General features: G+C 37.2%; 2 protein-coding genes, 1 non-coding gene and 1 pseudogene across 4 annotated transcripts; all 4 read right to left on the bottom strand.

The window, feature by feature from the left end:
- Positions 1-2,120: 2,120 nt before the first annotated feature.
- LOC121040137 (transmembrane protease serine 11B-like) lies at positions 2,121-29,065 on the bottom strand. The gene is given in 13 exon segments (XM_040490541.1): positions 2,121-2,282; positions 2,927-3,069; positions 3,439-3,551; positions 4,018-4,161; positions 12,315-12,489; positions 13,300-13,338; positions 14,735-14,915; positions 16,255-16,326; positions 16,412-16,527; positions 20,934-20,963; positions 20,966-21,051; positions 24,621-24,682; positions 28,961-29,065. Coding segments are annotated over 13 exon segments (1,428 nt in total).
- Positions 29,066-51,954: 22,889 nt separating this feature from the next.
- Positions 51,955-94,291, bottom strand: TMPRSS11E (transmembrane serine protease 11E). 2 transcript variants are annotated; one of them, XM_040482015.1, is made up of 11 exons: positions 94,171-94,291; positions 78,904-79,028; positions 74,510-74,631; positions 72,100-72,167; positions 69,027-69,190; positions 67,159-67,203; positions 65,570-65,608; positions 63,300-63,477; positions 61,667-61,926; positions 60,935-61,077; positions 51,955-55,569 (listed from the first exon to the last, which is right to left on the bottom strand). In XM_040482015.1, exons 1-11 carry the CDS (start codon positions 94,233-94,235, stop codon positions 55,408-55,410), a joined length of 1,371 nt encoding a protein of 456 aa, XP_040337949.1. In that variant the 5' UTR covers positions 94,236-94,291; the 3' UTR covers positions 51,955-55,407. The 2 variants fall into 2 exon arrangements, with proteins under 2 accessions (XP_040337949.1, XP_040337958.1); XM_040482024.1 differs by lacking the exon at positions 67,159-67,203.
- A 30,434-nt stretch (positions 94,292-124,725) lies between these two features.
- Positions 124,726-124,826, bottom strand: LOC121040398 (uncharacterized; annotated as a pseudogene).
- A 12,544-nt stretch (positions 124,827-137,370) lies between these two features.
- Positions 137,371-137,477, bottom strand: LOC121040091 (U6 spliceosomal RNA). The gene has a single exon (XR_005795112.1). It is a non-coding gene; the product is annotated as a U6 spliceosomal RNA (small nuclear RNA).
- Between the last annotated feature and the right edge of the window lie 371 nt (positions 137,478-137,848).

The following is a 137,848-nucleotide window of genomic DNA, read 5'->3' as shown; positions in this document are numbered from 1 at the left end:
GCGGGGCTCGAACTCACGGACCGCGAGATCGTGACCTGGCTGAAGTCGGACGCCTAACCCACTGCGCCACCCAGGCGCCCCGACAGTTTCTGATTTTAAACCTCATGTTAATCTCACACAAATCCTTTGGCCTTATTTTAGCCAAGAGTCAAAACCACATATCCAGGCATTTCCAAAGATAAGGATAGACCTTTCCTAATCCAATTGTAAGTTCTACATGAAACCCAATAAGGAAAATTACAAAGGATAGCATTTCAAATATATTCCTACCCAGGATGACTCCAGGACCTTTTCCCTTTTTTAGATGTAGAAGACTCAGGAAATATGAAGAATTCTGTTTTGAAATGCTAATATAAGTTGTCTATTAGACCTTCAAGTAGAAATTTTAGGCATGCAACTGAAGATCCAAGGGGAAGTCAGAACTAAAGTTAATACATTTAGAAATTGTCAGCAAGCAGTTAGTATTGAAAATACTGGACTGGATATGATGATGTAGGGTATGAGTGTAAGTGGAGAAGAGGAGAGATCTGAGGATTGAGTCCTGGGGCACACCAATGTTCAGAGCTGGGGAAAAGCTAGTAGAAGTTCTGGCAGTACAAACTGAGAAAGAATAGCTGATGACATAGAAAGATTGCAAAAAAGTACTCTTTTTTTTTTTTCCCCTGGAATCCAAGTAAAGAGATATTTCATAAATCAGACAGAGAAGGACAAGTACCATATGATTTCACTTATATGTGGAACCTAAAAACAAACAAACCTAAAAAACAAAAACAAACCTAAAAAACAGACTCACAAATACAGAGAACAAACTGGTGGTTGCCAGAGGGGAGGGGCGAAGCAGGGAAGGGGTAGAGTTAATATGTGTCACCTGCCTGAGAAGAGAGTGGGGAGAGAAAAACACCAGCTTGTCACACCTGGCTATGGTTTGGTTTGACATCATGTCATTTGAGTCCTACTTTATAATAAAGAAAGAATGAGAGAGTAACATCACAAACAATTGAAGGAAGGAGTATTTTTTTCTAGACTGTTTTGGCTGCTTTTGAAAACTTTAGCTGCTTTTACCTATTTTAGGAAATTACAAAAAGTAAATTATTTGCAGAGACTACAAAATCAGCCCCCATACATTTATTTGCACATACACTATAAAGAGACTTATTATAATAAATGCCACACAGTCACTTGCCCTTGAGGACCTCACATTATTTTTGCCCCAAGTGAAGACAAACACATGACAAAAAGAGGACATGAGGAGAATGTTATATAAGTAATTGCAACCTAAAAATCATTTAAAACTTCCAACTAATTTTGCATCTAAATTCTACCACATGAGGGTCACAACTTATAGGAGAGGCTGAAGAGTGACTTTAAGCAAGCAAACTTTCCTCTCTAGTCTTCAGTTTTCTTATCTATAAATTGAGAAACGTTTTCTAGCTCACACATCCCTTCTCCACTCCAAGATCATATGATTATGCAAGGTACGCAAACGATTTCATACATAAATAAGAAATGAATGTGTTATTTATCTGACATATTCCAGTTTAACATATTCCATAATTTACAGAATTAAAAACAATTTATTTGGTAGATCCATCATATATAACAAAATATGTATTTTTCAAAATTCTGATAAATAGGTGTGCCTGGGTGGCTCAGTAGGTTAAATGGCTGACTTCAGCTCAGGACATGATCTCATGGTTCATGAGTTGAAGCCCCATATTGGACTCTGCTGTCAGCACAAAACCCTCTTCAGATCATCTGTCACCCTCTCTCTCTGCCCCTCTCCCGCTCATGCATGGGCGCTCTCTCTCAAAAATAAATAAACATTTAAAAAAATTCTGAAAAATTAAGGCAAATTCTAAATATAATGGTAAGATAAATCTGAACTAGGCTATTAATAAAATATTTTGGCCCTCATTTCTTTTTTTCCCCTATATTCATTAAATACATAAATATATGAATGGATAGCATTTTAGATATTATAAAATATTAAAGAACTTTAGGTATTTGAATGTAAGAAAGTGATTTATATCAACAATCAAAAGTGAAAAAGATTTGAAGCAACGGATAAGAATACCCTGCGGCTAGCTGTCTTTATGGTCCGTTCCAAAGTTACTTTTCTTTCAGAGCCCAGTCTTGGATGTAATCCAATCATGATAAGCAGTGACTGGAGTATAAACACCTGGCTTATTCTTTTTAGCGCATCCATCACCCCAGCTTACTATTCCAACAAGGTGCCAGACTTTTCTAGAGTCAGGGTAAGCTAGCAGTCCACCAGAATCATTCTAGAAGAAGATAGGAAGACATGTTTCTTGTCCTGTCAAAGAATTTCCTTTTACTGCTTCTCTGGACTTATCAGAAGTCCCTGGGTACTGAAAACAGTCCACTTTCTTTTGAGCTTAGAACTGTGGAACTTAGGTTTATTCAAAACCAAGGGTAACTACAAATCACAATATACTGCCTACAGCTGCCATATGTTGGATTGACCAGAATTGAACTTTATAATGAGTTCAGCCTTGACTGTGAAGACAAAGTGACTTGGCTGCTTCATCATGAATGAAGCCTGAGAAATGGGTGACGTGTATACATGCTAAACCTCCGGCCACATTTCTGGATAAGGAAGAGATAGCAGCGCATTGTGCAGATGGCCCAGAAAATAGGGCCAAATTTATTTTATCACCGTGTAAGTATTATCCTTTGTATGGATTCCTAGACTGCCATGAAGGCAGAGATTTTGTTCAGCAATACATCCCCAGCATGTAGGCTGGTGTCTGATATATAAGTGGGATTAATAAATATCTGTTATGTGGATCAAAATAAGCTAATCTATGGAAATCATTAATACACACAAAAGAAATTTGTACTGATAAACACTTCAATTCAATTAGTACTTTGGGACAAAATGATTTGATAATATGTCTAGACATACCTGACAGGCATCAGCTTTTCCTGACTTAAACACAGCACATAGCATTTTGTTGGTAACCAGACCAGATAATGAATGTGGATGATTGCAAACTTTGTTGTCGATAACCTTCCCAAAGGCTTCTTGAAGTATCGCTGGAAGAGGACCTAAAGGCAACAAATTCTGTGTATCATGGGGATCTTAACCTTGGTTGTAGAGACAAAGAATATCTATAGAATATTCTTTTTTTTTTTTTTGGTCAGCAAGAACCAGGCCAATCCGAGGGTAGATTTCTCCCTTTCTGGTGTTTATTGTAACTGGCTACCTCACACATAATTCCAATTTTTCCACTTCTTATTCCCAGAGGCATTTTAGGAATTGAAGACAATGCCAAGTTTTTGGTCCCAACACTTGTTTGTTTGTTTGATATATTTAGTGACTGATTAATTGCATGAGAGAGTGGTTGATTGGCTAACTGATTGACTGCTTAAATAATTATTCCCATGAAGCTATTACCCTTTTACAGAAAAACTTACCATTCATAAAGTGTTCCCGTCCGGTAACTACAACACTGGCATTTTCCGGAAGCTTCATTTTGGCTTCAGGAAGACAAATCCTGTGAACCTACTTTGTAAAAGAGACTTCTTCAAGGGCTCCTGGGTGGCTCAGTTGGTTGAGCAGCCAACTTTGGCCCAGGTCACAATCTCACGGTTTGTGAGTTCAATCCCCACGTCGGGCTCCATGCTGACAGCTCTGAACCTGGAGCCTGATTCGGATTCTGTGTCTCCCTCTTTCTCTACCCCTCCCCCACTCATGCTCTGTCTCTCTCTGTCTCAGAAATAAATGAGCATTAAAAAAAAATTTAAAGGGGCTCGTGGGTGGCGCAGTCGGTTAAGCGTCCGACTTCAGCCAGGTCACGATCTCACGGTCCGGGAGTTCCAGCCCCGCGTCAGGCTCTGGACTGATGGCTTAGAGCCTGGAGCCTGTTTCCGATTCTGTGTCTCCCTCTCTCTCTGCCCCTCCCCCGTTCATGCTCTGTCTCTCTCTGTCCCAAAAAATAAATAAACGTTGAAAAAAAAATTTAAAAAAAAATTTAAAAAAAAGAGACTTCTTCAGCAAGCTGTACAAGGACAATATCATTAAAAACCACAGCTCTGCTGTAATTTTCATGAAAAATAATGTTTTGGACTTTTGGTGTCATATATGGTTTATTTACTATAGTTCCAAAGTTGACAGTCCAATCTCCTGAATTATTTTTCCTGGAAAACACAATTTAATTAAAATATATGTAGTTTTTGAGTGACAACAGTGTTCACTAGTGGTCATTATCTTATAAAGCGTTAGGCTCCCAACCAACACTAGAAAGCACCAAATTTTAATTTTTAAAGATGTCTTTGACATGGAGATGTTACAAATAAAATAGTTCAAAGGACAATTAGAGCTGTCAGCCTTATGCAAATACTCCTAAGTAGAGTCACCGATGTCTTCTGCTACTAAAGCCCCATCCAGTTCCTGAGTATTGGACTTAAGTGGGAGTCATAGAAGCAGCCTCAATGGATGGGGTCCAGAATCACGTAGTGCCAAACACCCAGATTCCATGAACCTACATCTTTGTCCATAAAAAATTGCCACTTGTTCTCACCCAATTACCCTATTATGTTTACCAAGTCAATGCATCTTGACTTCTAATTTAAATTTTCTGGTCATTTATCCAGTTCCCCACTGAAACTCTTTCTCAATTTAAGACATAACATACTATCTAACTATTCTCACTTTCCCTCAAAATGTCAGGTGCTGTTTTCTTTTTTAATTTTAATTTCTAAGAACTTCATATAATGGTGACATTGTTCAATCCTTCTCCCGTTCAATAACCTTCAGTGACTCCACACTCTCAATGTGTTTCTTAAACTCAACTCCCTTAGAATTAATTCAGGCTTCACCTCTTGATATTTATATTTAAAAGGTCTGGTGTGATGCTTAAAGATCTATACTTTTAACAAGTCCCCTGGGTAGTTCACGATCCATGGACTACTGTTTGAAAATTGCTTCAGAAACACAAATCCTGCAAACATGCTTTGTAAAAGAGATCTTCAGGAAGTAAGCATCTTGTCAATTAAAGACATGCCCAATCAATATAACAAATGTTCTGAATATATTTTCTAATAATGTTTTCTTTCTTTTGATTTAACTTTATTTTTTATTTTTTAAAATATACATCCAAATTAGTTAGGATATAGTGAAGCCATGACTTCAGTAGATTCCTTAATGCCCATTACCCACTTTGCCCATCCCCCCCCACAAACCCTCCAGCAACCCTCAGTTTGTTCTCCATATTTATGAGTCTCTTCTGTTTTGTCCCCCTCCCTGTTTTTATATTATTTTTGCTTCCCTTCCTTTATGTTCATCTGTTTGTCTCTTAAAGTCCTCATATGAGTGAAGTCATATGATTTGTGTCTTTCTCTGACTAATATCACTTAGCATAACACCCTCCAGTTCTATCCACGTAGTTGCAAATGGCAAGATTTCATTATTTTTGATTGCCGAGTAATACTCCATTGTATATATATACCACCTCTTCTTTATCCATTCATCCATAAGTGGACATTTCGGCTCTTTCCATACGTTGGCTATTGTTGATAGTGCTGCTATAAACATGGGGGGGCATGTGTCCCTTCGAAACAGCACACCTGTATCCCATGGATAAATGTCTAGTAGTGCAATTGCTGGGTGGTAGGGTAGGTCTCTTTTTAGGTTTTTGAGAAACCTCCATACTGTTTTCCAGAGTGGCTGCACAAGCTTGCATTCCCACCAACAATGCAAAAGAGATCCTCTTTCTCTGCATCCTCACCAACATCTGTTTTTGCCTGAGTTGTTAATGTTAGCCATTCTGACAGGTGTGAGGTGGTATCTCATTGTGGTTTTGATTTGTATTTCCCTGATGATGAGTGATGTTGAGCATGTTTTCAAGTGTCTGTTGGCCATCTGGATGTCTTCTTTGGAGAAGTGTCTATTCATGTGTTTTGCCCATTTCTTCACTGGATTATTTGTTTTTTGGGTGTTGAGTTTGATAAGTTCTTTGTAGATTTTGGATACTAACCCTTTATCTGATACGTCATTTGCAAATATCTTCTCCCATTCTGTCAGTTGCCTTTTAGTTTTGCTGATTGTTTCCTTCGCTGTGCAGAAGCTTTTTATTTTGATGAGGTCCCAGTAGTTCATTTTTGCTTTTGTTTCCCTTGCCTCCAGTGATGTGTTGAGTGAGAAATTGCTGTGGGCAAGATCAAAGAGGTTTTGCCTGCTTTCTCCTCGAGGATTTTGATTGCTTCCTGTCTTGCATTCAGGTCTTTCATCCACTTTGAGCTTATTTTTGTGTATTATGTAACAAAGTGGTCCAGGTTCATTCTTCTGCATGTCGCTGTCCAGTTTCCCAGCACCACTTGCTGAAGAGACTGTCTTTATTCCACTGGATATTCTTTCCTGCTTTGTCAAAGATTAGTTCCCCATACATTTGTGGGTCCATTTCTGGGTTCTCTATTCTGTTTCGTTGGTCTGAGTGCCTGTTTTTGTGCCAGTACCATACTCTCTTGATGATTACAGCTCTGTAGTATAGCTTGAAGTCTGGGATTGTGATGCCTCCTGCTTTGGTTTTCTTTTTCAAGATTGCTTGGGCTATTCGGGGTCTTTTCTGGTTCCATACAAATTTTAGGATTATTTGTTCTAGCTCTGTGAAGAATTCTGGTGTTACTTTCATAGGGATTGCGTTGAATATGTAGATTGCTTTGGGTAGTATCAACATTTTAACAATATTTGTTCTTCCTATCCAGGAGCATGGAATCTTTTTCCATTTCTTTGTGTCTTCTTCAATTTCTTTCATCAGCTTTCTATAGTTGTCAGTGTATAGATTTTTTACCTCTTTGTTTAGATTTATTCCTAGGTATTTTATGGGTTTTGGTGCAACTGTAAATAGGATCAATTCCTTGATTTCTCTTTCTGTTGCTTCATTGTTGGTGTATAGGAATGCAACCGATTTCTGTGCATTGATTTTATATCCTGTAACTTTTCTGAATTCATGAATAAGTTCTAGCAGTTTTTTGGTAGAATCTTTTGGGTTTTACATATAGAGTATCATGTCATCTGCAAAGAGTGAAAGGTTGACCTCCTCCTGGCCGATTTGGATGCCTTTTATTTCTTTGTATTGTCTGATTGCAGAGGCTAAGACTTCCAATACCATGTTGAATAACAGTGGCAAGAGTGGACATCCCTGTCTTGTTCCTGACCTTAGGGGAAAGCTCTCAGTTTTTCCCCATTGAGGATGATATTAGTGTTGGGTCGTTCATATATGGCTTTTATGATCTGGAGGTATGCTCCTTCTATCCCTACTTTCTTGAGGGTTTTTATCAAGAAAGGATGCTGTATTTTGTCAAATGCTTTCTCTGCAGCTATTGAGAGGATCATATGGTTCTTGTCCTTTCTTTTATTGATGTGATGAATCACATTGATTGTTTTGTGGATATTGAACCAGCCCTGCATCCCAGGTATAAATCCCACTTGGTCGTGGTGAATAATTTTTTAATGTATTTTTGGATCTGGTTGGCTAATATCTTGTTGAGGATTTTTGCATCCATGTTCATCAGGGAAATTGGTCTATAGTTCTCCTTTTTAGTGGGGTCTCCATCTGGTTTTGGAATCAAGGTAATGCTGGCCTTATAGCAAGAGTTTGGAATTTTTCCTTCCATTTCTATTTTTTGGAACAGTTTCAAGAGAATAGGTGTTAACTCTCCCTTAAATCTTTGGTAGAATTCCCCTGGAAAGCCATCTGGCCCTGGACTCTTGTTTTTGGCAGATTTTTGATTACTAATTCGATTTCCTTACTGATTATGGGTCTGCTCAAATTTTCTATTTCTTCCTGTTTCAGTTTTGGTAGTGTATCTGTTTCTAGGAATTTTTCCATTTCTTCCAGATTGCCCATTTTGTTGGCATATAATTGCTCATAATATTCTCTTATTATTGTTTGTATTTCTGCTGTGTTGGTTGTGATTTCTCCTCTTTCATTCTTGATTTTAATTATTTGGGTCCTTTCCTTTTTCTTTGATCTAACTGGCTAATTGTTTATCAATTTTGTTAATTCTTTCAAAGAACTAGCTTCTGGTTACATTGATCTGTTCTACTGGTTTTTTTTCTTTTTTTGGTTTCGATAGCATTAATTTCTGCTCTAATCTTTATTATATCCTGTCTTCTGCTGGTTTTGGCTTTTATTTGCTGTTCTTTTTCCAGCTCCTTAAGGCATAAGGTTAGGTTGTGTATCTGAGATCTTTCTTCCTTCTTTAGGAAGGCCTGGATTGGTATATACTTTCCTCTTATGACCACATTTGCTGCATCCCTGAGGATGTGGGTTGTGGTGCTATCATTTTCATTGGCTTCCATATACTTTTTAATTTCTTCTTTAACTGCTTGGTTAGCCCATTCATTCTTTAGTAGGATGTTCTTCAGTCTCCAAGTATTTGTTATCTTTCCAAATTTTTTCTTGTTGTTGATTTCAAATTTCAGGGCGTTGTGGTCAGAAAATATCATGGTATGATCTCGATCTTTTTGTACTTGCTGAGGGCTGATTTGTGTCCCAGTATATGGTCTATTCTGGAGAACGTTCTATGTGCACTGTAGAAGAATGTATATTATGCTGCTTTAGGATGAAATGTTCTGAATATATCTGTTAAGTCCATCTGGTCCAGTGTGTCATCCAAAGCCATTGTTTCCTTGTTGATTTTTTGATTAGATGATCTATCAATTGCTGTGAGTGGGGTGTTGAAGTCTCCTACTATTATGGTATTACTATTGATGAGTTTCTCTATGTTTGTGATTAATTGATTTATATATTTGGGTGCTCTCACATTTGGCACATAAATGTTTACAATTGTTAGGTCTTCTTGGTGGATAGACCCCTTGATTATGATATAATGCCCTTCTGCATCTCTTGATACCATCTTTATTTTAAAGTCTAGATTGTCTGATATAAGTATGGCTACTCTGGCTTTCTTTTGTTGATCATTAGCATGATAGATGGTTCTCCATGCCCTTATTTTCAATCTGTAGGTGTCTTTGGGTCTAAAGTGGGTCTGTTGTAAACAGCATATAGATGGGTCTTGTTTTCTTATCCATTGTGTTACCCTATGTCTTCTGATTGGAGCATTGAGTCCATCCATTAACGTCTAGAGTGAGTACTGAAAGATATGAATTTATTGCCATTATGATGCTTGTAGAGATAGAGTTTCTGGTCCCTTCTAATCTTTTGTTGCTTTTGGTTTATATATATATATATTTTTTTTTTTTCATCTTTTGTCCCCTCAGAGAGTCCTCCTTAATATTTCTTGCAGGGCTGGTTTAGTGGTCAGAAACTCCTTTAATTTTTGTTTGTCTGGGAAACTTTTTATCTCTCCTTCTATTTTGAATGGATAAAGAATTCTTGGCTGCATATTTTTCTGATTCAGCACACTGAATATATCCTGCCACTCCTTTCTGGCCTGCCAGTTTTCTATGGATAGGGCTGCTGCAAACCTGATCTGTCTTCCCTTGTAGGTTAGGGACTTTTTTCCCCTTGCTGCTTTCCTGATTTTTTCCTTGCCTGAGTATTTTGTGAATTTGACTATGATATGCCTTGTTGATGGTCAGTTTTATTTTAATCTAATGGGAGTTCTCTGTGCTTTCTGGATTTTTATGTCTGTGTTTTTCCCCAGGTTAGGAAAGTTTTCTGCTATGATTTGCTCACATAACCCTTCTACCCCTATTTCTCTCTCTTCCTCTTCTGGGACCCCTATGATTCTGATGTTGTTCCTTTTTAGTGAGTCACTGATTTCTCTAATTCTTAAATCGTGCTCTTTTGCCTTAATCTCCCTCTTTTTCTCTGCTTCATTATTCTCTATAAATTTGTCCTCTCTATCGCTGATTCTCTGTTCTGCCTTGTCCATCCTTGGTGCTGCTGCATCCGTCCATGATTGCAGCTCAATTATAGCATTTTTAATTTCATTCTGGCTATTTTTTACTTCTTTTATCTCTGCAGAAAGGGATTCTAATCTATTCTAATCTAATCTAGTCTATCAACCCCAGCTAGTAGTAGTATTATCACGATTCTAAGTTCTGGTTCAGACATCTTGCTTGTGTCTGTGTTGGTTAAGTCCAACACAGTGGATTGTTGCAGTGCTCGTGGGTGCGCATGTGCATGCGCATGCGCAGGAGGAGTGAAAAATGGTGCCACTCAGCCACATGGTCTGTTCTCCCGAATCAGCAGTTGTGCCCGATCCTCTGTCTTCAGCTCTTGTCCACTCCCTGCTTTTCCATGCTCCATGACCAGGCCCCAGGTAATACCTCTCTCCCAAGAGTTGTCTCAGATGCAGCTGTTTTCCCCAGCCCCTTACTTTCAAAGGACTGTGGCTTTGACTGGCTCTGCTCACCGAGCGATGGCTGAATGAGCAATGGCCGAATGTTGACTGCACCCAGGAATGCCTGCTGGATCCTGCTGTTTCCAGTGCCCTGAGACTGCAGCCAGGTGCCAGCCCGCCCCCCCAAAAAATCGCGAGACAGTGTAGCCTCAGATTTTCCGGGACCATGGAAAATCGCAACACACATCTGACACCAGGCTTCACCCTCAACAACCTTACCCTAGCACCAGCGAATGTGGCTGCCTTCTGGGGTCTGCTGGGACCAGATGACTTCAACAGTCTCTACCAAATGTCCTTCCAGCCATGGAACCGCTTTTCCCCGTGTGGCCCGAGAACCTCCCAGACCCCACTCTGTTCCTGGGGATTCAGCCTTCCCACCAGAGCACCACCAGGTATCAAGCTGCTGAGTTGCAGCCTTTGCACTCCCCTTGTTTACAGTCTTAGTGAAATTGAAACTCTCTCCTTTCTCCTTTCTCCTTTCTCCCTTCTTAGTTTAGTGCCTGCGACTGTTTCCAATTTTCCACTTTCTCTCCAGCTGCTTTTGGGGAGGGGTGCTTTTCCCGTATGCTCCCCCCCCCCAGTCTCCATCCTCTCTCCTACCACTAGAGGGGTTCCCTACCTTTTGGGGCTTCTTGCTCCCCAAGTTCAGCTCTTCGTGTCACGTACCTGCTGAATTCTGTGGTTCAGGTTGTGCAGATTGTTTTGTTAATCTTCCAATCGGTTTTCTAGGTGTGTAGAATGGTTTAGTGTTGGTCTGGCTGTATTTCATGGATGTGAGACACACAAACAGCTTCCATGCTGTTCTGCCATCTTGGCTCCTCCCTAATGTTTTCTGTTTTTTAACGTTTATTTATTTTTTTTTCAACGTTTATTTATTTTTGGGACAGAGAGAGACAGAGCATGAACGGGGGAGGGGCAGAGAGAGAGGGAGACACAGAATCGGAAACAGGCTCCAGGCTCCGAGCCATCAGCCCAGAGCCCGACGCGGGGCTCGAACTCACGGACCGCGAGATCGTGACCTGGCTGAAGTCGGATAACGTTTATTTATTTTTGAGAGAGAGAGAGAGTCAGTGGGGGAGGGGCAGAGAGCAAGGGAGACAGAATCCGAAGCAGGCTCCAAGCTCTGACCTGTCAGCACAGAGCCCAACACGGGGCTTGAACTCACAACTGTGAGATCATGACTTGAGCCAAAGTCAGACACTTAATGAGCCACCCAGGTAAACCTCTAATGTTTCTTTTAACAAAGTTTCTTTACTTCAAATTTGCTCTGTTTGCTGTCCACAGAATGCAAATTATGTTATTCTATCTCAACACATCTGAAAGAAAGTGGTTTCCCCAACCCAAAATACATATTATTCTTTCCCATCTACCCACTGTATCAATCATATCTTATATCTTTAGATTCCTGGTCAAATCTTACACTTTCATACCTCAGCTGGAATGCTCCTTTCTTCATCAAATTTTCATAGAACTTACTATCTTGTTGTATATGTGACATTTACTGCACGATACTGCCTACTACTTTTAACATATCACATTTAAATATTTTCAGTTAGGTAGTAAACCTCTGGAGGGCAAGAAAAATAAGCACATAATAACTGGAGTCAGACATAGCTGGGCTTACATTCAATTTCTGTTATTTAGGAGCTGTATGAACTTTGCCAAGTTACATCACCATTTCTGAACCCTACTTTCCTCATCGTTAGATAGGTTAAATTATAACTTCCATACAGAACTATTGTTACAATTGAATAAAATGATGTAAATAAAGCACTTAATGTCAGGCCAAAGTAGCTTTTTGGAAAATGTGAATTACTTCCTCTCACTCTTTCCTCTTTGACAAATTTAAATGCCTCTGCTGCTCTTTGGTTATTCAGGTTAATTATAAATTTCACTTGGCTTTGGTGAACATTCATGTATTTAGGTTAATCCCCACAGTTTACCCCAAATCCTACATTTAGTCAGATGTTCACACTTACTCAGCAAAGCAGTGAGCTGCAGATAATAGCCACCTGCTACTGATCAGAGATGCCCCACAGAAGTGCTGGCCTTTCCATTTCATGCTGGCTTGTCATGGCCATGCCCCCACCAGGGCATTCTTCCCATTCACAATTTGGTTGCCTGCCATGATACTGTTGGCTGGTCTTCCACAACCTGAAGAAAGGATGTATTTATATAAAAGCAGCCATCTTTGATTATGCTTTACAAGAAATACATCTTAAAACAATACTTGAAACCCTTCAGTGATTGTCCAGAGTCTCCTAAGCAATGCTACCTCTTTCCTGGAATGTACTGTGATCACGGTACCTGACTCTATCTTGGCTTGGGTGACTTTTACTTATCCTCTTTTTCACTCTCAATCATCTTCCAATGACTGTTATTTTATCTATTTGTTGTAAGTCTCATCTCTCCAAGTAGATTGCAAAATTCTTGAAGGTAAAGACTTTACTTCTGTATGCCTGCATCTTGCATAGCATATGCAGTGCTGTCTGTAAAGCCCCATGTGGATAATAGATACACCATAAATATCCATTAAGTAAAAGAATGCATGTATGCATCTTGTGGACAACATGATACTCTAAAGAGAATTTATTTAGAAGATACAAAACTATTTTTACTCTATAATAAATGTATTTGGGATAGCCTACTTTTATATTTTCTTATTATCCTTCGTTGTCCTTTTTCCCTTCAATCTTTTTTATTTTAACTTACTCAGATATGATATTCTTCATTAATGATTCCATTCTTTGGAAACTGCTCTTATTTCATCCTTTTGGACAACTCTTACAAAAGTTAAAATTCACAGGCCAGTGTTTTTCAAAAAGCAATTCCAGATATATATCTGATATAGCCAATAATTTTGAAAGACTACTATAGATTTCCATATTACATATTTCAAGATACTTTTTAGGAAAGTGATAGGGAAATATTTGTGAATAAGTTTGTCATAATTTCTTAACTTACAGTTGTTGGTAAGCATTTCAACATTAGCCTTGCTGATTTCTGAAATTAAAACAAAACATAAAATTAATAAAATATCACCAAGAAATTATCTTCAATCCAAGGACATACGTGCTAACTTTTCTAGCCCAATTACACCCAACATTTAACTATTCAGACTAATTCACATATTAGCTATCAGCCCCTCTACCTCCTACCTGTTATATTTTGACCATCTCTCCACATCTCTACTAGCTAGTAAAGGAAAGGGGAAAGGGAAATTAAAAAAAAAAAAGTTCTCAATTTTACGATAGTTGCAGTAAAATATTTAGTGAGATAACAAGCTGACGTTCTCACTAAAAAAGACACTGGGAATTAATTATCTTTGGATTTATTTCCTTATGATAATTCTCATATGAATTACTCCAAGTTATCTATAAAGAAAAATTTTCCAATTAAAATCATATTTCATCGGTCTTATCCTTTTCTTTAGAGTCATCTCATTACCATGACTGAATTATGAAATTTTGAGAATTTAACTTAAATTCAAGTATCTTTTCTATTGGGAAGAGACTTGAGAGACAGAGAAAAGGTGGGGAACTACAAGAGGACCCACTAGCAAGTGTTCACTTTAAATCCCTAGGACACAGAGAGGCAAACTTCTTTCCCAATAGCTACGCACAGAGGAATTGTATTGTTCTTTTGAGAAGCTCTGCCTCAAACTCTGTTCTCATAAGTGGTCCAGTGATAACAGGTATTCTGAGGTAAAGGAGCTGTAACTGGCAGTTGTCAGCCTTGATAGCCTTAAAGGACACTAGGATCACCTGTCGGTCTGGAAGAACCACAAAACTGGGTTCTGGAACCACACACTTATCACCTAACAGGCCTTTTAACAATCCAAATGAGAGTTTCAAGACCTTTTCAGGACCCTCAAGATATTTACAGACTTCATTTTCTGAACTGGGGCAAAATCCTATCATTTTCTTCCCTTGTTTTCTAGGAAATTATTCCAGACAATTGGTTTTTCTTTGATAGTATCATTCCCATTCTTCCACAAGAGCAGTGAAAACTCCCTATCCCCAACTTCCTTCTTATTCTAGCAGTCTCCACAATGAATGATCAACTAAGCCCCAAATCTGTTTCCTGTAATGAGATCCTGACAAGAGTAGAGGGAAGGGAGGAATAATGCTTTGCTTACAGTCCTTCATCCCATTTTTCAAACATAAACGTGAAACCTTGCAAGCTCACATGCATGCCCATACTTTAGTCCTCCTTTCTATCACTCTTCAAAGATTTTATGCCACTGTCATTTCCAACTCATTCATAGGATTGCCAAAATGTGAGAAGTATATTTTTCCCCAAAGCAAATTCCTGAAACTCCTTATTAATTTTTTCTAATATTTTTTTCAAACAGTCCAAAAACCTAAGTAATAGAAAATAATGGAAATAAGTGAAATACCTATGAGTCTAAAGGAAGTATGGACTGCATTCCAGGATGCCATGTTGTTTTTCAATATCTGATGTAAGATAGCTTCAATTTCAGTCTTCATGCTGTGCCTTTTTGCTGGAGGAAACTTGAATGTCAGTTGTAACTGTACCCTTGAACCATTGGGATCAGGACAAGAAACAACAGAAATGTTCTAGTGTGTTGTTTCTTGATATTTCAAGATGTCTTGTTAACACATTGAATTTCCCACATTTAATCATCGTATTTCCTTTACATATATATTAAAGAACAATACACAGATATTATCTCAGTATGTATAAAGTGCAAATGTCCCTAAAAATCTTCTAACTGGTTCAAAGGTATTATTCATGGAAGAAGATATGAACTACAAACTAGAAATCAGAATAATTCAAACACACATGAGAAACTGAGTACTGGCCAGCAAATGATTGGTGTAAGATTTTATTAAAACAGTAAAAACCATGTTCTTGTACAGATATTTTCTAATTACTTTAGATAAAGAGATAAATGGGAACAAAAATGCAGTACCAGGAAACATTCAAAAGATAACTCCTAGCATATATTCAGGAGTCAGTACTAAGCTTCTCCCTATAGTTTCTCATACATCTCTACCCCAACAGAACTGCACAATGAGAAAGCTCAGAAAGATAACTCTAAAACATAGAGAGAATCTCTATTATCTATATATTCATTACATCCTTTTTATTAATTATGAAAGGAGATTAATTCATTTTTGGAGACTTTCAAAACAAATCACATTTAAAAAAAAATATCCACAACTCTATTTTCAAATCATTATGATCAATAGAAGAGTCTTTGAAAGTTTTTGTTTGTCTATAGGTAAGTAGGTTAGTTGGTTGGTTTTTTGGCAAGCTGAATTTTTTATTTTGGTACTTCAGAATTCCCCCCGAATGGATATTGGCAATTACCAAAATACAAGTACTGTCCCTCTTTATCACTCACCCCCAGTGTTCCATGATACTTCCTCCTTGCATCCCTCCTGTCTACCCCCATACTCAAACCACTTCAAAGACATATTCAGACAAGTATTATCTTAAATTATTCACTTTGCTCCACAGTCATTATAGTGATAGTAATTATTAAAGAGACCAAAAGAAAGTTATTATAGTAAAGATATAGCCAGATGGGAATGGATGGGAGAAGAGGAGGCTAGTATATGAATACCAAAACAATAAGATTGGACTCTGTTTTCCACAGAGTTACAATGATCTTTCATCATAGTAGTCAGTTAGGACTGGCTGCTATCAACAACCTTATAATTCCCCTTCAAGTATGGAGGTTACAGATTTGTACACAACAGTTCTTACTCTGAACAGAAATTTGTTAACTGCAATTATATTTTAATTTATGGAGATTTCTTCCTTCCTTTCTTTCTCTTTCTTTCTTTCTTTCTTTCTTTCTTCTTTCCTTTTATTGTTGTTATTTAAAACCACAGTTGATGTGACATATCGTCTACCTCCCTTTCCATAAGATCCTGACTGAATTTGTACTTACAGAAGTTTGATGACCTGAGAGTTGATATATTCTTTATATATACTAGAATTTTTAAAAACATCAGACATCTGTCAAGAGAAAAAAACAAAATAGCCATCATGTCTGTTTCAATCAAATTTATTATGAAATTATTAAAAGGAATCTCTGATTTACCTTAGTCTCTATATTTTTGTTCAGATCTGTGCTGGCTTGTGAAGCTCCATTTTCACAACTATCATTGTGTGTAACTCCAGAAATATGAAAATCACCTTGGTAATAGAAAATATTTCCTGTGAAACAAAGAAATACTCAAAGAATTTAAAAATAACAGGTAGACTCAAATCCCTCCATACTTTTGTCTCAAAATTAACATTCGACCCAGATTTTTAAATTATCAGAGGGAGGGAGAATGGAAGAGGAGGGAAATGAAGAGGCGTGAATATCCACCCATTCTAGAAATAGCAACTACCCAGTATTCATGAAGTGGTCCCCCTCCTTTCTTCATATGATAATAGACACCACTGCCCTGCCAAGCCAGGTATACCCTCAGCATCCACAGCAGAACGGCAATCCAGGCAGCCACTAACAATCCACTTTAGTGTACACTAGAAATGAAACCTACTTTTTATGTGTAATCTAAATTCTTGATCTAGTGATTACCCAGTTAATCTTTCTAAACACTTCTGACACAGGAAACATTACAAACATTTCCCTTTTCTTTCTGGATGATCTATACCCTTTTATAACTTTTCTTCTGCCCCATTTCCTATCTGCCTGCTTTCCACTCTTTTAAGTCATTCCTTGAATTCCTGCTGCCATACTACTTCCCTCCAGCATATATGGTGGAGCATCACAAAGTCTCACATTCCCCATTCCTTCCTGTCCCCAAATGTAAAATGTCTCACCTAATATACTAGGGCCACTGTAATGTTAAAATAGGACAAGCCTAGAAGTAGTTCTTCTACATTATGCATGTACTTTTAAAAATAGAAATTCATATGAAATGGTACTCTGTTTTGGTTAAGCAATTATCCATTCATATATTTTGAGAGCAATTGTACTTTTGATTCACCTTAAAAAGTACTATAGAGTCTCTAAGGAGTGCTAATAATAATAATAGGCTTTGAAACATATATGATCTCTGAGATGAAATAATGCATTATCCCGGGAATCAGAAATATCATTTCAATCTAAAATAAAAATTAGTTTCCTATATTCCAATGGTTTCCTATATTTTTCCTTATAGCAACTGGTATATATGAAAAGCAAATGCTAGGTTCTAGCTAAGAAGTTAGCTAAGGTCATTCTGAAAAAAATAATGCATATGAAGTTAGAGAAACTAGTTTAAGCTCTGCCACCAATGGGCTGTGCTGTACTGGTATATCACTTCAGCTTTCTGGGATTTTTTTCACTAATCACAAAGACTAAATTGCAATAAATAAACTCCAAGATCCTCTTTCATACCACTTCATGATTTTAATCTATGAAGTCTTTCATCAAATAGAAGACTAACCAACTAGAATCTGCTAATTTTGTGTTATATCCAGTATGCTGAACTTGGGTATTTACAGGTAGTCAGATTAATTTGTCAAAAGTCACATATATCATGCCCATATTCAAAGAAACCATGATGTTTAGATACTTGAGTCTAGTTATATTACTGAAAATCAGAGTGATTTGAGGTGCAATTTAAAAAAAAAATTTTTAAGGTTTATTCATTTTTCAGAGGCAGAGACAGAGCATGAACGGGGAAGGGGCAGAGAGAGAGGGAGAAACAAAATCCAAAACAGGCTCCAGGCTCTGAGTTGTCAGCACAGAGCCCGATGGGGGGCCCTAACCCATGGACAGCAAGATCATGACCTGAGTCAGCTCAGGTCTGACGGACGCTTAACCGACTGAGCCACCCAGGTGCCCCATTGAGGTGTAATTTTTAAGTTTATTTTCCTTTGGTTTTTATTTTTATTTTTATTATTTTATTTTATTTTATTTTATTTTATTTTATTTTATTTTAGAAAGAAAGAGCGAGTAGAAGAGAAGGCGGGGTTGGTGGGGGGGAGAGACAAAGAGAGAGAGAATCTTAAGCAGGCTCTATGTGCAGCACAGAGGCCAATGTGACCCTGGGATCGTGACCTGAGCCAAAATCAAGTGTTTGACACTCAACCAACTGAGCCACACAGGCATCCCACCCTTGATTATCCTTATGAACTGAATTGTCCCCTTAAAATGTATATGTTGAAGCCCTAACCCCCAATGCGCCTATATTTAGAGATATGGCCTTTAACAAGGTTATTAAGGTTAAATCAGATCATGAATCAGGTCATAGGGTTAAGTCAAATTCTAGTAGCCTTATAAGAAGAGACACCAGAGACTCTTTCTTCTCTCTCTCTTTCTCCACAAACTACCCACCAACTCCATATGCCACAGAAAAAAAGGCATGTGAGGCAACATTGACCATGCTGGCACTCTGATCTTGGCCTCCAAACTGCAAGAAAATGAATATCTGTTGTTTAAGCCACTCAGTCTCTGGTATTCTGTTATGGCAGCCTGAGCTGAATAATACAATTATTTAGACAACTTGAATGGGAATCTACCCTGTACCTTACACTGTGGCCTATAAAATCATAGTCAGTGTTACAGGCATAGCAATAGTCAGTATTTACATTATAATCTGAGCCCATCCCAAAGTTTATAATAAAATCTTTTATTTTAAGATAGAAATAAATGTTATTACCTTTATAAAACATTGCCTTAGATGCATAGATTGCAACACTGTCTATCAGAATAACACTACCAGAATAAATACAGAGCTCCTAAAGGCACACATGGGCAGGTCCTGCCTCAGTTCCACTGAATCATAAAACATAAGGGAAGGGCCCAAGGAATGGATACTTCTTTAGAAGAGCTCTACACGTGATTCTGAGACAAAGCCAGGGCTTAGCACTGCTAGATAAACAATCTGAAGGACTTTTTAATTTGTAAATGTCTGTGTAAGCTTTTGGAAATAGTTTAAATAGTAGTTAAATAAAATAGTTAAGAAAGGGCTGAACCAGAGTCATTTCTAGAATAATGATCCTTGTGGAATATTAATTTCTGAGGTAACTCAAGAAGTAGAAACTCAAAATAACATCTTGAGAAACAATATATTCAACAGACAAGCGAATTTCATACCACTTGAATGAGAGATTAGGTCTCATCCAACTCAAGTTGTTCTTAGTATTAACAAAGACTGTATTGGTTCCTAAGCCAGAATCTGAGAGCAAACCCGCCTTTTAAGCTGACTCTAGGTGACCTTTACAACAGAGTTTGGGTACCCATTTTTACTTCACAAGGAGCCCAGTTCAATTAACTTCAGGTAATAAAAGTCCATCTAGCCTTATATTTGAAATATTAGGTGGTTCACCATACAGAGAAAGTCAAGGGCAAATTCTCATCCCACACATATCTTGCTTAAGCCAGGATGCCTACAGTTCTCCTTTTGTCTCCTGTTCATGAATGCATTGTTTCTCCAGAAGGGACTTATTAAAATGCAAATTATATTTTGGAAAGATAACTAATTAAGCTACTGGCCTTCTTCACTGGGCTTGATTTGGTAAACTCAGAGCACTTTCCTTAAGGAAATTATATAATGGATGTTATTCTTTAATGAGGAGAATCAAGCAGAGGGCAGAAGAATCCAGACTACAGAGAGTTCAAGGACAGAAATGGCACGCAAGAGACTGTAAGCATACATGACCCTTCTGAAGGACAAGTTTTGAAATTGGAGATCAAGATAGTTAGAGAAAACAAAGGAGAGGCCAGAATGAAGGAAAAACTAGAATTTTCACTGTATTAGGCAAAATGTATCCTACACTGGATACATATCCTACACTATACAGGGTAATGTATTTCAGAGGAATAAAAAAGAAAAACTTATGATAAAGTAAAATAATACACTTAAATATTAAGGTTTCGGTTTCTGCTCATCTATGACATTTAAAAGTCTATGATAACAAGTGTTTGACTTTTCTTAATCTTGGTTTTTTGCATGTGAAAAAAGAGATAATAAAACCTACCCTCCTTCACTCAAAGGATTAGTATGAGGATCAAGCAGAATAATGGATATCAAATTTATTTGAAAACATTAAATAGCTACACAGACTTAAGGGTTTATTTTTCTGAAAGGTAAAAATAAGTTGGAAAGCCAAACTTTCTGAGTGTAGTATTAATTTTTTTTAAATAAGATCAAATTTACATAAACATTCAGCCATTCAGCCCCTTCTACTATCTACTATTAGATGAGCCATTTGTGGATTATCCATTCTTATTTTGCAATTGTATCTTAACAACCAGAATTGAGCCAAGAAGAATAAGGATTTCCAAAATTTTAGGTATATTTACTAAAAGACATAACAGCTCAACTACTGACCTAATACATATGTTCCTTTATTGACAATGCATCTTGGCATCAAAATATTGAGCTTTTCAGTCTTGCCATACTCTCATAGTTGGTAATATGTCAGAGTGGCTCAATGAGGCATTTGATTCAAAAAAATTTTTAACTGGCATTAAATAATAGAGAATGATTATGTTGGAACATAGTTAATAGATGAGAAAACTTCCATTAAGAAATTTAATATTTATATTATTTCTTATCAATTTCTAAAAGTAAAAGGAGATTTAGCAGTAAGGGTGAAAATGGAAAATAGTCAATACTGACGCACTGCCAGAAAATGAACAAGGAAACCATAGTTACTCCCAAGACTGCTGTCACTCCAAGAAAGAAAAGGATCACCATCCATACTGGCCAAGATCTTCTCTGGGAGAATATTCTATGCCTATGAAAAGAAGAAAATAGCTCAAATCAGATGGGCTAGATAGTCTAAATTTGCCTGGCTCTCCTCACCTCATACAACACAATTTATAATTAGGCTCTTATGTTAGTATGAAACATAGAAACCTTAAACATCTCAGAGAAGATAGACTCTAATGTCCATTCCTTTAACAAATCATATTCGATTTGTTAGCTATGTTAGCTTCTAGGGATATAGCAGTGAGCAAGATACACATGGTTTTTGTCCTCAAAAAGAGAAATTAAATTGCTCTTTTTATTGATCTAAAGCAGTTTACAAAACATTAAGTGTGGTCTGATTGTATTTTTGTAAACTATAGTTACATCATGTACATTAATATATATAGACTTAAAAATAAATATATAATATAACCATTTATAAGTTTTAATTAAATGTGAAAGGAAAATCATGAGGCCAACTAGAGTTGTCCCATGTTATGAGATTATGGGTAGATTATTTTCTTTTTTTGTTTACTTTTTTCCTAACTATATTTTCTAATCTTTCCATAATAAACATGGATTCTTTGCATCATATAAATTAAGAAACAGGCAACTTTCATCACTAAAACCAATCAATTAGATGAAGAATAATCAGAAAATATGGTGACTTGGCATAACCCTAATAGAGTGATCAAGGTTACAATTAGGTCTTATGGCTACCCTTAGTCTAATCTATATAAAGTTTGACACTAGTTATTTTATATACTTTGAAAGACATGATGTCATGAAATTGCTGATTTGGAGGAAGTACTGTAACACATACACATAATAATCTGATTTCAAATTTCAAAATAGCCCCAGCTCTTTCCTCAATCTTTTGTGTTCATCATCCTAAACAAAACTTGCAAAACAGAGGAGTTTGTAATCAGGGGATATATGTGGCAGATTGGCAGATATTCCTTATGAGTATGAGAATCTTTCTGTTTTGATTCCTCTAAGACCAATTTATTTTTCGGTAGAGAAGTTCCTTAAAAAAAATTACCTTATGACACAACTATGCAACTCCACCCAGTCTTATTTCCTCTCTGCCCTGTTCTCTACTCTTAATCCTGCCTCTTCTTGATACCCCTTTGATGATTTGTTAATGAGTGCTTCCCAAAACTGGGATTATTTGTCAAAGCTCTGCAAAGGAACTCCCTATTTCAGATGCATTGCATGCATGCCTTCATTCTGGAATCCTGCTGCTTAATCTCATCCTCAGAGCAAAAAGGCTATTCAGGTATTATGTTTCTTACACTAGATAAATCACACCTTAAAAGGAGTATAATTAAGGTAATTGATAATAATATTTACAACCTTATGAATATCTGATAATATGTCTCTTTTAATAACCAGAAAAGTTTACCGTGATATTGAGGTCTCAAATTTGTTTTGGATTAGCCAGGTGGAGGTTAGTCTGGTAGCTTCGTCTTTCTGAGACATGCAAATTAGTTTGAGGGACTTAAACATTTATGTAGCCTGAGTGGTGACTCTAAAGTGGCTGAAATGGTTTCTATACAAAGAATCACTATGCTACAGCTTATAAAATATTTTTCTTTGAAAGCTTCTTTTAGAAGCTCTGGGAAGTGGTAGAGAATACATACTGTTGACTAGAGCACTGATGCTTTTCTCCCCCTCATTATGGATGTCTTCCTATCATAAACAATTAAGGAGATACTTTTATATTTAAAAGATCACAGTGGTGTATGATGTATTCAACCTTTCCTCCAGAAAATGTGATAGTTGGGCTCGAGGAATTGGTCATTATTTTTGAATAATAGCTGAAATTATTAAAATAAAGTTCTAAATATTTTAAAAGTTCCATTCATGAAACAACTTACTTTCTCATTTACCAAATTAATCTTGGCCATTTTTTAAAAAAAACTTTATTTATTTTTAGAGAGCGAGCAAGAGAGAGAGAGAAACAGGTGGGGGTGGTGGGGAGGAGCAGAGTGATAGGGAGAGAGAATCCCAAGCAGTTTCCACACTGTCAGCACAAAGCCCAAAGCAGGGCTGGAAATCACAAGCCTTGAGACCATGACCTGAGCCGAAATCAAGAGTTGGATTCTTAATCTCCTGAGCCACCTACATGCCCCTTGGCCATTTTTAAAGACAGAAACCTGCCTTCCAGGATGAACTCATTTAACAAAGAGAATCGGTTAAAAATTAATCTACAATGAATTTAACCAACTGTATGTACATAATTAAACTATAACTGCCTCATTTTAGTATTGAATCTAATTCAAGTTAGGGCTCATCATTATTCTGGTATAATCAACTGTTCACCTTAATCAGTTACAATAATAATGTCGATAAAAATAATGGTAACTACACGATTCATAATTTTAAAACATTAGTCTCACTATAATTTATCCCCACAGTCCATACCAGGAATCATTTCCTAGATTATATTCTAACTACATTCTGATATTGCATTAGCTGTTAAACCACAAAGCATAAATGTAACTATAGTTTTCATTTATTAGAACTTCATTTACAAACCATTTGAATTAGATGCACCTGAATTCTGTTATACAGTGAACAGCGTGTTAAAAAGCAAGATTCCAGTGAGAAATTCCCCAAATTTTATAAAGATAAACCTTCCCCCCCCCCCCAGAGGACTTTAAGTTGTTAGGGAAAGAGTTGTGAATAAGGAACAGGGAAATTAATGATCAAATGAGTTGAATGATCTCCACCTCTAACTTTCCCCTAAATTCTAGAAAAGCAGAGAGCCTACGGAAGGGAATTCATTTCAAAATCTATGAAGTTCTGAGCCCCTCTGCAGTCTGCCTGCTGCCAATTCAGGACCTAAGTTACAAAGTACATTATTCCAAAAATCCATGATGGAATTTATATTTTTAAATTATTTCCCAGGAAACATTTTCATATTAGAAGATACGATTTCAGTTACATTACTAAAGAACAAAAATGGTAGGGTTCTTATAAAAAAAAGTAAGCAAAATTTTGCTAAAACTGGATTCTTTTATTCCAACTTTGTAAAACTTTCCCAGAGACTTTGCAGAGCCTTTAAACCTCAAAAACAGTAGCATGTTTTTTAGCAGTGTCTAGAAATAAAAATCTAACTTATAGAAAGCAACCAGTTTTTAAAAAGCTAGAAGATACTCTAGCAACTTGCTAGGGTTTGTAACTTACCTCCCAGATAAAATCCCATTTACCTGTACATAATATTCTGATTGTTGTGGTGGTGTCAGGGACAATGGTGGTGGTGATGATGATGGTGACAACGATGATAGTGATAATTAAAATGACCTCTTAAGAGTAGCTTTTAAGGTGATCAATGTTTCACAGGCTTATGTGCTACATTCAGTGTTGATTGGTTTGTTTTTATGGGCTGTGTGAAATGTACAGAACAAGTATGATGAAACTTGTCTGACTAGTACTAATGACTACCATTTTTCTATGGTTTCAAGAGAGGAGTCATCCAGGGAATCACAAACTTCCTTGACTTGACTATTTAGAAAAAAATAACAGCCTAGTCTTAGATTGGTCACCTAGAAGGTACAGCCAAGAAACAGGTTTGTGGTAAAGAGGGATAATCCTAAATCTGTGTTTGACCGATCCATTATACTGGCTTCTTCTTCCACAGTTTGACATCGGCTATAACGAGGCAGAAGTTTCTGTCAAATGATTTTTCACAAGGTATCCATTTTAATATAACTAGTATTGCCATCATTCTGATGTAAATGAATTGTATTCATTATGGTTTACGTTTAAATTTCCCTAATTGCCAGTGAGAATGATTCTCATTCTCATTCTGGGCTTCCTCTTCTGAGAATTCTGTTCATATATCTAGCTTACTTTTTCTATTGGGTTATTTATCTTTTTTTTTTTTTTTTTATGGATATGTGTGAGTTCTCTCTGTATACCGGATATTGCAATTCTGCATGTAAGGAGCTTGGAGGTTGCCATTCCATCCTAATAATAAGTATAAAGCTTAACAGACTTTGAAATCAACAACTCATTTTGGATCCATAATATAGAGGAGGACACAGAGCAAACAACTGCCCCAAATATTGGAAAGATAGAGAATACAGTGAGTCTTGACTTAACGGAGTCAAGACTCAAGAGCAGAAAACATCATGGGAACCAGGGCTGGGATGGGAAAACCTGAACTGTAACTGACAGTTGGAGTTGTTGGAGATTTGGTATGGATAACTCTGAGAGTTAAAAACAACAGAGGGGTCCAGTTACAGAGGGACCCCCATAGTATTGTGAAATTTACTTGCAGAAATTCAAACAGATTCCCACAATATATATCAAAGAAAAAAATCCCTTTGGGTTTCTGGCAGGGAGAGGGAAAACAAATATTCTGGAGTACTCTATAGTTCTTAAAAGGCCTGACAGTGGGGACAACTAGTTAATCAAAACCTAACCTGTTGGGGTATTAGCAGAACCTAACTGACCTGGGAAAGGGAAATACCCAACCTCAGACCATTCTGCCTTCCTGGGAACACGGGGAAAAAAAAACTGAGAAAACACTTGTGAAGTTCATAGGGCAGAGGCATAGGCACACTAAAAGATTACACTTAATCTTCAGTCTATAGAACACTTTTCTTCTCCCTACACCTTACCACCACATCACTAAAGTTCTGTTTATAGCAGCTCATTTACCTGGTATATCATGTCCAGTTATCAGGGAAAATTTACAGGACATACCAAAAGGAAAAAACAAAACAAAACAAAACAGAAAAACCCTCAATTTGAAGACACAGAATAAGCATCAGAACCAGACACGGCAGGGATGTTGGAATTATTATACCAGGAATTTAAAACAACTATGATTAATAGCTATGGTTAAAGCTGATAGCTTTAATGGATAAAGTAGAGGGCATGCAAGAAAAGATGGGAAATGTAAGCAGAGATGGAAATACTACAAAAAAAAAAGAAATGTTAGAGATAAAACAAAACCAAACACTAAAATAGAAATACATAATTCCTTTGAAGGGACATAACAATCCTTAATGTGTATGCCTCACTATAGTGTCAAACTACTTGAGGCAAAAAGCAATAGAACTCCAAGGAGAAATAGATGAATCCATCACCATAGTCTGACACATATACAGAAACACACCTATATCAGAAATGGACAGATCCAGCAGCCAGAAAATCAGGAACAGCACAGTTGATCTTAACACCATCAATCAACTGGATATAATTGACACCTATAGACTACTTCATCCAACAATAGAATACATATTCTTCTCAAGAGCACATGGAATATTCATCAAGGGGGACCACATTCTGAATCACAAAACACACCCTGACAAATTCAAAAGAATAGAAATCATACAATGTCAACTCTTAGACCATAATGGAATTAAACTAGAAATAGCAATACTAGAAAGGTAACTGGGAATCCCATAATGTGGAGGTTAAATAACATACTTCTAAATAACATTTGTCAAAGAGAAATCTCAAAAGAAATTTTGAAATATTTTGGAACTAAATGAAAACAAAACCACAACATCTCAAAACTCATGTGAAGCAGTGCTTAGAAAAAAATGTATAGCATTAAACTCATATACAGTTGGCCCTTGAACAAAAAGGGGCTTAGGGATGCTGATCCCACACCACCCCATGCAGTCAAAAATCTGCATATAACTTGACTCCCCCAAAACTTAACTACTAATAGCCTACTGATGACTGGAAGCCTTACCAATAACATAAACAGTTAACACATATTTTGTATTTGTATTACATATCTTATTCTTACAATAAAGTAAGCTAGAGAAAAGAAAATATTATTTAGAAAATTTTAAATAAGAGAAAATACACTTACAGTACCGTAAAAAATCTGTAAGTGAACCTGTGCAGTTCTAACCTGTGTTGTTCAAGGATCAACTGTATTTGATTTACTTCGTCCTATTGTAAATGGTATTATTCTATTCGTAAATTTCGTGTTATACTTGTTGCTGGCATATAGAAATACAATTGATTTTTGTATATTGAACTTCTTTCCAGAAAACAGACATTTATTTTTTTCTAATTTGAACTTTCTTTTGAATATTTACCATACACCTATATCATCAAGTCATCTGCAAATAAGAATAGAATTACTACTTCTTTTTCATTGCTTATATTTTTTATTTTGTTTTGGTTCATTGGTTGACTCATTGTTTTATCCTTATGTCATAGAACTCTAGTACATTGTTGAAAAAAATGATAATAGCAGGCATCCTTCCTTTACTCTCAGCTTCAGGGAGAGGCTTTCAGTGTTTCTGCTGGAGACCAGCTCCAGCAACCAGGGGATCCCGAAGGAAGAACAGTGTCGGTGAAAATAAAACAAAACTAAAATAAAAAAAAAACTAAAAATAAAAAACTAAAATAAAAATGGACACAGACAACAGCAGTGTGTTGAACTGGCTGATTTATTGTAGCAAACGTGGCATTATATTTGCTAGTGATTTCCTTGTAGCATACATCATCTACGTTTTTCTAACATTACCTAATTTTAAAAACGTTCCTATGTGTAATCAACCTTTAAGAAATAACATGGCGATTTTCCCGTAATGTTCCCACACACCCTTTGATTATTGATTAATTTCTTACACTATCCCATTATGCATCTGCGTTTATCTATAATTACCTACAGTCTATGAAGCATTTGCTTTGCTGTTCGCATGAAACACCTCAAGTGGAACAGTTACAGGGACATGACCTCCCAACCACACGGGGCCAGAAGAACAATGTGTTTGCCTCGGTCCGAGGTGCCAGGAAGGGGCTGAAAAGGCCTTAGAAACCCATGCCTCATACATTCTCAGAGAGACAATGCACCTAGGAACCAATGAACCATTCTGTACCTTAACCGACTAGGTTCAGTCATCATCTGGAATGCCTCCGGAGGGCCAGGTGGGGCTATGGGTTGAAATCACCTGTGCCCAGAGATACACTCCTTAGTTGCCGGAGTGAGGCTTTCAAATCCTTATGTCTCTCCTTTACAGGCCCTCTTTGCTAGCAAATGCATGAGGCTATCCTTCCTGTAAGTAGAGGAGTCTCCATAGGGGATGGCAAGGGCTAAACGTAAGGCCCTTGCGGAACCTTATTTTCTTTCCTAATGGTTCTTTTCCCAGGGGGCCTGCCGAGGGCAATTCCCCAACAGACAATACCCCAGGTTGTTTTAAGGCCGAATTACCTAAAAGCAGGAGTGCAAGAAGCTTCACTGTCGGTGGGCCGCCTTGCAGTCACCAATCCGTCCACAGCCCAGGCTTTGCCACTTAGGCTGGGATAGCTCGGCTTCCAGAATCTCCCCCTTTTTATTTTTTAATTTAATGGCATGAAGTTCCATTGCCAGCCCCTGGATACCACCCCTCAACAGTCTGACGATGACTGGAAGCAGAAGAAGAATTATCAATCCTCCAATCAAAGCCACTTTAATCATAGTGGTAAAAAAGCTTTTATGAGAGACATAAGAGGATAAATTTTGAAAAAAATGTGTTTGATATTTGTCAGGCAGAAAACTCAGCCTCAGCTTGACTAATCTCACGAATATCTTTATGTAAAGAATTTAAATCAAAATTTAAATCTGAGTGATTCCAGATACCTAGGATATGATTTTTATTTTTTATTTTTTATTTATTTTTTTTCCAACGTTTATTTATTTTTGCGACAGAGAGAGACAGAGCATGAACGGGGGAGGGGCAGAGAGAGAGGGAGACACAGAATCGGAAACAGGCTCCAGGCTCCGAGCCATCCGCCCAGAGCCTGACGCGGGGCTCGAACTCCCGGACCGCGAGATCGTGACCTGGCTGAAGTCGGACGCTTAACCGACTGCGCCACCCAGGCGCCCCTAGGATATGATTTTTAACTCTCTCCCAAGAATACAAAGATTCGTTAACTTTTAGGGGCATTACACAAATCCAATGAAAATCAATATGACATCTCAAGGCAAGGCGAACCTTAAAAGAGGTCTGTTCCTGACCAATCATGGGAACAGCTTCTTCTAAAGCATTAACCTTAGAGGTTAGTTTTCTATCTATAATTTCTTGTGTAGGTAAAGCCATGGATACATTTTTTGGTAATTGATCAGTAAAAGTTGCTGTGTGAATTTCTTGAGATAAGGCTATAGCAGAAAGCGAAAGGGAAGTTGCTAAAGCTATAAATGCTGTAATTCCAAGAATAAGAGGAGCTACAAAGCGACAACCACAAACAAGAAGTGCATTTACATCCTGCAAAGCTTGCAAACCATAACTATCAAACCATGTAGTATTTAGAGTGACAGGAACCATTAAATATGGGGGTCGCTGAACAATCATCAGTGTTTTTACATTTGTTAAAGGGAAACACAATTTGTAAGATTACAGCGGATACAAGATACATGATATTTGTCAGCATACTCAGAGATATTTAAGGAATTATAATCTCTGGAAATTAAAGATGCATATGGAGACTGTAAGCAAGCCTGTACCTGATATCTGCTCTGATTTTCCGGTCTGCACAGTGTTAACCAGTTTTGTGGCAGCAATCACACGCCATATTTCAGATTGAAAATATCCTGCCTTTTTTTGTAGAAATAGTCAAGATGCTTGGTACCCATCCATTAATATGCCATCTATTAATTGGCATGTGGCGAGGGATATATTCATTTTTCCAAGAGTATCTAACATTAGTTGATTCCAAGAAAAACCTATAATCTACAGAAGAATCTGCACAACTTCTATCAATTACAGTTAAATATGTTCCAGGAATAACAATATGAATCTCCTTTTTATAAGCATAATATCTCCATTTTGGGAAGCCTATTTTAGGGTTAACAAAGGCCCATTCCTCATTAGTGTCTGGAGGAGATGCTGCACAAACAGGGAGGGCTTTCTGATAATCTTTAGGAGTAAACATTTTAGGAGAAGAGTCTCCAGGTAAAAGCAAAATTAGAGACCATAGGAATCTTTTGTCTGCAGCTACATAATTAGGAGAATCTGTCAACAACCCCTTATAAGATGTTGGAGCACAACCATTAATGGAGGGAGCCTCATCCTTTATAGTATTGGGGATAACAAAGCAGATAGGAACAGAACTTGAAACTCCATAAAAGGAGAAGTTTTTAGTATTAACAGCCTGTCCCAATTGAATAGGAGACTGAGTTCCTCCCATCAAAGAAGGAATGTTAGTATAAAGTGGAATAACCTCATTCTCCCAAGTTACCCGTTGAAAGGAAGGAGGGTTAGGTAAATAAGCCCAATAAGAAGTACCCGGTTTGCCACATTTTGCCTGACAAGCTAAAATGGCAAGTATAGCAACAAAAAGAGTAAAAGGAGAAGGTTGAAGTCCTTGGTTGAGAACCAGTCTCTCAGCTTCATTCGTCAGTTTCTTTATTTGGCCCCATGCTGGTGGACTGCTGTCTTAGTCGCTTGGGTCAGTCTGTGCCGTGGCATCGGGGTTGGTCTCAGCGGTTGCCAGTCGTCTTGAAGGTGAAGTTCTCTCATGCGATATGTCAGTGGTCCTCCTCGGCTCTCCTCCGATAGACGTCTCTTGTGTTGAGTCGATGTGTGGAAAGATGGAGGAGGTGGTGGCGGGTTGAACATGTCTAATGAGTCTGTCCGGAATCCACAAAGGAGAATCTGAATCCTGTGGGAAAACACAAGCATATCCTCTCCCACAAGTTAGTAAAACATCAGGCCCTTTCCATGTTCCTGTAAGAAGATCCTTCCATTTTGCCAATGGTTTAGGAGCATCAAGATCAGGGTTCCAGTGACACTGCGTGGCAGAAATGCCCGCAGTATCCACATTAAAATTATTAATAACAAACATGGCATGGCTCAAAATATGATGAGGGGAGCTATACTTAAGCTCTCCTTCTTGCAGTTTGGTAGTTTGATGTTTTAAAGTCTGATGGGCTCTTTCTACAATAGCTTGTCCCTGAGGATTATAAGGAATTCCTGTAGTATGTTTAATGTTGAAGGTGTTGGAGAATTGCTTAAAAGCTTTTGAAGTATAGGTAGGTGCATTATCAGTTTTTAAATGAAGTGGCATACCTAAATAAGAAAAACAATAGAACAGGTGCTGAATGACATCTTTGTGGGCTTCTCCAATTCTGGCTGAGGCTAGAGTTAATGGGAGTAAGTATCTGTAGTAACATGTACATAGGAAAGTTTCCCAAAGCTGGAAATGTGAGTTACATCCATCTGCCATGAATCATTAGGTCGTAGGCCTCAGGGATTAACTCCCACAGATTGTGCACTGACATGCATAGGACAAGTAGGACAATCTCTTACTATCTGTCTAGCAGCTTCTCTGGTAATCTGAAATTGATATCGTAAGGCAGCAGCATTTTGATGATGAATTTTATGAGCTCTCTGAGCATCCTCTATTGCTGTTCCCAGAACAAACTTTGTGTACTTATCAGCCAATACATTTCCCTCATGTAAGGGCCCTGTCAAATTACTGTGAGCCCTGATGTGACCTATGTAAAAAGGATCTCTTCTTTCATGAATCAAATTTTGTAATTCCAATAAGTATCTAGAAATAGTAGTTTTATTAATAGCTATTGTAGCAGTTTCTATATGGGGAAAGAGCTTAACCACATATTGAGAATCTGTATAAAGATTAAAACTTTGTTCAGTTAGTGTGGAAAAAACAAACAGGATTGCCATTATTTCTGCCTTTTGAGCTGAAGTTTCCTGAGTCTCTTGTATATGTGGGTGATAGTCAATAATAGCCATAGCTTTTCCATTGGATGAACCATCAGTAAATACCAGAGATGCATTAGGAATAGGAGATGATTTACATTTCTCTGGAAATATAACAGGATGTTCACAAAGGAATTGTAATATAGGATTTTTTGGCAAATGAAACAGTATTTCGCCTCTAAAATCACTCAGAGCTATTTGCCAATTTTCATTGGATTCTATTAAATCTTGTAATTGGTTTTTGTTATAAGGAATAATATTATGAACATCCCTACCAAAGATCTCCATGCTTCTTCTTCTGTCCTTAGTTATTAAGCTGGCAGTCAAATCAATGGATGCTGTTAATATTTTCTTTCCAGTAGCTGGCATATGTAACCATTCAAGTGACCACTCCTGCCATAGTCAGCCTGTTGGAGTATATATTGTGGCCAGAATTATTAGAGACCAAGGTAAATTATAGTTGATTCACCTTAAAATCTACTTATTGATGGCTTATTCTACCATATTCAAGGCTTCGGAGGCCTCAGGAGTTAAAGTTCTTTTAGATAAAGGATTAGAGTCTCCCTGTAATAAATCAAATAATGGTTTTAAATCGGCAGTGGGAATCTTAAAAAATGGCCTAATCCAATTAATATCTCCTAATTGTTTTTGGAAATCATTTAAAGTTTGTAAATTGTCCTTTCTAAGTTGCAAAGATTGAGGTGAAACTGTATGTGTGTTTAATATCCGTCCCAAGTATGTATGGATTTTTTCTGGTGCCACCTTTAACCCATGAGACGACAGGGTGGAGGTGGTTTTGATTAACACTTCTTGTAAAAGTGTGTGGTCCAGATGAGCGATTAATATGTCATCCATATAATGGACCAAATAAAGGTCAGGATAAAGGTCTCTTATTTCTGTTAAAGCTTGATCAATGTATTTTTGACATAAGGTAGGACTGTTTTTCATACCCTGTGGCAACACCCTCCATTGATATCTTTGATAAGGCTGCTTAAGATTATCTGATGGCAGACTGAAAGCAAAGTGCTTGCTTAAAGGAATGGTGGACTTAAAGGACTTAAGGACTTAAAGGAATGGTGAAGAAAACAATCCTGCAGATCAATAACAATTATGTTGTGAGTGGAGGGTACTGCCACAGGAGAAGGGTTGCCTAGTTGAAGAGAACCCATATCCTCCATAGTAGCATTTACTGCCCTTAAGTCTTGTAATAATCTCCATTTTCCTGATTTTTTTTTAATGACAAAAATAGGTGTGTTCCATGGACTATTGGAGGGTTCTATATGCCCTGCTTCTAACTGTTGCTGTATTAACTCTTTTGCTGCCTGTAACTTTTCTAAGGGTAGAGACCATTGTTCCACCCAAACTGGATTGTCATTTATCCAATTAATGGGATCAGCAGCTCTTTCAGCAATGGCCTCCATTAAAAATTTTGATATCCAAGTCCCTGTCTTTTAACATTAGATATTGTCTGTATAGGTTCTTTAATGTCCTGATTGTGTTTTCCCAGTCCTTTATCTGGATCAAAATGCATCTGTAGCATCTGTGCAGGCACCTTGTCATCTGGACTATATAGCAGCATCCCCATGTGGGATAATATGTCCTGTCCCCATAGCGTTATAGGGATAGTGGGAATTACATAAGGACAAAAAACTCCAGATTGACCCTCCTTGTTAGCCCATGGCAAAATTTGTGTGCTTTTAGCAATAGAAGGAGCTCTTCCTATACCTATAAGTCCTACAGGAGCAGCTTTAGTGGGCCACTCAGAAGGCTAATCATTTCCTGCAATACAAGACACATCTGCGCCTGTATCGAGCAAACCTGTAATTTTTTCCCCTTGAATTAATAATTCCTTAAGAGGTCGCAAAGCTGTGACCTCTTGGATCCAAAAAACCAAATCACTAGACCCAAATCACTTTGGACCTCTATCTTGTTGAGAGGCTACTTTTCCTGTCTCATGGTAAGGCAATAATAATGATTGTGCTATTCTTTGTCCTTTCTCTATTTGAGCAGTTCTTGTTGGAGGAGAAACGAGTACCTGGAGTTCTCCAGTGTAATCTGAATCAATCACTCCTGGAATAATTGACAGCCCTTGTAAGGCCATAGAGCTTTGACCCCAAATGATTCCCACTATGCCTTTGGGCAAAGGTCCTTTTACTCCGGTGAGTATAGGGGTAACAGCCACATCTGGTGTTAATATTGCTGAGGTGGAGGAACGTAGGTCCAATCCTGCGCTCCCTGGAGTGACTTTGAAAAGTTCTAAGACGGGACAAAAGGAATGAACGGGTTCAGGGAAGATGCCCCACTTATTGTCTGGGCCTGGGGCAGGCCCCTCTGCCCGTTTCCCGAATTCCCTTGATTAGAATCTAACTCTTTGTTAGGGTTCAGAGGAGTGCCATCCTTATGAAACATGGACCTACAATATTTGGCCCAGTGAAATCCCTTCTGGCAGCAAAGGCAAAGTGCCTGAGGAAGGCGAGTATTTGCATTTTGTCCGGACACTTGAGAAACAAATCTATTCTGGGGACATTGCCGACTAAAATGCCCTGGTTGCTTACATGTAAAGCAATTTACATTAAGACCCTTTAAAGGTTGCTTACCATTTTTATTAGACAATCCTTGCATGAATTGAGAATAAGTTTCTCCTTTCAGGGCTGAAGCAATAGCTACTCCCTGTATAAAAGCAGGACTGACATCTGCACATTGTTTGACATAATTGGTTAAAGAGCCAGTTTTTCGTATAGACCGCAGCAAAGACTGACAAGTAGTACTGGAATTTTCAGATGCAAGCTGCTTTACCAAAATGTTGGCTGCTTCCTCATCTGTTATAACTCTTTTTACTGCCACCATTAGGTGAGAGACAAAATCCTCAAACGGCTCCTCTGCCCTTTGTTTAACATTCCCTAATGCTGTTGCTTTTTCAGTGGTGACTGGCAAGGCCTTCCAAGCATTGACTGCATAGGAATTTACTTATGCAAGAACATCCTTGTCTAAATACATCTGACACCAGGCAGTATTATACTCTCCTCTTCCTAGCAACATGTCTAAAGTCATAGGGGCATCCTTGGACTTCCTTTTTATAGAAACCTGCCTCTTAGCCAATTCCTCATATTCTGCCCTCCCACAACAAGTAATTACCTCCAGACAAACAGGCCTTGGCCACTTGCACACAATCATAAGGTGCCATCCATCGGTTAGACAGTGTATCCAAAAGAGTTAATGTATAAGGAGCAAGAGGACCATAGTCCTGACATGCAGCCTTTAATTCCTTGAGTATTTTATATGGCAGAGGTTCCCAAGAGATCTCCTCATCAAATTCGCCTCCATACATGACAGGAAAACATTGAGCAAATTCAATGTCCCCTGCCTGTTCTGCCTGTCTTAGTGCAGCCAAAAAGCCTGAAGTTCTATGGACCTTCTGTCGTGCCAAGGTCATTGGAAGAGGGGGACGAGGTGGCAAACGTCTAAACAATTTATCACAATGTAAAGGACTAGGGGGAGCCCGAAAAGGTGTAGGAGGCTCTTTATTATTTAGTGGAGCTGCACAAACCCCTATAGGGCTTCCCTCATCATGATATTTGGCTGCAGCATCCTCCAAATCTTGTTCCTCCTCAGGTGTAAGCTTATCGTCATCAGGCAGGGCCGAAGCCAGCATTGCCTGAGACTTAGCAGGAGAAAGCAAAGGAGTACCTTCCCCTAAAGAAAAATTCTCCCATTGGGGGAGTTTTTCAACCTCTTGCCGAGGTTCTAAAACATCTTTAATTAAATTCCAAAGAGCAAAGGCATCTACAGTTACCTTTTCTGGTCCATGGAGAGTATAATACTCCCTAAGCTGATCTCCTACTCTATTCCATGTCTGTAAGTTTACTGTATCTTCTTCAGGAAACCATGGACAGCATTCCTGAATAAAATGTAAAAATTTAGCCAACTGGCTATTAGTAACTTTAATTTTTCTTTTTCCAAGCATATGCAGTAATACTTCAATAGTCTTCTTTCTTTAGACTTAATATGGCCCATAACTTCTCAAATTTTTGTTCTGACTATCCACCCTTCACTTACCTGTCTACGTCTGCAGGGGTCTGCAGCACCCCAGGTGGAGTCCTAGTCCTCCCGAGTGCTCCTATCTGATTACCTTTGGGTCCTGTTTGGGGGCCACTTGCTGGAGATGAGCTCCAGCAACCAGGGGTTCCCGAAGGAAGAACAGCGTCGGTGAAAATAAAACAAAACTAAAATTAAAAAAACTAAAAATAAAAAACTAAAATAAAAACCTAAAACTAAAATAAAAATGGACACAGACAACAGCAGTGTGTTGAACTGGCTGATTTATTGTAGCAAACGTGGCATTATATTTGCTAGTGATTTCTTTGTAGCATACGTCATCTACGTTTTTCTAACATTACCTAATTTTAAAAACGTTCCTATGTGTAATCAACCTTTAAGAAATAACATGGCGATTTTCCCGTAATGTTCCCACACACCCTTTGATTATTGATTAATTTCTTACACTATCCCATTATGCATCTGCGTTTATCTATAATTATCTATAGTTATGAAGCATTTGCTTTGCTGTTCGCATGAAACACCTCAAGTGGAACAGTTACAGGGACATGACCTCCCAACCACACGGGGCCAGAAGAACAATGTGTTTGCCTCGGTCCGAGGTGCCAGGAAGGGGCTGAAAAGGCCTTAGAAACCCATGCCTCATACATTCTCAGAGACACAATGCACCTAGGAACCAATGAACCATTCTGTACCTTAACCGACTAGGTTCAGTCATCATCTGGAATGCCTCCGGGGGGCCAGGTGGGGCTATGGGTTGAAGTCACCTGTGCCCAGAGATACACTCCTTAGTTGCCAGAGTGAGGCTTTCAAATCTTTATGTCTCTCCTTTACAGGCCCTCTTTGCTAGCAAATGCATGAGGCTATCCTTCCTGTAAGTAGAGGAGTCTCCATAGGGGATGGCAAGGGCTAAACATAAGGCTACACAATTTCTTGCGGAACCTTATTTTCTTTCCTAATGCTTCTTTTCCCAGGGGGCCTGCCGAGGGCCATTCCCCAACAGACAATACCCCAGGTAGTTTTTTTTTTTTTTTTTTTAATTTTTTTTTTTAAAGGTTTTTTTTTTTTTGGGAAAGAGGGAGACAGGGCATGAACGGGGGGGGGGCAGAGAGAGAGGGAGACACAGAATCGGAAACAGGCTCCAGGCTCTGAGCCATCAGCCCAGAGCCCGACGCGGGGCTCGAACTCACGGACCGTGAGATCATGACCTGGCTGAAGTCGGACGCTTAACCGACTGCGCCACCCAGGCGCCCCTACCCCAGGTAGTTTTAAGGCCAAATTACTAAAAGCAGGAGTGCAAGAAGCTTCACTGTCGGTGGGCCGCCTTGCAGTCACCAGTCTGTCCACAGCCCAGGCCCTGCCACTCAGGCTGGGATAGCTCAGCTTCCAGCATGTTTCACCATTCAGTAGGATGTTTGCTCTCACTATATCAGATTAAGGACGTTATCTTCTGTTTTTAGTTTGAGATGTTTTATATTAAATGAATTTCACATTTGATCAAATGTGGTTTTTTTGCATAATTGAGATAATGATACTTCTTTTCTACCTGTGTTTGATCAATGTTGTAAGTCACATTGACTGATATTTACATGTTAAACCGACTTCGTATTTCTGGAATAACTTCAACTTGATTGCAATTTATTATACATTTTAGGTATCACTGGGTTTCATACACTATTTTGTTCAGGATTTTTGCATTCATGCTTCTGAGAGAGAATGGCACAACTTTCCTATCTTTTAATGTCATTGTTAAGTTTGTAATCAAAGTTATGTTGGCCTTATAAAACAAGTTGGGAAATATCTATTTTATTGCAAATAAATTTAAAAATTTATATGAAGTAAACAAATTCCTACAAAAGAAACTTAGGGTGCCAAAACTGACATAATCACCACTCTAAGAATTGTTACCTGCCCTTTGAAGTATATCACATTTTGGACTTTGCATAATCTTGAAATAAACTTTCCGTTTTACCAACTCACTGAGATTCAGTAATTTATCTCTTGAAACAGCTAATAGAAATATCATCTATAACAAATATAAATGCTGTATAATATTTACTGTCAATTTATATTTTTAAAACAAAACTTAAACATTTGAAAGTATTTATATTAGATATAACTCTTTTCATATGCATCTCTTCTTGCTTTTGATTTGCTTCTAGTATTAGAAATAGAAACTGTGGTTCTCCACCACTGGACAGTGGTTGCTGCTGAAACAAGACAAATCTTTCTTCCATTTTGAACAAAGCCTAAACTTTCAGTACTCATGCCATTTTTCTCCTCTTAGCCCCATAATCACGGAAGTCCTGTCAGTTATAAAGAAAAAGTACATACGTTATAGTTATGGTCTTATTGAATAATCATTCTTTAAAGGGATGATTTACAGAGGCGCCTGGGTGGCTCAGTCGGTTAAGTGGCCGACTTCGGCTCAGGTCATGATCTCGCGGTCCGTGAGTTCGAGCCCCACGTTGGGCTCTGTGCTGATCGCTCAGAGCCTGGAGCCTGTTTCAGATTCTGTGTCTCCCTCTCTCTGACCCTCCCCCGTTCATGCTCTGTCTCTCTCTGTCTCAAAAAAAAAATAAACGTTAAAAAAAATTTTTTTTAAATGAGTGATTTACAGAATGTAACTTTGTTCCAAGGACACTCCCACAGACATCATGTTCTAGCTTCAATGCAGCCATGAAGTCTCAATGTCAACTTGGATAAGAATTATTCAAATGCTTTGCAGCCACTGGAATTATCCACCCCATGACAGCACTTCCTCTTCCTGGGTTTATATTTTCCCCCAAAGTTTTATCCTGGTATTTGCATCTATATCCATTTATTTTCAAAATCCTTCAAAACTATCTTAAAACTTATTACAAGACCTTCCAGAAAAACTCTGGCCCACATTAATTTCATTTTTTCTGATAAAATTTCATGTACTTCATAGCAACTAATTATTACTTACTATTCTATTTGTTCCATGTTTATTTCCCCAAGTAGATGACAAGATCCTGAAGTATAGGGTTTATGACTTATACTAATTTTCTATACATTCCAGATTCTTTTTTTTTTTATTTTTTTTAACATTTATTTATTTTTGAGACAGAGAGAGACAGAGCATGAACGGGGGAGGGGCAGAGAGAGAGGGAGACACAGAATCGGAAGCAGGCTCCAGGCTCTGAGCCATCAGCCCAGAGCCCAACGCGGGGCTCGAACTCACGGACCGTGAGATCGTGACCTTAGCTGAAGTTGGACGCTCAACCGACTGAGCCACCCAGGCACCCCCCATTCCAGATTCTTAATAAACACTTATGAGTTGTCTAATTCTTACAACGTGGAACAGGAAGCAAGCACCTCTTCTCTTTTCTTTCTATTGGTTGTTTCTTCCTACATAGTATTTGGTTCTTCTTACTACTATTTTCTTCTGTATTTGCAGTAATATTTTGGGTTAGCTTAGGTAGAGAACCAACAGAGACCTTTTTAATTACAGCTAAATTGGAGCTCAGTAAAGCCCCTATGACCCAGCTGTAGGAAATGGTTTATATTTATCAAACTCATAAGACATATTTATCTGACCAAGATGTCATTTAGTTAACTTAGAATGGGAGCTACCCTATTCCCTGTGTATAAAATCCATAACTAGGAAATTAGCTTCATATTCTGAAGGAAACTGTACAACCTAGCCAATAGGCCTGTTACTTAATAAGCAATGTATATGCATCAAAACCAAATATTCTGATGCTTGACTGCCTACTTCCTGTAAGTCCTCCAGAGTTAAACGTAATTTCCTGTGCATTGGTAATTTTAATTGCTAAAAATACAACTTGATTATATAATCTGTTCCTCCAGAGGAAAATTAAAGGGGGATCGACATGCCTTGCGAGCATGAAGTGAAGCCCAACATGAGTAAAAAGATTATGAGACCAAATTGCTGTTCAATGAGTTTCAGTCTTCTTGTAAGATGAATTACTAATAGTACTTACAAGAGAAACTGTGGCAGTTATAACTAGTGTCTGTGGAATTTTGATATATCATAAAATGAGAGACATACAAGAACAGAGATAATACAATTTATTTTTTACATGAGTAAAGTTGATATTTAAAATCATGAGTCTGACACCAATTTTAGGTCAAAAAAATTCAAAATAAATTATTAAAAGTATGGCTTGGGCAAATCTAAAAATTGGAAACAATTGTTACTTGAAGCCTGTGTGTTGTCAGATTCACTTTATATCCCCTTTAGAGTAGAAGATTAGGGCAGTGTGGCGATCAAGATGGACGAGTAGCATGGAAACCCTCAGCTTGCCTTGTGCCTGAAACGCAGCTAGATGAGCACCATTTTGCATACCTTGGAAACCATTTTGCACACCTTGGAAATTGATCCGAGGATTAACACAACAATCTGCATAACTTGAGCCACAGAACTCAGAAGATACATGGTGCAGAGAAGGGCCAACTAATGTAGAACAGAGTCATTACACCAAGCCCCACCCAACTGTGCCCTCCAAGCACATCCCCTAAAAGAACAGCACAAGTCCCTCCACCTGCTTAGTGTACAGACTATAGAGTGCTTCATAGTTTTAGTTCTAGGGGAAACTGGATGTAACTTCATTTGGGTTTCATTCTGTTTTCTGGTTCATTTCTAGTTTTTTTTGTTTTTTTTGCTTCCATTTTTGTTAAAATTGGTTTCTTTTTTTTTTCCTTTTTTTCTTGGATACAGAAAGAGAAAATTTTATTTTTCTTTTCTTTTTTTTAATTTTTAATTTTAAAATTTAAAAATTTTTTCACTTTTTAATTTTTTAATTTTTATTCTATTTCATTTTCTTTATTTCTTTATTTCATTTTATTCTATTTTATTATATAAAATCTTTCTTAATTTTTAATTCTTCTCCAAACATCATCTTCATGTTCTAACTTGAACCTGACAACTCCAGCATAAAGATTTCTTTGCCACCATTTCAGGTGGTGGCTATTCTTTCTCTCCTACCCCTTTTACCATTGTCCATATAGGTCGAAAGGATATTTCCTTGTTCCTCATTGCCAATTCCAAACAGTGTCCCTCCCTGCTCCCCAAAATCAAATTGTATGCTACAATTTGCATGGGATATATTTTGGATTCCTATGGAAGGTATAGTAGGCTGAATAGTGGCCACCAATAGATATCAGGTCCTAATCCATGGAACCTAGAAATGTTACCTTATCAAGAAAAAGTGTATTTGTAGATGTAAGTTAAGGACCCTGACATGGGGAGATCATCCTTGATAAGTTAAGGGGACTGTGAATCTAACTGCAGGTGTTCTTATAAGAGAGAGGCAGAGGGAAATTGGACACACAGAAGAGGAGAAAGGCATGTGAAGATGGAGACAGAGATGTGACCACAAACCAAGGTGTGTGGTAGCCACAAGAAACTAGAAAAAAAAGGGAGTGGATTCTGCCCTAGAGCCTCTGAAGGAAGGCTAGTGTGGCTTTTAGCATTAAGAGTGAGGGACAAAGGCCTGAAATAAAACTGAGATACAGTCAGGGACCAGATCCTGTTAGGCTTGATAGGCCATGTTAAGGATTTGTTCATTCTGAAACCAAGGTACTGTTATTGGCTATTTTAAAGTGGGGAATGATCCAATCAATTTTGTGTTTTAGAGAGATCACCTTGCCTAGAGAAGGGCTGTTGTGTGGAAGCCAGTAAGAGCGGATGTAGAGAACTGTGTTACAAAGTATTTATAGAAGTCCAGGTTGGTCACTTGGTCATGAGGGCACAGCCCTCATGAATGGTATTAATGCCTTTTTATAAAAGAGACACTGAAGACCTCCCTTGTCCCTTCTACCATGTGATGACATAATGAGAAGATCGCAGTCATTGAACCAGCAAGAAAGTTCCCACCAGGTACCAAATCTGCTGGCACCTTGATCTTGGGCTCCCTAGCCCCCAGAGCTGTGAGAAATAAATATCTATTGTTAAAGACTACCCAGTCTATGATATTTTGGTATAGCAGCCCAAAGGGTCTACAACAATTGGCCAATGAGTGAGGAGGAAGTTGTTTTAAAAGCCCTAGTATCTTTGCTTCAATCTAGGACATGTCAGAGAAGCCAGGATATGTCTAAGGGGATATGTCAGCTTCAGAACTCTGTGTGGCATTGATTGAAACCTTGTTGCAACTTCTCCCTCTTCCCAGTACTGTATCTCACTGTCTTAGAGACACTATTTCAGTGAGCAGTATCCAATAAACACATATACATAAATCTCTGTCAGAGAGTCTGTTTTCTGGGAACTTATGAGACAGAATCTCTAGCTTTTAAAAGAATTTAACTTATTTATATTTTTTACAATTACGTGTTTAAGGTTGTTTCTGCCAATTTTATGGTTTTGCTATGCTTAATTTGCTTTAATTATTTCTGCTTTATAATGGATTGAGCATATTTATCTTTTATCATTTCTTAGGTAGTTTAGAAATTACACCTTATTTCAGGGCACCTGAGTGGCTTAGTTCGTTAAGCATCTGACTTCAGGTTATGATCTCACCATTCATTAGTTTAAGCCCTTCGTCAGGCTCTGTGCTGACAGCTCAGAGCTTGGAGTCTGCTTCGGATTCTGTGTCTTCCTCTCTCTGCTCCTCCCCCACTCATGCTCACTCTCTCTGTCTCTCTCTCTCTCTCTCTCTCTCTCTCTCTCTCTTAAAAATAAATAAACATTAAACATTTTTTTTTCAATTACATCTTATTTCAATTTATGTAATGATAGCCTTCTAGGTTTCTAGCAAAAATTTAAACATATTTTTCTATCATTCTGTAGACTGAGTAGTATCTATCAGGGAAGAATTTTGGCACCCTTTGTCAACTAAAATAATATGAGATTTTAATTTCAGAATTGTTTTTTGTTTGCATGTTATACAAGAAAATTATTGCAAGTTAACCAAGTCTTCCTGGTACCTTTTAATAATCTCTCTTTCTTGATCCAAGGTAGTTTTTGTAGTGTTCATTAAAAACAACAAAAACCTATTATTTTTTTTTACCACTTGAATGCCAAATTTTGAGCTCTACTGACACCAAGGTAAATTTTACAAGCTAAATGTAAATAAAAATAAAATGATAAAAATAATAAAAAAAGAATGTAGAAAACTTTATACATTCTTCAATGTAAAAGACTTGCTAAGCAAAACACAAAGCCTAAAAATGATAAAGGAAGGGGTGCCTGGGTGGCTTCATTGGTTAAGCATCTAACTCTTGATTTTGGCTGAGGTCATCATCTCATGGTTCATAAGATAGAGCCCCAAGTTTGTGAGATCAAGACCCATGCTGTCAGTGTAGAACCTGCTTGGAATTCTCTCTCTCCTCCCTCTCTCTGCCCCTCCCCCCACTCACTCATGCTCTCTCTCACTCTCTCTCTCTCTCTCTCTCTCAAAATAAATAAATAAACATTTTAAAAAAGTGTCAAACTGAGTTTGGCAACCTAAAAAATGCAATATGGTAAATTTAAAAAGTTAAAAGAGAAGTGACAGACTGGGAAAAAAAGACTTACTGCATATGTAAAAGAAAAAGGATTACTTCTATAATATATAAAGAGACCCAGAACATCAATATGAAGCCAGGCAAATAACCCAGTAGAAAAAAACAAAAACAAACAGTAAGCACTATAAACAGACAATTCACAGAAGCACATTGAACAGTAAATCTTTGGAGAATTATTTTGCCTTAATTGAGTTGAAAAAGCTTAACAGTTAATGAAGTGCAAATTAGAACAATTAGGAGATTTTTTTTTATTTATCAGATGGGGTATTGAAAATGTCAGGTTGAAGAGGATGCAAGGAAAGTAGTATTATCATGCATTTTTAGGTTGTTAAAATCTATCTACAAGATTATTTTACAGTATATATCAAAACCCAGCAGTAACATTTCTAGGTATCAATCCTACATAAATATGTTCAAATATCCATAAAAAAATGTATTACAAGTATCGTGGCAGAGACTAATAGCTACCCAGGAAATTGGTTTTGTTTTTCTAGCTGCGTGCTTTCCAGCCACTGTTGTACTTAGGTATGAATGTGTGACCGATCCACTCTCCAGTGGTATGGGAGTGGAACTGTTGTGTACTCCACTTGTGTAGGGCTTTTAGGAAAAGCAAGTGTGCCTCCTCCATGATCACTTTCTTGCTCTGCAGACTAAATACAGAGAATGAAGTGTCCCTAATGGATGGTAGAGCTCCATGGTGGAAGCATCCTAGGTCCCTGAAACACTGGAGAAGACCAGTAGATTATCTGGACCACCTGCCTTGGATAATCATGTGAGCAAGAAATAAAATTCTATTATGCTTGAGCTATTATGCATTTTTGCTTGCATGTTATAACAGTTTTGTGTTACCTGACAAATACAAGTAAGTTCCCTGCAGTGTTCTCTTAATTAGAGGAAACGAGAAAGAGCTAAAGTGTCCATCAATATAGAAGTAGTTAAATAAATTATAGTTAATCTAAACTAATGTTTCAGCAGATAAAAGAATGAAATTGCTGAAAGCTGAAATTTCATGTTGGATATCTAACCTTATTGATCATTGATTAACAAATTATTTTTAAAGTGCCGTTTTTAATAAGAATGAAAAAAGAGATAAAGGAATTGTCAAGAAAATACATAATGAAACATTATTTTTAAGAGTTATTTTAATTCTTACTTACCACCATCTCTTGGCCATTACAAAGCAAACATCACACAGATAACCCATTGATCCTCACTGAAGATCCGTTGTACCTATTGTAAGCCAATCTTCTGCATTAGATCTTTAAAAAACTAGCCACACGGGGCACCTGGGTGGCTCCGGTGGTTAAGCATTTGACTTCAGCTCAGGTCATGATCTTGCAGTTCATGAATTGGAGCCCTGCACCTGGCTCTGCGCTGAGAGTGTGGAGCCTGCTTGGGATTCTCTCTCTCTCCCTCTCTCTCTTTGCCCCTCTCCCACTTGTGCTTTCTCTTTCTCAAAATAAATAAATAAACTTAAAATAATAATAATAAATAAAAATAAAAAACTGCACAATTTTCATCTACTCAAGAAAAACCATCCCTTCATTCGGGAAAGATGATAACAACAAAGGCCTAAAAGACACTGTGCCAATTATTTTATTTTTTTTTAATTATAGCAATTACTAGTCTATTTCTTAACCTAAGTTACATAAGAAAACTAGATAAGCCTTTTGCCAGCTTTATGATCCAGGAATGTCTTTCTCAAAGACCTGAGAAGCTTATCTTTGAGATGTAAATACCATAAGAGATGACACCCCCATCTGCCAGTTTCTCTGGGAAGGTAGGAGCCTAACTTCCGTGGTACCTCGCTCCTATTTGCAAAACAAGCTTCTGTCACAATGATATGCAAAGTTTCATTTTTCTCCGGATAAAGCCAATTAGCTAACACAGATGGTCACCCCAATTACAAGGTAAAGTTAGGATGAACCATGTTTGACAAACTGAATTCTAGAATCTGCTTCTTATTGTCAAGCCCTAGTATCCTTCTCTCCATTTTCTACCAGTGCTGTCTTCTCTGCCCAATTTTTAGGCAGCAGTTTTACCCTCCTCCATACTCCCTTCAGGTACGAGTTTCACAATACATTTTTATAGATAGATGCTGCTGGAAACACCACATCTCAGCAAATAATATATTTCCTATTTAAATTCTGGAAGTTTTGGGTACATTATTCCCATGTTTAGTATGGTTTAGAAACCTAAGAAATAGAAATTAAATCAGAAAGATAAGTAAATACCTAAAATACCAGGAGAAGAGGGAACTGCATTTATGGATGTTATGTGGTCTTTTAGCATCTACTATAAAATAGCTTCTGTGTTTCTTCTCAAATGGCTTCTTTTTGCAGGAAGAAACCTGAACATCAGTAATATCTATTCATTTACACTTCCAGAAGTGCTAGAACTAGCGAGAGAAATATTCCAGTGCTGATAAAGGCATCATTGCCGTGCTAGCTTTCTGCTACAAGTTGTTTCTTTGAAGATGTTGTGTGAATTTCTTGAATGTCACAAAATGTAATTATTAAAGTCTATATGCTTACATAAAAAGCTATTAATTACAATAATAGTTCTATTATTAATATAGTGCCTTATTGTATTAGGATATATGACTGGCCCTGCAAAGTTTCTAAGTGGCCGGTAGGTACACAGGAGGACAATGCAGCAGAGGCGGTGGTAAATGTAGAATTTGTGCACCAAAGGAGGTTAGATGTATGTTTGCATAGTAGATTATGTAAGATTGGGGAAAAAAATGAGAAGGTACAAACATTTTGGTGCTGTGCTAACTGGAGTCAATACAGTTTTTTGTGTGTGAGCTATTTGCTTCCCCACCTCTAGAGGCTGGGTTGCTGCAGGACTGATTTTACTGCCTTGAAGACCTTTTACAACGTTTGTGGCTATTGGGGTTCTACCCTGTATCTTGTTCCCATTCTCTCTTGCATGATGTAGCTACCAGATAGGATGACAATTTATATCAAGAAAAAAAAAAAGACAGGTAACCTATGTGTTCCTCCAGGTAATGCATGCATGTTTTAATAGTAAAATATAAGAACTGATATTAGTGAGTCATTCTTTAAAAAAAAATCAGTTTGAAAGACAATTGAGGAAAGATTTTTCAAAACCTCTTCAGTATACCACATTGATTTCTGCCAAATCTGCTTTTAATCCTATGTTCATCAAAGAGTGATCCATTAGCAAATGTTTGTTTAAAATACAGATTCTAGGCTCTCCCAACGCAACTGTATATGCATGTAGGGATGGAACCCAAGATAAACTGTTGACAAATATCCCTGGTAAGTTTATAGACACCAAAGTCTGAAAAACATTGCTCTAAGAATATTCATATGAGTTATAACAAAAAGAAACCCTAGGAGCTAAAGAAGTTACTGTATTTCCTTTAAAATTTTAACGAGTTTTAATACTGAAAGGATGAGACCAGTAGTTTTAGGCATGTACTGAAAGTATTAAAAGAAATTATTAGTATACCCTTCAGCACCCAACTGCCAGTTTTTTTAATAACTCAAATAGGACCTTAGGTTAACTAATAATACTGTAGTAATGTTAATTTCCTGTTCTTAATAATTGTACTATGGTTAATGTTTGCATGAGACATGGTGGGGCGAGTAATATAAGGGAACATTGTCTACTATTTTTGCAACTTTCTAGAAGTCAAAAATTAATTTGAAATAAAATGTTTTTTTAAGCCACTAAATTTTTTGAATAATCCTTAATAAATGTCACTGCAGAAATAATGAAATAAGCCCAGTATTTTGAACTACTATGGCTGTATTGTCAACCTTAAAAATAAAATGGCTGGTTATTTTACCAGCAAAATGAGTTCATTAGGAAATAGTAGAGGAACTACATTTGTGGACAAGCAAACTATGTTACACATTGGGCAAGTCTGAAGAGAAAAAGGGGAAGGCTTTGCTAGGTTCTACCATATCTAGTTCAGTGTGTAATTAACTATGATAATAGTTCTCTTCTAGAGCAAGTCCGCCTAAATTTTTAGGCAGTTGAGGGGGGAAGTAAAGAGCTCTTCCTGAATCTAATGGGTTTTAACTGCTTTTTAATTCAAAATAATCATCATGACAATGTGGCCCATCTTGTGGCCACCTGCCGCATGTTTCTTTTTACTTTTTTAAGTGTGTCCACTAGAAAATTAAAATACATGTGTAGCTTACATTATATTTCTGTTAGAAAGCACTGATCTAGAGATGACAATCACTTTTATTATTTTGCCTTATTTTTGGCTTATTTGATTTTTATCTTTTTAGATCCACGACTATGATATAAATTAATAGCCCAGACCTTAAGACCAATGCCTTTGTAACAAAACTATTATATTTATGTATGTGAATATTTACATACATAAATACATGGGAGCAGTGAGAGCAGCAAGTCAATGGTTACTCTGATCAACAGTAACTTTAGGGCACAGAATAGTTAGGCCTTACACAGGAGGACAGCCATAGTCTTGAGAACTAAAATGGGAGGGAAGGCATATGACAATTATGTAGGTGAACTATTTCTGACTTAGAAAAGGCAAATTCTTTTGTCATTGAATTTCCAATTTCTCCTAACCTCTCCCTTTTACCATAAATCTCTTGGGCACTCTTTATTTCTTCTTGGTTTCACCTCAATTCCAAATGCAAATATGGCAAATAGTTCCGCATAGACTTCAGACATCACTTCACCTCAAGCATCGTAGGACTTCTTTAGAAACTTCCTTAGAAACTTCAGCATGGGAACAATGGGAGTCAGATCAACCCTGACATTTGCACAACCTGGAAGCGCAAACAAGTAATTCACCATGGGGCAGCTCTCAATCAGTGAGGGGAAATGTTCCTTCTTTATTTTCTCAGATGGATAATTCTGAGAAGCATTCCATACAGCCCTTCAGAAATCCCTGTGGGATGGAGAACCATTCCCCCAGAGGTTCCAGCTCAATCACATAGCCAAGTCTTGGTTTTCCCCTTGCTATTTCCTCCCAACACCTCCGCCCCGCCGTTTGTAGGATCACTTCCAGGAGACTATCTGCAGGGAAGCCATTGTTTCAGCTTCTGCTTTCAGGAGAACTAAAGCTAAGATCATAGAGTCAATCACAGCAACAGGTTGGAGCCTTAACTTCAAAAGACCCCTTCCAAGTCCATGCTCATGGTAGGGAGCCTCTAAAATGGCCCCCCATAGTGTCAACCTCCTGGAATCACCCTTGTATGACACACAAGGGTCACAACCACCCTTGTGCAATCTCCTCCCCTGAGGATGGACTGGACTTACTGACTCACTTCTACCAAATTAAATGCTGCAGGATGTTGCTTCCAAGATTAGATTAGGTCACTTCCAAAGATACAAAAAGACTGTGGCTTCTGTCTTGGGCACTGTACTGTGTTGAGTATTGTCCCCCAACTGGAACTTCAGAATGTGACCTTATTTGGAAAAATAATCTTTGCAGATGTAATTAAAATGAGATTATACTGGATTATACTCAGTGTGTGTGTGTGCATGTGTGTGCATTTGTGTATGTGTGTGTGTGTGTGTGTGTGTGTGTGTGTAGTGTCAGGTAGAAATGATTGCTATAAAGACATGTAAAGTATGGTAAAAAGGATAATGAGAGACAGAAGCAATTATACAAGATACAATGGTCAAAGTAGGCTTCTCTGAGGATCAACATCTGAGCAGAGACTTGAATGAAAAGAGAACGGGGAAAATCACATGACTATTTAGGGAAATAGCTTCCCAGGTAGAAAAGCAGCAAAAATGAAAGTGTGGAGGCAGAAGAATTCATGAAATGCTTGAGAGAGTGTGCACAGTGGGGGAGAGTCAAAGAGAGAGGGAGACACAGGCCTTGGAATTTTGGAGATTCAAAGAATGGAAAAAGTAGCAAATGATATTCTTTTCAAAGGGGAACAGAAGATTAATTTACAAATAATTGACAAGTGAGCTTGAGTTTAGGCAAAATTCTAGAGAATATTATACTAGAAAATTCTAGATGTGGGATGTGAAAGAAAGAGAGAAGTCAAGAGTTTTAGGGCCTGAACAACTGGAAGAATGGCATTGACTGAGGTGGAGAAGACAGTGGGTACAACATGTTTGGAGACAAGACACATTGTGTTTGAAATGATTATTAGAGGGACACATGGGTGACTCAGTCAGTTAGGCACCCAACTTCAGCTCAGATCATGATCTCACAGCTCGTGAGTTTGAGCCCCACGTCAGGATCTGTGCTGACAGCTTGGAGCTGGAGTCTGCTTCAGAGTCTGTGTCTCCTCTCTCTCTGCCCCTTCCCTACTCATGCTCTGTCTCTCTCTCTGTCTCTCAAAAATAAATAAACATTAAAAAGAATTTTTTTAAAGAAATGGTTACTATACATCTTAATGGAGATACCAGTAATGGAGATACCAATAGACCATTGGACATAGGAGTTTGGATTTGAGAAGAGAGGTCTGAGCCAGAGATAAAAATCTGGAAATGTCATCATAAAGATGGTATTTAAAACCATGAGACTGAATGAGATCACCAAGGAAGAATAATAAGGTCTTAGCCCTGGTGTAAGCTAACATTAGGAGCGCAAGGACAAGGGTGGCAACCAGAAAATGAGACTACCTGTGAGTACAAAGTCTGAGAGTAGCAGGAAATCAGGAATATGTAGTGACCTGAAAGAAAAAGAAGAGGATCTAACAAGGAGGAGGCAGGGATTAACTGTGCCAAATGCGATTGATGAGACATGTAAGATGAGAACTCACCATTAGATTTAGCAACATGGAGACTATTTTTGCCCTTGTGAAGAGCAGTTTTAGAGAAATTACGAAGCCAAAGTTTGGTTGAAATGTGCTTAAGGAATAACAGAAGCAGAGGTTATAGGAGGTAGTAAACAGGTAGTAAATATAGAGTGATTTTTTCAAAAAGCTTTCCTGCAAAGTCTTGGAGCTGCAATAGGTAGAAAAAGTCAAGTCGAGATCATTTTGGTGTGTGTGTGTGTGTGTGTGTGTGTGTGTGTGTGTCTTTCTTGAGGTTGAGAAAATAACAAAAAGAAAATTTGAAGTAGGAGAGGGAGGGAGGAGTTGCTGGAGCGAATTACCTATGTAGGTGAGAGAAGATGGGATCTAGTGTATAGGTGGGGGGATTGGCTTTCAATCAGAGCACCTGGGGCAACAGGCAGGAAAGCCAAGTGTGCAGAAGCAGCCGCTGACACGCGAATAGAGGTGGTGGAGGGTTTCTTCAGAATGCTTCGATTTTCAGTGAAGGAGGTGAGAAGCAAGATCATCAGTGGAGAATGGGATGCAGAAGGAGGTGATAGGGGAGTTGAGGAGAGGAAGAGATGTGAAACAGAAATCTGGGAGAATGGGAAGGTGAACAGTGAAGTATCATATGATGTTGGGGAAGCACTGAGAGTGACTGGAGATTTGTGATCATGCATTTGAAGTCAGACCTGTCAGAGTGATTTTGAATTTTTCTCCAAACATGCTCAATGGCACACTATAGGAAAAGAGTAGGTGGAGATCTGGATTTTATCAGGGTTGTGGTAAAAAGCAAATGTCATAGGGTGGTGAAGCAAGAATGAAAAGCAGGAGTCAAAGGTATGTTCAGGGCAGTGATTATAGTGATTGACACTGTTATTTATTTAAACTGGCTACAGCTGTGCCAAAGAAGTATTGATTAATGGATCAGTGTCGACTAAGGCACATCTAATTACATGTCACAGGCCTCTCTGTCTTCCACCCCACCTTGACAGTTGTACAATAAAAACATTATTAGAACAAAAAACTCATAGAGTCAGGGTTATAAAAATGAATACCAACACAGATATAAGATATATCCTTGTACTTGAATCCACTCCACAAATACAGTGTAGAAATTGATACAGATTCATCAGAAAACCATCAAAGACATTATGTTTCAGGAAATAAACAGGCACAAGGATAAGATTATCACATAATCCATGTCTTTTAGTCTGTATTTGATTGTATACCATGTGGGAGAGTACAGAGAGCAAGATTCTATATCAAGCAATATGAGATACTTGGAGGTACTGTGGTAAAGTCCAGAATTATAAAAATTATGGCATAATGCATTCATGAAGGCAACACTGTTAATTTTTTTCTCCCCAAGGTAATTCCTTTTTTAAATTTTCTCGTGTATTCCTATTTGCTTTCTTTTATTACTGTCTTCAATCTTTATTTCATAAATCTTTATTGAGTATGTGCCATAAATATTATACTTTCCTATGAACTATAAAGGTTATAAAAATGAAACGGCCATGGTCCCCACCTGAGAGGGCTTATGGTCTAGTTGTTGTATCAGATCTATTCACACATCTCTAAAAAAACATGGGGAGGGGTGCCTGGATGGCTCAGTCATTTGAGCATCCAACTCTTGATTTCAGCTCAGGTCATGATCTCAGGGTCATGGGATCAAGCCCTGTGTCAGGCTCTGTGATGCCAGCACAGAGCCTGCTTGGGATTCTCTCTCTCTCTCTCTCTCTCTTTCTCTGCCCCTCCCCTGCTTATTCTCTCTCTCTGAAAATAAATAAACTTTAAAAACAGTTTTATAAAACATGGGGAGAGAGTGTAGGTACAGAGAGGTTTAAAAAAATGTAAGAAACCAGATGAAAAGAATATAACAGTTTCTTTAAAAACCAAGCATGTGCTTACCATATGACCATTAATGCCCTCTAGGGTATTAGTCCCATAAGAATGAATGTTCACACAAAACCTACACACCGACACACAAATCTTATAGTTGCTTTATTCATGATAGTCAAAAATTGTACACACTTCAAATGCCCTTCAGTGAGTGAATGGTTAAACAAATTGTGGTACATCCATACCATAGAATGCTACTCAGTAATAAAAGAATGAACTATTGACACACATAACTTGGATTGATGCCAATGGAAGTATGCTGAGTGAAAAAGCTAACCTCTAAAGGTTTCATAGAGTATGATTCCATTACCATTCTTGAATTGACAAAATCATAAACATATAGGAGAGATTAATGGTTACCAGGAGTTAAAGACTGAGGACAGGGACAGGAAGGAGCCAGGTGGCTATGGGTAGTTTGAGGGATCCTTGAGATCAAACTATGCTGTACCTCATCTGTTGTGGGGATTACATAAATCTACACATGATAAAATTACAGAATTAAACACATACATACCCACATAACTGCATGCTTTTAAAGCTGGTGAAATCTGAATAAGGTTGATGGATTGATGGAGTGTCTCAATGTTGACTTCTTGGCTGTGATATTATATTATAGCTAAGCAAGATGTTTACCATTGTGGGAAACTAGGTAAATGATACACATGATCTCTCTGTTTTATATTTTACAACTATATGTGAATCTATGATTATCTGGGAAAATCTTAAACTGTTTTTTTTAGATGGTAAGGAATTTCAGAAAAGAGGATGTTATATTCACTTGAGGGAGTCAAGAAAGACTTCCAGGAGGAGTCCTAACTAAACAAGAAATTGGCCTATTCTATTATTCTAATTATCTAATGATCAAGTACCAATTGTTTAAAACAAGATTGCCATTTAATTAAAGTAATAATTATAATAGCTACCATTTCTTGAGCACCCACTATGTGCCAAGAACTCTGCTAAGCACTTTCAAATGTTATCTCATTGTAGTCTCTACAATCGATCATTTGAAGTAATATTATTATCCCTGTCTTATAAGGCAGTATATTGAGGTTTAGAGTGTTTAATCACCTGGCTTAAATCACAGTTAATGTAAAATCTGGATTACTTCTTAAAGTCAATGTGTAAACAATAATAAAGCTATGTTTTCTGCATAATATAAAAATAAAGCAACACATTGAAAGACTATGACATACAAAGCACTTTACTAGGTACTCTAGGTACTGTGGGAAGAGAGATAAAAGATATAAAAGGAACTGCATACCGCTTATACAATTAATAAATGTTATTCCAGTCATGACTTAACTTTCTCCAATGACATAGTTAAAATAGACATGTTCAAAAATGCTGAAACCCTCCATATGTTATCTTTTTTTCAAAAGAAGTTATTTTAAAAATATGACCTGTCGTATTCTCTATTTCTCTGTGCACATAAAGTTTGAACTACTGCTCATATTTTCACTGTGACCCAACCTCTGTTTCTTAAATCTTTTGTAAAAGATAGTATCAAAAGTATTTCTCTGAGGACTATGATGCCATTGTGAAATTAAACTCCTAAAATTTCTCCTTAATTTAAATCTCTTCAAGTTGGCTTGCAGAAGAAATTCCTCACATCACATGTTATAAATTTTTAGTTTGGAAACTCGCCTCCAGAAATCTGGAAAATATTGACCATGATGTCAATTTATGTGTACTTATTTTTAAATGCCTTCAAAGAGAGGAATTGTATTCTTTTGCTTTTATAAAAAAATCCCTAACAGAATTTCTACTATGGTTTTTAGCACTTGAAGATCCAGACATCTTTTTCTATCTTCCCACAGCTTACAGGTGCCATCTAGAGGCCCAACTACAGAAGATACTGAAACAGGGGGTCAATTTGGAATAGAACACTGAGAGTAATTTAGTTTGAAATGTACTTAAATCTTTGTTTAAAATTCATCACTTGCCTCAATTTTATTTTTTTCAGAATATTAAATGAAACAAAAATATTTTGTGTAAAATATCAAACACGTCCATTCATGTCAGTTTTCATCTTATTTTAGCCAAGTGCCTAAATTTTATCAGTTCATATGCCAATATTATTCAGGTCAATAAAAGTCAAATTTTTCCTACTGATTGTGGTTTTCAAAGTGGTTATGGCCCAATACAGAATTTGGTGAATAGCTATATATGAGCAGGTAAGGGTAATGAAAACTTTAGTGAAATCTCACCATTAACATGGCATGAGTTCTAACTTCATGATGGCCTAGATCACTTGCGTGTTATGTCTCTCACAGCTTAGTAAATTACCAAAAATAAAATTATGAAAATGGCTGATATTTGGCTTTCCGTCTTCAGTTTTGTATGTAAGCAGTTAGCAATTCTGTGCCATACTAGACACAGCAGGGAGGATGTCTTCTGATCCAAGCCCAGGGAAGTGCTCAGGCCACGGGCTGGTAAAGCAGGTAGCAGGCAAAGATGTGTAATCATCTCCAAATGGAGGTCTCATTTCCATTTGCATGACTACAACTATACATTAACACCTGGACCTTATTCCCTTCCAGGCTTTGTAGCTGGAAAAGCTTTAATCACAAGCACACAAGCCCTTGGTGATAGTTCCTTTTCGTTAAATACTAATTCTCTCTTCATTCTCGTCTAGTCAACCACAAAAAAAATCTTAATACGTAAGGTATACTGGTCGTTCTTAAATGAATTTTCATAACCTCAGATTTTTAAAGCATTTGCAATACATTGTAGTGATATTTTCCCATCTTCCCCTTCTTCATGGACTATCATAATATCAAGTAAATGGATGATGTTTTCATTATAATATATTGATACTTTCAGTAGTGCAAGACTAAATAAATATTATTTGCTTTAACTTAGAACAAGTACATTATATAGAATCTGTATAATTATTGTAGGTCACAGGAAAACAGAATTGTCCCCACACTTATCACTGTAGATGTTAGCTAGAAATGAAAATAAAACTATATCTTGGTTTCTCTGTACTTCCTTAATTCCCATTCTTTCTCCATCATTAAGTGTTTTGTATTCTGCTTTCTGTTTGCTTGACCTGTCATAATGAATATTATCATTTTCCTCATTCCTTTAAGGAAAAAGAAATTCCTAATACTTTTTTGTGCATAAAAATATAGTTCTTTCCTTTTTACATTTCCTTTGACCTTTTGTTCTGCACCTTGAAAGCAGAGATCTGAGATGAGAGAAGTTGGAAAAATGAAAGAAGGAATTGCTTCAATTTATATATATATATATATATATATATATATATGCATAATATGCATAAGAAATTTACGTCAACAAGCCAAAATTTTGATGAAAAAGCTTCTAGAAAACAAATGAACGCAAATTGGGACAGAATCTATCTGACAGAAGCAGGACGTTCAGTGTGGAGCAGAGGTAGGAAGGAAATATGTGCATCAAGCAAACAGGTTAGTTAGATGGGTCATATCCAAGTGACCTGCAAGACTTCTGCAATTCTGTATCTTTGAGAATGGCCTATACACAAAAATGTGTTCCATTCTACTAGATTTTTCTCTCTTAGATTCCAGTTTTGGAATGGATCCAGTCTCGGAAAGCAGTCACTCTAGTATAAACACCAGGCTTGTTAGGTTGTCCACATTCATCTCCCCAGCTCACTATTCCAGCAAGATACCAGATATCTCTAGCATCTGGACTAACCAGTGGTCCTCCAGAGTCACCCTACAGGAGAAGAGAGGGATTGGTAACTAATAATTCAGTTCATTATGGCAGTTTTTGTTATTTTTCTAATTTGAATTTAATGAAAGGGAAGTTTTCAAAAATCAGTGTGCTGAGATGCAGAAGTGATACCCTGTGTCAGTAATTCACATAAGGGAGGAAATCCACTACCTGAAGCATTAGCTTAGATTCAGAGGTGGGTACACTGAGATTAAAGGAGACATCTCTTTGGAGAAGAGTACTCTTATCTGGTACATCTGAGACTATAATTCCTCATATTCTTTATCAGTGTGACATAGCTCCCAAAAGAAGGGTGGAGAGTCTATTACTGATAAAAAGGACAGACACTAGAGTCAGACACCTGGGTTTAAATCTCAAGTCTGGCTCTTCCAGCCGGCTAAGACCTTTAATTTATATATTTGTAATGCTCCTAATAATACCTACCTCTGATGATAATTTTGAAGATTAGATAAAACAGTAAATATAAAGTGCTTAGCATAGAGCCTGGCATAAAATAGAACTTAGTAAATACATATTTAAAACCACAAATTCCGATTGTTTATGCCTTGTAAACTCCCGAGGGCTGTTTCTTTATATAGCTCAGAAAAACAAGGTACAGGCTGATCTTGCCTCAAAATCATGGGGTCTTTAGTACTGACCACCCATTAGGTGTTCAGCACTCTATTAACAAACTCATGTTAATTCTGGCAACAAAACATGGAGCAAGGTTTCATTTTCTCCATATTAACAATGAGGAAATCAAAACTTGGAGAAATTAAGTATTTTGCCCGATGGCACATGTATTCAGTGGCAGAATTGAATTTGAATCCAGAGTGTTCTAACTCAGACATTTGGCTTTTCCCCTCTGCATTATACTAACTTCTTTGTGCATTTTCTTTTGTTCATGTAAACATATTAACTAATGCTAATAGTAACTGAATTTGGAATAATGTGTTTGTAATTTTTAAATCAATTCACCAATAAGTGTTGATGTATAGCCTCGTAGGTGGTAGGATATACAAAAAGAGTGTACGTACAGGTAGCATCCAAATAAATCATTTTGATAATTAAAACCCAAGCCTATATGAAGGCAGAGCAGATTAGGGTGCAGAAATAGACATTACAGAGACAACAAAATTTAAATCTGCTTAAGAGACGGGAAAAAATGAGTCTGAGAATAAAGCAATTAATGGAAAAATCAGAACAGCTAACAGATTACAAGATGCATCAGGTGATGTCCACCAGCAATTATCAAAAACGGAAAGATAGTCTGTCCTACTGAAACTAATTAGTTCACACATTATCAGGGAATTAAGTCATTATAAGATGGAAGTTGTGATGGTTTATATGTGTTTTGTCTTAGGCATGGATGCCAGAACAATGGGAGTAAAATTATGCCATTCAGAAAAAGAGAAAAAAGCTCTCAACTGAGCTGTTGCACAGGTAGAAGTCTTTGGTGCTCTATTTTTAAAAAAATATTTTAAAGGTGTCTGTGCCCTATCCGGAAGCGATGGACAAATTCCTAGAAACATATAAACTACCAAAACTGAAACAGGAAGAAATAGAAAATTTGAGCAGACCCATAACCAGTAAGGAAATCGAATTAGTAATCAAAAATCTGCGAAAAAATAAGAGTCCAGGGCCAGATGGCTTTCCAGGGGAATTCTACCAAATATTTAAGGAAGAGTTAACACCTATTCTCTTAAAGCTGTTCCAAAAAATAGAAATGGAAGGAAAACTTCCAAACTCTTTCTATGAAGCCAGCATTACCTTGATTCCAAAACCAAAGGCCCTACTAAAAAGGAGAACCATAGACCAATTATTCTGATGAACATGGATGCAAAAATCCTCAAAAAGATATTAGCCAACCAGATCCAACAATACATTTAAAAAATTATTCACCACGACCAAGTGGGATTTATACCTGGGATGCAGGGCCAGTTGAATACCTGCAAAACAATCAATGTGATTCATCACATCAATAAAAGAAAGGACAAGAACCACATGATGCTCTCAATAGATGCAGAGAAAGCATTTAACAAAATACAGCATCCTTTCTTGATAGAAACCTCAAGAAAGTAGGGATAGAAGAATCATACCTCGAGATCATAAAAGCCATATATGAAAGACCCAACGCTAATATCATTATCAATGGGGAAAAACTGAGAGCTTTCCCCCTAAGGTCAGGAACAAGACAGGGATGTCCACTCTTGCCACTGTTATTCAAGATACTACTGGAAGTCTTAGCCTCAGCAATACAAAGAACACAACAAACACAAAGAAATAAAAGGCATCCAAATCGGCCAGGAGGAGGTCAACCTTTCACTCTTTGCAGATGACATGATACTTTATATGGAAAACCCAAAAAATTCCACCAAAACAACTGCTGGAACCAATCAATGAATTCAGCAAAATCATAGGATATAAAATCAATGCACAGAAATCAATTGTTTTCCTGTATACCAACAATGAAACAACAGAAAGAGAAATCAAGGATCGATCCCATTTACAGTTGCACCAAAAACTGCAAAATACCTAGGAATAAATCTAACCAAAGAGGTGAAAAATCTATACACTGAAATCTATAGAAAGCTGATGAAAGAAATTGAAGAAGACATAAAAAAATGGAAAAATATTCTATGCTCCTGGATAGGAGAACAAATACTATTTAAATGTTGATACAACCCAAAGCAATCTACATATCAATGCAATACTTATCAAAATAACTCAAGCATTCAGAGCTAGAACAAACAATCCTAAAATTTGTATGGAACTAGAAATGACCCTGAATAGCCAAAGCAATCCTGAAAAAGAAAACCAAAGCAAGAGGCATCACAATCCCAGACTTCAAGCTGTATTACAAAGCTGTAATCATCAAGAGAGTATGGTACTGGCACAAAAACAGACACTCAGATCAATGGAACAGAATAGAGAACCCAGAAATGGAACCACAAACGTATGGCCAACTAATATTTGACAAAGAAGGAAAGAATATCCAGTGGAATAAAGACAGTCTCTTCAGCAAGTGGTGCTGGGGAAACTGGACAGCGACATGCAGAAGAATGAACCTGGACCACTTTGTTACATAATACACAAAAATAAACTCAAAATGGATGAAAGACCTCAATGTACGACAGGAAGCCATCAAAATCCTTGAGGAGAAAGCAGGCAAAAACCTCTTTGACCTTGGCTGCAGCAACTTCTTCCTCAACACATCTCTGGAGGCAAGGGAAACAAAAGCAAAAATGAACTACTGGGACCTCATCAAAATAAAAACCTTCTGCACAGCGAAGGAAACAATCAACAAAACTAAAAGGTAATTGACAGAATGGGAGATGATATTTGCAAAAGACATATCAGATAAAGATATGTAGACATATCAGATAAAGGCATAGATCCAAATCTATAAAGAACTTCTCAAACTCAACACCCCAAAAATAAATAATCCAGTGAAGAAATGGGCAAAAGACATGAATAGACACTTCTCCAAAGAAGACATCCAGATGGCCAACCGACACATGAAAAAATGCTCCACATCACTCATCATCAGGGAAATACAAATCAAAACCACATGGAGATATACCACCTTACAACTGTCAGAATGGCTAACATCAACAACTCAGGCAACAACAGATGTTTGCGGGGATACGGAGAAAGAGGATCTCTTTGGCACTGCTGGTGGGAATGCAAACTGGTGCAGCCACTCTGGTAAACAGTATGGAGGTTCCTTAAAAAACTAAAAATAAAATAAATAAAATAAAATAAAAACTAAAAATAGAACTACTCTATGACCCAGCAATTGCACTACTAGGTATTTATCCAAGGGATATAGGAATGCTGTTTGAAGGTGCACATGCACACCAATGTTTATAGCAGCACTATCAACAATAGCCAAAGTATAGAAAGAGCCCAAATATCCATCAATGGATGAATTGATAAAGAAGATATGGTATATATATATACAGTGGAGTATTACTCAGCAATAAAAAAAATGAAATCTTGCCATTTGCCACTATTTGGATGGAACTAGAGGGTATTATGCTAAGCAAAATTAGTCAGTCAAAGACAAATATCATATGACTTCAGTCATATGAGGAATTTAAGATACAAAACAGATGAACATAGGGGAAGGAAAGCAAAACTAATATAAAAACAGGGAGGAGGACAAAACACAAGAGATTCTTAAATATAGAGAACAAACAGAGGGTTGCTGGAGGGATTGGGAGGGGGGTGCTAAATGGGTAAGGGGCATTAAGGAATATACTCCTGAAATCATTGTTGCACTATATGCTAACTAACTTGGATGTAAATTTATAAATACATAAATAAATAAATAAATAAATAAATAAACAAACAAATATCAAAGGGATACATGTTCCCCTAATAGCAGCATTATCTATAACAGCCAAGTTATGGAACAACCCAAATGTCCTTTGACTGATGAATGGATAAAGAAGATGCAGTGTATATATATATATATATATATATATATATATATATACATATATATATATATACACACACATACATATATACATATTATATACATATAATATACATATGTTATATATATAATGTATATATAATGGAATATTACTCGGTCATAAAAAGAATGAAATCTTGCCGTTTATAATGACTTGGATGGAGCTAGAGAGTATTATGCTAAGTAAAATAAATTGGAGAAAGATAAATACCATATGATTTCACTCAGATGTGGAGTTTAAGAAACAAAGCAAACAAAACAAAACACTCACACTCTGTCTGTCTCCTTCTCTCAAAAATAAACATTAAAATATTTAAAACAAAACAAAACAAATGAGCAGAGGGAAAAAAAGAGACAGGGAAGCAAACCAAGAAGCAGACTCTTAACTATAGAGAACAAACTGATGGTTACCAGAAGGGAGGTGGGGGGGGGGGGTGTTAAATAGGTGATGGGACTAAGGAGTTCACTTGTAGTGATGAGCACCAGGTGTGATATGGAACTGATGAATCACTATATTCTACACTGGAAACTAAAATTGCACTGTATGCTAACCAACTGGAATTTAAATGAAAAAAGATAAAAAAAGAAGTAAGTGTTACTGTAAAGGAGATCTTTGTGGTGATGGAATATCTCTCAGCTGGAGTGATGGTTACACAAACATACAACACATGTAAAAAAAATATGCCATAGAACTAGAAGCACACATTGCACCAATGTCAATTTCCTAGATTCTATATTGTATTATAGGATGTGAGATGTAATGTTTGGGGAAAACGAGGTGAAGAATACATGAGACCCCTCTGTAAACCTTCTGCAAATTATAATGATTTCAAAATAAAAGATGAACAAAAAATTACACAGCATACTACTGGTCAAACCACGTACCTGGCATGCATCTCTTTTTCCTTTCAAGGAGCCAGCGCATAACATTCTAGGAGTTATGGCACCATTGTAAGATCGGGGTTCGTTACAGGTTTTAGTGTCTATGAGATCCACCTGTACTTGCCGAAGATGATTTTGACCACTACCTAAAGACAAAAAAATTCTTTATATTTGTAGACATACATATATTCTATAAACCTTGAGAAAATCTTTCATAATTGTTGGAAAAGATGGCAATTTAGGATATGTATTTTTTCAGGTACAGTAATATTTGGGAAAAGAATGATTTCCTTACTACTTTAAATGAAAAGTTAGATACTTATGAGAGAGCATCATGTTGTTTAAGTGACTTCTGTTCCATTGTGAAACTTAGAATGTAATTTCAGTAGGGAGAGTGGTGGCTATACGATTCTCTCATCTTCACAATTGAGTATATTAATGATTCCTAATCTCCTATGCAGTTAAATCCCTAGTAAAAACTTCAGACATATTTACTATTTCAGACACCTCACCAAGCACCATGACTACAGTAGTAGTGAGGTACTTGATAGTGACCTAAAGCAATGAAGGAATCTTTGTGTCTTATAAAAGACCTAATTTACAAACAGGGCCTGACTTAGCCAGGTTCACAGGACCAATGCACCAGCACATTTTGGCATAATGACATTCCATTCTTTAAAAGGCTTAGAATACCAAACTGGGTTACTATGGTTTGATTTCTCTTCAGGTGCTCACCATCATTTTCCAGTGCTCCAAATCCTGTCACAAACATCTCATCCCCTGGTTGGAACTCATGAGATGCATCAGGAAGACAAATCCTATGTACTGCATTTGTGTAGGGGACCGGGCTAGAAAGCTCTGCAACTGAAATATCATAGTCATGTGATGGATACTTGTATTTTTCATGGACAAATATCCTTCGAAGGCCTTGCTTCATCTTTGGAGTCTTTATTGTTACTCCAAAGGAAGCAGTCCATCTGGTTGGGTCCTTATACCTGAGGAAAAAAATATGAACAGCAAATTCCACTTTACTATGCTACCAATGTAAGGACTTATATTACACGTTTTAGGCTGCTGGTGTCAACATAAGTTTTCTTTTTAAAATTACAGTTTCTGGGGCTCCTGGGTGGCTCAGTCGGTTAAGCGTCTGACTTCGGCTCAGGTCATAATCTCGTGGCTCATGGGTTCACGCCCCACATCAGGCTCTGTGCTGACAGCTCAGAGCGTGGAGCCTGCTTTGGATTCTGTGTCTCCCTCTCTCTCTCTCTGCCCTTCCCCTGCTTGCTCTCTCTCTCTCTCTCAAAATTAAGTAAAAACCTTTAAAAAAATAAACTCTTTCCAATCTGAGAATCTGACTCAGGAGTAAGGTGAGGGGGAAATGCCACAGTGGTGTAGTTTTTAGGAAATACATGCCACTCTGCACTGAATCGCTTACTCCAGATCCTAGGGCCTTTCGACATTTCTAGGAATCAATGACTCCAGGAGACATACAGAAAGCATATTTTGTACAGATGCAGGAACAAATGTATTCTATGTACCATGCTCCCTACTCACAAGCATACACATTTCTCTGAAAACTGAAAAGGCTACACACATAAATTTAACAAATCATTACTATCCTATATATATAGGCATTTTGCATTAGGTTGAAAGGTCTTCATTCCTTGGAATACTTCAGTTGTATAATTTGTTACTACCAAATGTCTTCATATTTAATTATTTCTTGCCATGTAGAATTTCTCCTTTGAGGTCAAATCTGCAATCCACCCAGCCCCCATTCCTGATAGATACACAGCAGAGAGATAAGGCTCTTTGACATCAGGCTCAAAGTCCAAAGATGACTTTAAAATTTCTTTAAAACACCGACTTGCTTTGACAAATTATTATTTCTTTATCAGTGGATAATTTATCTACATGTACTTTGATGCCATTTCCAATTCCATACCATTAAACCTCTTACTAAGGTTTAGGAGCCATCCACTCTTTGTGATGTGTATGTTATCTTCATATTAAACTCATCTCTTTCACGGGGTGCCTGGGTGGCTCAGTCGGTTGAGCGCCCGACTTCGTCTCCGGTCATGATCTCATGGTTGGTGAGTTTGCACCCCCCGCCCGCCCCCCCCCGCCACCAGGCTCTGTGCTGGCGGCTGGTAGCCTGGAGCCTGTTTCAGATTCTGTGTCTCCCTCTCTCCCTGCCCCTCCCTCGCTGGCACTCGGTCTCTATCTCTCTCAAAAATAAACAAACATTACAGAAAAAAAAATTTTTAACTCATCTCTTTCAAACTTCGCAAGGTATTTCCTTCCTGCCAAGCCCGAGTGCACGAGTGCACTTTGCTTACCCCAGTCATTCGCAAGTTTCAAGACTTACGTTCTAAAGCAGTGAGCGGCACTCACAAGCCACGTGCTATTAATTAAAGTTGCTCCACAGCGATGCATCCCATCCCACTGCAGGCTAGCTTGCCACGGCCATTCTCCCTCCTCTACAGGTGTCCCACCAACAATCCTGAGACTCTGTCTTGAAGTTTTATTCCTTCGTGTCCCACAGCCTGCCAAAGAGAGACAATGCCTTACTTAGCAGTTGCTTCTAAGTATCAAATTGCGTTACTATCTCAATTTTTTTCATATTTTGTGCTCCAATAGTACCAAACATTTTCTCTTGTCTTTACTTTTCCTTAAACTGTAGTGGTTCATTAATTTAACATCTATTCATCTTGTAGGATTAAGTCATTCATTACCTCCTCTAAGATGCCTTCTCTAACAATTCCTCTGCCCCCAAACTGGATTAGTTATGGCTTTTTTCATACCTTTTCATTTCTCTCTCTCTCTCTGTGTATATACATATATATGTATATATGTCTGTTTATATATACATGTATATATGCTAGTATAGTTACCAGTACTAATTATATATAATTATATATCATATATACACTAATTATATATTATTTACATATAAGCATTGTTTATAACAGGGTTTATTATATATGCTAATTATATATAGATACACTAATAATATATACACCAATTTTATACATATACATATATAATATTATATATGTGTATATATATTGTTTATAACAAGGTTTCTCAGCCTTGGCTCTATTGACATTTTTGAGATGCATAATTCTTCACTGTATCCTGTATATGATCCTGTATATGATTGAATGTTCAGAAGAATCCTTGGCCTATACATATTAGATGCCAGTAGCATCCCCCCACAACCATGATAACCAAAGTCACAGTGGGTCGTGATCCCATGGGGGTCAAAATTTCTTTTGCTTGAGACCCATTGCTTCAGAATTATGTGTTCATGCATTAATCTCATACATCTAGTCTCACTAGAGTAAAAGCTGCTTTACGCAGGCATTATATCTCATCCATTTTATATTTCTATTGCTTAATACATCACTAGCACAATAAATATCAGTGGCAAGAATACATGCCATTTACGTAACAGGATTATTCTTTGGTCTCATGTTTAATCAAGCTCATGAATTAACGGATATTCTAAGCTGGTGAGTAGCACATTTCCTTCCATCATTTAAGAAAAATATATTATGTACTAACTCCATAATTATCAAATGTATCCTCTAAATCATGGTGGAGTAATCTGCTGTAGGTGAAGGGAAATACTAGGCCTAGAGTCAGTACTTTTAAAATATGTAGGAGTGCCTGGGTGGCTCAGTCAGTTAAGCGTCCAACTCTGGATTTCAGCTCAGGTCACGATCTCACAATTTGACAGTTCAACCCCACGTCTGGCTCTGCGCTGACAGCATGGAGCCTGCTTGGGATTCTCTCTCTCTCTCTCTCTCTCTCTCTCTCTCTCTCCCTCCCTCCCTCCCTCTTTGCCCCTCCTCTGCTCATGCTCTCTCTCTCCCTCAAAATAAATAAACTTAAAAAAATAATAAATAAAATATGGGTAAAGATACTATCTGAGCCTTCAGTAATTTTATCAATATATACCCAACCCCATAGTTGCCTGATATTTCCATAGTATGGGATTAACAATCATCATGAAGGGGCACCTGGGTGGCTCAGTCAGTTGGGCATCCGATTTCGGCTCAGGTCATGATCTCAAAGTCCGTGGGTTCAAGCCCCACATTGGGCTCTGTGCTGACAGCTCAGATCCTGGAGCCTGCTTCAGATTCTGTCTCCCCCTCTCTCTGCCCCTCCCATGCTCATGCTCTGTCTCTCTCTGTCTCTCAATAATAAATAAACGTTAAAAATTTTTTTAAAAATCATCATTAAGATTTTGTTTAGAGTAACAAGGAGCTCCTGCCTATAGCTGAAAAATGCCAACATGCCGTTTACTTTTATATAATCTTTAGAAAATGTTTGTAAGAGTATTATTGTAGATATCTGCAGCCAGAACACTGAGTCTTTTTTCCCTTCTTTAACAAGTGTACAACTCATTTCCACTATACCTGTGCCACAGACACCCATATATCCACTCCAAAGTTCTCCCAATTTTTTCATTATTTAGTAATAAAATGTGCTTCAACAATAAGATAAAGCACCATGAGCTGTGCACAGATCAATCAAACTTTATTCTGACCCTATAATATCACACAAAGTAAGCCTAAATGATCCAGTGTTAACATTCAAGTAATGCAATTTTAATAAATATGTTACACTTACAACTGTTCAGAAAGTTGTCTGTTTCTGTCTTGTTGATTTCTGAAATACACAGAAATGATGAATAGAACAGGGCCAGCACATCAGGATTTCATAATGCCTCTGAGTACTTTAAATAGGAAAGGCTGGTTAATTCCGTTATAAGACAGAACCTCTAGATTGTAAAAAAAAAAAAAAAAAAAAAGCAACACAGTTAGTTTATCATATGTAGAGCATGTTCATTACCTTGGAGAAAAGGGAGATCTGAACAGCGTTTTTAAACTTTAGTCTGAATGACAGTCACAGAGAGACCGTCTTTATACTGTCAGTTCCTGTTCCTCTTCCCAGTAATTCTGATTCAGTAGTTTTATAATGAAACCCAGGAATCTGATTTTCATACCAAAAATAAGATGCAGTATTTCCCCCTTTTGTGGAAATACTTTTCTAAACCATGGTATTGATTCCCTAAATGCAATGATATTTTTACTGACCATTATTTCAGATTTTTTCCCCACTAAACTCACAGGCATAGTCCCATTTGTATAACATTTTTGAATGGCAGGTCCATAAATCCATCCTCACTCTCACTTAAAAAGAATGTTATCTCTCTAATTTTTCTTTCTGCTGAAATTTGCAAAGACAATTTGCCCTCTTTTCAACTTTAGCGCATGGCTCCTTAGCTTATTTATTTCTCAACAATCAGGCTCTAACCCTATGCAAGCATTAAGCCAACCAACAGATACATAAAACTCCACACAGTTAAATGTCCTGATTCAGTAGATTTCCAATGACCAAAACTCTTCCCTTTGAACATGGCAGAATCAGTGTTCTAAATACAAAAATGTTAATGTTAATTTTTCTTTTAGTCTTTAATAGTATTTATATGCCAGAAATCTATATTCTAGAAAGCTTCTTTCTGACTTTCTCCATTCCGGCTATTTTGGGGGGAAATGGCTCAAATAAAGAAGTGACTATTCTCTGTAGATATTAAATATCATCACCTCTTATCTCCTTGTTTCAAATAACCTGTTCTTCTCTAGCTCAGACTTTTCCTAGAGAAAGTTCTGGCTTTGCTCTTGATACTACTTAAAGGGCCATCTTAATGGATGTGTATCTACATTGGGCTCTGCACTCAGCATGACTGTGCACTTGGTTTAATGCTCACTGTCTTGAAATTCTTAATATTTTTTATTTTATAATTTGTGCTTTAAAAGTGAAGTCTGGGGGAGCCTGGGTGGCTTAGGCAGTTAAGTCTCCAACTCTTGGTTTTGGCCCAGGTTATGAAGTCACCCTTTGTGAGATAGAGCCCCGCACTGGGCTCTGCACTGACAGCACACAGCCTGCTTGGGATTCTCTCTCTCTCCCTCTCTCTGCCCCTCCCCCATCTCTCAAAATAAATGAATAAACTAAAAAATAAAAATAAATAAAAGTGAAGTCTGAAGAGCAATGGGGTATGACATGCACAGAGGAGATAACACACAATATATGTGTCCATGGGCTCCTGGCGCCCATTTGCATATGTCATTTGTGATACCCAATGAACTCAGAATTCCAGTGGATCCACAACATTCAGCAAACTCAAAGTGAGTACAAAATAAGTGTGTGATGCTTACCATTAAGGAACCAGGACGCAGTGACAGTCCAGGAGACCATGTTTTCTGTTTGAAGCAGGACTTGCTCAGAACACAGAAAGAAAGCAATAGCATTCTACTAGACACAAACCACCCAAGGGCCCTATTATATCCTTTCTTGCTCCCATTACTTTTTTATATTAGCCAACAGCTTCTGCTGAAAATAATGACATACAAGGACTTTTCAGGTCTTTCTTACTTAAGCCGAAGGTAGAGAACATTGGTAAAATGTGCACATATCAACAAGGGGAAAAAAAAAAACTGTGAAGCTAGTCTTGTATAGTTTTTCTATCGATCTGATTAGAGCCAAATTCATGCATGTGTGAAATACTGTTGTATAATTTTCATAATTCCACATACTTAAATGCTTTTACATTTGCATTTGAAATTGATATTTTACAACATGAAGAGGAACGATACATCTCATGCTAGTAATTTAAAATTTTAATTTTTTCACATAGAATGGCATTAATTAGCAAATAAAAATACCATGATGAGTCAAGAGAGACTGTAGAAGAAAGAAATCTTATATATGAATACTCTTAGTGGTAAGTTTTTGTTGCTTTTTGAAAAGAGTCCAGCATTTGGCACTAGGCCCCATAAATTATGTAGCTGGTCCTAACTACCCAAGTCTTTCTTCCTAAGCAAACAGGGTAGGTGACCATTAGGTCATGCTGCTAGTTAGGTCTATCAGCTTTTATGTTAGCACATTATGTTCATACTTTCTACTTGTTCCCTCTTCTCTATTTTCTAGTGCTGCCATGTTCAATACTGTGTCCACTAGCCACATGTGCCTAGTAGCTCTTGAAATGTGGCTAGTCTAAACCGAAATGTGCTATAAATAACAAAATATACACTAGATTTCAAAGCCTTAGTACAAAAAAAAAGAACATAAAATATCTCATGAATAATTTTTCTATTGACTACTTGTTGAAATAATAATACTTTGATATAGTGGGTTAAATATCAAACTATTTAAATGAAGCTCACATGTTTACTATTGCTTTTTTAATGTGGATACTAGAAAATTTAAGATCATAGGGTTGGCCCACATGGTATTTCTATGACTAGCATTGTTCTATAGCACACAACTCTTAACCAAACATTTATTTCCACTGAGGATCTACTATAGTTCTTCCTTTCTGGTAATGAGGACATACTCCTGCTTATTTCATTCCCCTATCCTCCACACAAAAAGCTCAGACTTTTTAAATTAGTTGTAAAATATATAAAAAATAAGTATAAATAAATTATAAATTTTTCATTGGTAAATGGTCTAAGGAAAGAAGCTATAACAAGGTATATCAATGAAACTTGAAGGCAAATGTGTGAATGGCATGAACCTTTCCATACATCATACTCTCAGAACATAAAATGGAAGCAACAAGAAGAATGCACAAAGCCACTTTCTCCATGTATAATTGGATGCTAGAGCTGAGATGTAAGTCCCAATACAGAGAAAGAACACAGACCCGGGGTTAATGAGAGATGTGCATAGTAGACATAAGTTTAGGGTAGTATTAAAATTAAAATACTTTATTAGGACCAATTTAGTCCCAAATAAATGTTCTATTGATGGCAAGACTCCATAATTAAAGGATATCCAAAACAATTTTTAAAAGTCAGTGCCTAAGAGGGCACTTGTTGGGATGAGCACTGGGTGTTATATTTAAGTGATTAATCACTAAATTCTATTCCTGAAATCATATGTTACCTAACTTGGATTTTAAAAAAATAAAATAAAATAAATAAATAAATAAATAAATAAATAAAATCAGTGCCTAAGACCAAAACTAATATGGAGCTGTTCTATGTAAGAAAATTAAGCTAAATAACAGAAAGAAACTTACTTTTAATTTCAACTGATTCAGGATCTAATTTAGGGGGTCCTACAGCATCATGCAGCTTTTCAGTTAGAACACGCTGAATAATTTTATTGATGGCTTCAGGATCCTCAGTAGAGCGAAATCTAAAAATCAGCAACATATGAGCCAACACTCCATGTTCCTCTGGACTGTGGATCAAAAAGAAAAACAGAAAAAAATGGTTTTAAAGATAAAGTTCAAAATTAGATTTGTGGTAATATCACAATCTATTTTTTTCTTTATCATCCATTTGAAACACACACACAAAACAAATCCATAATGTAATTTAAAAGATCCAATTTGTTTCATTCTATATTCCTATTGTTTTCCACATATAAAACTTCCAACTTAGCCTCCCTGATAGTAAGATAGTATGCTCATGGTGTCCTTTAACACCAAAATATCTAGTTATTAATATAAAAAGATACCCTCTTGTCAACCATTTAATACTATTAAATATACCATATGATCAATGTGAAATCAACTCTGGGTTTGGCCTCCAGGTTTAATTCCCAGTGGCTTAAATCCAGTGAAATCTCCTAAGCAACTTCATGCTTTTCTAAACAACTTCTAATCCTAGGGATATTAGAAAGCTTGACCAAATTGTTGTTACTTCATGTGATTATATTTTCAAGATAGAGCATTAATTAGCCTTAGTGTTGTTTGGATGAATTACTTCCTGGAATCATCCTTGACTTCTCTTTCTCATTTTCTGTCAGCTACTCTACCTCCTTTTTTTTCATATATAATCAGTTCTCAAAGAATTTTACTCCCCACTATACAGTGTATTGACTTCTCATATAAACTGTAAATGGGAATGTAAATTAGAACCTTATTTTTAGAGGTCAGTTTTGTTTATCAATTATACATTTGATGATCCATTTCTCTGATACAGCACTCTCTTCAAATAAACTTTTGTGTGTGCAAAGAGATTTATACAAATGTTTATCATAACCTTGTTTTTAAATCAGAAAAAAATATGTAACAACCCAAGTGTCCATCACAAGGGCATTGGCTAAATCAACCCTGACACATACTTGTAGTGAAATACCACACAACCAATTGTTAAGAAGCTATGTTACTTCTGCAAATGGAATTATTAGAGAGGGAGTTTTTGCCTTCTATTTTATGTGATATTGTGTTATTTGAATTTTATATATTTTATATTGTTTTTGTAATCTGAAAAAACAAATAGGACTTTAATGAGAATATTGTTATGTATCTCACCCCTTTCACTGACTAAGCAACACCGTACAACAATTATTCTTTATTCCTTCTCTTAAACTATTCCTATACTGGTTGACTAATAGAAACAAAAACAAACAAAACTGTCTCTCTACCCCTCTATTCAATTTATCTCTACCCTCTATTCAATTTATCTCTACCCTCTATTCAATTTATCTCTCACCTTATCACAACAAACCTTCTTGAAAGGGTAAATTACACTGTGCTTCATATTTACTTCCTTGCAATCTACTTCCTCCCTTTCCATCCCACTGAGTCTTTTCTGTACACTAAATGACTTCCTCATTGGCATATCCAGTTAATTATTTCTGGTCATATTACTTGGTCTCTCAGGAGTATTTGTCAATGCTGACCATTCCATGCTTGAAACTTTTTGTCTTTTGTATCAGTGGTGCCTTTCTCATGATATCTCTTTTTTCTTTCTCCTTCCCTATTTCCTTGGCTCCTATTTTTTCCCCCATCTCCTTAAGTATTATTTTCTTCAGGCTTTCTTCATCATCATTTTTTTCCTTGCATTACCCTTTTTCTGAAAAATTCTGGTTACATCCACACTCTCTAGTACTTTGATTGAGAATGGGCAAAGGCATATCTTCAACTCAGCTCCCTTTTCCTCCCCCGAGTGAGACTCGTATTTCAGGCTCATGTCCCCTAGTATCTCAGCTTAAAATCTGTAAGACTAACTTCATCTTTTGTACAAACTTGCATTTCTTCCCACTGATTGCAGAAAAAATACTAATGAGTAAGAAGGTTACTAAGATGAAGAGGTAAACAAATTGGAAAGTGATTTGGAAGGTAGAACTGGAAGAACATGGCTATTCATAAAATGTGAGGGGCCCAGGAAATGGAGGAGTGTAGGATGATGTCCAGGTTTCCCATTAGTGTCAGTGGGTTTCACTTGAGTTAGAGAATTTTCTGTGGAACCTACATGTGGAGATGTGCATGGGCAGGCAGATAGCTCTAGAAATCAGAAAAAACAGTTTAGATTGAAAATAGAAATTTGGATTTCGATAGTATGAAGTCATGTGGGTGCATGAAGTCCCCTTGAGAGAGTGAAAATTTAAGGATTGGAGAGGTAGATACAGATCCAAGAAAGAATAGTATTTCAAATCCCAGAGAATACAGACTTCTCAGAAGAAAGTGGTCAAAGTAACACCTCATTTAGAGATGTTTAGACATTTAGAGATGTCAGATAAATGATAGACTGAGAGGTAACTTGCAGTTTTTGTCATTGAAATGATACTGGAAACAGCTCTCATTCTGTTTTTTAAAAATACAAATAATTTTTATTAAGACAATATATTATTTAAGATACTTATATAGTATTTTGCTTAAAATGTTGTGCTCTGAACTTCTATTTATTGATGGTAGATGATCAGATCTGGAATTTTCTTAAATAAATATTTGGAGCAGAAAGAGACAGAGATGAAAAAAGTAAACAAAATTCATAAAGAGGAGAATGAAGAGGGTAAGACAAACCTCAACTACTATGCTATTTTATAGAGGGAAAAATTGGTTATTAAACTAAGGTATATGGCTTAGGTCCCTATTTTTGTAATTAGATTCCCAAAGAACAATTCAATAATATAGCCACCAATAATACTCGTCCCTTACCTCACCTTGCAAATGCTTTCTTATGGATTTAGAGAATGAGTAAAGCAAATTATAATCTGTGCCTTAGAACAGTTGTCAAATGAATATTGGTTTAATTGAATTATATCATATCATTAATATTTCCAATAGTATTTATTACTAGCCAAGTTAACAGCTTTAGTTTTAAATTATATTCAGAAGTCAGCATTTTAGACTTACATACCTGAACCTGATAATGTGAGGCTTGACAAACTCTCCCCTCAATGGAGATTTATGAAATGCATTTTTTACCTGTTCCAAAAATATTCAACATACATCAGCAAGAATAATTTTCTACAAGTCAATTTAAAGCTCTATGGAAAATTTAAAAACAAAAAAAAGCAAAACAAGAAACATTAATCAACATTTCACAATTCACTCAACTTGAAGAATCTCAAAGAATCTTTTCTGGTATTCTACTCAGTGATTTCAACTGAACTCTGCCTTAGGAGTTATCTGGGAACCACAGTAGTTGGCCAAGAATGACATCTGCTGTGTACACTCAGAAAGAGACTAAAAAGGAATAAACACACTGTTTTATGAAAAGAAAGAGTAAATATTCATACCCTGAGATACAGACTTCTACTGTAGGTAAACAAAGGAAATTGAATAGTTCCGCCAACTGATAGTTGGATCATAGATGTGGGTGTATACAGTGTCATGTGGTTCTTAAACCTTGTGAAGAAGTTACCAAATATCCTGGCATTATCTGCACCCACTCCGGTACTCAAAATGCTCTTAGAAAGGCCCATGTGAACTAGGATACTTAGCCTAATATGTTCTGTAAGGTTTACTTTAATAAGATACCAGAACGTATCTTGTGGAGATATTTCTTACTACTATAATTAAGAATTCTATCCAACTTGGAGCTCCTGGGTGGCTCAGTCAGTTAAGCGTCTGACTTCATCTCAGATCATGATCTCATGGTCCGTGAGTTTGAGCCCCGCGTGGGGCTATGTGCTGACTGCTCGGAGTCTGGAGCTTGCTTCCAGTTCTATGTCTCCCTCTCCCTCTCTGCCCCTCTCCAGCTCGTGCTCTGTCTCTGTCTCTCTCTCTCGGTCTCAAACATAAATAAAAACATTTAAAAAAAATTTTTTTTAAAGAATTCTAGCCAAATTAAAATTTTAAATTAGAAGTCAAGGTAAACATGTCAAGTATGTCTTGGTTTCAAGTGTGTGAATATTAACCAAACACAGTTACTACAAGCTAGACATTGACTGACAGGAACAATGAGCCTTTTTATTCTTTCATATCTTTTGCTGACTCCTCTTTGTGCCCAAGAGCAGTTACTTCAATTATAAGACAGATCAGCATAGTATAAGTGAGTCCTCTAATGACAACATTCACTTGGATATTTTTATTTAAGGGCTTATATTTAATCAAATAATTTAAAAATTATTATTAATTTTAAGAGTGTTCAAGAGTCCTATCTATATTCCTTCATATGTAAATCATTTTGGATCTTATAAAATTTATTTTAGTGAATGTCACAAAAAACAAGGCAAATAGTTGCATCTTTTTTGACCTTTTTAGTTCCATTTTCTTTTCTTTATTATATATGTATATATATATATATATATATATATATATATAGTCTTAGAAGAGAGTATATTCATATACAGTCTATATATATATATATATATAATATAGTTTTAGAAGAGAGTATATTCAGATATTTTCCTGATTTGTTGTTTATAAGTACAAATTCAACCAGGATTTGACCCCCTCCTTACAAATGTATTTAAATCCTCAGGCTTCTAGTCTATTAGGCAGTTTCTATGCACATAACTGCCATTATGTTCTTACTCAGGATTTTGGATATGGAAGACAATTTTAAAATTATCTAGTCTAGTACCTTAATTTTCACATAAGAAAGTTTGTCCAGAATGAAAATTGGTAACAGGTGGTTCTAAAACTAAGTGTCCCAACTTCTAGTTTAGGGTATTTTCATCACATCATATGCCACAAATTACCTCATACACTGTCAGGAAAAGTCCAAATTATTCTCTAAGTAATCTGATAATGATTCGAATCATCACACAGACTGTTGCTCTCTTGGCCTAAACTGATAATTTTTCCACTTTTTAAAATATTTGATTCATCTCTGAGGATGAATGTTGATGTCTTAAAGGTAGAGATGAGTATCCATGTATTTCCTATAGACTCATATACCAAAACCCAGCCCAAGGTCAGATATTTTTGAATACCAAAATACCATTCAAGTATGTGTCTGAATAGTTTCAGTCTCATGGTCTTTTGCTCAAGGTGTCTTCTATAGGATACAACAGTCATATTTTGGGTCACCCTCACATTCCCAAAATTCCTGGACTCCACTCATCAAGATTGTAGCACTAGCTATGGAAGAGCAAGTAGGAGGGACATGAAGGAAAGTCTACAGTTCACTTGCCTCAGCCCTGCAAGGTGTGCTCTCCAAGTCATGTACTGTCAGTTTGTTTTATATCTTTCAGGCAGGGCTGCTTCCCATTTTTCAAAGATACACAAGATCAGTTGAATGGATGTTTTGGAAGCTAGATACCAAAACTTATGATATAAAGTGATTGCAAATGCCTAGAAATGGAGAAAAAAGTGCTTACCATTGATTCAATTTTCTGGCTCATTTCAGTGAAATTTTTAGAAGCCTCTTTTCCAAAGTCATCATATAGTTTGTTACTTGTAAATGACAATGTGCTATAGTAATTGTAGGTCTTCCTTTGGTCTATGAGGAGAGAGGGGAAAAAAAAACCCCATAATACTTTTAATTAGATGTGTGTAAAGCATCATTATTTCCCTGTTTAGACCAGAAAGAGTGTCCTACCCCAGGTTGTCATCTCCATTATCTTGCCCTGAGCTTCCTGATTATCTCAGAATAAAAAACAACACTCATCATCATAAGATTTAGAGTGTAAAAGCCAAAAGAAATGCTTGGTGTTCCTGCGGGCTGATTAGTCATTTGTTACCCATTCCTGAATTAGCCACGAGAGGCAGCAAGTTACACCATCAGAACGTACAAACAAGAATGGACTCAGCAGTCAGCGAAAGATAAACATCATATGATTTCACTCATATGTGGAATTTAAGAAATGAAACAGATAAACAGAGGGGAAGGGAAGGAAAAATAAGATAAAAACAGAGAGGGAGGCAAACCATTTGAGACTTTTAAATACAGAGAACAAACTGAGGGTTGCTACAGGGGTGTTGAGTGGGGGAATGGGCGAAATGGGTGATGGGCATTAAGGAGGGAACTTGTGGGAATGAGAATTGGGTGTTATATATAAGTGATGAATCACTAAATTCTACTCCTGAAACCATCATTACACTATAAGTTAACTTACTTGGATTTAAATTTTTTAAAGAAGTGTCAAAATAAAATGGACTCAGAAGTTTCCAAAGAGTAAACTTACTTTTATATTCCAGAAGTAGATTTCTTCCAATTCAGGAAACTACATATCAATTCTGGCCACAGGGACCATAGTGTAAGAAAATGTTTTGGGGCTAAAGAAGGAGATAAGGGTAGAGATGAAAATGCTTGGAGTTCAGGTAGAGAGCTAGAGCTGCCATCTGACATAACCTTCCAGGGACACTTAATTTCACCTGACTCGCTTCTCACTCCATTTATTTTCTTCCACCAGCCATAAAGAGTGTCCTGTTTCCTTAGCCATTGTCTACAATTTCTTCATCCGGTTTAAGCAGCCCTCATTTTGGGCCTGCTGAAAATTAACGCAGTATTCATCTACCCTTCTATACCTGAAGCAAGCATGGGACCTTAAGAAGATTCATTAATTCAACAAATATTAATTCTTCTATGAAAGACTCTGTGTTGAGTATTAGGAATATAATGGTGATCAAGACAGTTGTGTGTGGTTATTGTAGGAGAATGGAGTGTGCCTCACGCAATCTCAATTTCTTTCCTCTTCTCTCTTGTTTCTCATTCTTTTCCTCTTCACTTGAACCCCAGAGGAAAGGGAAACTAACATTAGTTTACTATATTCTCCATGGGAAGGCAGTATGTCCACATTTAACAGGTAAAGACTACAGTCTCAGAAATGTAAGGAAATTGCCCAACTCTAACATGACATAGCCAGAAAAGACAGAACTGGATTTCAAGTCAATCTCTAATTCTCATAACACAAACTTTCTTTACATACCACTTTTTGGGTGGGAAAAACCAAACCCACTCACTGAAGCTGTATAAGAAGTCTCTCATACATAAGAGTTTTGGGAAAAAACTACTGGTAAATTTCAAAAGAACATCCGAGCCATCCAGAGGATTTGGTTGGGTTGGCAAGGCTAGGGAATGGCTAAGGAATGGTCAGTGATGCAAAAGATGTTGGATGGCAGCCTGAAATGTTAAGACCTCCTGGAAATGAACCACCAAAGTGAGGTGCTAGGGAGGTTTTGCCTTGTTCCCTCTTTCCTTACCTCCCTTTCACTGAACGGTCTTGCCCTGAAAGGCCAGAATGACCTGAAATCCAGGAAGTTCCCTGGAAATACACATAATCCCAAAGAAGGTTTTTAATTTATTGAAATACTGAACATTGGGTCTAAATTGGGCATAATAATCCTCATTTCTAACAAGCTCCCATGTAATGCTACTGGTGGGGTACCTATCCCCTCACTGAAAAGTAGAGAGAACTGACTTATACATATTATTCTTACTCTGTTTTAAATTATTAGATTGACTTTTTGAAACTGCCATTTGTATAAGCCAAATATGCTCAAATATGACAATTTCATATGTTTCACCCAAATGAACAACTTATCTGTAGTCAATATTTTACTTTGTTGAAGAGACTCAAATAGGTCACTAAGAGTCAAAATATATTCCCAGTTGCCAAAATTATATGGCATGTGTAGTTGTTGGGAAATATTATTGAGGAATATTAACAGAAAAGTAAGAAAAATAAGGATGAACACTAGTTTGCTGATAATTTTCTAACAAGTTCCTGAATCTGTAACCTATAAGGATATTGCTCATAAGAGAGTCACCTCCTGTCAGACAATTTACAAAAGGGCAAAAAGGCAGACCTAAAGGCCACTGGATAGAAGCCGCCCACACAATTCTATGCTGTCCTGGACTTTTTGCCAAAATGGTGTTTTTTTTCAAGGTGAATTACCTCCATCCTAACCTGTCTGTTTCCGTAACTATTTGGTTTAGTTGGTTATCTAGGTGTGCCAACTCCTCAATGCTCATGTGCTATATCCACTCTGTTCTTTGTTTATATCTCCAAACAGAGGGCGGGTCATACATGTAAGACAGTAACACATATCACAACAATCACTATTTATTCAGATGTGCTGTGTGGGCAGTGGAAGTTGAGTGTTCCATATTACCATACTGATCATCCAGACAATAGGATCCAGGAACAAGTTACTGGAAAAACCTTGCCAGGTTTTCATTTTATGCATGTGAGTAAGATTTGTAAGCCTTATAATGCATGGCTTAGAAAAAGCAAAGGAGAAATAGTAAGAAACATTTTCTCTCACTTCAGTAATGAAACCTCTAGCATTATTAGGAATTCCTTGTGAAGTCAGACAAACCAAAGTATGCCCCCATGAAGATATCATACATATGATTTACTAATCTTTTTTTAAGTTTATTTATTTTGAGAGAGACAGAGACAGCATGAGCAGGAGAGGGGCAGAGAGAGAAAGGGAGAGAGAGAATCCCAAGCAGGCTCTGCATTGTCAGCACAGCCCAACCCGTTACTCAAACGCACGAACTGTAAGATCATGACCTGAGCTGAAACCAAGAGTCAGACACTTGACAGACTGAGCCACCTAGATACTCCTCACTAATCTTTATCATACAGTGCTAGGCATCTGTAGAGAGAAATAATGATGTTTATAATATAATGAGACTCAATATATTCATAACAGAACTATAGAATTAAGTTATTTTAGCCATTCTTTTTTTTTTTTAATTAAAAACATGCTCCAGAGAAATCATCAAAATACAGATATTCCAAATTTAAAGATTTGTGTGTGGGCAAATTCTACCAAAACAAGTATTTACTTTAAATATTTTTACTTTAAACTACCCAGAAATGGTCCACCTTGCTTTAGAAATTGAGATTGGATTTGAGATTGGAATTGAGATTATGTCTGCTAGTGGAAGTAGATAACCAATTTACTGATCATACTGTCTCTTTATAGGAAAGCAATTTGTGCAAATATGCAATTAAATTTGAATCAAGTGATTAGCTTCTTTGGTTACAGTGTCTTGACATCAAAGAATTAGTCACTAAGGGAGATATTAAGCCAATAGGTCATAGTGGAGTCAAGTAATTACTACCCCAAGCAAAGTAGAGGGAAACTTCAGAAGGGTTGTTATAGAAGAATAGTCCTTAAGCACCCTGGGGACCTTTCTAATAACATAGCACACTCATGGTTCACCTAGATGTGAGACACCTGACTACCAGAGTGAACCTCTTTATAATTAACCTTCTCAGCATATCCTATCCTCTTTAATCACATGTAATATATTCCGAGATTAGATTTAAAATAACAGAAATGGGCACTTATTCAACAATATATCATTATGAGCATTTCTCTATCTTACTCGTAAAGAATAGAGCCTACTTCTCTCTGATCCTTGATTATGTAATTAATTTATTGGGCTCTCAGGATTTCAATAAGTTGGAATAATTTTAAATCAAGGTGATTGTCCTATGTCTTCAAACAACTCAACACAGTGGACTCTAACTCTCCTATGGTCTTCCTATTTAATATTTGATTATTGCTTATTAACGAATATTAAAACTAGCATGCTATTCCCAGCAGGAAGCATTGCTACATCAAAGATAGATGAAAGAATCCTTCTTGGCTTGTGAGGATTAAGTAAGAGACAGGTAGGTAAAGAATTCTTTGTACCAGCTATGCAAATAAGTTGTGGGCATGAATGAATAGGCCTGAGGCAAATCAAAACTGGAATGCACAAGAGGAAATATTTGGGGGTAAATCACATGATGCCAGGGCAGCCCATACTTACTGTATCTCACATAATGAACAGTAAGTCCAATGCACACTGCCAGGACAATCAGGGATATAAAAGTGATGAGGCCAATAGCCCAGGGCTCCAAACAAGTTCTCTTTCTGGCCCTCACCACAGCTCGCCTGAGAAAGAAAGCATATAAATGGGTTATATCACAGTATGTGCCACATGTATTCCTTAGTTAAAGCAGACATTTCTGGGGAATTCAGGACACCCAGGTGGTAGAGTACTGTTTTGGTTTAGAGCACGCCCTGGTCCCAGGCTGCTGAAGCTAATCCTGGCCTCTGGTTGCCTGACCTTAGGCAAGTAATTTGACATCTCTGTGCCTGTTTCCTCATCCATAACGTGAAGATGATAATGACAGTACGTATCTCATTGGATTTTTAAATTTTTTTTTTAACTTTTATTTATTTTTGAGACAGAGAGAGACAGAGCATGAATGGGGGAGGGACAGAGAGAGAGGAAGACACAGAATCGGAAGCAGGCTCCAGGCTCTGAGCCATCAGCCCAGATCCCGACGCGGGGCTGGAACTCACGGGCCGCGAGACCGTGATCTGAGCTGAAGTCGGACGCTTAACCGACTGAGCCACCCAGATGCCCCTCATTGGATTTTTGTAAGGAATATATGAATTACTATATGTAAAGTGCCTACCACAGTGCCTGGCATGTAGAAAGTGCTGTGTAAGTGTTAGTTATGATTTACAGAGCTGGCTAGGTTCAAAATACTGAGTTAGGAACTGTAGAGGTTATAAAAATGTTTAAAGCCTATTTCTACCACTCTAGAATCTTAAATGGTCCATGAAACGCATTACAGCTTGATCTATACTATTCCAGATAGAATTTCTAATTCTATTCTCCTTCCATTTTTCTAATTTGTCTCCAAACAAACTATGAGGATACACATAAAAGATACCCAGAACTCTCTTCCAAAGAACCTGTTTGACTCCAAATTTCAGTAACACTGCAGGAAATCCCTTCTGTGTAAGATTCCTTCAACCTCTCCCATTTGGTCTTTCTTCAAAAGCATGTTACTGAAAAATGTTTGTCAACCAGGTTTTTGTTTAATTATCACAGTTGCTGTTCCCTTGTGCTATAATAGTTGCTAAGCAAACTCAAAAGTTGGAGAAAATAAAATAATAAGTCAGAGTTGCTGTTATTTTAAATAAGGATGCTGTTATTTTAAATGTGTTGAGATACTGGTAGAATCATTGGCACGTATGCTTGTCTCCAGAGCACTGTCTGGTACATGAGGACTGGTGAGAAAGTGTGATGCTATCCTGGAGGAACACGGGAAGTTCAACCAAAATAAGGAGGACTCTGAGTCACCTCTTTCCTTAGTAGCTATGAAACTTGGAAAAATCATTTAAACTCTGAACTAAGTTGCCCATTCATTGATAAGGGACAGGATAGCCATTCTGTCTAAAGCACATGATTGATTGCAGAATCTTGCATGAGGTCATGAATGTGAAAACTTCTTGCAAACTGGAAAGCATTTTGCAATAAATAATTTTTGCTTACAGGAATCAAGGGGACTCTGTTTCCAGTTATGTAGGACGAGGAAGTGATATCATTTTGGTCCCTATCATACCTCATCATACCCTGGCTCTGTCTCGATGTTTTATTCTGTGGGAACACTGTCACAGAAGTCAATACTGTCATCATTGAGATATGATTCTGCCCCTCCTGAAAACACAGAGATATAGGGAAAGACTCCAGGGACTCTGTTTGGTCTCCTCCCTTGTTCCTGTGATTTTCCTATGGGATTATAGCCAAGGAAACTTCACCTTCCTCTCCCCCGTCTCTTCAATCTTCAGTCCTCCCTTGAGTGATATTCCAAACACCTGATCCTAGAATGGCAATTACTGCAATATAAAAAGACTGCTCCACGAGGAGGTTATTATTTTTTATGTGCAAATGCGCCTAAGAAACCTAAAAACTGATCCCTGCTCCTTCATCTCTGAATGCTTGCTATTCACCTGTTGCAGAAGAAAGGAGATGGATATAGCAGACGTAAGCAAAACTTTGGGGGGAATGTGGGGAGGGAAGGGCTTCTCAACTAATGTCAAAACATGCCAGATGAAGAATATGAATTTGTAATTGTTGGAAATGTGCTGTAATTATCAAAAATATATTATCACTATGTAGAGTTGTGAAATATGGCAGAAATTCTAATTGCTCTATGATAACTTTTAATCAAGACAGCTGTTAAATTGATGGGGTAAATCTAGAAGTATTAACATTCAAATAGTCAATGATATATTTTAATGAAAAAATGTTGCAGAAATATATGCATTCTATGTTCCAGTTGTTTTTAAATAATGAAACTACATGTATGCATAGCAAAATGTAGAGAAAGAGACACAAAATTACTAATAGCAAGAAGTGGAATAGCAGAAATATGAGAGACTTTCATTTTATTTACTTTTTGAGTTATGATGCATTCATTTTTTCAAAACCACAAACATAATAGCTTTTGAATTAAACAAAAGAGAGAGAGAGATTTTTAAAAAGGTAAAAAAAAATTAACAAGGAAGATTATACCTGTCTTTTTATGGATTTCCCATCACTATTGTGCCCAAGGTACTGTCCTAACCCCCACGATTCACAATTTTGGTGATGCTCTGTCTTTGGTAATTTGAAGGGACAACAGGGACAGCATGGGACAAAGAGAAAAGGGAATCTACCAAAAACACTTTGAATAAACAATTAAGAGAGTCTGATTCTGAGTCCTGCCACCAACTTATTTATTGTATAATCTTGTACCAATAGATTCTCTTATTCTCTCTCTTATTTTCTTCAGGTCAAAACCAGAGATAATAATTTCAGACCCCACCTAACATGATGAGCTATATAGAGATTAAAATGATAATTTTTTTTTTTTACTCTGGGTTCACAAGTAGAAAACTGTCAGCAAGGACTGTTATTAGTATCGTTATTTTCATTATTAATAATAATGGTAATGACCACATTGCGGAGATGTTAGTCATTTGAAACATTATCTCTTCTCTTCCCAGTCTATATGGCATTGTTTTTCAAACTGATTCACCCTGTTTCTTAATTACTTTTTTTGTTGCTCTCTCAGCAAGAGATCCAATACTGAATTATTCCTAATTACATGTGGTTGAAGTATGCTCAAAAAAAATAGGTAAAATGGAGGAATAAAGTGCCTATCAATAGACACTTAATGTAATTAACCCCTCTTGTACAGAAAACCTGTCCAACGATTATTGTGGCCTGTTGAAACTTTTCTGAACCTTTTCATGTAAAATCACAACTTCAGACAGACTAGATAAATTCTAATAGTTTCAGTGGCATCAAATTTCTTTTTTTCTGTGATTTTTCTTTTCGGTTTGAGGACATGTGTGATTAGACAATGAATATAGCAAGTGAATACAGCAAATAAAATATGGGTACATTTTTAGAAGCCTAAAATGGCCAAAAGATAAGTAATATGTCCAGAGTTGTATTATCATTATCACTTCCTAATATGTCAATTTAGAATTGTACTAAAAAAGAAAAGCAGAGATAACAACAAAAAGGCAAGGGCAAAAAAAAAAAAGACACTAAGGCAAATAAACCTCATGGCAAGCACTGGAGAGTAAGTCAGGGCTCACAGTGCGTCAAAGGAAAGTTTATCAGCACAAGCCCGCACATCACACCACCATCATAGACTGATTAACAGTGGATCTCAAACTCTTTGCTTATTCTCTGTAATGGTAACCAGCACTGATATTCCTAGTCTGCGTGTTTCACCAGACCAGTCCAGCTGAGATGTTTTGAATGAACATGTGCACAGTATCTGTAAAGCTGATGGTTCCAAAGCATTATTATCAACTACTTCAACTACAGGTCAGCAAACTCTTCTGTCAAAGTTCAGATAGAAACTATTTTAGGCTTCCTGGGCCACACATTTTCTGTTGCAACTACTCAGCTCTGCCCTTGTAGGCCCAAAACAGCCATGGACAATATACATAAACAAATGAGCATGGCTGTGTTCTGATAAAACTTTATTTCTGTACAGTGAAATTTGAATTTCATATAATTTTCATTTGTCATGGCTTTTGATTTGTTTTCAACCACGAAAGTATAAAAATCATTCTTAGCTCAAGCACTGTACAAAAACAGGTGGTGGGCCAGATTTGGCTCTTGGGCCATAGTTTACTGATGGTTGACTTAAGCAATAACCTACAAGTCAATGCAAATTGTGTTGGGAAGCTGTAATAATCTTTTCATTTTCCAGTCTCATCTGCATGGCAAATTTAATGTAGTCTGTCTGCAATCCCATTGTCACTGACCTTATTCTGGAATTCTCATTAAAATTTTTCCTGTAGCTTAACAAGTTTTCTTTTCTGTCCTCCCAATCTCTGGATCACACTCCATTTCAGTAAGCTATCTTTCTAGAAGTGATATAGCCAGTTGAGACTACTAGAAACCCAAACTGACATTCCCCCTTTTCCCCATGAGCTTTCAGGCTCTTCGCCTTTGTTTCTGCTGCCTCCTAGGTGGAGTAACAGAGTTTAAGCTCTGCTTGCATCATAAAAGCTCATGTGTATTTAAGAGCCAGATCAAAAAGTCCCCTTAGTTAGGTCTATCCCCCTGCCCCCACCCAAGCATCAGAGCATCACGTTGAAGTATGTATTCTGAACTCCTTGAGGATAGGGACCGAGCCTTACTTATATCTATATTCTCTGACTTAGATATATTCACAGAAGGAAATGAATTAAAATTGACTAAACAAAATTAAACTGAATGTTTGTCAACACCATAGTGTAGGTTTTAATTTCTCTCAAAGCACTTCTAGTCTGCCTTAGCCTTGGAAAAGAACTTGGCATATTACACACAAGGAAAGACAGGTCAGAAGTTGTGAAGAATAATTACTATTAAGTAAAACCTGATTTCCATAAAACACTTTATGTAATGATCAAGCTTTGTGGTTAATATTTCTATTTCAGCTAAAAACATATGATTTTCCAACTGTGATTTGATCTATCCACTGTAAAGTGTGATCATAGTACAGAAAGTGATAAATGCAAATGAGGGACATTAATTTCAGGAAACGTTATCTGGGGCTATTAAAGGTCTGTATATTACAATATAAAAAGAAAAGCATGAAGAAAGATACCACAATAAAGTGACAACCTGGTACCTTATGACATTGCTAATCCCCTAAGTCAGCACTTAGGATTTCAAATATCAAGTAATAACTATTTATTCAATAAATATTTATTCAATTTATTCAATTGACATTTTTGGCACTTATTTATTTCTTTAGCTTATTGAGTTGTGCCTGCTTGTTCTATCTACACAAATACCTCAGATGCTTTCTCCCCTGTGGAAAACTCATACCAGTAGGCATTGGAGAGATCTTTAATCTTTCTTATACTTTGCAGAAGAAGACTATAAAAATATACAGGGTGGAATTAACATTTGTATATGTGTGCATGGATCATATATTTTCATTGCTGTTTTTTTTTAAAGAAATACAAATTACTTCTTATAAAATTGCAAATAACATATTTCTGTCCTGTCAACTGTTACACAAATTTATAAAGTGTCTAATAACATCAGTCAGGCCTTTGGACTGAATTCTGTGTGCATTCTCAAGAATGATAACTATGAAAAATTCACATAGAGAAGTTACAATTACAACAAGGTGGTAGTCTAATTACCAGAAAACCTTTTCCATTTTCTCCTTACAGCTAAGATAAATGGTGAGAAGCTCATTGTTTTTATTATAAATGTTTTTATTTATATTCCATCTTGTTCTAGATTGGCTTAAGGTAACTTAAAAGGACATTAGGTATAGATATAGATATAGATATATAGATATAGATATAATATGGTATATATGGTATTAAATTAAATTTAGAGATGCGAAGGGCACCTGGGTGGCTCAGTCAGTTAAGTGTCTGACTTTGGCTCAGGTCATGATCTCACGGTTTGTGAGGTTGAGCCCCACGTAAGGCTCTCTAATGTCAGTGTAGAGCCTGCTTTAGATCTTCTGTCCCCCTCTCTCTCTGCCCTTTCTCCTCCACTCTCTCAAATATAAGCATTTTTAAAAAGTTTTAAATTTAGAGAGAATTTAAATTCTCTGCAAGGAGAAAACAAAACATGAGTGAAAACATAAAATGGGAGTAATACTAAAACTATGTAAATTCCCATTTAGACATTTCCTTAAGTCCGGCCACAAAATTTGTAGCTTACCAGCAACCAACTCAAAAACAAAAATAAACAAACAGAGCAAACAAGCCAACCATGTTCAGGTACATTCTTCATGGCAACCATAAAATAAATACTGATCAATTATTCAGTAACAACGCCACATTTTTCTCACCAAAAAAAACGAACAAACAAACAAAAAAACAACGTATATAATGTAATAAGTTCTATTCTCCACAATATTCCTAGCATTGAAACCAAAATTAGTTTTGTAACACTCTTAGCGTTTCCTTCAAAATTGGCAGGTGACACCAATTACTACCTAGTAAAAGCAATATGATGGGGTAGGGAGGGGAGCAGTATAAAATCATTCATACCAAGCTCTACAACAATTTTTAACATATCTGACAGCACTTCCTTGATTATTACTGAAATGACTCCATAATGGGATTTCACATTGTAAAATATCTAAAGATTATTGAAATTGTAGGCACAAAAACATAGTATTACTTAGTACAGTAATAAATACAGTACTTAGTACAGTAGGAAGCTTTAAATAGATATTGTGAATAAACATTGTTGACAGAAAACCCTACCACTCATTAACTGTTAACTTAGCCAAAACCCATAGCTTAACCATTCCTATATTTAACCAACCATAAACTCAAGTAATAATATCTTTTCTGGCACCTAATTTAAATGGAAGTTGTGAAAATCACACATGTGATCATTAGACTTTGTTAAATACACATATTATACTAGTGGCAAGTATTAATGGCAACTCAACAGGAAGGAATGTCTCTGATCTCCATTGTGTGATCATCAAGGTATTTATTAAGTTCCCAGACAGATATGGTGCAGCACAGGAAACTACAAACTGAAATTCAGGTTGACACTTAGCTTGACCTCTAGAAATATATAATCATAGGTAGATGTGGTGAAACAGAACTTAAAGATATTATTAAGAAATTAGGTATAGGTGTATAGACTTATAAATTGAGCTATCTTAATCTTTAATTCCGCAGATATATTTGCTTTCTTTTCCTCAAACTCTTTCCACTTCAAGATGTTAAATTGGCACGATCTGAGTAAGGAACTTGAAAAGCCAGTTTCCCACAGAAATGTCACAAGGGATGCCACTGCAACTAGTCTTGGGAATTGTACGCACTTAAAAGTGTAAAAGAAAATAGGAATTCACAGGAAGTGTGTGAGTATGTGGCGGCAGGTCTTATTAGAAGAAAAATAGTTGAGAAACCTCAGTTTGGGGCTGCTCTGAGGCTAACATATAAACTTTCAGAAACTTTTTGTAACGTTAGATATCTTCCTACCAAATCTTTCTCATAACTTTGCTTAGATGCCTCCTATGAGAGTTGGCATGATATAGTAGAAATAGCTCTGAACTATAAAACCAGTGACCTGCATCTTAGTCCTGAGGGTTCTTGCTTAAGGATTAAGTCCTTTCTGGGGCGCTTGGGTGCTCAGTCAGGATAGCCTCCGACTTTAGCTCAGGTGGTGATCTTGTGATTCGTGAGTTCAAGCCCCGTATGGGGCTCTGTGCTGACAACTCAGAACCTAGAGCCTGCTTCAGATTCTGTGTCTCCCGCTCTCTGCCCCTCCCCCGCTAGTGTTCCGTCTGTCAAAAAAATACGTTAAAAAAATGTTAAGGATGAAGTCCTTTCATCTGAGCCTGAAGTTTCTCAGCTGAAAAACCTGAGAGCATATGCAACATCACACAAATTCCAGCATCCCTTAATCTCCAACTTGCACCATTGTTGCACGTGCTCTCATTTTCTTCATTTGTTAAAAAAACAATGGGGACTTTAACTGATCTAAATGCTCTTTAATTTCCAGCAAAGTTAGTGTTCCATGTCTCACATGACTTAAAAATGCTTAATATTTTTGTAATAAAAATTCAGCATTTATCAAACAAGTAGCTTTAACATAATTTTCTCTGGTTGCCACATGCCAGATAACTGGAACAAAGGGATTACAAGTAAGGGACTGCAAGTGATCCAAGTTTTGTAAGAGGAAGTCATAAAATGTCTTTACTGCTTGCCTCCTAAGCCAGTTTAAAAATCCCTAGACCCATGACATTTCATTTTACATAAAACAGTAATGGCCCTTAAAATTGGAACGTATCCATTGAAACACATGCTAAGACTCTATGGTGTCTTCCAGGTTGCTGTTTTCCTTGCAAACACTGTTAGCCACAATCGAAGAATCCCTCCAGTAGTCTAGAAACTCCTGTTTATAATATCTGAATTAATTTGTCAATGAAGGACAATTGGAAAATTACTGATTCTGTTAATATTTATATTATTCTTCCAGATGTGAGATTTCTTGATTAATGAATCCCCTGCCCCAGTTGTTGACCTGTAATATATGAAAGTATTGGGTCTTAACTTTTGAATGGAACACAGAATTAATAAAATTGATCATTATATAATTACATTAATAATACCCTAACATATTGGCATTTTAATGACAATAATGAAATATGCTCAGATTCATGTTAGAATAAGGTAGAACTTGCTGTGCAAATCAATACCATAAAATTATAAAGGCAGTGTTTTTTATCCAAAAGAATAAAATATTTTCAGTTACCAACACCCACGGCTTTAATTCATATCTATATGCTGATGGCTACCAAATCCGTAACTGCAGCTCGGATCACATTGCTAACTTCAGACCCATATGTCTACTGCCTGCTGTTCATCACAATAGGATACACTTACCATCGTTCAAACTTAACATGTCTGTAGTAGATACTTGTAAATGTATATCCCAAATATTTTCTTCTTATTAATAGAACTTTTGATATTTGGTTAAGCACGTGGCCATCTGGAAAATAGAATAGTGTCCCTTGTCCATAGGAGTCACCGTGTGAGTAAGTTCTGACTAATGAGTCTCTATTCCAGTGGGTGGAATCCTGATGTGCATTTCAGAGCTAGAATGCATATGTGCTAGCTGGAGCTCAGGCAATCATATTGGACCGTGATTTAGAGGATGTATATTCATTGCTAGTGGGACAGCACAACAGCAGGAGCCTAAATTCCTGATTACTTGGTTAATCTCCTCACAGGTTTACCTGTTTGCCTCCAGACTTGTTTATATTAATTCCCTTTTATATAAACCTCTGTTACCCTAAATTTCTTGTCACTCCTACATAGAGAAATCCAATGCTATTAAAATATGCAAAACAGATTAATTGCAATCAAGGTAAATTGCCACTTTTATGTAATTATCTTTGTGAAAAGAGAACATCAAGATATATATTACTAACTTTTTTATAGTTTCTGTATATGGAAAAGATGATAAAATACTTTTAGTTAATATTCTCTAGCAGCTGATTTTAAGATACTCTTGATTATGCTCTATGACTTTAAACAAAGGACTTCCATTTCCGTGTCTGGGCTTTGGCATCAAACTCATTGGCATCCATGAGTTTGGATTAAGTCCTGGCTCTGCCTCTCACTAGCTAAGTGGCTCTGAAATTACTCACTCTCTCTAAGTCTACATGTCCCCACCTATAAATGGGGCTAATGATAGGACCTAAGTATAGGGTTCTTCTGAGGGTTAAACAAAATAACACCTATACAGCAATTGCCATCAGACCAGGCACATAATAAAGGTTCAACAACTGTTGGCTCTTGTCATTATTTCCACCATAATAATGAGAAATTAATTTGTTTTCAAAGTGGGCTAAAAAATCCCTCAGGTTGCCTCATGCATGCCTAAGGGGATAAGAAAACAAAGCAAGTAAGGCTCCCAAGCCTTAGTGCCACTTCACCCACAGCAACTCTGCTCCATGTATCAGGAGTTTGCTTAGGCCTCATGTGTAAAAAGAAATTCAACTGATGAATTAAACTCCAGCTCTACCAATCACTTACTCAGAGATTTGGAAGTCTCGGTCTTCCTAATCTTTGGTTTCCCTACCTGTAAATTCATGGTACTATTAAAATTATCTACCTTACAGGGTAGTTGATAAGTACCAAATAAGAAAATATATGGTGGAATCATCTATATGTATTTTTTCCTGCTATATGTACCCTCTCTGAATTTTGCTAAATGCAACCTGACAAGCTTTTAAAGTGAACAACTAATTTTTAAAAGGTCATATATTTCTGTACATATTCAAATGGAAATAATAATAATAACAGTAGCATTTCCTAGATAATGTACACACCTGTGTTAATTTAACTCTTCTACTTGACAATATTGGATTCAATTTACAGGTGAACAGGAAAAACAGATCCTCTCTCCACTATTGACTGACTCACCCATTCCTGTAACCACATGCAAATTACCTAATCTTTGAACATTGAATCCCCTACTTTATAGAACACAGATAGCAATGCTACCTGTCTACCAGGAGGAAAACTGAGAAGACTACCCATTGAATAATGACACTGTTGCTTATAATTATAGCTTTTATAGATTTTGACACAATGAGACAGTTAAATCATCCTTGCTGTAGAACCATGGTGGTAGATACAGGAGACGGGAGGATGGTACAACATTGTGGTTAATAGCATAGGTTTAGAGAGAGATAGACCTAGGTTAACTCCCAGTTCTGCCATGTGTTACCTCTGAGCAAATAATGTTACCAACTGAGCCTCAATTTCTTCACCTATAAAATGGGAATAATAATATAATCATAGGTTGTTATAAAGATTAAATACTCATGATATTTTAAAACGGTAGTTGGCACATAGGACATGTAAAACAAATGATGGCAATTATTATTTTGTTCTTCGCTGACTCACAGGTTGACTTGAAACAAAGTGCCAAATTCTTCTGCATCTCCTTTTGCAGCTTCAAAAAAGAGACATCACCTGACATCTTCAGACAAAAGATTGCAAGAGAGAATTTAGTGATGATGTATGGTACTTCTGATTTCCCTAGTTTAGTTCTATTATTTCAGAGCTACTATTCTAAAAGTCTCACAAATTGCCCAACCACACAGGCCATGTAAGTAAGTGGGAGAAGTTCGGGCTTGCAGATTGTGGCATAACTTGAGATCTCTGCAACCCATTTTTTTTTTTCTCAACCTCTTAATACTTTCCTATTCTCTAATCCACTCATTTCAAATGTATTAAATTATGCTTGCAGTTGTGAGGACATTCTTCCTAATTCTCACCCACCGTCTTTGATGAGAATATGCCCAAAGGAGTGTGCTTTATGAAGTTCTTCATGCAGTTCCTCTAAATCCTAATGCTGACAAAGCCATGGAAAGCAGCCAGAGCACCCATTTCACCACCTTCTGTCTTAGAAGACCTGCTCCACAGCTACCCAACTCACCCCATTCTCGATTACTAAAGCCATCAGGCATACTTATAAAGCTCAATGCTGATACTAAAGCACACGATGTTGCTTTTTTTCTTGAATGTTTCTATTTATTCCCTCTTTGTATTGAAACAATGGCATATTTTTGGAGGAAAGCCGACAACAGTGAAAAAAATAACAAAGGTCCATTGAGACAGTTATAGTTACAACAGACAGGTGACTTCTTTCCATGATATGCTGCTCGAATTGAACTTGATTTTCATGCAATAGCAAATGTTGTAATCCTTTTTAGAAAACAGTGATGATGTGATTGAGGTATTATACTCTCAGTCACTGCTCACCTTTGAAACAGTGTGGAAAAGTTAGGTCACATTTTCATCTTGTTTTAGTACAAAGATAGTTTTAAGAAAATTAAATAAGGGCAGTCCATGCATTCTTTAAAATGTTTCTAAAAATGTACCAATGAAAGTAAAATACATGCCACCACCTTTCCTCCTTCAGCATTTGTGTACATTATCTCATATCAATCTGTATACGATCTGTTTCTTTGCCTAGGACATTGTATAGCCATGTATGCCTACACATACATGCACATTTTCTCCAGATCTGTATATGTGTGTGTGTGCATGTTTTCCCTTTCTCTATTAGAATGCAAACTTTCCAAAGACTCTTCTTTTAGCTCCCCGCACATGATAGACAATGTGTTATGGCAGTAACAGCATAGACTTTAGAGCCAAGAAGGCCAAGATCAGATTCTTATCTGATTCAATATTGACTAACCCTGGACAATCTGAGCCACACTTATTTCAACTCTTAAAGGAGCAATCACAATAATTTGGGGAGGGGGGAAGTTGTGTGGTTTTTTTTGTTGTTGTTTGTTTTTCTTTCGAGAGAGAGACAGAGAGACAGAGACAGAGAGACAGAGACAGAGACAGAGACAGAGACAGAGTGCAAGTGGGGAGTGATAGAGACAGAGAAGGAGACACAGAATCCGAAGCAGGCTCCAGGCTCTGAGCTGTCAGCACATAGCCCCACGCAGGGTTCAAATCCACGAACTGGGAGATCATGATCTGAGCCAAAGTCAGACACTCAACAAACTGAGCCACCCAGGTGCCACTCAATAAGTGTTTCTCAAGGTATTTCCAGAATTAAACAAGATAGTATTTTAGAAAATGTACAATACATAACAGGTGCTCAACAGATAGTTTTCTTTCTTCAGGATCCCATAGCAACTCTGGGCCTAAACCTCAATTTGGTGACCTTTCAGTATCACTATCTCTGAATTGATTTGGGTTAGAGGGTGGGGGAGGGGGATATGCTTGATTGGTTTTACGTTAAGGTTTCCCTCTAAACAAACATATTTTTGATCCATATTAAGACCCTCCCTGTTGGACACAAACTACCCAAATCATGTTTGTATCCACCCTTCAGTTTCCCTTACCTTCTGAAATTATCCTCTCTTCCTTAATCATCATCACTACATTGCATAAATGAGTACTCTTCTCCCTTGGAGGGAAAAGTGACTAGGGAGAGATTACCTCCCATTATCATATAATTATACCAATTTAAATAAAACAAAGGGCTACAGCTCTCTTAAAAGCTGACCTATTTCATTTGTGCTTTAATTCCATTCCACCTTACAAGTTCCTTTCTTTTTTATAGCTTTACACTGTAATCAGTACTTCTCAAACTTTAGAGTGAATAAGAGTTACCTGGTGTAACTTTTAAAAAATGTGATTCCCATGCCTCAACCAGAGATTGATGAGAATTTCTAGGATGAGAATTGGGCTTTTCTATTTTTAATAAGCCCCCATTGAATCTAATGGAAAGGGTCCATGGGCCACACACAAACTGAGAGGTAGTTCTCACCCTACTGAGTAAAAACTAAAGTCCATTTTTTTAATTTGAATTTTACTCCTTTTGCCTTTGTGCATCTAAATTTGTGTAGATACTGTCTATAAATTCAGTCTGTTTATCTTTCATTCTTATCAGTGGTTGCAGATAACTACAGTTAGCATACATCCCATCAAAAATAAATATATTTAATAAATATATTCTTCTCTTCCCAATCTCTTCCCTATGAACTTATTCCTAGTAAATTTTTCTTCAACCTTCTGCTCTCTGTGTGTGTGCTTATAAAATCCATGGGTTATTCTCTTCGTGCTCAAAGGATAGTATAAAATAAGAATTTGGGGGAAACGGTAGCGTATGAAAAATAATATTTACCTAGTCCAAATTCCTTTTTACTTTTAAATTCTAAAATAGTGGTTCTCATTTAGAACAGGTGCAATGAGGGAGGGGGCTCTCAGAAATTTGGCTAGCGAGGAAGGAATGTGACATTTGATAAAACCCTCCAGTGTTTCTTATATGTTTGCCCAGCTATGAACCAATGTCCTTAGAAAGAATGTATTTCAATTACACCTCTTTCTTCAAAGCCTTCCTGTTGGTGCAAATGTGCATAGTAAATTTAGTCCCTTTCCACTCTAGCCCATTCTCTTAACATCTCCTAGGCTGACAAACATAGATATGCTCCCCTTTTTTTACAGTTTTAGATCAGGGAGGAGTTTTTTGTTTGTTTATTTTGTTTTTTCCTGAGAGATATCTTCCCTCCTCTCTGAAGTAGGACCAAAAAATAGGTACATCTTTTCCTTCAAATTAGAGACTCTACTCAGAAAAATGCATTCCAATACCCCCATGTTATAGCTCCTCTACACAATTTCTAGACTCACTCATATCTAGCATAGACAAAGTCTGAAATCTATTTAGTACCTTAAGTTTGATAGAGATTATATGTTTAAATAAAAGCACTCTTTTTTACAGTAATATTCTTAAAGATAATGTAGTAAAAAGTGTAGGACAGAAGAATCATCATGGATTATAGGGAAGTACTTGCAAAAGGTAGGGAGCCTTGAAGTCTGACTAAATTTATGTCTGTAGCTCTTAGTTGCTTCATCAATGTGTATAGAAGAGTATTAAACTTTTCATAAGTATGTGGAGCTTTCTATCAATGACAGAAACTGAGTGTTTGCCCCTATTAAGATTCTACCGGAAGTTTTTCCGAACTGTTTCCTTCTCAAAGTAGAATAAAAAAAAAAAAAAAAAAAAAAAAAAAAAAAAAAAAAAATGACATGCCAATATATCACTTAGAGAAAATAAAATCTTAATCTGGAGATAAAATTATTTTTCAGAGTCCAAACTAGTACATAGAAACTTTGTTACTGTTTAGTTTCTAACTTTGAATGAAAACAACTTCAAAATAATTATGATTTATCTGTTAGAGAAGTGATTGTGGCCAGGTATATCACTGGATTTATTTTTTAAATCCAACTCTAATAATTTGATCAGACTGTCTCCTTAAATTATTTTTTTTCCTTTCAAAACATCTATAATTTTGAAATTTAAATTATTTACTTCTAGAAATGAATATAATTTTGAACTGCATGATTTCAGATTTTTTTTTCTCACGTATACCTTTGAAAATAAGAATACTTTCTCAATAACACAAAGCCCAAGCTAAGAACACACTCTATTCTTGAAACTAACTAACCAGTTAACTAAAAGACAGCTGTCAAACCCCATCTACATTTATCATTTATTAAATCCACCTGAAAATATATACAAAAATATTTGGGGATGAAGCCTTACATCCCAGGGAACACTAATGCAGAAAGAAGAGAAATGTATTTCTTGACATAATTTTATGTTAAAATCAAAAATATTTTCTTAAACAAATAATAAATTAGAGATCTACACATTCTGTGGTGTGGTTTATGCCATTTTGAATTACAAGTTAATTTAAGACAGAAAAAAGGAACTCACCGATACATCGCTGACCAGCTGGGAAGAGCCCTGTGGAGACCAGGTCTGCAATCAAGTGTGTGCATTCAGACTATATCAGCAATTTCATGGGCTGGATTGAGGTGAAGAAAGAAGTCACTAATGATGTAAATAGAACCAGTCTGACGGGTCTTGGCAAGTGTAGTGGGGACTGTTTGTATGGGGAGCAGGACTAAGTCAATTTTATAGGGAGCATGAGAACATAAATAATTTATAAGCACTTTCTAAGAGTGGAAACTTAAAAGTTATTGCCTTAAGATCATAATAGTTTAAAAGTGTTAACGTGCACCAGGAGTTTTGTAAAGTTCAGAAGTTTAAATCTAGGAAGAAATTTTAAATCATATTGCTCAGCCTCCTCATGTTTTCAGTGAAGAATCATTTAATTAAGTTAAATGATTTGGTCAAAATCACATTGTTTATGACCCACCAACCCAGGAGTAACAGCTATATTTTTTAATTTGTCTAACATGCTTTCCACTCTACCATGCATATAATGAAAATTCTCCTTTGGTATTGACTGTAAGTCATCTGTTGAAAATATAGTAGAGATTAAAAAAGTATTAATACCTTAAAATTATGTGCTTTCATTCTTCTAGAAAAACCAAGTAGTTTATAGATATTCACCCCCAATTGAGATAGTATATGTCTTTCATTATACTGGAGAAAGGCATATCAGCCAACACAGTCATTACTGTCTTACTTCTGCAAAGGAAGTGATGTATTAAAAAATATGTTTTCATACATGTATATACAAATATCTGTGTATTTGTGTCAGGTATAATCTTCAAATTGCCTTCTCTAATCCCCATAAATGACAGGTGTATCTCATCTGAACTTTCATGGTATCATAGCACTTACTGTATTGAGCTAGAATTTTTTGTTTTCTTATATCTCAACTCCACTGGGCTGAATTCTTAACAGGCAGTACCCCGTTCTTAACATGTATGGGATCTCAAAAATATGCATGGAAAGAGGACAGAAAGGAAAGAGGAAGAGGATTTTTAGGACTGTTCTAGGGACTAGACAGACCATCATATCTACCCTTTTTATTCAGCCCAATAGATCACTTAACACTGAAGAATAGCATGTATATTTACTTGAAGTTATAGTACCAGGTTTTTGTCTACTCACTTGAAAGTACAATTTAGCCAAAAATAAAGAGGCAACAATAATGAAGTAAAAACTTCCAGGTTATGAGATTAAGTTGTCCTATTACACAGCCTTTAAAAAGTGAAATCCTCATTAATAAAATGTTAATACTGGCTTAATAATGCTATATTCTATTTTATTTCATATTTTGTGAAAATATTGACTATACTCTTGCTTTCTTTTTTTTAATTTTTTTTTTTCAACGTTTATTTATTTTTGGGACAGAGAGAGACAGAGCATGAACGGGGGAGGGGCAGAGAGAGAGGGAGACACAGAATCGGAAACAGGCTCCGAGCCATCAGCCCAGAGCCCGACGCGGGGCTCGAACTCACGGACCGCGAGATCGTGACCTGGCCGAAGTCGGACGCTTAACCGACTGCGCCACCGAGGCGCCCCTACTCTTGCTTTCAAAAGAAAAAAGTTTCCTCTCTAGTATAACTTTGGGCCAAGACCAGGTCAGACTCATTTTAACAGAATCTCATGACTTTTTTCTTTACTAAAATCCAGATTCCAACTCAAATTCTTTATAAGGTCCGATGGTCGTGTAAACTTAGGGTTATGCACATCTAAAGATGTAGATGCAAAAAATAAGAGGGCTTCATGATTTTTTAAAAACCCATGGATAAATCCTAGAATTATAGGAAACCAGAGATTAAGGATATGTGAATAGAGGATGAGTGGTTATCAACCAAAAGATAATTCTAAGTATACCCTTCCTGTATTAATGACCTTTATTCAGTCTACTCAGAGAGTTTTTGTATGTGTCATCAAATTTCATGATACTGCTTATACTTCAGTAGACATTTGAAGAATGACAGAGAAAGAGGGAGGAATAAAACATTAGATTAAATTATCCACCAAATAGAGCTTTTCATGTATTTAGGCATTTCCTTAACAGTTATTCTTAGAGGTAGGGTACAAAAGCAAAGTCAATCATTTTTAAGTTAATTGATATCTAAGAGGGTGGAAAAAGGATTTTAGAGCAAAAGTTTGTCTTTTATTCAAATATTTATTTTCTCCATTGCTGTTTTCCTAAAATCATAAATTTTATTTTGTGGTCCTTTTGCCCTAAACTGTGGCATAAAGAAGATGTATTCAATGAGTTACCCTCCTTTTCATGACTGAGATCAGAGCAGTCTGTCTTCCCTGTGTCCTTCTGTGCCAGGTGGAGGCAGAGTCAAGATGAAATATATTTGTCAACTTGAGTCTCTTGGAAACCCACAATAGATACGTTACATTGCATAACTAGTAAAATAATAACTTGAACCACAGGTATTTTTACCAGCCAACAAACTTTTCCGTAGTCCTTCCTGTACTTAGCAATGTCATAGCAATGAGGCATCTAATAGCCATAAGCATGAGTATGCTGAAGAAGTATAGTGCCAGCGTGGCTAGTCATGGATGATTTTTATCACTGTTTAAATATCCCCTAGCTTGAGTCAAGTTCTTTTATGCCTGATAATATATGGATGTTTATGCATAATAATAAAATTAATTTATGGAAGCCCTCCAAATTATACCTAGGTTACGTCTCTGTAATGCTAAAGCAATCCTTTTATTGGTCAATTTATTGGGTTAGCATTACAGATTGACTAATGTTAAACCTGTGAATGAGCGAGTTATCAGAATACACACAGCTATTGTCAGTTGTGTTTCCATTTCCTCCTATCATGTATTGTTTTGAAGCTACTCATGCACCTTAATTTGTTCAAGCTGAGAAAACAAAGAACATCAATATAATTAACCTTTGGACTCTATCTCAGTAAGGAGATCATGTAAAAATGCTGCTGGATCACCGACTCTCCTTTTTTCTGTCTTATTTTCTTAACCAAAATGTGATTTGTTTTTCATTAACCTATCTGTACCTGTCTGTGAAACCCTTCCTTTTTTGCCTCTAAGACTTTCCTATCGAGTGTCACTATGTGATGGTTGTTTCTCAGCCTGTCTCATCCACTACTTTTTCAACAGAGAAGACTCCATCAGCTAGCCCAGGGTTGGCTTTTAACCCAGTATTGCACTTCGTGGGGTTCCTGGCATTAAAGCAGCCACACACAAATGGCCAGAGATGGAATCGTTTGCCAAAGAAATTTCTGGTCCTTCCCTTTGCATTACCTGTATCAGGGAAGAATCCTTATCTCTAGCTTGGTTTCTGCATGTTTTTTGAAGTGTTTGAGGAAGGGGAAGGACAAGAAACCTGTCATGTAGTTAGGTAGGCAAGAAATCTTATTAATCTAGATTATTTTATTATCAGTCTTTTGTTTGAGAGGTGCTTACCCAGAGGATTATTTTAAAGTTTAGTTTCACAAAAACTTTTTCTCCCTTAAATTATTTTTGGGATAATATTTAAAATGAGACAGAGAATATAACATTCCAGTGTACACAAAGAAGGCAAATTCTTTCAAATAAAAAGTATTATAAAATGAAAAAATAAATTCCTCCATGAGATGTTCTGCATCTGGTACAACTATCTTCATGATGCTAGGAATAATTTTTCTGGGCATTGATGTGAGGTTTTACTAAGCTTTACAATACCTAATGATGCTTATAGTAAAAACAAGACATGAGTTTTTATAATTAATGCACAATAACAAGCTAAAACAATCTTTTCATTGTTTAATTTGTTAGAATATACAATACAGACTAGTTAGTGTTGTTACACTAGTGAATGAATGAAGATTTTTGGACCCATTTTCTTTTAAAACAATTTTTTGCAATTAGTCTTTGAAAAACATTTTTAAGGTTAATTGATTTCATGTTAGGAGATCAGCTTTCAGTCTTCTAAACAAACCCTTTCTGGGATATGAAGCAAACCCTTTCTGGGATATGAATCTCTACAGGTAGACATTCCCCCACACATACAATAAATTGATAAAATAGGGATAAAATTCAAGAAAAAAGTACAAATGCACGTATGTTCTATATATCGTTTGACATACTTGCTCTGATAGAGATGAAAATGGCTCTGAACGTCCTGGCAACAGGGAAAACAAAGGAAACTTAGAAAGTTTTACAATTCTCATCTTTGGAAGAAAAAAAGCACATCCAGAGAGATTTTTTTCTGCCACTAAATTGATGAAGACATTTCCCAGAGAGGGGCTATACTGAGTAATGCATTGAATAATACTAGCAATATTTTTACCAAAAAATAGAAGAGAATTTTTTATAGCTGTTTTTAATAATAAATTCAAAGAAGACTGAGAACATAACTTTGAAGTTAAGGTTGGTGACAGATTTGTATAGGAAATATATTTATGAGGGTATACTCATAAATGAGGGTATACTTCCACTGGTCTAGCTTGACCCAAGGGTAGAACTCAAAGTCCCTAGATTAGAGGTACCCATGTTCCTTAGATGAATTTCTGAAATATAATTTCTCTTGGAAGACTTTTGATCTTTTTTTTTTTTTTTTAGTTTATTTATTCACTTTGAGAGAAAGAAAGAGCACGTGAGCAGGGGAGGGGGAGAGAGAAGCAGAGGGAGAATCCCAAACAGGCTCCAAGCTATCAGTGCAGAGCCTGTCTCAGGGCTCCATCTTACTGTCGCTGATTGAGGGAAGTTCACATTTACTTTGTTAAACCAAAAAGACAGTTGACAGAATCAATGCTTTATCAAAACTGAGGAGCTGGATGAAAATTTACATTTCAATGTTTTAAAAATTCCACAAGATTATGATTTTAGATTAGTGCATTTGCCTCCTTAGTAGATCCTGCGTGCTTTGTATTATTATGTTTTATTGCTTGGTTACGTCTCAACAGGAGCATAAACGCTAAATCATTTTATTTTTATTCTAGTGAAAGCTTCCAACCATGATGGGTTGAATCTCCTTTTCATAAGTCTTCATAAAATCTTGGCACATGTGATCATTTTCTACTAATTTCAGTTGCTAGAATTTTTGTCTAGTATAAAATTTCAACTGTGAATCTAATATAAGTAAGTTTGCCTTCTTTTTCCCCTCAACATAAGCTTAAACTGTGACGCTGGCTGCTTGGAGTAGAGAAGTTGGAACATCTGGCTCCTCTCTCCTCACTACTTAGTTCCTCTAGTTTTGGGGTCAGAGGGGGAGATAGAGGTAAGAAATCTTACATAATCAGGCCTGTTGGTGGGGGACAGTGTCCCAGGTCTTTCTCTGGTTCAGTCCAGTTTGTCTATGGCTATCAGATTCTACAATTGAGAGCTCTGTGCTGGTGATGTGCTTGTTTTTATTTGGATGATTTTCAGCTTTTCTCTAGCTCTCTCAGCTATTGAGGAATCCCTCAGAGAGAATCGGCCACATCCATTCTGGGCTCTGACACCCGTTCTACCCCTAATTCCTTCTCTAGCTAGAGTTTCCCTTCACTTAGAAGCTATCCTGCCCTTTTCCTTTCCTTCATGCTGCTCTGCATATAGCTATGGTAACCATTGATAACCACCTTTTGAACCTTCAAAAACCACAGAATAACAGCCTTAGGTAGAGGAGGCTATTTATTCCCTGTCAGGAACAAATTCTGGACCACAGTCCTTTCCTACCCTGTTAGTGTGAGCTACTCCAGTGAACTCTTATTCAAATCTGAAGACTAGAAGTGAGCAGCTATGTTTGGTTCACAAGTGGCTCCCCAACTTCAGTGGCAAGTTCTTAAATTCTCCAAGAAGACTCTCACCACACGACTCTGCCATAGAAGCTCCAGGAAGACTTGTGTGTTCAATAGCTTATCATCCATCCAGCTGAGGAAAGAGAAGCCAATCTCCCCACTTGCACACATGTGAACACACATGTGATCTTTACATGTGATTCTCCCAATGTGCTTTTATCATTGAGCTTCAGGAAGAGAAAGAGGAATAACCTTTCCCTATGAATACTGTGGTGTCCAAGAGTTTGTTGACTTTCACCACTCTTTTCCCTAGTTTCCTCTTTATACATGTTGAGAGTTGAGTGCTGGGTACTGTTAGGAGAACAAGTTATTTCATCCCACAGTGTGTCTACTCTTGGTGAGGGATGGGGTCTGGCCCCAATTTTTGGTATCTCTTTGCAGTTTCTCATAGGAAGGGTGGGACTTAGTTCTTCTTTTCAGTTATGAACAAGAGAAAAACTCCTTCTATTCAATGTCCTAAAGTCTTTCTTACAAACTTATCTAATGGTAGGGACACCTGGGTGGCTTAGTTGCTTAAAGTGTCCAGTTCAGCTCAGGTCATGATCTCATGGTTCATGGGTTCAAGCCCTATGTTGGGCTCTGTGCTGACAGCTCAGAGTCTGGAGCCTGCTTCAGATTCTGTGTCTCCCTCTTTCTCAGCTCCTCCCCCACTCATGCTCTGTCTCTCTGTCTCTCAAAAATAAATAAACATTAAAAATTTTAAAAAAAAACATATCTTATTGCGGTCCCTAATTTCCATAATATTTTATATTTCTTGGAGTATTTTTTAAATCAGTTCCATCATTTCTATTGATCCATTGAAGGTATCTACTATTAATCCAAAATTATTTGGCTACTCCCACCTTATCTCCAACTGCTACATGTCACTCCTTCTGTTTGCTCTTGACCCCGGAATTTAGTTCTGCCTCATTGTCTTTACACTGGCTGTTCTCACTTCCTAGAATTCTCATTGATTTTCCCAGAACTTACACTATCACTTCACTCTTGTCTATGCTCAAATATTATTTCCTTCAGGGAGTCCTGAAAATTCTATTTAAAACAGTCTGTGCCACTAATATCTCCTATCTGTCTCCATGCTGTTAGCCTGCCATCTTTTTCTTCAAAATATTTATTAATAGTTAAAATCATTTACAGTTTTTTCCATTAGGATGAAAACCCTTAAGACTAAAATCTTTATATTGTTTTCTTTGGCTCTATCCTATGAACTAGACAGCACCTGAAACATGGCATTCAAAAATACTCATTGATTGAATTATTTACTGAGCATTTCTTTGTACCCAATCTCTTTGTGTCCCAATAGGAGACTATTGGTATAATTAGGTAGCAGGTTTTTATCTTCAAGTAAAAAATAATAATAGGTAACATTTATGAAATGTTTACCTGTGCCATATCCTCTTCAAGACACTTCATGTATATTTTAATCTTCACAACAAGCCTGTAAAGCAGGCATCATTTTTATGTCCATCTTGCAGAGAAGGGAACTATGGTACAAAGATTTATGTAATTTTTAAAAATCTTTATTGTAGTAAGAACAGTTAATGTGAAACTTACTCTTTGAACAAAATTTTGAATATACATTGTTGTTGACTATAGGTACAATATCGCAGAGCAGATCTCTAGGTTATTCAACTTGTGTGTAACTGAAACTTTATGCCCATTGATTAGTAACTCCCTGTTTCTCCCCTCAGTCCCTGGAAGCCACCATTCTCTTTGAATCTATGGATTTGGCTATTTTAGATACTTCATATAATTGGAATCATGTAATATTTATCCTTCTGTGACTGCTTATTTCACTTAGCATAATGTTCTCAGGGTCCATCCGTGTTGTCACATATTTCAGATTTCCCTCCTTTTTTAAGGCTAAATCGCATTTCAATATGTTGATATACTATAGTTTCTCTTTTTTAAGCTAAATTTAAAACACATTCATCAGGAAACATATTACACCATAACCTTTAAAAATATGAATAACTTATTTCATCTCAGCAAAAGGGATGGTATTAGTATAACCTCTTTAATTTTTTTAAAGTTTTTAATGTGTAAAAAAAATTTGAGTATGGTTGACATATAACATTACATTAGTTTCCAAGGTACAACCTGGTGATTCAGCAACTCTGTATATTATTCTATGCTCACCACAAATGTAGCTACCATCTGTCACCATGCAACACTATTACAACATCATTGACTATATTTTCAATGTGTACCTTTTATTCCTATGACTTATTCATTCCATAACTGGAAGCCTGCATCTCCTACTGCCCTTCGTTGATTTTTCCCATCCTCCCAACCCCTTTTCCTCTGGCAACCATGAGTTTGTTCTCTGTATTTATAGGTCTGATTCTGCTTTTTGTTTGCTTATTCATTTGTTTTGTTTTTTCAATTCTCCATATGAGTGGAATCATATGGTATTTGTCTTTCTCACTCTGACTTCTTTCACTCAGCATAATGCCCTCTAGGTCCATCCACATTGTCATAAATGGCAAGATCTCATTCTTTTTTTATGGCTGCATAGTATTCATGTGTGAGTGTGTGTTCCAATCTTTCTTATCCATTTATCTATAGATAAACACTTACATTGCTCCCATATCTTAACTATTGTAAATAATGCCACAATAAACATAGCATGCACATATCTTTTCAAACTGGTGTTTCATTTTCTTTTGGTACATACCCAATAGTAGAATTATTAGATGATATACTATTTCTATTCTTAATTTTTGAAGGCATCTTTATACTTTTTCCACAGTGGCTGCACCAATTTACATTCGTACCAACAATGCACAAGAGTTCATTTTTCTCTACATATTTGCAAACACTTGTTATTTCTTATGTTTTTCATTCTAGCCATTTTGACAGGTATATGGTGATGTCTCATTTGGTTTTGATTTGTATTTCTCTAATGACCAGTGATGTTGAGCATCTTTTCATGTGTCTGTTGGCCATCTGTACGTCTTCTTTGGAGAACTATCTGTTCAGGTCCTCACCCATTTTTTACTTAAATTATTATTATTATTATTATTATTATTATTGGTGTTGAGATGTGTAAGTTCTTTATATATTTTGGATACAAACCCTCTCTCAGATATATCATTTGCAAATATCTTCTCCCATTCAGTAGATTGCCTTTTTGTTTTGTTGATGGTTTCCTTTACTGTGCAAAATCTTCTTATATAGATGTAATCTCAATAGTTGAATTTTGCTTTTGTTTCCCTTCCTTGGGAGACATATCTAGAAAACAGTTGCTACTGCCAATGTCAGACAAATTACTGCCTGTGTTCTTTTCTAGGATTTTTATGGTTTTAGATCTCACATTTAGGTCTTTAACCCAATTAGAGCTTATTTTTGTGTGTAGTGTAGGAACTTGGTCTAGTTTCATTCTTTGGCATGTAGCTGTCTAGTTTTCCCAATGCCATTTGTTGAAGAGACTGTCTTTTCCTCATTGTATATTTTTATGTCTTTGTCAGAGATTAATTGACCATATATATGTGGTTTTATTTATGAGCTCTCTATTCTGTTTCATTGACCTGTGTGTCTGTTTCTGTGCCACTACCATCTTTTTTTTTTTTTTTTTTTTTTTTTTTTTTTTTTAGTATAGCTTTGCAGTGTATTTTGAAATCTGGAATTTAAACCTCCGGCTTTGTTCCTCTTTCTCAAAAATGTTTTGGCTATTTGGGGTATTTTGTAGTTCTATAGAAATTTTAGTATTATTTGTTCTAGTTCTGTGAAAAATGCTGTTTTTATATACCACATTTTCTTTGCCCAGTCATCTGTTCGTGGACATTTAATTTGTTTCCATGTCTTAGCTATTGTGAATAATGCTGTAATGAAATAGGAGTACTAATATCACTTCAAACTCCTAATTTTAATTCTTGGGGATAAATACCCAGAAATGTGATTGCTGGATCATGTGGTAGTTCTATTTTTAATTTTTTGAGGAAACTCCATACTATTTTCCATAGTAGCTACACCATTTTGCATTCCCACCAACAGCGTGCAAGAGTTTCCTTTTTTCACATTCTCACCAATATTTTTTGTTGGTTTGTTTGTTTTGTTTTGTTTTGTTTTTAATGATAACCATCCTGACAGGCTTGAGGTGATATCTCATTCTGGTTTTGATTTGCATTTCCCTGATATTGGTATAGAATTTTTTTTTTTGGTGGGGGGGAAGCATTTGTATATCTTCTTCGGAGAAATGTCTATTTAAATTCTTAGCCCATTTAAAAAATCAGGTTATTAGTGTTTTTGCTGGAGTTGTAGGAGTTCTTTATATATTTTGAAGATTAACCCTATATCAGATAAGTGGTTTGCAAATATTTTCTCCTATTTCATAAGCTGCCTTTTGACTCTAGTGATGATTTCTTTTGCTGGGCAGTTTTTAGTTTGGGTATCCCCACTTGTTTATTGTTTATTTGGTTGTTTTTTTGTTTTGGTTTTGATTTTGTTTTTTATATTTTTATTTATTCATTTTGAGAGAGAAGGAAAGAGACATGGACAGAATCCTAAGCAGCCTCCGTGCTGCGAGTGCAGAACCTGATTAGGGACTTGATCTCACTAATGGTGAGATCATGACCTGAGCCTAAATCAAGAGTGGGACGCTTAACCGACTGAGTCTCCAGGTGCCCCTTTTTCATTTTTGTTTTGCCAGGACTTAAATAACTCAACCTAGGTGACACACTGGTAAGTGTCCAAGCTGGGATTTGAGCCCAATCAGTCTAGTTATAGGTTATAGGCTGGGTTGTTAGCTACCATACTTTAATAGTGCATTTTTAACTTCTAGATTGGTGGTTTTCCAGCATTAAAGGATTTTTGATAAGTAATTAATCTCAAGACCTGAAAGACTGCCCCTTTTGAATCTATAAGGCTAACCAGAAAAAGAATATATGTAAATTATCTAAATTATCTGTGGGAAGGCAATCACTACTCAACATCCAGTCAAAGATACAATGTCTTAGTTGGTTTCTTTTTTAAACTTACCTACTTGTATTTTTATGTAATGCCTCATTCTAAAAAAAGAGATAGGACTGAATATTTAACAATATTAATTATTTGGTGGATGATAATATAAAAGACTTTTTTTAATTTTTATTTATTTTTGAGAAAGAGAGATAGAATGCAAGTGGGGGAGGTGCAGAGAGGGAGACACAAAATTCAAAGCAGGCACCAGGCCCTGAGCTGTCAGCACAAACCCATGAGCCGTGAGATCATGACCTGAGCCAAAGTCAGACACCCATCCACTGAGCCACTCAGGAGCCCCTGACATTTCTAATACCAGAAGTGTCCAGGTTAAAGGAGGTTAAGTGGTGCTAAATTAATCAAAATTGGACTGCAGAACCTAGCGATGCCTGAATAAGTTCTAGCAAGTTGTGTTTGGCACAATGCCTCTGGGAGTTACAAAATTATCTTGTTCATAATGAATGGAAAGGCTAACTGTTATTGCAGTCTCTTTTAAGGAAATAATTTTGTTTTTATTCATCTTTTATTCTTCAAAGCATCTAGCATAATGCCTAGAACAGCAGACTCACCCAAAAGTATTTACAGAATGACCAGAAATATTATCATAAAATATGTTGTTCTACTTGTTTAAAACCTGACCTAAGATGAACAACTCTTTGATTTCCTTTTAATGTCACAAACAAGGCTATTTTGATCTCTGGAAGCCACAACTTCCTGTTACCAACCCAAATCCCAATATACTACAGTAATATGTTTTTCTACCTATTAGTGACTCTTAGTTTGTTTGGGCCTAATAAAGTTAAAACAAAACACATAAATGATAATGAGACCCTGCCCTATGTGTAGAATTTCTGGAAGTATGGGATGTAAATTATTAAAACTGGAACCCCCAAACAGGCTGTCAGAATGGATGTGCCATTTTTTTCATGGTCTGAAAATATTTCAAGGTGAGTATCCAGTGTCAAGAGTCAACCTATAGTATTTTTGTGTCTGATATATACCTGAAATGGAAAAGAAAGGAGGGCTAAAGTTGGAAAATAAAAGTCTAAACATCAAACAGTCTTTTGCCTAAGTAATTTGAGGTGCAGGGCTATACATCCATAGAGGGCCTGGAAAGGGTAGGCACAGGCCTTTCTTCATCTGTTTTCTCTTTCAGTTTTATTACCCAGCCCTGATCCACTGTGTGTGGATGAGGCCTATCCCTCTCTCTCCACCTTAAAGGAGCTCACCATTGATTGGGAATGATTGTTGCTGAATTACTCAGTAGGAAATGAGTCTCACATCATATTCACCAATCAAGACAATTTCAGAACAAATGCCAATGTCACCACCAATACCTCATTCTTGTATTGAGAAACAAGAAAGAGAAAATAAATCTAAAATTTCTGGATCCTGAGATAGTATAGACTTTTAATGATAAAGTGATCAAAATAATCAGTAGACTATGAAAATAAAATAAAATTTGAATATATTTAATCCATATATTTGTTAAAATATCTATTGTATCTAAGTGCTATACTGAGTTCTGAGGTTAGAGGTGGAATGACCAATTGCTTTCCACTGGCAGGAAGACATAGCAGGAGAGGCAAATGAAGATGCTCCATGTGTGGTATGGAAACAAGGGCTAAGGGAAGGGAGACAGTGGAGCAATTGATTCTGTTTGGCAGAGATTTTACAGAAAGCCAAAAACTCACAAATAATGAAGATTTCACCAGGATAACAAAGAAAGTTCATGAGCAAAAGTACTGAGACTTGGATAAAATACACACTACAGTTATAACTGTATAACTGAACTACAGTTCACCCAAAAAAAGGCTCAATCTGAAAGAAATACAATTTTTTTTTCCTAATCCACACCCCTAAGTGATCAAACTCTTTGTGCCAGTCCCTTCTTGTTGGTTCAGCGTAATCAGTAACCCTGGAAATAAGTTCCCATATTGAATTCTTTTTTAACAATCCCTTTACTTCTCAGAAAACATTTTGCATGGTTGTATAAGACTAAGTTTTCTTTCAAATATAGAAAATTACCACCTAGCCACTCCCTCCCTTGTCTTTCCTGTCATTATACTACATTGCATTCTTGAAAGACATTCCTGAGCCACTTAAGGGACCCGGCTCTGTGCTTCATAGGACACAGTACTTCACATAATGTTGTACTTCTTAGCCCACTTTGTAACTGTCTGTACATCCATGTCCCCATGACAGTGTAGGCTCCTTAAAGACAGGAGTGTTTAACCACAGTATTCCCAAGGCCTGCCCAAGTGCTGGACCCATAGGTGGCACTCAATAAAAATCTATTAAATGAATGAGTGTTGCATTGTTTGGGGTTTATGGCCCCAACATCCTCTTGTGGGGTACTGGATCAGGCCTGGCTAGGACAGGAGTCAATAGGCCTGGCAACTGAGGATTACATCCCAGGAAAGGACACACTAACTGAGGAGGTCTGTGGTAGAAAAAGCAAGAGGACTAAATTCAAGCCAAAGTCCTTAAAAAAATGGAGTTTCACAGTCAAGAAAACAAAAATCTAATGGCAGAATCAGAGTCTTAAATGAAAAGAAATCCTAGGCTGTGCCTTTCAAACTGAGGACCTTGTGTTCACAGGAGTATTTGTCAGGGTGCCTTGGAGGACAGGAAGCCATAAGACCAACATGGACCAACTTCCTACTATGTCAGATTTATTCAATGGTGAGTAAATTAAAACATTCTATTTCTGTTAAATATATAGAGAGTAAAATGCCAATATTCATGGATTTTACAAATAAAAATGAGATTTCAAAATAGCTCTAGCTTTCAGTGAGACACTTCATTTGTATGCCCAGGTTCCTAGAAGCATATGCTTTTCCCCCTCATATTGGGGATCCAGCAGTACAAATTTCTGAGAAGCATAGGTAGGGTAAGATACTAAACAAAACCAAACTTTCAGATACATTGGGCCCAATTCAAGAGGGATTTTGAGCAATTTACAAGAACAGTATTGGGCTATCCATAGCTTGGTTTTTCTGATTTGCATAAAGGTGAATTGTATGAATTAGAGAAAATGTTAAATAGGTGACTAGATCCTAACTTTTTTAAACTAAAATCAAGTGTTTCTTACAAACAATTACAAAGCAATCCATAAAACAAGATTTGCCACAAATTGATCATTGTTGAAACTAGGTAATAGATACTCTGAGGCTTCATTTTACTATTTCCTTTATTCTTTATTTGAAAGTTCTCATACTAAAAATGTAAAGAGACTAAGGTGCTTAGTTATAAATTAATGTCCCAATAAACAAAAGGAAGAAAATGTACAAAAAGACAATTCCATCACCCAGATACCACCATTTTGTAGTATTATTTTTCTAGACTATCTATACATAGAGATAGATAATTTTTTTAAATCTATAAGAAATATAATTTTATTGTTCAGACACTACCATATTTTAGCCTTAATTTTCTAGCTACTCATAGATAGAAATTATATGGATATTTTAAAAATTGTGTTTGACTCTCCAAACTCATTCTACCTTACTCTCCATTGAATAGCAGCACTCTGGTTTCAGAAATCGACCTTACTTAACTCAGTGTGTGAGCCTGACTGATCTAAAGAGAATCACAGTCCCTTTACCAGCAAATGATGTAATTCTAGCCAATGATATATGAGGAAATGGTTGCTAGAGACTTCTAGAAAAGTACCTCTTCCAGTATTTACAGCAAATGAAAGCCATTCTTTACTTCTCTATCTGAATATGAATGAGGAAGCGAGCAATTCTTAATTGCACCTGGAATCTATCTCATATTTGGAGAATCAGTTGTAGGATGATGCATAATTTGGATGACAGTGCAAAGTAAAACCACCTGGTTCCTTGATAACATTATTGGGTCACTGAATCCACCAACCCTGAAGGGTGTCCTACATCTGTGCTTGATGAATTGAATGAATAAATCTAATAATTTTAACTATAAAAACAAATATATCATTTTGAATTCATTTTGAATTGGATGCTCTGTTACTTGCTGCTGGAACTATCCTGACAGCATGCAGTTTAGTCTTTTTTCTGCTTAAGGATGAATCATGAACATCTGTCTGTATCGGTAAATTCAATTCCTCAGCATCATTTTGAGTGCCTGTGTAGTACTCCATTGTGTGTACTCCATTGTGTACCTGTACCTTGCCAACATCTCCAAAGTGTATTATGCAATCTTCTTGTACTACTAAATGCATGAGGTTCCCTAGCAGTGACTCCATTAAAGAAATGGTCTCAATATCAGTATCCTTTTTGAAGGCAAACTGCCCATCTGCTGAATGGTCACTGTAATAAAATAGCAGCTGTATGTTCAAAATTATTTTATCTAAGTTCAAGATTTGACACCAAGATAGCAGTTCTTTCTTGTGAATCCATGGAAAGTTTTAGATGTCATTGTCTTCGTTTCCACCTGTCATGAGCAGGCTATGAAGGCACACACACGAGTAGTGTCTTTCCACAGCATCAGCTTTATTCAATCACAAAGCAAAGTCAATCACAATTATAAAGCAGGTTCAGGATTCCAAACTCAATGACCTTTCACCATGTGATTAAACTTGGTTTAATCACACAGAAAAGAACATAAGACAAACCACGCAACAAACAAGACAACAGAAGGGTGTAGGAAGTTAACAAACCAAACTAGAAGTCAGTCTATGGGTGCACAGTTGAAATAAAGACCAGGTCTGAGTCTGGATCAGCTCTTGGAATTTGCTGCTTATTATGTTCAAGCGGTGAAGGATCTCAGTTCTGTTTGGAGATCAATCCAGCAGAGTCTTCAGGCACAGTTGCTTTTTTTAAGTGGTCAGACATAGAGGGGTCATGTCTGAAGAGTCTGACAGTTTGCTGCAAAAATCTTTCCCTTTTAAAAAGGAGTTAAATCGGTCTTGGGCCCCCTACCAACCTCCTTTGCTTCTGCTTGTTACCAGTTCTGGGTGTCAGCTGATGCTGATCCCAGCGATATATCATAGCTGCAGTACCTTTGCTTGCATCATCACTTGACACAGTCCCTGCTTGACACAGGCTCCTGCTTGACATGAGAGACTCCATTTTGTTCTCTGCACCACGTTTCATTAAGGAAAACATTCCTATAACCTGATACTACAGCAATTCTGCCACCTCACGCGGGATGCCATGCAAAGTTCCTCCTCGCTGAGCTCCAGGCAAAGGTAGAGTTCAGTGGCAAGATATTTGTTAGGACTGTTTTCCCAGAATATTCATGCATCATTCAGAAGTGTCAGAAAATAGTGCTCCCCAAAGAAACTCCGGCTGTTGTAGGGAAAGGTAGGTTTTGAGAAGGTCCCATTTAAGAGTTTTTAAATTTGATATGTCATGTTAACCAGCTATCCTTTGACTGGATGCAATCTTCTCAAAAAGGGCATTGTATTACCAGATTAGGATTAGGATAATCTAAAAAGAATAGATAATAATTTATTTGAGCTATAACATTCTTATCTGTTATCAAGGACCCCTAATATGGGTATAGAAAGTGTGAAAAGGGGCAATAATTTGTGTGTGAATAGTCAACTGGTCATATCAAATACTGTATCATGATTAAAAGAACATCATTAAGCCATAACTATTGCAAATATCAGTACTCTACTAAATTTGCACTTGTGCCATTTCCCTGGTTATTTGCCTTTAATTTGAGGTGGTTTGTCAAAATCTCAAATACTCCCGCTATTTTGGATTTCACGAACAGACAGGCTAATTTATGTCCTATTCATCTCCTTTGTTCTAATAAAATAGTGCTGCTGAATTGGCAAGGGTCCTAATTCAGATTATTTTATGAATAGAAAATTAAATTTATTGGCATAAAATAGAACAACAGTGAATATTCACTACAATCTACTCTTTAATTGCTTAGCACATATCCAAAGACATACCTAATGCTCCAAAAATATCTTCACCAAGCACAACCCATGTGCCACCCAAAATACCCACCTCATTCCCAATGGGAATTTGTACTAAGTCCTGTCTTTTCGACCTTCACAAGGTCCTGTGGTAACTGTTCTTCAAGTTCAAGCTTTCTGTACAATCTCCTTCAGTACAGTTGAGTCAGACTCATGTCAGCCATGGGTTAGATGATGAGTTTTCCTATTCTTCAATCAGGGTCCCAAGAAGAATAGCACAATTAAATAGGTTAACTTCAAGGAGGAGTATTTACAAAGGAACTATTTACTAAGGAATGGATGTGTGAATTACAAGGTAAGATGTAGGAACCTGGAGTTTTTTAGCAGTTGAGCTATGACGCCTATACCAGAAGTTACCAAAGGAGAGAGTCATGTAGAGTGATTTGGCTTAAGATGATCAGTGGCCTTCAGTGAGGGACACAGAAGGCAAACTTGCAGAGAGGAAGCCAGGAGATAAGTATCTTGACCCTATCTTCTCCCCTCCCTGTGATTCTCCTTATACCAGTTAGGCTCACTCATTGAGCTAAGGTCAATTTTTCAAACCAGAGTGCTGCTATTCAATGGAGAAAAAGGAGGAATGTATTTGGAGAGTCAAACACAATTTTTAAAATATCTATCTAATCTCTATGAGTAGACTGGAAAATTAATCCTACAATATAATAGGGTCTGGGCAATGGAATTATATTTCTTATGGATTTTATAGTGCATACTCTTAACAAGAGATCACATTCTTCCATTTCTTCTCTCTAAATGAGATATTTTATTATAGTTACTCTGCCTTTGGTGTGCCTTTAATTGCCCCTCTGAATGTGCTGTTTTCCCTCTACCCTCCTTCTACCTTTCTTTACCCTACTCTTTGTCCTGGGAGGCTGACCCATATAGACACCATTAATGGATTCTTATGTCCTCTGGCCTCCAGTTGGCCTAAGCCAATGGGGAGGCACAGCAGTAGATCTGTGATGCAAAAGTGGGTTTGGGAGGATGCTGAGGACAAAAGTAGGTCTGACAAATATGTCAATATTTTAGAAACTCTATCAGGTATGAGGATAAGGAGCAAGTGAGAAATTAGTTAAAGGAATGAAGAAAGGACTGATGATGCAACAGGGCAGTATTCCTGAGAACCATGGGGGATCAGGTTCCAAGTAATAGAGAAGCATGCTTGAACTTGGGTTTGTATGTAAGAAAAAGGTAGAAATCCCATTGAACAGGACTTTCTATAAATGCTCATGGAAGCATAATGACAGTGAGTGTTCTCTTTTATAAACCAGTCTGAGAACTGAGGACCTTTCCTTGGGCTATTTATCAAAATATTCAAAACATAGGGATGCCTGCATGGCTCAGTTGATTAAGCATCCAACTTTGGCTCAGGTCATGACCTCATGGTTCATGAGTTCAAGCCCCGCATCGAGCTCTCTGCTATCAGCACAGTGCCAACTTTGGATACTCTGTCTCACACTCTCTCTGTGCCACCCCCACTCTCTCTCTCTTTCTTTCTCAAAAATAACAAACATTTTTTTAAAAAAGAAAAAATATTCAAAACAAAAAAATGTAAATCCCTAAGAATTTTTTCTGAGAACTCCCTATGTATATTCTCCATATTCCATATTGTTTGTCAGTTCATGATATCAAACCTGAAAAAAAAAGTTAATTTTTCTTCCCAGTAGGAGACATTTTGTTTAAGGCATGATATACTTAAATATTTAAGGTAGTCAGTCACATGATAAGTTTTTATTTTTCATTACTTTGAGAGGTTAAAAGATCTGAGTTATAGCAGGATATGTAGTTGGGTTTAAAATAATAACTATGAGGATAGGCACCATACAAATACTATTTATTTTTTAAAAATAAGCCTCTTCCGGTCAAACACATATTCAGTTAATAAAAACTCAAAATACATGTATATGCAGAGTTTATTTTTCTTTAATGTTTATTAATTTTTGAGAGAGACAGAGACAGAGACAGAGACAGAGACAGAGTGAGAGCAGATTAGGGGCAGAGAGAGAGGGAGACACAGAATCCAAAGCAGGCTCCAGGCTCTGAGCTGTCAGCACAGAGCCCAATGTGGGGCTTGAACTCACAAACTACGAGATCATGACCTGAGCCAAATTCCAATGCTTAACTGACTGAGGCACCCAGGTGACCCATATTTCTTTCTTTCTTTCTTTTTTAATGTTTATTTATTTGTGAGAGAAAGACAGAGTGTGAGTGGGGGAAGGCAGAGAGAGAGGGAGACACAGAATTGGAAACAGGCTCCAGGCTCTGAGCTGTCAGCACAGAGCCCGACGCAGGGCTCGAACTCATGAACTGTGAGATCATGACCTGAGTCAAAGTCAGACGCTTAACCAAATGAGCCACTCAGGCGATCCCAGAATTTATTTCTGATTTGCTTTTGATATTTAAGAACTGAGAAATAAATTTCACAAATGCAGGAGCAAATCAACAAAGTTGAACACAGCTAAGCTCTCCATGCCAAATACCTACAGTTAAAAAGAAGTGTTTTAATGATGAGTCCATTCTATTAATAACTTTAAAAATATTATTTTTGAAAAAAAAAAACTTGGCCTCTTAGGACTGTTATTTGGCATGAAGAAAACTATTCTTTCCCCTAAATCCTAATGTTTAGACATTAGGAAAAATAACAGAATAGTATTATCAAGATGTAAATAAATAACTTAAAATCTAAATGAATGCTTCCCCCATCTCTGTCCCATAGTCATGACTAATAAGGTTAAAATTCAACTACTTTAATATATCAACCATAACCTCTTGGTTTGCCTTCATTACTTCTCTATCATCATTTAATGAAGGATTATATTTTCAAACTATAGTTTAATCTACCTATGATATATGATATATCATATGATATATGATTCATGTTCCATGAATAGAGATGATGAAATCCAGGAGAAGGAGCTAGACTGAGAAACAATTGGTAGGATGATTAGTTGGAGTACCACAGAAGCAAGAGCCAGGCAGGTCAACCCATGCTTATCTCCTTCCTCCCCATCCTGCCTAAGAAATGGCAGTATCTACCTCCAGGCAAGAAAGATGAATATGGGCACTTACTGCAGAGAAACAAGGCAATGTTCTTGAGGGCTAGCGGCACAAAGAGGAATGGGGAGAATTCAAACCCAGACCAGTTATTAAGTTACCCTATCAAGTATAACTTCCTTCGCTAGATTTAGAGAGAATTTAGTAGAAGAAATATTTCAGGACAGAATCGTCTAGAATTTTCCAGAACTGCACAAGGACATGAAACCTCACAAAGAGTCAGCAGGGGCCATACAAAATTAAAAATACAGAGAAGAGATAGTGAAATCTTAGAATATAAAGTGAAAGAGGAGAATCCTGAGGCCACTTGAGAGAAAAGATAGATTCCTTACAGGACAATAAAAACAGCCTTTGCATCAACATTTTGCTTACAGTGAAAAAAATGAACAAAATATTGAGTAAAAAACCTTCGAGCCTGAAATTCTATAGTTAGTCAAGTTATCAAGTAAACAAACCATTTTCAGAGAAAACAATAACTGGGAATTTAATGGTCTTGTTTTCTAGTTCTGTATGAGTTTAGCTTAATGTTAAGTATCAAACAAGTTTTAACCATATTTCAGATATAATATGCAGCTGATCCTGTCCTTAGGCCCCCTGCCAATTGCCTGCTATGGATGAATGTGATTGCTAGTTTCCCTGCAACTAATTCAATTCTTTAGAAGCTACACTCAATTTGTTCCTTTGTCACACACTTATTTTCTACCTGTTCTTCCTACTGCCTCACAAAGAATGATGTAGGGTTTTTTTAAATATTTTTTTTAATGTTTATTTATTTTTGAGAGAGAGAGAGAGCACGAGCAGGGGAGATGCAGATAAAGAGGGAGACACAAAATCTGAAGCAGGCTGCAGGCTCTGAGCTGTCAGCGCAGAGTCCTACTAGGGGCTCAAACTCATGAACCACGAGATCATAACCTGAGCCAAAGTTGGAGCCTCAACTTACTGAGCCACCCAGGGGTCCCTAGAATGACATAGGTTTTAAATTTATGTGGAGTCTCATGTCTCTGCCCTGAGTCCCATATCTCAAAAGCCCATCCTTCTACAATCCCACATATCTACCAGACTTGAGACAAGGTTTATCCCAATCCGGCTCATCCAGATACCATTTAAACCTTGTTTAGAGCAAATTAAAACTTTTAGAAACATACAAGATTATATGTTATGTTAGAGTTTGAGGCTACAATGTGTCAATAATAAAAGAAATTAAAGAGTCCTCTAGCCTCTTTAAATTTAAATCTTAGTCCTGTAATTCACTAGTTCTGTGACCCAGGACCAGTCTTGGGCCATGTAAACATGCCTACACCTATTGTAATAAAATGAGGAAAATATCTGTTTTACCTGTTATTGGGCAAAACAAATGACACAATATATTAAAAGAGTCAAAACAATAGTAGGCTGTCAAAAGATTTGTTTGAGTTTTCTCCACTTCCCCCTGTTAACAGCAGTGCAAGTTCTGCAGATAAAGAAATATAAATTCATTTAACCTTGAAAAATAATTTGAGAAATAGAAACAAAAATTCATTTTCCAGTCCATGAATAAAGAAAAGTTAAAAATGAGTTGAATGCACCAGGTGATACTTTAATTTACCCATGTTGCTATCTGAATGCCTATTTAAAATCAAGTTATCGGGGCGCGTGGGTGGCTCAGTTGATTAAGCATCCAACTTCAGCTCATGTCATGATCGTACATTCTGTGAGTTCAAGCTCCATGTCAGGCTCCGTGCTGACAGCTCAGAGCCTGGAGCCTGCTTCGGATTCCGTGTCCCCCTCTCTCTCTGCCCCTCCCCTACTCATGCTCTCTGTCTCAAAAATAAATAAAAACATTAAAAAAATTAAATCAGGTTATCAAATATATGAGTATGGAAAATACGTAAAGCACTCCCAATGTGTTATACCACATAGTCATGTATTTGTGTAACTAAAGTATATAGCCAGATGGGCACCTGGGTGGCTCAGTTGGTTAAGCATTCTACTTCGACTCAAGTCATAATCTCCCAGTCATTGAGTTCAAGCCCCGCCTCTAGCTCTTTGCTGACAGTTCAGAGCCTGGAGCCTACTTCTGATTCCGTCTCCTTCTCTCTCTCTGCCCCACCCCCACTAGTGCGCACGCGCTCTCTCGCTCTCTCTCTCTCCCCCCAAAATAAATAAGCATTTAAAAAATAGTTAAATAAATAAATAAATAAAGTACATAACCAGGAAATTTGTTAGTTTCCAATGAGAAATATTGTCAATCTAGCTAAATGGACCATAATTTTTAGTTTGGCCTGACCAGCACATTCTTTTCTGGTAGGCAAATCTACTGGAAAAATCAAACCATCAGAATATTCTCTAGTGACCATGCAATCAGAATAGACATTAGTTAGGTAATTCCAGTGTACCTTATGTGTCTTCTCCACAATGGATGTCCACCTTTTGGGTTATCCAAAAACTAGAGGTGGCCTCTCACCTTCTCCCCAGTGTGATGTTGTTTCTTACTGCTGATAGTAGACCTTGGGATTCTGCTTGTTTCTGCTTCTGTGGCTGAATTGTTCTTCCTTTAAATTTGCTTTGCCTTCAGTTGGAGTTCCTGAACTATCTAGTGGAAAGTAAACTATAAATTTTGAAGCAGGAGAAGCTTCCAAGGAGAAAAAGTGACATGCGGTTTTCCTGCATGGTGTGGAAATTAGGTGGGCCTTTTACACTTGCAAACAAATAGCTTTCCATTATTCTTGAGGAGAGTCCTGAATGTAGAGAAGTAGTCCCCCAGCACAGAGGCCTGACATTGGGCGTAAGTGTTTTCCTCAGTATTATAAATTTGATGTCTACCAAGGCTGCCTCCACAGAGCTGAAGACACTTTCTCTTAAACCTGACAGTTGCTGTTTTATTCCTCAAAGCTGTGTTTATAATCTCTATTCAAGGTGGTTCAGTCTCCAGGAGTGTAAGAGATGAAATTGTATTATATGTGCACTTAGAACTTTTCCTTGCCTCATCCTGAAGGTAAGACTAAGGAAAACTGTATTGAATTTGCTACAGTGGCATCAGGATTATAACGTAACCCTTTCCTTTACAGTGTTATTTGAGATGGAATCGGACAAACCATGTGACTGTTTTAAGTAGTTGGTTGAGCCGGATCCCATTAGCGGAAAGGATGTTGGTTTTCCTCTGATAAGAATGGAATTCTCCCTCACATGTTCTCCCTCACATGTGTGTGTTGACTCATGCATGCCATGTGGAAATCTGATGGTTGCTATGCAGGGACTTGGAAATGTAGTTGGGCTATGGGTTCGAAGAGCAGCTACGTATAATAGCAGCTGTTTGTCAATGATATATAAGTCAGTGGCCCACAGTCCTATTGAGGTCCACAGAGATGTTGCGTTTGGCCATGGCAGTGTCATATAAAAAATAAAACAATCAAGTGCCACTGTTGAGAAGAAAAGTTTTACTTAAAAATATTAATTTCAGGGGTGCCTGGGTGGCTCAGTCGGTTAAGTGTCTGACTTCAGCTTGGGGTCATGATCTCACAGTTCATGGGTTCGAGCCCCGTGTCGGGCTCTGTGCTGACAGCTCAGAGCCTGGAGCCTGTTTAGGATTCGGTGTCTCCCTCTCTCTCTGCCCCTCCGCACCCCACCCCATTCACACCCTGTCTCTCTCTCCTTCAAAAATAAATTAACATTAAAAAAAATTTTAATTATTAGTTTTCTTGCAAAATCAGGTCTGGCAAAACTAGGTCTTTGTTACAGCAGCTTCTCTTCTTCGAGGGAGCCTCTCACCAGCACTCTCACATTGTCTATTATTTGTTGACATTTAAGTCAATTGTCATGGCCACTTTTGCTATCTTGTTTATTTTCTTTTTTTTTAATGTTTAATTTTGAGAGACAGAGGAAGACAGAGTGTGAGCAGGGGAGGGGCAGAGAGAAAGGGAGACACAGAATTTGAAGCAGTTTCCAGGCTCTGAAGTGTCAGCACAGAGCCCAGCGTGTGCTCGAACTCACCAGCTGTGAGATCCTGACCTGAGCCAAAGTCAGACACTTAACCGACTGAGCCACCCAGGCGCCCTTGTCATGGCCACTTTTCTTATAGCATACAGTCTTCACACTCCTCCGTTACTAGCTAGACTTCTGTCAACATTCAAGTTGCAATTCCTCTGCCTCCCAAGCCTTGCCAAGCCCCAGCAGGGGTTCAAGCATCTTATGGAGAATTACGGGAACAGTGTCACCACTCAGCAGCTGGGCAAGCAATGTCAGTGGTAGTTAGAGGCAGAGTGGCAGTCTGATAAAAATCAGGAGCAGAAAGGTAGCAAACGTCCTGTGAGCCAGCAGGATGGGAAGGCTGGGGGTAGGAACCTGACCTTAGCAGAGCTCCTAGCCACATGGAAGGCAGTACCCTGGAAACTCTCCAAACAGTGTGGTAGACAAACAGGTGCCAGTACCTGATAATCAGATAGACAGAGTTTTTAGCCATGTTCATCTGGACACAGAAATGTAACCTCAGTTTGTAGTGATGAGCTCATGAAGCTGGAGACGTGTGTTGCACAAGTTCTGGAGGGTTCATCTCCCGGTCACCTCTTCACTTTCTCATTTGTTTACCGCTCAGTCTGATCTGCATGTGAAGGCATGCTTTGGCTTTAAATAGAGCAGAAATTAAGCAGTTTTTCTTTGGAAACAGGAAATGGAGTGGGGAGGGGGGTGACATTTTTTTTAATGGCTATGGAGTAGCACTCTTTTAAATGTGGGTCACACCTTGAGAGCACATCTTAAACCTTTTACTTTCCTCTGTTTTCACAAATATTTAATCCATGTGAATATTTTCAGCATATAGATAATAGAATTGTATATAATTCTGTATTTGAAAGAATTAACAATGCACAATTTGTGCTGTTGTATTTGCATTTAGAAGGATCCACTGTGCTGCAGTTGAAGACTGAGAACTTAGACAGAAGTTGAACTACCTGAGCTCAGATGTAATGGGGAACTGGGGTGGGCATCTTTTTTTTTGGAAAGAACCTTGTAAAGACAAGAGTTGGATCTCCCACTGAGCATCATTATACAAGGAATAAGATTTTAAGTTTATTTATTTATTTTGAGAGAGAGAGAGGGAGAGAGCGCACGCAATGGAAGAGCAAAGAGAGAAGGAGAGACAGAGAATCCCAAGCAGGCTCCATGCTGTCAGTGCAAAGCCCAACGTGGGGCTTGAACTCACAATCCTCAAGATCATGACCTGAGCCGAAACCAAGAGTCAAACACTTAACAGACTGAGCCACCAAGGCGTCCCCCAAGGAATAACTTTTTAATTCACTTTGTAATTGTGAGAAGTAATTAGGTACAATGTCCGCTAATTATAAATTTTATATAATCTATATGTTTTAAATGAAAGAGAAACATGTGAAGCAAATGTAGAGAAATAAGAGTTTTTTGTTTTGGTTTGGTTTGAGACAGAAGAGGTTTTAGAAGTATGAACTGAGACAGGAAATAGCTGGATAATAGGGAGTGTCCAGATGCAACTTTGCAAAATATTGCCAAATTGCTTCCCAATGTCGTTTACCAATTTATACTCCCAGGAACAGTATGTGAGAGTTCTTGTGTCCATCTATGGTTATTTCTGTCATTATATCTTAAATACCTAAGACAATGCTCAACACATAGTAGGAATATAAATATTTGAAGGGCACCTGGGTGGCTCAGTCAGTTAAGCATCTGACTTCAGCTCGGGTCATGATCTCAGTTGTGAATCTAAGCCCACATTAGGCTCTGGGCTGACAGCTCAGAGCCTGGAGCCTGCTTCAAATTCTGTCTCCCTTTCTCTCTGTCCCTCCCCTGCTCTCTCTCTCTCTCTCTCTCTCTCTCCCTCTCTTTCAAACCAAAAACAAAAATGAAAGAAAGAAAGAAAGAAAGAAAGAAAGAAGAAAGAAAGAAGAAAAAAAACTTTAAATGATATTTGATGGGGTGCCTGGGTAGTTCAGTTGGCTAAAAATACAACTCTTGGGGCACCTGGGTGGCTCAGTTGGTTAAGCGTCCAACTTCAGCTTAGGTCATGATCTCGTAGTTTGTGAGTTCGGGCCCCATGTCAGGCTCTGTGCTGACAGCTAAGAGCCTGGAGCCTGTTTAGGATTCTGTGTCTCCCTCTCTCTCTGCCCTTCCCCTGCTCGTGCTCTCTCTCTCTGTCTCAAAACTAAATAAACATTAAAAAAAATTTTTTTGAATAAATAAATAAGTAAATAAAAATCCAACTCTTGGTTTCATCTCAGGTCATGATCTCACAGTTTGTGTGTTCGAGACCCACTTCTGGCTCTGCCATGGCAGCACGGAGACTGCTTGGGAGTCTCTCTCCCTCTCTCTCTGCCCCTTCCCCACTTGTGCATGCTCTCTCTCTCTCAAAATAAATAAATGAACATTTAAAAACATTATAAATAAATAAATAAGTAAATAAATAAAGTTTGATGAATGAACAGATGAATGAGAACCAGGATATTTTTTTAACCATGGGGACAGTTCAAAATACAGGTCTAGCACCAGCTCTGCCTAAAGGCATGTAAGGGCAGATTTAGCATTAGTGGGGTCTGCTCAGAGAAGCAAAGTAGAACACTCTAGATGGGAAGAATGATGACAAGAAGCAGTCAAATCCCAGGTGAGAAAAATGTGACAGAAGATGGACAGGACGAGATAGCAGGAAGGTAGTCTGTCAGTAGGCAATACACAGAAATCCAGGGGCACTGACTATCTCAGTGAATTCTCAGCTAGTGGGAACTCTAACTCTGAAGGTGAGCACCCAGTTTCTGGAAAGGAGTGTCAGAGAAACTATTGGCTTTATGGGGAGAAAGGCATTGGAAGTACAAAAGACTCTACGGAGGATGGGCACTGAGTGAAAACCAGAGAAAACCCCATAGCTAGAAATCAGAGTAGGTCTGTCAGACGGTACCTATGTCTTTAATCTCAGTCCTAGACCCCCAGTGTTTGTAGATATCAATGTATTGCTGGCTGTATTTCAAGGTCCAAAGTGTCAGTTTTCAAACAGATTTCCTCCTTTTCTTAATTCCTTTTACCCTGCCTCTCTCCTCCCTGCTGGCCATCACCTGTGTTTTGTTCCCAGCTAGTCAGTCTTACAGGCTCTATGACTCAGTCGTTTATTCCCAGGTGCCATCCTATCCTTTAATACTGAATCATGACTTACTGACTTTAGTTCAGTCCATGAATGGGATAATTTCAAATTAATCTACTAGTATTAAACAGCTCAAGGTATGTGCAGTGAAGAAAAGATACCTAATAGATGCATAAATATCAATTAATTAAGGGAAAACTCTTCTTATCTCCGAAAACACTGCTGATCAATCTGAGAGACTTGAACTTCAGCTATAGTCAGAGGTAAGTATTTCATTAGTCAAGTGGTGGACTGGAAACTCTGAACTCTTTCATGAATCTCTCTAAATCAAATAGTTCCTTGGAATAGTGACAAATAAAATATTCTCTCCTTTCACTCTTTTCCCAGTATTCGTAGGGAATATCTGAAATATTGGATCAGCATATTGTACCACAATACAATGTAACAAATCCCAAGTTTAAGTGCATGGAATGCATAATTAAACTGAGGATTTCTGATCAGCTTTATTCCACAAAATCTGAGCCCATGCCTAATACCATGACAGTAGGTACTGTTGTGAATTCAGGCCTCACCGTCTCTCTCCTGAATCCATCGATCTGTGACCTAGGTCTTGCCATAAGGTCAACAGTAGTCTCTGTTTCCCAACCTTTGCATTGTGAGAACTCACTGAGATTATCCGTGTAAAGGAAATCACAGAATCTGGCACTTGGTAAACTATTGGTTCATTCATTTATTCATGCAACAAATATTTATTCCTAGAGCTACTTCCTAATGTGCAAAACTAACACTATGGTCTTATACCTTAATCTAATCTAGAATATGTGATATACATTCCCATGCAAGCGTGTACATATACTGATCTGCTTATCTATCTTTCTTTCTATCAAGGTGAAGAGAGAGAGCGAGCATATATGTTCATTTTAGGATTAGAATATTTGTAACTGCATACTCTTGCTCCTTGGTTATCTTAGAAATTACCGCAAGAAGGAGAAAGAAGAAATATGGGAGGAGGAAGTGAGATGGAGAAGGAGGAAGAGGATAGTGAGAAAACATGAATCCAATGATATTTTGAAATGATTCCTGTTTTTATTTTCTATACAGCCTGTGTTTGTTTGCTTTAACTAATTGATATACATTCTAATTTTCTTGGTTTTTCTTTTCCATCTTCTCAGATTTTTTCAGTGTATAACTTTAGAGAGTATGCAAAAAAAAAAAAACAAATAGAAAAGCTGAAGAAAGAGGAAACAAGATAACCTTAAAGTTATCGGTTATCACCATAGCCCATGAGGGCCCTTTTGTAGACTTGGTGCACAACTTAAAAGGGCCACCCTCTTTGGTAAACTACGGCAAACCGACCTTGGCAGCTGAAGTGTGGGTTGCTGCTTTAGGCACAGAGATCATGAAGGAAAAATAATGGGTAAAATTAAATGAGACCAGTGATAACCAAGAAATAGGAGAGCAAGAAAATGATTCCGGGATCATTTCAATCTACTTAAAAAGGAGTAGGATGACATTGTAATCATGGAAAGATGTCCTTTCCTCTCAAATCAACCACAGTTAGAGGCCAGGCAAGTAGTTAATAAGTCTTGCTTAAAGAAAGGAAAAAGCAAACCAAGGCTGTCTTACCTGAAAACTCTCTCTCACCTGTTCTCTTGCTACTTAGATATTAAATTTATAGTATTACCTGGATTTTAAAATACTATAAGATATGCTCTTTATTGTCACAGGAAAGGCACACACATTAATAATTTATGCCTATCCTCTCCTTTTTTGAAAAGGCAGTATAACAATTTTTTTAATGGATTAATTGGCAAATGGTCTTGACACATCCATTTGTGCACATACAAACTCTAATTAGGCATGACAAATGTTAAATGATATGTAGAAACTAACTGGCAAAAATTCCAACATGTGGCATATGCCCTTATAGAAAATTTGCCTAGTGTGGCACATGTGCAATTGGAGACTTTGCTTTAGGAAAACTATGGTAGACACATCTATTTTGCTATTCCTCCTGAAAAGCAAATTGAAAATATTCACTTACATCACCCAACAGAGGCTTGCATACATCAAGGCAGTCAAAGTGAATTATGCATTAGAAATATTTGCCAAAAGAATAAACTATTTTTATTTTTTTAAGAGTAGTTATTTTGAGAGAAAGAGAGAGACAGTAGGGAATGGGTAGACAAAAAGGGTGACAGAGAATCCCAAGCAGGCTCCATGCTGTCAGCAGAGAGCCCAATGCAGGTCTTGAACTCTTGAACTGTGAGATCATGAACTGAGCCAAAATAGGATGCTCAAATGACTGAGCCACCCAGGTGCCCCAGTCATTCATTTTTCTTAGGTCAGCCTATGATCTTAAGCTTTTCCTATAACGTTGCAGAAGGATAAATATTCCAAGGCAAAAGGGAGTATCTACGTTCTATGATGCCTGTATATAGTCTTCCTAGAAGATAAAGCTAAGATATTGGGGGATCTTTCTACTAAGATTAAGGCAAATAGTTAAAGTAAGGAAGAAAAATAATCAGTAAGGTTTGTAACATCTTTCTTTCTTTCTTTCTTTCTGCCTCCTGGTCTCAAAATTAATGAAAGGTTTTCCTTTGATTACACTCCTCAGTTCAATATTTATTGTTTGTATCTATTGTTTTACTGATGAAAAATTACATGTGTAAGACTCTATGCTCAAAGATACCCTAGAAAATGCAAAGATGAAAAGTAAACAGCCTTTCCCCATAGACTAGCTCTTGAAAGTTGGAGTTTGTGTAAATTTTGCAAACCAGAGTGGCAGACTTTCCTATATTAACATCCCTCTTTTGGGGGAAAAAAAAGCCTTAACGTACACCATTTGAGTACTACAAGTAAGGCATGATCCTCCACTTAAGCAAGATTGTATGTTCGATGGAGACAATGAAAACTGCTTAATCCAGACCATGACTTGGACAGTTTAGAAGTCAGTTATTTAAGAATCTGGGGCAATTAGAAGAAGAAAAATAGAATTGACTGATTCCTATAGAAAAGTTGATATCTTGCTATGCTTGCTTTTCTTAGAAGGAAGTACATTTCCTCTACTTCTGTAAATGTCATTAAGGAAAAAAGGGTTAGCAAAGAAGTTCCCCAAACTTCAGAGCTCATACACAGCCAACCTTGAGTTTTCCATTTCTGATATTGAGATCCTTATCCTGAAAACCACATATATGTTGATAGGTTTTTGGTTGAATCATAGAAGATTAAGAAATCCTTTCTCCTATTTTTAAAATCCCTTGATTCTAGGATTATTGTCTTTCCAACCTCTCCCTTCTTTTCTATGTGATGTCAAGGCCAAATGCTTTCCACCTGGAGGCCCTTTGGAACATCCTCATAATTCCAGGGAGAGGTTCCTGTTTATCCACATCTCAGTACAACAAGGAAGTAGACGGAGCCAGTGACGACCCAACCCTATTGCAGTTCAAAAGTAGAAAGATAGGTTAAGAGGGAAGACAGAGTTCTGCAGCAGATGCACTTTGCTAGGAGGCAGGGTGTGGAGCATGCAGAAAGTGCCTATTTGTGCACATAAACAAAGCCCAAAAATGTTCGCTTATCAGCTCAGTAGCCTCTGAAGTCAACATCTGCCATGAGTCTATGTTTACGGCCACAGTAATTGCCCCATGTCAAAAAGATTATTTCACTGTCACAATTCATTAAGGGCAAGCCTTGTTAATAGAAAATTTAGGCTTGGACTTTTTTTTTCAGCTTTACTGAGGTATAAAATTCATCTTGCATAACTGAAAAGTAGGGAATGCTTCACAAATCTGTGTGTCATCCTTAGAAAGGGTCACGCTAATCTCTGCATGGTTCCTATTCTAGTATATAATCTACCAAAACAAGCACTAGGTATGTTTGGATTTTTATTTGGGGTGTTTGTATTTTTTCAATTATTATTTTGACATTCTCTGGATCTGAAAAATCATAAAATCCCAAATTAATAACCGAATATGCTCTTTGAGAAAAATAGAATTTCACATCATTGTAATTATTCCTCTATACTGAACAGAGTTGATTTTTTTCTTAAAACAGTGCATGCTGATTTAATTATTGCATCGTTATTTTTTAAATTTCTGGCAATACTAGTTCTCTGTTCTGGTACTCTTCTTCAAATATTTCTCAACAATTATCATCTATATATTCTTCCAGATAAAACTCTGAATCATTTCATCAAGCTCCTCACCTTACTAAAACACCTCTAATTTATTTCTTTCACCAAAATATTTTCCAGATAGTCTTGAGTTAAATATAAATATGCAAACCAGCACCAGAAACAAGTGGAAGGAAATATAATTGATTATCTCTCACCTCTAGGCAGAGAAGAACTTTCTAGGCATAAAAAACAAACGAAGAAACACAAGATGAAAAGATTGACAGGATAGATCTCACTGCTCTTGGCCTTCTCTGCTTTTCTTGAATTAGTTTTACTAGCTGGGTCATCTTGGGCAAGATACTTATCCTTTTCTGTTCCTTTGTGTCCTTATCTATGTAGTTGAGAAACAAACTCAACCATGGTGAGTTTATGGAACACCAACTGTAGGGAATATCAGGAAGGCATTTAAAAACATACTGAGAAAGCATAGGGATGAAAAATCACTTATGTAATCTTCAAAAGTAGTGTGGTATAATCATAAGAATAGATTTTGGTGCTGGACAAACCTGGCTTGTAAGTCTGCCTTTGCCACTTTAGAAGATCTGTGCCTTACATATGATGATAGCAGTGTAAAGAGTTGTTTTGAGAGTTAAAAATAGTAGAGGCTAGAGTACCAAAATTATAATCTCATTGTCCAAAATAGTAAACCAATCATTCAAATTCTAATGCAATCCAAAGACCACCATTCATGCCCCAATCTCAATCAGTTCCTCCCAGACCAATCATCTGTCTTTGTTTAATTTTTCCTCATAACTAGGTTACTAGCACCACAATCTAGTCCTAAAAACATGTAAACCAGATAAGAAAGCAACTTACAAAAAGGAGAATATATGGCCAAGTGCTAATGCCTTTAATTAAAAACAAACAACAACAACAAAAAACAACCAAAAAAAAAAAAAACCACCTCCTAAAAATCAATACAAAACATTACAAACATTACAAAACAATACAAACATTATCATGTTTGGGTTGTCTGGCTGGCTCAGTCAGTGGAGCATGCAACTCTTGATCTTGGGGCTATTCAAACCACACACCAGGTATAGAGATTACTTAAAAATAGCATCTTTAGGGGTTCCTGGTAGTTCAGTCAGTTAAGTATCTGACTCTTGATCTCAACTTACGTCTTGATCTCAGGGTCATGAGATGCACTGGGAATGAAGCCTACTTAAAAAAGAAAAAATCTTTAAATCTATATCTATATCTATCTATAGAGAGAGAGAGAGAACAGGGACAACATGAGCAGAGGAGGGACAGAGAGAGAGAGAGAGGGAAAAAGGGAATCTCAAGCAGGCTCCATGCCGTCAGCACAGAGCTGGATGCGGGGCTCAAACCCACGAAACCATGATGAGATCATGACCTGAGCCAAAACGAAGAATTACGGACACTTAAACATTGAGCCACCCAGGCACCCTGAAAGAAAAAAAATCTTAAATAAAAAAAAAAAAAAAAAGATGAGCCTGTTCAATAGGAAAAAAATAAGTAAATAACTAGCAATTCATATAAGAAGATATACAAAGGATGGAGAGACATGTTAGTTTCATTTGATATTTTAAAATGCAAATTGAAATAGAATATACTATTGTTCACCAATCAGCATTAGGTAGTAAAAAAAATGATAATACTCAGTGTTGCACACAGTAAGGGTATATTAGTGACTATTGCTGAGTTTAAAAACTGGTACAACTAAAAAATAAATAAATAAAAAATAAATAAAAACTGGTACAAATTTTGGAAGACAATTTGATGATATATTCAAATATCTATATTAAAAGCTTAAATTGTCTGGGTGCCTCTCTCTCAATAAATAAATAGACATAAAAAATTAAATAAAATAAATAAAAGCTTAAATTGTCTTTAGCTATACCACTTAAAAGAATTTGACCTAAAAATATCAGAGACAAATATAAATACTTATGTACATAAATATTCATTACAGCAGTATTTTATAATAAAATGCAAAAATAACCTAAATTTCTGCCACTTGGAGAATAGTTAAATGTTATTTCCATCTGTTTGACTATCATACCACCACTAAAAATCATGACCTTGAGGGCCATTTAAAGAATGAAGAAATACTTGTAACTAAGCCTTAAATGGGATATAAAGTTTATAAACTATATTTCTTATACTATTCCAATCCTGAAAACAAACCACTTGACTACATAGACACACACACACATGCACAGAAAAACAACAACAAAAACACAATAATGTAACAGTGGATATCTTTACATGAAGTTTAGATTTTTTTTCACTTCTCTTTGCTTATTGTCTGAAGTTTCATCAATGAAAATTTATTTACTATTTGTAGGTTAGGAACAAATACAAAGTTTCTTTTTCCTTCAAGAAAATGATTATTTCATATAAAGTGATTTCTCTCTCCTATTTTAATTTAGTTTTCCAAATGTTTACAGTTATATATAAATTAAAAAAGGGATAATTATTTTATGTCTAAAAAGACATAAAGTGCCGATGTGTATATAAAGATGAAATTTAGGACGCAAGCACGATAAAAAGACTTCATTATGAATCAACAAATGCAAAAATAGTATATCAACAGTACAGAAGGATGATCTGGTCCTGGATGGGTAAGCTTTTGGTTAGATGCAGGCAAATTTACCACTCCTACTGAAGTGAACTGAGATACCAACTCCTCTCCCCAACCTGTCCAGGAAGACAGACAGATAAAAAGGGTTTGGAATGGAAAGAGCAAGTCCAATTGATTCACAATAGCAAGTACTGTTCAATGAACTGTCTGATCACTTGCATAATGCTAATTTGAGTTAGAAATTGAGGTAAAGGGTCTAGGAATAACTTCAGGAAATGTGCAGGCCCTACACAGCCAGAATGTGCAAGCCCTTCACTTCCTAGACCAAACAGTAAAATCAACATTTCTGTGGTTTTTCTTAATTCTAGTGGTCTATGATGTTATATGTTGTTTCATAATAAATGAATTTACATATATGCAGGAAATTCCAATCTTTGAATTTCATTCTGAAAAAAAATTTGACCAAAGTGAAATTAATGGGAAAAAAAAAATTGTCGATGACTAGCTTTCATAGAAAGACATAGCAAAACAGCTACCACATTGTAATGGTAGCTGTAGTTCTTAAAAGAAAAATTTCTTAATGTTACCCCAAAATACTGCATGATGTTCTTTACGAGGGAAGATCCCAAAGCAGGCAAGCAGCATGCAGGTAAGGCAACAACACTTACAAATCCCTTTATTTTAGTTCTCAAGTGCTGAGCCAAAAGCATCACGATAAAATCTTCAAATTTGGCCTCTTGGTCCCAGCATGACAGCATTCAAACATTTTAACCATGTTTACATTAATAACTGTGGTCACCTGCATAATTTCTCTAGGAGCTTGCCTACTAATCTTAACCATTCTCTGAAGCAGTTGTGAAACTGTTGATGTGTGTAGTTATTTTTTTAAAGCCCAAGACGGTAATTATAATATAAGGGTGGGTGGATGCATATAATTTGAGATTTTAACTCAAGATTCTTATCTAGAAATTCCCTGACAAGGAAACTTTGTCAGAGAGAAAAACGCTTTTACATATACAGGAGAGATTCCAATGCCTAGAGAAGGGAGGGTGTAGTCACCTCAAAAAGAAATGGGGGTGGTGCTTTGGTTGCAAAGCCCTGGGGCAAATGCTGAAAACGGGTGTTTCTCTTTGGCTTTCCTCCCTTTGTTTTTAGCCTTCGAAATGCTGCACAGACTCATTCACAGTAATGCCTGAAAATTTGAAAGTTCCTGGGAATGGAATTAAAAACTTAACAGCTCATCATTTTCAGAGAGCAAAACATCTCATTTATATAGAGAAGAGGCAGTCATTTTTCAGTGGATTGGCAAATGCTTTTATTTATTTATTTTTTTTAATGTTTATTTATTTTTGAAGGAGAGAGAGAGACAGAGCATGAGCAGGGGAGGGGCAGAGAGAGAGAGAGACACAGAATCTGAAATGGATTCCAGGCTCTAAGATGTCAGCACAGAGCCCAATGAGGGGCTCAAACCCACAAACCGCAACATCATGACCTGAGCTGAAGTCAGATGCTTAACCGACTGAGCCACCCAGGTGCCCCGTAAATGCTTTTATTATTACTTGGAAAAGACTTCTTGGGGCACCTGGGTGGCTCAGTCCATTAAGTATCCAACTTCGCTCAACTCTGGTTATGATCTCACAATTAGTGAGTTCGAGCCCTGTGTTGGGCTCTGTGCTGACAGCTTGGAGCCTGGAGCCTGGGGCCTGCTTCAGATTCTTTCCCTCTCTCTCTGCCCCTCCCCAGCTCGTGCTCTGTCTCTATCAAAATAAATAAACGTTAAAAAAAATTTTTTTTTTAAAAAGAAAAGACTTCCTTGGTATTGTTTGGTCTTTTCTACTCTCTTAGCTAAAATAGTCTATTGAAAGTATGATGTGATTTAGACATCTTTTCACCTGCCATTGGAGCTAATATCATTGACTCATTTCTAAGAAAACGCCATGAAACCCTCAGGAGAGGAGTCACCAGTTACTATGAAGTTGAGCAAGTTTTTAAGGAGTAACATGGAGAGAAAATTTCTAAAGTGTGAGTCAATCCTCTTCCTTGCTCTGAATAAGGATTTAAACCGCGTAACTATTATAAGTGTGGTCTAACAAAAGGGAGAGTAAAACAAAAAACAAAAAACAAAAAACAAAAAACCTGGCTTTATAGACCAAGTAGTAAGCGGTAAGCTGGGTATAATCAAGCTTCTTCTAGTCAGATGTAACTATATAAGACCTTAACTGGTATAAAACTCATTTGGAATGGAGTCATCCTTTGAATGATGAGTTCATGCTAAAGGATTCACCCCAACTGGGATCTATCCTGACTTCACCCTCTAAAAACTGATAGTCTATAAAGACCCTCAAATATGATTTAATACCAGTCTCTCCCCCTTGGTATGCAAAACCCAGCTCTTTGAATGTTCTTCTCCACCCTGTAAACTAAATTACTTTTCCTTCTCCTTGCTCACAGAGTACATCATAGATTCTTCTATTACAATCATAGTTAATATGTACAATGATTACTATGTGCTGAGCATTATTCCAGATTCTTTAGATATATTAATTAATTTAAACTTCAAAGTAACTTTATGAGGAAGGTTCTAATGTTACTTCCATTGATGACACAAATGTTAAGTAACACTTCAAGTGTCATTCACCTAGTAAATTAATTAGCTGGTTTTGAACCCAGGGAATCCCACTTAAAAATCCAAGCTCTTAACCATTGTGCTATTTCACTGGGTAATAACAGTATCTTTACATGCCTAGATCATTGTGATGTTGTGATTTATAATAAGAAGTATATGTTTGGTCTTTCTGTTCCTGGGACAGAACCCCTAAACCTCCTGGAATTTCCTAAGTGAAGAAAGCCACAAAGGTGTTTTCTATTATGTTTATGAAGTGACTATTGGAAAGCTCCTAGGTCACCTAAGGGTGGGGCTGGTTGTCAGGGGAACCAACCAAGTGATTAGAGGTTTGGACCCTTTAGTCCTTGCTCCTGACCTTCAGGGGAGATGGGCTGAAGATTGAATCCAATCTCCGATGGCTAGTGTTTTAATCAGTTATGCTAAATAATGAAGCCTCTGTCAAAATCCAAAAGAACAGAGTTCAGAGAGCTTCCCAGTTGCTGAACCAGTAAAGGTGACTGACTGGCCTCAAACTCCACAGGGACAAAGCTACTTTGTTGAGGTCCTCACCCTATGTATTTCTTCTGTCTGTTAACTTGTATATTTTAATATACTTTGTAATAAAGTACTAATCTAATGAGTAAATTGGTTTTCTGAATTCTGTGAGCAGCTCTAGCAACTTAATCAAACCCAAGGGGAGGGTCATAGGAACCTCTGATTTACAGCCAGTCAGTCAGGTTAACAACCTGGACTTGCCATTGGCATCTCAAGTGAAAGTCAGTCTTGTGGGACTGAACCTTTAGCCTGTGGAAGCTGTTGCTATATGTGGGTAGATGGTGTCAGAATTAAGTTGCATTGTGGGACACCCAGCTGGTGTCAGAGAATTGCTTGGTGGGTTTTTTTGGAAAAAACCTACCTAACAGAATTGAGTGCTGTGTAATAATCCTCCTTAAGAACTGACTGTTTACTCCTTGAATAAGTTGTTAAGTTATTCATCTTTATATCCCCGCTGCTGAGTACACAGTGTAGGAGCTTAATAGTTTTTGTTGAAATGAATTACAAATTTGAAGAAGGAATCTTTATTCTTTTAACACTCACAGTATACAAAGTACTTTGAATTCTCTGAACCCTAAAAATGATAATAAGCATAGATAAAGGAATGAATTTATCTACTTATGAATAGGATAAATAGTGAAGGGAAGGGTAGCAAATGCTACAATATATAAATGGAATTTATTTCTAAAGATGGGAACTATTAACAATTAAAAAGTCAGCAAATCTGAGTCCCCTTAAAAAATGTAATTCTTTCTCCTTAATAATTCACTTCTTTTCAAACCAGATTTCCATCATCTTACTCACCGACTAAACTTTTTCCATGGGAATTCTTAAACATTCATGTCTTAGATGAACAATTGTGAGCTTTTTTTAAATTTTCTATTAAATATAATTTATTGTTAAATTGGTTTCCATACAATACCCAGTACTCACCCCAACAAGTGCCCTCCTCGATGCCCATCACCCACTTTCCCCTCTCCCCTACCCCCCATCAACCCTCAGTTTGTTCTCAGTATTTAAGAATCTCTTATGGTTTCAAATGTGAACTTTTTATCCTCCTTGGCACAGAGGCTATCCGCTGAGTAGGACAACAACACATAATTCCCATTCATTGGGCTCTCCAAAACTTTCCCCTTCTCCATAAAATTTTTTCAGTTACATACATGACTCCCTAACTCCTCCTCTCAGCCCATTCCCAGGCTTGGGAATCACTATCTGATATCAGTTCTTATTTTCCCCTTGTAGGTTTCTGTTTTTTATTGTTTCAAAGAGGTAACAATTCATTTCCATTTATCACTTTCTTCGCCAGTGATCCTATTTATGCTTAGAATATGCTCTGCTTTATTCCAAGGAACTCAAGAATTCCCTCTTCCATGTTTCTTTCTTTTCCAACATGCCAACAGACAAAATTCAGACTGTATAATAGTTATTTATTAAGTATATATATACAGATTTATTTAATGAGCTTCCATAATTTCTTCTGTATCATATCTTTGAATGTGACCGTCCCTTGATTCACCATCATAAAATGTTAGTGATTTGACAAATTCACAGTCCATAGTTGGTATGGCAGCTCTCTTGAGCAGCTCTCTTACAAATGTTGACTCAGGAAGTTCCACTCTCTCAGATTCTTTGCTTACAGTGATGGGACAATGGAGAGAATGTATGAAAGATAGTGAAGGATCTTTAAGAAGCCAGGTCTGGGAAGTGACACAAATGGCTTCTGTCCATGTCCTATTTATCACCTCATATTGGTGCAATCTAGCTGATCTAACTTCAGGAGACACTATGAACTGTAGCATTTCCATGTGCCCAAAAGAAGGAAATAAGGTTAATGAGCATCCAGCCCAGTCCGCCTTTCTGGCCACTCATTATCCTTTCATTCATCTTCCCATGCATGAAACACATTCACCTCCATCACTAACCCAAAACTTTTAATCACTAACTGCATCAACTTGAAATCCAGCCTCTCAGGTTGCCATGTAGTCCTTCCCGTCTGATCAAGACGTGATGTCCCAGGCTCTGGAGACCTATTGAGCTAAAAAGACTAGGAAGTGACCCTCACCTAAACACATATCTAATTACAGTGGTGGAGTAGGGATAAGATAACCACAATCAATACTTCCATTTAGGAGACTAAGAAACACAGCAGTTGCTGGTTTGAACCAATTTTGAAATCCCACTGGGCAGACACTGCCCTGGGGAGAGGGAAAATCTTGATTAGGCTCAATTATGTTTTCTGGGGAGAACTCCACTATCCAATGTTCTCAACCTCTGGAAGCCTCCTCCTTATCCATTACTTTCCTTGACTACATTGGGCTTGGGTATTGAGCAGCAAACCCTGTTTAGGGAATGTACAGATTTAAAAGCCTGCCTACTGCTGCAAATTTGGGGATCTGCAAGTTGTTTTAAATCCTAATATCAGAAATGTTTTTTATTGTACTTTTTTAGTTTCATTGGCAAATAATTTCTTCAAAAATTTAATACTTTTGGGGGCTTCTGGATAGCTCAGTTGGTTAATTAAGCATCTGACTTCAGCTCAGGTCATGATCTCATGATTGGTGAGTTCAAGCCCCACATCAGGCTCTGTGCTGACAGCACATTCTGTGTCCCCCTCTCTCTCTGCCCCTCCCTGGCTTGAGCTCTGTCTACCTGTCTCAAAAATAAATAAATCTTGAAAAAAATTTTAATACTTTTCAATCTCTTTCCAATCAATTCCATGTGCCGGTAGCCACACCAATAGTTTTTTCTAGACATGATTTTGCAGTCTGACTTGTGTTGTTGCTTCACCCTATGATTTCCTTTTTACTTAATGGCAGCCACCTTGAATCTATCTTGAGCAAATTAAGGACATACTCATAATCTGATCTTTTCCATGAGTCCCTTTATCCAACCATCAAGTTGTACTTAACTTTTTTCATTCACAACTTTTAGTAAGGCTAGCTCTGATTGTTTAGGGTTTAGACATTAGGACTTTCAAGCTTTTAAGGCCCTGAATTTCTATTCTCTCTTTCTCTTTCTTTCTTATCATTTCTACTTATCAGTTAGCCAATTTTCTCCTGGGATCATCTCTTTTTTTAACTATACTTTGCCAAATGAGCCAATAGTCTCCCAAAACACTGCCAACATTTGGTTTTCCAAATTCTTCCTGTAGAGTTTCCAAGCCCAATTGGCACATGGTCTGTCTTGTAAGGAAAAGCAGGTAACAAATGTACTGAAAATTTTGCCACCATATAACGTAGCTACCCAGTAACTATTTCTTCACTATCCAGAGCCAATAGCTGAATCAGTGTCACATATTTTAGGGTTCTGTTATGGCAGTACCTCACTTATGTTACCAATTACTGTGTTAAAAGGAGTTAACTAGGGGTGCCTCGGTGGCTCAGTTGGCTAAGCATCTGACTTCAGCTCAGGTCATGATCTCACAGTTCACAAGTTCGAGCCCCACATCAGGCTCTGTGCTGACAGTTCAAAGCCTGGAGCCTGCTTCAGATTCTGTGCCTCCCTCACTCTCTGCCCCTCCCCCATGCGAGTGCGCGCTTTCTCTCTCTCTCTCTCCTTCCCCTGCTCATGCTCTCTCTCTCTCCTCTCTCTCTCTTTCGGTTGCTCAAAAATAAATAAATCATTAAGAAAAAATTTTTTTTAAAAAGAGTTAACTTGCCTCTTTGACAATAAACCTTCAAATAAGAGGAGCAGAACACAACAAAAATTGGTCTCCAGTTCATAATGTGCCCCAGGTAGCTCTTTCAGGTAACTCTACTCCAAATAATGACTCAGTTTTGGAATCCTTTCTTGGTTAGGGTCTTCAATCATACTTTAAGCCACTTGAACAGAAAGAGAATGTGAGGTAATAAAAAATACGTATATTGGACTCCACCCCCAGTTCCTGGCAAAGAGCTCCTAAAACCCTTGTAATTTCCTAAGTGATAAGAACACTAGGTGCATCTCTTGTTCTAATATTTATCTTTGACCCTATCCCTGACACAAGACTCCTAAAACTCTCGTAAAGTGATAAGAACACTGGGAGCGTTTTTTGTTCCAGTGAGGCAACCCTGGGTGGGCTTGTAGATGGCTTCTGGATGGTGGTCATGACCAAGCCATGATTAGAAGCTTAGAATTTTCACTGCACACCGCCCCCCCCCCCCCACACACACACCCTCTGCCTTCTTTAGAGAGAGGAGAGGGGCTGGAAATGGAGTTAATAATTGATCATGCTTATATGAGAAAGCCTCCATAAAATCTTTATAGTGTGGGGTTCAGAAAGTTTCCAGGCTGGCAAAAACCACATGGGGTTAGTGATACACCCCAACTCCATGGGGATAGAAGCTCCTGTGCTCAGACATTCTCACACCTCACTCTGTGCATCTCATCTGACAATTTATACACTTTATCACATCCTTTAAGAAACTAGTAAACATAAGGAAGGGTTTCTCTGAGTTTTGTGAATGGTACCAGCAAATTAATCAAACCCAAGGAGAGAGGTATTGGGACCTCTGATCTATGGCTGGTTGGTCAGAATAACAGGTGATAACCCTGGGCTTGCAACCTGTATCTGAAGGTAGAGGAGCAGTCTTGGACTGAGGATTTTGCCTGTGAGATCTGATGCTATCTCCACATACATAGAGTCAGAACTGACAAATTGTAAGACACTCATCTGGTGTCACAGAGAATTTGCCTGATATTGGGAAAACCTCCACATATTTAATGACCAGAAGTGTCAGAAGTAAATTGTTCTGTATGAATAATAAAGGAGACTCATAAAAGAGAAGCATATAATAGGGAAGAAATGGGTTTTTCATTACATAGGGGGAAAAAAAACCTAAGGTTTTCCCTTTAGAGAGTACATACAAGATTGAGGAGACAGTTTCGTGGCCAACACTAGAAGGGGCAAGCATCACCTTCACTCATTGTCCATAAATCGGTCACTTGGCCCCAATTAATGACAAGAGAGGCTGTGAAATGTAAGCTTCCTGTGTGCTTAGTAAAATGAAAAAGTATTGCTTAGCATGTAGCCACACTATGATAAAAAGAAAAAGCCCTGGACTTAGAGCAGTTATATTTGAATCCTGGCTCTTAGTTCTTTCTAAATGTTTTATCTTAGCCAAGTTAATTAATGTCTCTTAATCTTTGTTTCCCAATATGTAAATACTATTCAGGAAACATATCTTTAGGGGTGCCTAGGTGGTTCAGTCAGTTAAATGTCTGACTTCAGCTCAGGTCATGATCTTGAAGTTTGTGGGTTTGAGCCCTGCATTGGGCTCGGTGCTGACAGCTTGGAGCCTGGAGCCTGCTTTGGATTTTCCCTCTCTCTGTCTCTCTCTCTGTCTCTCTCTCTCTGCCCCTCCCCCATTCACACTCTGTCTCTCTCAGTCTCTCAAAAATAAATAAACGTTACGTCCGACTTCAGCCAGGTCACGATCTTGCGGTCCGTGAGTTCGAGCCCCGCGTCAGGCTCTGGGCTGATGGCTCGGAGACTGGAGCCTGTTTCTGATTCTGTGTTTCCCTCTCTCTCTGCCCCTCCCCCGTTCATGCTCTGTCTCTCTCTGTTCCAAAAATAAATAAACGTTGAAAAAATAAATAAATAAATAAATGTTAAAAAAATTTAAAAAAGAAAACCTATCTTTATAAGGTCATAAGGATATGTAATTTGATTCTATATTTTATTGGTCAGGGTTATTAATACCAGTAACAGAAACTGACTCTAATTTTGGCAAAAAGTAATTTATTGAAAGGATTTTATATAGCTAAGAGAATTGCCAGAAAAACTAGAGCACCACAATCTGAAAGGGGGAAAGTACAAAGGATACTAGGCACAAGTAAGACCAGGGACCTATGGGCCATGAGGATCCTATTCCCACCGGTGGTGAACATCGGATGCCACCACCCACACAGCCACCCACCTCTTGGCACTGGATGCCATATGCCACACTGGCTCTACTTCTACCAATGCCATAGAACAGGATGCTGCTGCCAATGTCACAGTAGATTCTTCACCACTCCTGCCCTTTTGTGTCACTAGTTCCTGATGCAAAGTTGAGAGGATACAGCTAATTTGCTGAGCCCACAACATGCTCCTGTGCCATAGCTGAAAAGGAAGGTGGGATATAGAGCACGTGACTTTAGGGCTTCTGTCAAAGATGCATGTGGTGAATAATTCCCCAAGTATAAAAAGGGGATTTGCACTTGGGGCAAAGAGAACAACAAAAGATAAATATTTACTTAAGACACTTATTGAGCTATATCTGACAATTTCTGTGTTCAATGGATAAAAGCCAATGAAATATTTCCTGCCTCTAAAAAGCTGTATACGGAAGTATTTTATGAATTTGAATCTCAGAAACTGAAGATCCTGATGTTATTGTAATAATTTTAATATCAAGATTATACTAATAGATTCTGAAGATATTTTTAAAGATTTATGTTGATGTATCCATCTAATTTCAACATTACTTTATTCAAACATATAAGAGCCTCCAAAATTTGACTTCATATGTACAATACTATTTTTAACTAACAGATTTTTTTTCTTAAATATGGAACCCTTCACGAATTTGAATGTCATTCTTGCACAGGGGCCATGCTAATCTTCTCTGTATCATTTCAATTATAGTATATGTGCTGCTGAAGTGAACACTAATAGATTTTGATGAAGGTTAGCCAATAGCAACTCCAAAGTTACAAAAATACACTATGTGAATGAGTTCTATGACTTATTTCTCTTTAGCCAGTGAAACTGCAATTCCTAATGTTATGCCCAGAATTTGTGATCCCCAAAGACCACCAGGGAGCTGAGTCTGATGCAAAAGCAAAGAGCCTTTATTCGAGCTAGCTCGAGCTCAATCCCCTACCTGCACGACACAGCGGTGAGATGCCGGAGAGAGCCAGCGAGTTTCAAAAGCACAAAGGTTTTATAGGGGTCTAGGGGCAGTTGGTGAGGTAATGGCTGTGGCCTCAGCCGATTGGCTGGGGAAGGGTCGTGGCCTCAGCCAATTGGCTGGGGAAGGG

Source organism: Herpailurus yagouaroundi, unplaced genomic scaffold (assembly GCF_014898765.1).
Source record: "Herpailurus yagouaroundi ecotype Mexico unplaced genomic scaffold, PumYag 28, whole genome shotgun sequence".
In the NCBI taxonomy this organism is placed as follows: domain Eukaryota; kingdom Metazoa; phylum Chordata; class Mammalia; order Carnivora; family Felidae; genus Herpailurus; species Herpailurus yagouaroundi.
The sequence above is the reverse complement of the archived record's forward strand: the minus strand, read 5'-3'. Positions and strand labels throughout refer to the sequence as shown.

Bases quoted from the DNA above. Each gene is read 5' to 3' on its own strand.
- TMPRSS11E (XM_040482015.1), bottom strand. From the start codon at position 94,235: ATGCACACACTTGATTGCAGACCTGGTCTCCACAGGGCTCTTCCCAGC. The intron at 74,632-78,903 runs GTAAGTATGGGC...CTCTCCTCATAG, and splicing joins TGTTCATTATGTGAGATACA to ACCAAAGGAAGACCTACAAT. The intron at 69,191-72,099 runs GTATGTAAGTCT...TTTGATCCACAG, and splicing joins CCTCACATTATCAGGTTCAG to TCCAGAGGAACATGGAGTGT.